This window comes from Phragmites australis, chromosome 8, assembly GCF_958298935.1.
Source record: "Phragmites australis chromosome 8, lpPhrAust1.1, whole genome shotgun sequence".
NCBI classification, from domain to species: Eukaryota; Viridiplantae; Streptophyta; class Magnoliopsida; order Poales; family Poaceae; genus Phragmites; species Phragmites australis.
This window is the reverse complement of record NC_084928.1, coordinates 9958801-10099568: the sequence shown is the minus strand read 5'-3', so window position 1 is coordinate 10099568 and position 140768 is coordinate 9958801. Positions and strand designations below refer to the sequence as shown.

The following is a 140768-nucleotide window of genomic DNA, read 5'->3' as shown; positions in this document are numbered from 1 at the left end:
TAATGCAACATGTTTAGTGCTGGCTGCCTCTTGTGTTGTGAGATATCGATTGGGCTTCTCAAGTGGTCCTGCTCAAGATAGTGTATCTTATTCTTCTCACAACCAAGCTATTTATTTTGAACTTTGCTCCTTGATAGCTCGATTTTTGTCAGACAAAAGACCTTAAAGTAGCTAATCTTGTGTTTTGGATATGGCTTTACATCTGTGAATCCTTTTGATTTGTAGGGCAGAACCTTTGCAATTTGACAGCTTTAATTCTGTGGCTGTGTGCTTCAGATAAGTGTTGCTGAGCAAGACTGAGGCTATGAGCTGTGGCAATACATTTCTATCAATGTTCTTCAAGAAAACCACCAATACTATGTTGTTCGTAACAAGTTTACGTTCGAATGTTTTGTTGAATCGCTCCTCAATTATGAATAGGCATTGCTACACGGCCTCCACATCTTTGCATTGCATAGCCCTTTTTCACTGGAATTTGTGTTTAGTGTGAGATAATTGCCAAATTGATGTGCCTCGTGAAGTAGTTGTTGCCGGGTGCATTACGTATCTGTCTGGTTTTATGCAGGACAGCAGCATTGGTACTGGGGTGTCCCTGGAATTCAAGAGAGTAAAATATCTGGATTTGGTAGCAAAGCGTAAGTCCTCTCTTATTTTAGTATATTTACAAGAATATATTACTACAACGAAATTAGTAGCTGAAGAATCACTCCAAAATCTGCATATGGAGATCAGATTACAGCCAAGTTATCATTGCAAGCTCACCTTTGGTGGAAGAATATGCATGCTGGAAAGTGGGGAGAAAAGAGCCAAGAAAGAAAAGGAAGCTGCATGTACTCCCAACATGGCAAGTCAAATCCACATTAGGTATATCCATTGATGTGTATATGCATTGCTCAAAGGGAGACACTTCACCTGGAGCAATGAGCAAGGCTGCCCTACCCTGACCCGTATCAACCGCTGTTTCACCTCTCCGGAATGGGACCTGTTATTCCCTCGAGCAGGCCTCTATGCTCTTTCATCAGCGGCTTCTGATCATTGTGCTTTAGTAGTTCGAGGTGAGGAAGATTTGGTGAGATATTCAGGTTTCCGTTTCGAATCCTTTTGGGTTATGTTGCCAGGCTTCTTGGATACAGTCTAGACCGCCTGGGAGCAACCGGTTAACATTCTGAATCCCTTGTTGCGACTATGGGTCAAGCTCAATAGAACAGCAAAAGCTTTGAAGATTTGGGCACGAAGGTTGATTGGAAACACTCGGTTGCATCTGGCCATTGCAAATGAGGTTATCCTTAGACTGGACATCGCGCAAGAGCAGAGATCACTGACCCTAGAGGAGAAGGAGTTTAGACGATATTTGAAGAAAAAAGTACTCAGGCTAGCAGCAATTGAACACAACCGGCTGAGACAACACTCGAGATTGACTTGGGTTCGGAAGGGAAACACAAACTCAAAATTCTTCCAAATTAGAGCAAATGCGCGACGGAGGAAGCATTTCATTCACTCTTTGGATACGGAAGAAGGGACAGTGTTAAACATGGAACAAAAGAAGGCAGAATTGCTTAGGTATTTCAAAGGCCAGCTGGGCACAAACATTCATAGAGAGCACTGTCTCCATTGAGAGGAGCTGGGCTACCAAGCGACCGATCTTTCAGACCTTGAGCAGCCTTTCACGGAAGAGGAGATAGAGCAATCCTTTAAGAATGTGCCGAATGAAAAATCCCCGGGGCCAGATGGTTTTATAGGGATCTTTTACAAATCCTCCTGGCACATCATAAAAGAGGATATGATTGAAGCAATCAAGTGCTTCCACAGCCTCAACGTTCCTGACCTTGCTCTCATGAATGAGGCGAACATCCTTCTACTGCCGAAAAAGTTTGAAGCTGTTAGGGTGGCAGATTACCGCCCAATTAGCCTGATAAACAGCGTTTCTAAGATCATAACAAAACTCTTAGCAAACAGGTTGGGAAAGAGACTCAAGGACATCGTGTCAATTAGCCAAAGTGCATTTATTAAGAAACGTTGCATCCATGACAATTTCATCTACGCGCAGAACGTAATCCGTGAGCTGCAAAGGTTGAAAAAACCGGCACTCTTCATCAAACTTGACATCTCAAAGGTGTTTGACTCTATTAACTGGCCATACCTGATTGAAGTTATGCAAGCCATTAGTTTTTGTCTGAGATGGAGAAATTGGATTTCGGCTCTCCTTAGAACTTCAACTTCTAGAGTCCTTCTCAACGGACAGCCGGGTCAATCAATTCAGCATGCCAGAGGTCTTCGTCAAAGGGACCCCTTTCGCCGATGATGTTCATTTTAGCTATAGATCCTTTGCAGCGTCTTATTGAGCTTGCGGCCCAAAGGAACATCATCAAATTGGTTTTGCCTCGTCGGGCTAGCATGAGATGCTCCCTTTATGCGGATGATGCGGCTATTTTCGCTCGTCCAAACACTCGAACCTCACGGCTCTTAGTGAGATCCTCTCAACCTTTGAAAAATGCTCCAGGTTGAAAACAAATATGCACAAGATAGAGATATACCCAATACGATGTGATGAAATTCCCACAGATAATCTCCTACAAAACTTTCCAAGGAAGATATGTGAATTTCCTTGCCGTTACTTGGGTCTACCGCTGCACAAGAGAAGACTATCAAAATCGGATATTCAACTGGTGATTGACAAGATAGGTAGTAGGCTGCTGGGTTGGAAAGGCAGGTTTCTTTCTTTTGCGGGAAGAGAAACTTTAGTCAAGACTGTCATGTCCTTGCAGCCAATTTACTTCCTCACTGTGTTCCCTCTAAAAAAATGGCTGCTCAAAAAGATTGACCGATTGAGGAGAGCTTTCCTTTGGAGAGGCGATGAGCCGGAGAAGGTAACTGGAGGTCACTGCCTTGTAAACTGGAACACGGTATGTTTGCCAAAGACCCTAGGCGGTTTGGGAGTTTTAGACTTACAGAAGTTTGCCTGTGCTCTTCGGATCAGATGGTTATGGTTTAGTTGGAAAGACGAGGGTAGGCCTTGGACACAAATGCACTTGCCCTGTGATCAATCAGACCTGGACCCCTTCAGTGCTTCGACGATCGTTTCTCTAGGGGATGGAAAGAAAGCCCTCTTCTGGCAATCCAGCTAGATCAATGGACAAGCGCCAAAGAACATCGCCCCGAGTATTTATGAGAAATCTAAAAGAAAGAAACAACTTGTTTGTAATGCTCTCCCAAACCAAAATTGGATTAATTGGCTTGGTCCAATTGAATCCCAATCTGAACTTGATCAGTTGGTGCTACTCTAGGAGCACCTGCAAGATTTAACAATCTCTAAGGATTCCCAAGACTCCATCTTTTGGAGGTGGACCGAAAATGGCGAATACACAACAAAAAGTGCGTATCAAATTCAATTCCTTGGCAGTTTCAGAAGGTATAACATGGCAAACATATGGAGTGCAAAAGCTGAATCCAAATGCAAAAAAATTCATGGATCCTTCTCCAAAACAAGATTCTAACGGGAGACAACTTGGCTAAACGTGGATGGGGAGATTCTACAACTTGTCGGCTATGTGATCAAGAGGAGGAAACTGCAAATCACCTGTGCAAAGACTGCTCTTTCACCAAGAAAACTTGGCAACAAATCACTTTTTTTTTTTACCTGCATCACATTCCTCAGTTGGACTCATGTCAGACTCTCCGCGCTTGGTGGCGCCAAGCCAATAAGCATGTTGGTCATGACAACAGAAAAGACTTCAATGGCATCGTCATCTATTTTTGGTGGCATATTTGGAAGGAGTGTAATAGAAGAGTTTTTCAAAATCAATCTTTGTTAGCTCAGGGGGTTGCTTCCTTGATCAAGGAGTCGGTTGAGGTTAGGAGAGCTGTTTGGAGGGAGCAAGCTGTGGGAGTGCTCGAAGATTAACTCCTCCTTTGTTTGCAGGTTTCCAGCAGCCTTCTCTGGACTCCTCCTTTAGTTGGCTAGGCCTCGGTTGCCCTCCTATTGAGTCTCTTTCCTAGTTAAGAGGCTAGCCGTGAACGCAGTCTGCAGTGTGTCTGGGTTGTTTTCAGACTCTTGTTTTTTTTTTCTTTCCTCTAATCTATGAAAAAATCAGCAGAGCTCCTGCTATCGCTTCGAAAAAAAATCCACATTAGGTATATCCATTGATGTGTATATGCATTTCTGGACAGATATTTCTAAAACTGATTCTTAGCAAGAAACAATGAGTACACGAGATCACCTTTACCTGTTAGAAAGTCTCCATGAATGATCCAGTGAAAGCTAGTCGATGTAGCACATAATTTTAGTTTTCAATGCAGCCATCTTGACACAGACATTTTTACCAATAATTCTGTCCTCAGAATCTAAAGCATTCTAGACTGTCTTTTTCCCCCACTTAAGTACCTGTCAGTTGGATATTTCTGCACTGCATTCTTATCTTCCTTTGTGAAGCACGTCAGCTATAACGAACCTTTCAGGTCACTTACTATAAAGACGAGCACTTACTGCCTTACTGATGCTTATCATAAACTTCTTTCTGTGCTTCCATGCAGATTGCAAATTGCAATATTGCAGTGAGCTCTTGTCTGATGACTGGTTCCATGAGTTCCTCTAGTAGACAAGAAGAAACCCATGCTCAGGATGTGTGTGAGAAACAAACCACATCATTCTTGTCACAGTCAAGTCACCCTTCCTTACAGTATTCCCAGAACCCAAACTACCCAAACTTGAGCCCATGCCTCTACCGGTGCATTGCCACTGTCAAAGGCGACTCATCCTACGTATCCGGCCTCGCCGTCGTAGGCGATTCACTCTACTTCGCCTCGTCGGACGGGCACATCAAGCTGCGGCCCCTGGACATGGCCATGGACGTGCAACGGGCTGAGCAGGCCAGCTCTACGGTTGCAATCACCAATAGTTCCATAAAGTGTGTTGTCGCCACCAGCAACGGACTCATCAGCGCGCACCAGGACGGTAAGATCAGAGTGTGGCACGCCGGTCGGAGGAACGGGAGCTGCCACCTTGCGCTGCGCGCCGTCCTGCCGACCGCCGCGGACTGCCTGCGCACGTTCCTGTCCCCGAAGAACTACGTGGAGGTCCGGCGGCACCGGAAGCGCACCTGGGTGCACCACGTCGACGCGGTCACCGCGCTCGCGCTGTCCCCAGACGGCGTGCACATGTACTCCGTGTCATGGGACCGAAGCCTCAAGGTGTGGCGGCTGCCCGGCCTCCGCTGTGTGGAGTCTGTCGCGCGGGCACACGACGATAGCATCAACGCCGTGGCCGTGTCGGCCGACGGGCACGTGTACACTGGGTCGGCCGACAGGACGATCAAGGCGTGGAGGCGCCACCGGGGGCAGAGGAAGCTCGCGCTGGTCAGCACCATGGAGCGCCACAGGTCCGCGGTGAACGCGCTGGCGCTGGGCATCGAGGGGCAAGTGCTCTACTCCGGCGCGTGCGACAAGACAGTCATCGTGTGGGAGCGTGCAGGCGAGCAAGTGGCCGCCACAGCCACGCTCAGGGGGCACACGAAGGCCGTACTGTGCCTGGCCGCGACCGGGGCCGAGGTTTGCAGCGGTTCGGCGGATAGGACGGTGAGGGTCTGGAGGCGGGGAGCGGCGGCGGCGGGCTATACGTGTCTGGCCGTGCTGGACGGCCATGCTGGAGCAGTGAAAAGCTTGGCGTTCGTGAGTAAATCGGGAGGTTATTGCGACGAATGCTGCTCGTGCCGTGGCTGCTCCTGCTCTGCAGCTCTTGTTTGCAGCGGATCGTTGGACTCTAATCTAAAGATTTGGAGGGTGAATTTTTCTTGTTTATGAATTATGAGTACTGCAACCGCACGCGGGATGAATAGCTGCTACTACTACTAGAGCTGCCTGCTTCAGAATTTTAGATGCAATCAGCAGAAAAGAGGTCAAAATTCCTTCAATTTTGGGGTTTAATGAGAACATTGTAGTGTAGTTTGATCACTAGATGCAAGGCGCTGTTTCTCAAATAAGCTAAGCACTGGAATGGTTTATATGTAAAGTTGCAAAAATCCATTTACTTTTTTGCATGATACTTTCACCCAGTATGTCATTGTTTGAAACTATCCTTTGCCACCCATTTTCTTGTGATTTATGATGATATGGACAACAAGCTCCGTTGGTAAGGTGGTCTTCTAGCGTGGTGAAGTGTTTGGAACTGGACTTTAATGTGTTGAATTTGCTTTAATTTTCTACCGAAACAATTCGATTGGTTATTCCAGCCTGATTAGTTTTTCTCGAAGAAGCATGGAAATGACGATGAGGGAATGCGAGTAGGTGACCTAAGGTTCAGCGGTGGTGTCCTTGGGATGAGCAGCATGCCATGCTCTAACATAGAGCCCCTGATGTCACCAAGAGGTTGCTCTAGGTTCAATATAGAGTGTAGGACCGAGAACGACGATTAAAAGAGGATGAATAGACATACAATAAAATTTCTTGCAAAATTGATGATTTTCTCTTATTTGGATCACCCAACGTACCTTAAATCTCATGCGGAAATAAAAATAGGGAGAAATTTTAACAAGAAAAAATCGAGACAACGCGACTCCACAGATAGTATACGAAGCATAGGTTCTATTTAAGATAAATCCATGTGTATTAGCACTCAAAAGGTCACAACTTACAACAAAATATAAAAAGATGAACACCGAGCAACGAAACTCTCTAAGTTGATTATCTAGAGGTAAGGAAATTCAAGACCCTATCATATAAGCATGTGTATACAAATTTTATACCTCTAGCAATAAGAAAAATGACCTCACAAGCTGCAGAAATTTCAGCCAAAAAATCAAAACGAAAATCAAATCCAAAAACCCAAAAACTTGCAAACTTGCAAGAGACCTAATAGAGAAAAATTAGAAGGAGGTGAGCACAATAGCATAAAGAAAAATAAACTTCATTGTAGCAGAGGTTAGTCCTATTCTAGGTAGATTACAAAGATTTTTCATCACAAAACTCTCACCAATACATAGGCTAAACACTCATCTTTCTCTCCTCTAAAACCCTAGCTGTAAGCTCTCAAATAGGTGGCACAAGGGAGCTCAAGTGGCTAGTTCATCTTCTCCTATAGCCCTATCCCTCTATTACCCCAAGTTTTCTAGTTTTTTTCTAAAATATCACTCACTTGTAGTACACTTCTACCGACCACCGAGGGTATTTTAGTCTATTTTCCTCTCCATTCATCAGACGGTTGTAACACTTTTACGACTTAGCTTCATCTCGATGCAAGCTTCACGATGGTGCCACATACTCCTCCAGTCCCCCTACGATTTTGAGGCCAAACCGCGAAACCCTAGCACGCTTCTCAAAGCGTGACTAATTGCCACTTGCTTCTACCTGAAGCAAGTACTCCGATGATGACATGTATCCTCCATCTTGCAATCTTGACCGCCGGTAAGTCTCTCCCGCTCCCGATCCCTCGGGTCGTCTTGTCACTTGCACCGATATCTCCTTCGTTTGACTTTGTCAACACGCCATCTTCATCCTTCGTTTCATACTTTGCTTGACCTTCATGTGTACAAATAGAATCAGCCTTGACTCCACCTAGACCTTCTTAATCGTCCGGCACCAAGCACCTGATTAGCCCCGATCACCCACCATCGATCGTCAAGTTGCATCCATCACATGCACATCATGAAACGGAAACACATTTCTCCACATTCTAAAACATCTCCAGGTTAGCACAAAATCAAAAAACTTCAACTCAGAGCACATTCTGCAAAAAACGTGAACACCAGATGTTCCGGTGTGTTCTGCTCCTGAACACCGGACCATTCAGTGAGTATAACATTACCTGTTCCAGGAAAATTTTGCTCTTTATAGGAAAAGGTTCGGTGAAAGCTTCTAGTGATCTCATATCCATTACCGGATAATCCGGTGTGTGCCAATTCACCGAACCACCCTTCTGCAACCTCTCTGCAACAAAATGTCTAGTGCATTCTCCGGTGTTCACAATCTTAGCACTGGACTATCCGGCGTACATAATGAAACTTGGCGCCAAAAAATCTTCTCTCTGTAGAAAATACTCTAACACTCTCAAAGTCCATCGCCGGACCATCCGGTGTTTGCTTTCATTTCTGCTTCAATACTGAAAATACTTTGGTGATACCCTCTGGTGTAGCCATCACATTCATCGGACCTTCCGGTGCATTGATCTCTAATTTCTCCTGAAAAATTACTCTATGCAAGAAATAGCCCGATGAATACACACTGCCCACACCGGAAATTCTGGTGAACACTGGAACTTCCAGTGTGTATAATTTTTCTACGTTCAGAAAAGAATTTGCTAATTCCAAACACCACCAACTCGAGTTAGACATGAACAAAATTTAGCATTCACAAACACAAGCTAATCAAGTTCAACACATATCGACTGTTGTCAGTGCCTCATCAAAGGAAAACCAAGGCACTTCTCCACTTGGTTTCTCAATATCCCCCTTGATGAGTGCATTGATAAACCTCAAAGCACAAAGATTTAAGATAGAAGAAGTGAAGCACATCCAAGTGACAAAAATTCGAGAAAAAGTAAACACAATTCACTTGGCATAAGACAGATTGCAAAAGGCCAAAGATAGGCAAAGATAAGCCAAAACCACAAAAGATCAAGAAAAGTTCAAAAACTCAAAAACTAATGTTCCCTCTTGATGAATGCACATTTTTCATTTTTTGTTGAGGTTTGTTGCAAATTTTCTTATTTCTCCTCCTTTGTAGTATATTTGTGCATATTCTCATCTTTGTCCATATGCTCTCACCCTTTGGCAATACAAATATCAAGGACAAAACATTATGCAATACATGAAAATGTAAACCTAATGAGCTTTCAAAAGTATACAACAAAGCATTTGCAAAGGCTGAAAACGTCAAAGGACTCCAGAAAGAAGAAAGTGGAGCTCACAATCGCATAGAGGCTCAAAAAGAGATAAGGACACAAGAACATGAAGCTTACAAGGTAAACCCAAAGAATTGGTTGGCGCATTGAAGTTCACATAGCCAAATCATGTTAAAAGTGACTACCACATAAGCATCCACTCGTGTTGAGGTAATATAAGCATTAAGAATTAACCAACTTCAATCTCAAACTAGGCAAATAAGCATTCATGACAATAGGCTTTGCAAACGCTCACATATGAACCAAAACTTAAATTGATCAAGTGATTAAAAAGAATTAAATAGTTAGGCACATTTCTTTGAATTGTATTTTATCCTCAAGTTGCCTCTTATCCAAGCAAAGTGTCACACGACTGGGTACGATAAACACCTTGAGGTCTCAAGACAACTGTATTGGATCACAGTTTACCACAAGAGACTTGATTTTTCATGATTATTCGATTCACATAAGTCAAAATGGTCACAAGATCAAGTTAAGTAGTGCCTTTGTGACACAAGGAACACATGTTCCCCCAAGGTTCTGTCATGAGCTAAACATTTAATAAAGACAAAAAAACATAGTGTAATGTTCCCCAATCCATTATCGTGTACCAAGGAGACCTAGAGCAAGATATTCATCAGATTAGCCTTAATACAAGCATTGACTAAGCCTAAGCAATTATGAATATGGTGATCAAGAATGTAGCATTTTATAGCCTACATGATTCATAAAATTACCAAATTTTATCTTAAGGAAAGCAAGCTTACTTGAAATGTATCATGTCAAAGCATCAAGAAGAGCCTAAGATTAAAAGATTGCTTCACACAACTACTCAACTTAGTCCAAATTCAAGTCTAGCAATCGTAAATACTAAAGACATACAGGTCAAAGCTCAACTATTATGATTATATTACATAATGAAATATAATGCAAATACAACAAAAATAAGGTAGAGTATGTACAAAGGATAACTCCCCCTCACATAATGCCATAGGGATGGCACACACCAAACTCTCCTCTTAAATAGACAAATCTTGTATCATCTAGAGGCTTGGCGAATATATTGGCTAGCTGATGTTGGGTATCTATGTAGCTCAACTCAATACCTCGCTTCTCATTATGGTCTCTTAGAAAGTGGAATCTCACATCTATGTGTTTGGTTCTATAGTGTGAACTGAGTTGTTGGCTAAGCTTATGACACTGGTGTTGTCACAAAAGTGGCACACTCCTGAAATTTAACACAGAATCCCTCAAAGTAGCCACCATCTACAAAATCTATGAGCAACAACTAGCAGCAGCTACATATTTAGCTTCAGTAGTAGATTGTGTAACACTAGACTATTTACGAGAAGACCAACACACAAGAGAAGTACACAAGAAGTGACAAGTACCAGAGGTACTTTTCTAGTCAATTCTACAATCAACAAAATCCGCATCCGAAAAACCAAGAAGAGAAAGCGAAGAGGAAGTAGAAAACCAAAGCCTATACTCAAGAGTATATTTGAGGTACCTCAGAATGTGTTTCACTGCTTGGAGGTGAGACGTCCTTGGTGAAGCCTAGAAGCGAGCACACAAGCAGATGATGAAGTGGATGTCGGGTCTTGTCGCTGTCAAGTACAGGAGAGAGCCAATCTTGCTCCTATACTCCCACTGGTCCACCTCCTCACCATCTTCATTTGGATCAAGCACGGTCAAGGTATCCATCAGTGTTGCGAAGGGCTTCACATCACTCATGTCGAACTTCTTTAGCAAATCCTTGATGTACTTCGTCTGATGGACGAATGTACCTTACTTGCATTGCTTTATTTGTACCCTAAGAAAGAAGTTGAGCTCTCCCATCATCGACATCTCGAACTTTCTGCTTATAGTTTCTACAAACTTGGCCACAAGTGTATAAGAATTCATTATCACGTCTGAGAGTGAAAAAAGTTTTATCAGCTGGTCCCATCACATACGCATGCTCTAGCAAGAAAGAACTAAGCCTATCATACCAAGCTCTAGGTGCATGCTTAAGCACATATAAAGCCTTTCTAAGCTTGAACTCTATGTGGGTATTTAGGGTGCTCAAAGCCTGGGGGTTGTCTAACATAGACCTCTTCCTGAATAAAACCATTTAGGAAAGCACTCTCGAAATCCATTTGATACAACTTGAAACCTTTGGATGCCGCGAATGTAAGAATGATCCTAATGGCTTCTAGGCTAGCCACGGGTGCAAACATCTCTCTAAAGTCTATTCCCACAACCTGAGTGAAACCTTGAGCCACTAGTCAAGTCTTGTTTCTCACTACAAACCCATCCTCCCCCTGTTTGTTTTTGAAAACCCATTTTGTGCATGTGGTGTGAACATTAGGGGGTGACTCTACAAGGACCCAAACTTGGTTTCTCTCAAAATTTTCAAGCTTTTCATGCATGTCATTGACCCAACTCAAATCAGATAAAACATATCCAATATCATGGGGATCAAAAGAAGAAATGAGTGCGGAATCAATAAAATGAGCATGAGAAAAAGATTTGGACCTCGTTACCATCTCATTGATGTCACCGATCATCGTCTGTGGATAATGTTGCCGCTAAATGTGTTGAGGGGCCTCACAATGTGAGTATACCTCTCCTTTAAACACTACTAATGCAGGCTCAAAAGTAGCTAAAGTGGAAGTAGAGGCTGCAAGACCCTCTGCTCGAGTAGAAGAAGCAGGAGCCAACTTTGGAGCAAGTGTGGTAGAGGGAAGTAGTGGATCATCCTTGTCATCACCAAGAGTTGGAAGGTCGATATCTACAAAGATGCTCTCGCTCATCTCCTAATCACCAGCACACTCAAAAACAAAAACTAGCATAAAGGGTTGACTCATCAAAAGTCACATCACAGGATTCTATGATAGTGTTAGTGTCAAGATTGTAAACCCGGTAAGCATGACTATAAAGAGAATTCCCTAAGAAAATACCATCAGAAGAGCGCGACTCAAACTTGTTAAGATTGCCGCGCTTTAGGATGAAGCACCAACACCCAAAAACTCTCAAATGCGAAACATTTGGCTTTCTCCCAAAGCACAACTCATAAGAAGTTAAATTCAAAATCGAGCGCAAGAAAATTCAATTTGAGATATAGCATGTTGTGTTAATGGCCTCAACCCAAAACTTTCTAGGAGTCCTATGCTCATCGAGCATCATCCTAGCCATCTCAACCAAAGCCTTATTCTTTCTCTCAACTACGCCATTCTACTAAGGAATGCGTGGGGCAGAAAACTGATGCCCAATGCCACGCTCAAGATAGAAGGCATCAAAGAGATAATTCTTGAACTCAGTGCCATTATCATTGCGAATTGCTTTCAATGCATCAAGGGGTTCCTTGACCAATCTCAAGACTAAGCTCCGAAAGTGTGAGAAAAAGACCCAAGAGTAGCGAGAGAAATCATCAACGATGACAAGAACATACCCCTTTTCACCCACCGAATGAACTCGAGATGAACCAACAGTGTCCATATAGAGAAGTTCTCCCGGTCGTTTAGTCATCACCAAATTGACTAGTGGATGGGAGGTAGCAACCATCTTGCTATACCGACAAGGAGCACAAACAAGATTCTTCTCAAATATGAGCTTGGACAATCCTCGGATCAAGCCTAGGGTACTCAAACGAGTAAGCAAATCAAAGCTCATGTGCCCTAGTCTCCTATATCACATCCAAAGCTCAGAAGAAGGTTGAGCAATCAAGCAACGAGAAGAACCAAGGGACTCAGAAAAAATAGCTCCAAAAACTCTCCCAACTCGAGAAATCTTGCAAATCAAAGCGCCAGAAGAATCGAGAACTCGAGAAGTATCGCGTTTGAAATGCACTTCCAAGTCCTCATCTAACAACTGAGATACAGAGATAAGGTTGTATCCCAGATACTCCGGCAAAGCTACGTCATGGAGAGTGAAACTCCGGCAAAGCTATGTCATGGAGAGTGAAACTCTCATTCACCCTTACCATACATTTGGTTTTCACCCTTCCTTTTTGATCATCCTTAACTGTGATGTACTCGTATCGCTTCACGGAGGTGAGGCTGGAGAATCATGATGAATCTCTGGTCATGTGACGCGAACAACTGGAGTCAATGAGCCACTTGTTCTCCAGGCCTCTGCCTACCACCTACATATGAGAAGAATAAGAGGTGGATGACTCAGTACTGAGGTTAGTCAAAAACCTCTTGGGTCATCTGCCCTGAAGTGGTAAAAGCATGTGCAGATAAAATAGGTTTAGTACACTGAGGGTGAGTACCACGATGAGGAAAATATGGTCTGCCAAAGCGTTGAGACTCAAAACCTCTTATGCGTGGATCAAAACCATATGAGTCCTGGCAAAATCCATGTCAAGCAACACCTCTAGGAAGAGACTGAAAAGCGCTAGGGTCTCATGAGTGGTAGAGAGAAAAAGGCTCATGTACACCAATAGAGGAGCGGTATATGTCCCAGGTGCTCCACTTTCACTCATACCACTCAACTCTCCTACGGCGAAAACAAAACCTAACCAAGTGACCCTCTCTCTGGCAGTAGGTGTAGTGGTAGCGTCTCTCGGGAACTCGACTGTGGTCGCTAGGGGCTCTCTCATCTTAGGCTATGGAGCTCTCTTAGGTTGTGGTGTGGGTTTCTTCTTCGTGGGTTGAGAAATGAGTTTTTTGATGGGTTGTGTTGTGGTATTGATTTTGGATTTCTCAGCTTCTCGGGTAGTAGGTGTGGTGAACACAGTCTTACTCTTCCCACTATAAGCCACCCTCTCAAAACCCAACCCAAGAGCCAAACCCACCTTGTCAGCACACATTTTGATCTTGACTAAGATCAAATTCATTTTCCCTTCGCCCTCTGAGCACTAGTCCACCAGAGAAAGAAGGTACTCATTCCTATTCAAAAGTTTTTAAACTTGCCCTCTAACCTAGCTGAGTTTGTCCTAAAAGATGATGCATGTGGAACAATTTGGTGCATATCCTTAGAACTCTCAGCACTCTTCAATCTAGACTCTAGCTCCTTCAAGTGCTTGTCTTTCAATTCAACATCCTTTGCAAACAAAGGGCAATTCTTACAAGCACCTAAGAGAGTAGACCTAGACTCCTTCTCAAGGAGCTTCTTCTTGGCACTCTCAAGCCGACTGGCGACTTGAGCATATACATTACGAAGCTCGATAAGTTTATCCATGACAATCAGGCAACTCTCACACTCCTCAACATCGGTCTTAAACCTAAGCAATGCAAGTTTAGTAGAGACAGACTCATACTTAGGCCTAAGATCCTTCAACTCATATACAGTTTTCTTAGGTAACCTATGCTGGCTACCAAGAGTATCATTCAAAGTATCGACTTGAATGGAAAGTTGGTTGTAGGAAGGCAATACCTCAGAAGGATCCAGGTTGGGGTTGTTGTCGTCATTGTTGTCGTCCGCCATGAAGTAGAGGCTATAAAGTCCTTGGCCTTCTTCTTACTCTTCACTTGCGGTTCATCATCCTCTGAGCTCTCCTCCTCGCTTGAAGAGGTATCGATGTCGCTGAGAGCTATCACAAATGCCCTAGAAGCCACCTTGGCAGCCTTCTTGGTCATCTTATCACAGTTCTTCTTGAAGAAGGGCTTCTTGTTCTTCTTCTTGTACTTGTCGTAGTCGTAGTCGTGGTCTTTCTTCTTCTTGAGCTTGGGACAGTCCGCCTTGAAGTGGATGGTGTCACCACACTCAAAGCAGGCACAGGAACTGCCCCTCCTCCGGTCTCGGCAGTTGTTGTAGAAGTAGGTGAATTTCTTCACGATTAGTGCAAGATCCTCATCATCAAGCACATTCACCTACTCCTCTATAATAGAGACCAAGAAAAACAAAGCAAAACCATCAAATGAAGTGTTAGTATAAGAAACACCAAATCTAGACTGGTTGCCACCGCTAGATCTGGAAACCAACGTCATGTTCTAAGACAGGGGATTTCTGAGACCAATCCGAGCCGCCTTAGCTATCTCGGTGGACTTGAGCTTGCTGAAGAGTTCATCACAAGTTAATGTATCGTAACTTGATGACTTTTCAATGCTCGAGATCTTCACTTTCCATATGCTATGATCCAGAGTATAGAGAAGCTTAATTGCTCTCTCGTAGTCAGAATAAGGCAAAACACAAGTTGATCAAAGATTGCTAACAATTCCATCAAAGTGAGCAAATATGGAATCTAAAGACTCTTCAGAGCCTTGCACAAACATTTGATATTCTTTGTTGTATGTCCTTTGGCGTCTGACCTTAATCTTATTAGTGCCTTCATGAAAGACACTCAGAGTAGTGCAGATCTCTCGGGCAGTATGAAGGTGTTGAACCCTGTCAAACTCATTCTGACTCAGACTTGTTAACAAAATATTTCTGGCCTTGTTTTTGGCCTCATACTGTTCGATTTGAACCTGAGTCGTGCGAGCAATAAGGATCTTATAGTTGGAATCAACTACCTCCTAAATTTTACTTCCTTGGTTTAAGAGATAAGTCTCTATGCGCACCTTTCAGTACAAAAAATCACAGCCATCAAACAGTGAAAGCTTTTCACTTCTCTCCATATCGTCTACGGATCCCAAAGACGGTTAAGATCAATAAGTGATCAAAACCGGCTCTGATACGAATTGTAGGACCGAGAATAGCAATTAGAGGGGGGGGGTGAATAGGAGCCTTAACAAATTTCTTACGGATTGATGCCCTTCTCCTATTTAGATCACCCAACGTATCTCAAAACTCAAGCGAAAGCAAAAATACAGATAAGTTTTAACAAGATAAAATCAAGACAACACTACTCTACAGATGGCATATGAATCATATGTCTCATTTAAGATCAATTCATGTATCCCAGTACTCGAAAGATCATAACTTGCAAAGAAACAAGAAAAGATGAACACCGAGCAACGAAACTCTCTAAGTAGATTGTCTAGAGGCAAGAGAATTTAAGACCCTATCACATAAGCATGTGCATGCGAATTTTATGCATCTAGCAAGGTGCAAAAATTTCAGCCCAAAAACCAAAACGAAAATCAAATCCGGAAACAGAAAAACTTGTAAACTTATACGGGAACCAATAGAGGGAAACTAGAAGGAGATGAGCATAATAGCATGAAGAAAAATAAACTTCATTGTAGCAGAGGTCAACCCTAGTTTAGGTAGATTACAAAGATTTTTCCTCACCTATAGCCCTACCCCTCTATTTATAGGCTAAAAAACTTGACTCATAAGTTTCCTAGCTTTTTTCATCACGGATCATCTAGTATTTGCTTTCATTTCTGCGTCAACACTAAAAATGTTCTGATGATACCCTCCGGTGTAGCCACCACATTCACCGGACCTTCTAGTGCATTGATCTCTAATTTCACCTGAGAAATTACTCTTTACAAGAAATAGTCCGACAAGTACAGATTGCCCACACCAGAACTTTCGGTGAACACCGGAACTTCTAGTGTGTGTAATTTTTCTACGTTCAAAGAAGAATTCGCCAATTCTAAATACCACCAACTCGAGTTAGACATAAACAAAAATAAACATCCACAAACACATGCTAACCAAATTCAAGACGCGTCAACTATTATCAATACCTCATCGTATACAAACTAAGACATTTTTCTCCTTAGTTTCTCATACAGAAGGAAAGAAAAGCCTCAGTGTGTGTTGTGCCTGACATGAACCTCATGATGCCATGTTGAAAGATCATTTTGCCTAACAAAATGAGTCTCCATCTCATAAAGTTCCGCTTGCACCGCTTTAGATTACTAGTGAATTGATGTTGCAGGCCCGTAGTTACTTTCTCTCCTTCTTCAAAGGTGGAAGTACTTTTATCCTTATCCTGATCCTGATCCCAAGAGTGAAGCGTCTTTTGATTTCTTTGGTACCAATCATTGTGCAATTCTAAATAACAATTGTTGTTAGTCATTGGCCCATAATCATTGTGCAATTATATATTAACTATGCACGCTCCAAGCAGTGGCGAACGCAAAAGCCGACATTGAGATGAGCTCTCTTTTTGTCCCTCCTCCCTCTTCGAATAGGAAGCAAATTTTATAGAAATTTCTTATAAAAGATCTATGTGAGATCTTGATTCAGCCATACATCTTCTGATCTAACAGTTGGGCTGAAGAGTAGAGAGAGGAAGAGGATACGTGTCATCACAGGAAATGAGATCTTTCGTAGGACCCAGTCTTATAAAATTTGCTTCCTTCCGGATAGGGGTTTGAGCCCCCTAAAGGTCCGTCCGGACTCCATATAAGACCTTACTCCATTACTATTGTGGATAAACAACAATGCCATTCAAATTATGTAATTTATTAGTTGCAAATTCTAAGCGACGGCAAAATGTGACACGATATGTGTAGCGAATATGGTACTCTTAAAACATGTAATGTGATTTTGGTGATTAATGATAACATAGTTAATGGAACTAACATGTTTGTTAAGTATATTTTGTAGTATGTCTTATGGATGCAATACATGAAGAAGTCAATATAGCCAGGACAAAGATTGATTGAATTGGATAAGTTTTAGGAAAAATGACCAAGCTGGATGGTCCGGTACAGAGGAGTTTGCACACATCAGAGTGTTTCAACCTATGATAACTGTACACACCGAAAGGTCCGACGTATAAAACTGTCAACGCTGGAGTGTTTGGACAGAAGAAAGAGACAAAGATGATACACGTCGGATGGTCCGGCACTCTGAAAATATACTCGTCGGAGTATTTTGTGCAAAGAAGATGTCAGTGGCTTGGTTAGCTCAAGTGTACACGCCGGATGGTCTGGCGATTGAGCTGGTGAACATGTCAAAACATCCGTTGTTCACAGAAGGTTTAATGGGGTTCCAATGGCTAATTTTTTGATGATGTATATGGTGGATGGTTCGGTGAGTATAATATTGTTTACACCGGATCATTCGGTATATATAGTAAAGTTAAGCAATTGAAGCAACAGCTAGTTGTCAGATTTGAGGCTATAAATACCCCTCCACTCGACCATTTGAAAGTTTTGGAGTCTAGAGAAACTCATAGGCACTTGAGAAGACATTCAAGCCATTAAAATACTTAAAGTGATCATCCAAGGAAATTAGCACATAGGTTAGGGGGTGATTGGTGTTTTTGACATAGACAGAAGTGTTGCTGGGTGATTGCTGCCTATAGAGTGGATCAAAGAGTGATCCTACCTTGTACCAAGTGATACGTCGATGCCTTAGAGTTTTGGTGACTTGCCAACACCTTGAGCCGGAGTTGCTCAAGCTCGTTGACCTTTCGATTTGGTGTTGAGTGGTAGCAAGAAATTTGTACGGAGACACAAAGACCCTTGCATTGGTGGCTCAAGCTCCAAAGTGAAGACGGCGACAAGTGACCGGAAGAGAGACTAGTGGTGAGACCTTGTCTTGGTGGTTTGGTAGCTCATCTGGCCTGAAGCCTTGTCTTGGTCGCTTGGTGGCTCAAGAGCCGTGACTAGAAGAGTCTTGGTGACCGAAAACATATCTTTGGTGGAGCTTCAATGTGAACTAGGGGTGACATTTATGTTATCAGTACCACATGATAAAAATCTCTTATACCGAGTTTACTCTCTACCTTATTTATATTTCCACATTTACATACTTACAATTTACCTTCCTAGAGTAGGTTGCAAACCTTTTGAATGGTAAAATAGATACACTAAATAAACCTAGAACATATTTAGATAGAAATTGATATAGATTTATCTTGTAAAGTTTTTAAAATCGAATAATTTTAAGTATCCTAATTCACCTCCTCTTAAAACGTCACCCATCCTTACAATATGAACTATAGATTGTCTAGTTCTCCTATTTTGTTCTTTGAGCATGGGCACCAATGGAATCATGTGATACCAACTAGCATAGTATTTGTTAAACAATTTAGGTAGTGATGGGAGTGGGGTTCATAAATATGAGTAATATCAGTTGAAATGCACGAAATGCAACCAATTCAAGCCGCATTGAATTCCTAAACCGAGTAAATTTCAAATTTTGAATTCAAAATTTTCAAATCTGATTAGAAAAAATTAAAAAAAAATCCTAAAAATATTAATGGCAATTCTGACACCTTCTGTGTTTTTTTTAAAAAAAATACCATTTACATCAAATTTTGTGGGCAAGAGATTAGAAAATTAAAAAATAACAAAAAAAAAAGAAATGCCAAAATGGGCCGAATGCATAGTGCATTCGGACTATTTTAGCCCAGCTAGAGTGGATAAGGTAGTGTTGCATCCGAGGCTCTAAGCATACTCTCAGCACAGTATAGACCTCTTTCCCCTCCTCCTCGAGCAGGATGAAATGTTGGCTAGTAGATACCGGGTAAATAAGCCAATGATCAAATCGCGTCGAATATCAAGCACGTGGAGTGGGCACCATCGGGTTTAGCGTAGCAACCAAAAATCGAGGCAAACGCTCGATTTATGGATGAACTTTGTCGATTAGCCACGAATGCAGTTGATATTCATTCTGTTGCAGTCGATATTCCTCATGATAAAAGTCTATCTCACCTGATGCAATTGCTCTGTTTGAGCGAATGGTCATGTTTTCTCATGTAACATATGATGTGTTCTGTATACACTGGCAGTGCATCTGAATACATAGATGCCTGTAATTGTACAGAAACTCAATTCCTGAACATATAGATCTAGCAGTAGTGAAGAAAATGGCATTTCAATTAATAAATGGTCCAATAATGTAGTTTATTAAAAGATAAGACTTCAAGGCAATGTTTAACATGATGGTGGCAAAACATGTATGCTATCTGATTTTACACTGGCAAGTAGAATTGGACGTAATGACTGGGCATCGCCATAACAAATAATAGTGCACAATAGGTTATGTCCTAACGTCATGACCAACAGCATGCCCTTAATCATGCATATTCCTATTAATATCTATTTCCCTGCTTATCAATATCTAAAATATAGCAAATATCATGAAAAAGAATTTCTGATTTTTTCACATTTCTCCCATATTTTTTCAATATTCCTCACATTTTGGTTTTACTGAGCTGTTTTCCACCAAATTCTGGATAGCTACTGACATAATTGTGCATATTATGCTATCTTATTAACATGCTGCATTAGCCGTTAGCGTGTGGTGCCATCGCACGATGGGTGCACACACCCCTGTGCGCACTGAAATATTTCCCTTTAAGCCTTTAAGAAAATATATTTTAACGACATTTAGGAGGGAGGTTCTAGAATTAGCAAATAAAAAGTCGATGAATATTTTAATTCAACATTCCATAGTGAAAATAGGAATATGATGCTTCCACGTGGCAAAGTCCAAGGGTGGTTAGGGCTATGTATAAAATCATTTAGGAAGTAGTAAGATGATACCATTTAAATAGTCCCCACTAACTACTATTAAATCTTTCTGCTCTTCATGACCCGATAGTTAGATCACAAGGTCACATGTTTGGTTGCATAATAAAAATTAAGGTAAAGAGTAGTTTTCCACATACGTTTGTCTTTCAGCATGCACACATCATGGACCGTCTGATCTAAATCCGAGAGACATGTGAGTTCCATTGCAAAATTCACTCTACGCTGCCTATGATGGCTCTAGATGTTTGGTGGGGCCCACTACCCAAGACATATCTTCAATGCATGACGATTTTCCCATTAAAACCTCCTTCATCTTGGCTCTCTCTCCCCCTCTCATCTCTCGCTCATCTCTATTGAAATCTCATGGCGAGGCTACCGTGGGGTGGTGACCCTATGGCCATGCGTCGAGGCCTCGGTGAGTGGGCTGCAACTGACGAGGCCACTGTGGGGTGGTGACCCTGTGGTGGTGTGGCAAGGCCTCGACGAGGTGACAAGCCCGTGGCAACGAGCTACGAGCACGCGGTGGTGCAGCAGCCAGCTTGCGGATACACGTCGAGGCCACGGCGGGGAGGTAACACCAGCAGCAGTGCAGCGAGGGCACGATGGGGCAGCAAGCCCTACGGTGATGCGTCGAGGTCTCGACCAACGGGAGGCAAGCGGCGAGTCAACTGTGGAGTGGTGAGCCACCAATTTTTTCCATGCCATAAGCAAAATCAGTGGAATTTTGACGATAGCATGCAAAATTGTTTGTAATTTGAAACAAATTTTCTTTCTCAGTTTAGTTGATTTTGCTTTTCATTTAAAACAATATGCCTTTTCTAAGTTCATATTGATTTTGCTTATATACATAGTCAAATTTTCCTATCTACAGAGTCAATTTTGCCTATACACATAGTCAAATGTGCTGAGCAAAAAAATCAAATTGCTTTTTGATTTCGTTTGTAGTAATCCTAATTTGGTTTTTGAAATCAACTATTTGCGTTCAAATGTTATGTACATTTGATTTGTTCAATCAATTTGCTCATCATGTGATCGTGATTTGCTCAAATATTTTGATGTGATTTGCTCCCAAATTTTAAACCAATTTGCTCCGTCTAAGATCTTAATTTGTCTTTTTAAACTACCCATATTTTATTTGTCTTTTCTAAATATCCTGATTTTGCTCCCCAAAATTCTACATATTTGCTTTTTGTTTGTTTCGTTTGGTTTTTTTTTTCACACACGAACAGAACGGACACGAGAGTGGTTCGCCCCCCACATCACCGTGTTCTTCGCTACGCCGACGCCGCATGACTCTTAGAATTAATAAGAATACTTTTTCAAGTGATGATGAGAATTGCTTAACAATTGACCTTTTTCGTCTTATCGTATCTCCCTGTGAGAGCCAATGGCACACACGATCTAATTTGCTTTTATAGTTGTTCTAATTTGCTCACTGAATTAATTTAAATGTTTTTCAAGTGATAATGATTTGCTTTTGTCAATTCAATTTTCCTATCTCCCTGTAATAAACACTTGTTATGTCTCAAGTATGCTTATTGTGGGAGACTATGGAATGCACTGGTCCATGCATTTCAACTGTGATTAACAGATGAGCTCGCTTCGTGAGGTGATGTGTTTGCGCTAGAGCTGGCACATTTGCTCTCTCATGTGGGGTGCTTTTCAGGTAGTTTACCAGATTAGGAATGTGCCTAATTAAGTTATTTTCCTGATTAGATGTGTGTGAACGGAATGACCTTACGATGCACGTGCGAGCATTAGCCGTGTCCAAAAACAAAAGACCATTGAAATGGAAAAGGGCTCTATGTTTATCAAATTATGTTTTGAAAACATATGGGATCAACTATGCTATTAACCCAAATAAAACCGCAAAAATAATGGACACAAACAAAAGCAAGATACCTTGTCATTAGCGACTAATTGATCGAATTCAGACCCTTTTGCCTTTTTTCGTGCATACATGCATTCAGCAGCATCCTAAAGTAATAGCAATACACACTAGTAGGGTACAAAATGTTGTTTCTTACCAATATCAAATTGATTGAAGAAATATTATTACATATGAAAAGTCGTTACAGAAAAGGTTGGAGTTATCTTGGTGTCTACACAATCAAAAGAACCTAATTTCATCAACTTTGAAACATAATGCATAAATTTAGATAATTTAGTGTTTTGCTATGCATAGATCAAGATGATACACTATGCACTTTCAATATCTAGTGGATACTATAATCTCCCTAGCTATATATGCACTTAGCAATTACCGCATCTTAGCCGTGAAATGACATCCCTAGAAACATTGCAAAAAGGGTAATCTCAAAATGGAAAGACTATTTCATCATCCACCTCCAGAATTTGAACTCACATACCAACGCCCCAAGTGACACATGGAGCTGTTGCCTTTGTCTTCCTCGTTTTCCATCTTGGTTTGTCTCCAACCCTACCCACAACATCGCCCTGACTACCTAGACTATCGGCACCACCTCCAGCTGCTTGATTTCGAACACCTCTGCCTCTGGCTCCTTGCGCCGACACCACCACACACCCGAGTCATTGCACCGTTGCCTCCATCCTGACTTCAGTGCTAGCAACCATCAAGCTTTCTTTTCTTCAAAAGAGCGTCAAATTTAAGATGAAAGTTGATGATATTTTAGTTGAAAGCTGGTGATTTTAGAGTTGAAATCTAGCATGATTCGAGTTGAAAACGGTGAAATTGCATTGAAAGCCGGTTAATTCCATATTGGAAGATGCTAAAACTCGAGTTGAGAGTTGCCAAAATTTGAGTTTTGAAATCGGTAGAGGCGACAATATCCTATGTCAGGTGTCGAGAAGGAGGATGGCAAGTGTAACATCCTGAGTTTTAGCATTTTAGATAATAGCAAAATTCACTCTAAATTAAAAAATTCTGATTATTAAACCAATATAAAATCAAGGAAATATATATTTCAATATGTATACACTTGTATGTGTGTATTAAATATATTATTTTGGCTAAGTATTCTAGAGATCACTAAATTATCTAAATTAATCGTTGTAACAAATTGATCATATGCATTTTGGTTTAATTGTTTTTATGGTTTTTTGACTGGAGTTTTTGAATTGAACCTCTCTCAATTCCAAATCTAATTCTTAGATTCTTTTCAACTCAAATCCAAATTGAATTCAAACTCTCTCAAATCTTGTGGCTTCCAATTCAAATTGTTTTCCTAATTCAAATACTTCTATTTGGATTAATGCCAAATCCAATTTCAAATCCAAATTCAAATACTCCTATTTGAATTTAATCCCAAATATCTCAAATCCAGACTCTTTCAAATCATCATCAATTTCGTATCTGAATACAATTCGAATCATTCGAGATTTATTCAAATGCTTTCCAATTTGATCCTTTCGCAATTTGTTTCAATACAATCCAATTCAAATCAAAGTTCAAGTTCGAATCTTGTATTCGAATCCTCGTTCCAAAGTGATGACAATTTTCATATTCAAATACAATTTGAACTACCCAATCCAATTCAAGTCATTTATTTGAATCATCCAAATCCAATCAAATTCAAATTACTCAATTTGAATTATTATAAATCCATTTCAAATTCAAATACATCATTTGAATTTAATGTTCAAATGCTCTCTCTAGATCTTTTATCCTCTCTCCTCAGATATTTTTTCATCGCTCACACTCTCTCTCTCTCATCTATCTCTCTCTCCTCTGTTCTTTCACCGGGAAGCAAAAGCAAACCATCTCTTCTCCTCTCTTCCTCCCTGCAAAGATCACACCCATAAGCATACATACATGCATACTACACACAGCAGCAACGGAAACACCTCTCTCTACTCTCCTCCTTCCGTTCAACTCCTCTCCCTTCACCGCACACAAACAAGCACATCACACAGTCGTAGCTCCACCATGTAGCTCCACTGCAGCCACATCACCGTGCCGCCCAACCGCTGAGCCGAGCCTGCCATGGCGCCAGACCACTGTTCGCAGTCGCGCTACCCTGACTTCCGTGCTACTACCGTGCTCAACGCCACCATGTGCACAAACCAACTCGGTGAGCGCCCCCTTCTCCCTGCTCCTCTCCATCCCGGCCCTTGCCACCGCAGCAACCTGCGCAGCACTGCATCATCTTTCAGTCGCGCGCTGCCACACACCACCAATGTGCATGCTGTCCCTCACGCGCAACCGCTCAGCCCAAGCCGCCGCACCGCACCGGCCCGCGCCGCCCAGCTAGCCCAGCCCGAACTGGTCTCCCTCTGCTCACGCCATGTTATCGTCACACGCGCGCCGACCTATGCGCCGCATCACACCTCCCCGCCAACTTACGCCAATGTGTGTGTGTCGTGCTAACGTCGCATGCGTCATCGTGCCTACGTGTAGCCACAAGAGCCACCTGCGCGCTGTCCCACCTGACCCGTGCTGACCACCACGCTCAGCCAGCGAGCTTCACCGCCTCCAACTCCCTCCATCCCGATGCCGCCGTCTTCTTCGACCGGCCTCCATCTCTCGTCGCCCAGGCCTACAGTCCCGCATGTGCGCCGCCAACGAGCTCAGTCGCGATCCCCTCCGAGCTCCCATCCGCTCTCTCCCTCTCCGGTGAGCCGCCTCCCACCACCTCCCTCTCTCTCCGGTCACCCCTCCCCGAGCTCTCTTCGGCCATCTCCCGTCGCAGGTGAGCTCTCTCACTCCCTCCGATCTCCCTCCTCTTTGAGAACCACAAGAACGGACAATGGCCGGCCTTATCCCCTTCTGGCATGTGGGCCCCATCGATCCATTTCCATGGGCCCATGGTGGACCACCCACCCAGGCCAGCTTCGGTCCACCGAGTCCACAAAAGCCATAGACTTAGTCCACCAAGTTTGGTGCACCATGGACCCCTCTCACAAACTCCCTCTGGTTCACAACTCTCGCGGACCAAGTTCGTGAAATAGTATCCCTTTTCTTTTTCCAAAATTACTTTTTTGGCAAATCTTCCCACAGTTATATCTCCTCCGTTTCAACTCCGATGTTGGTGATTCTTCCGCTGATATTCCTCTAAAATCATAATCTATCTTCCTGGCAAATATTGTAATTTTTGAAGTCCATTTAATTTTCTCGCTCGGTATTTAATTTGTGTTGCAGTGCTTTAACCTAGATTTAACTTTCGCCTTTCAATAAATAAGGCTAAGTTAGATAATTCGATGATCATGTTTAGGATATAATCGTAGTTAGTCACATGTGTTAACCTAGCGTAAGCCTAAAATAATCCTTTTTGCTAATTAGAGTAGTTTTTAGAATAACTAAATAATTAATCTATTAAGTAAATGTCTAGAAGTGGATTTTCATTTCATGCTCTAGGTTATAGATTAATTTTGATTTAATTAAGGTACTAAGATTAATTAGTGTAGTGGCTAGATAAATAAATACATGTCATTAGAATATAATAGAATAATTAATGTTAGTAGTTAATTAATTGAATACCCCTTTTGCTAATTAATTAATTAGATTAATGTCGTGATTTAACCTAGTTAATTAATCATATGCATATTTTTACAATAGTAATAAAATATAGCTTAATTAGAGTGGCAGTTAAGCAACACTAGGTAATTAAGAATATATAGTGCATAACCATGGAATAGTGTTATAGATTAGAATATTTAATCTGACACTTAAGCACATATAATCATCTAGAGTTATACTTATGTATATATGTATACCTGCTCACATACATATAGACGTAAGTATCACACATATGTTTTTGTTTGTACACATGCACTCACCTACACGTAGAAACCCTAACTGTCATCTTCGGTAGTTAAGCTAATAAACGCTCACCTAGTTGTTAATGACCTAATTAGGTTTTCCCTTAAGTTAATAAAACAAATAGGTGAATAACTTGACCTAGTTTCGCTAGATAATCTCTCCAGTCTTTGTTTGTCAGTTTCGCTTAGCTTAGAGTTGTCGATTGTCTTTTTCTTAGGTTAGCTTTCATCGTTTTCCTCATTCGTTCTCCTTCGCTTTGGTGTTCCTTTAGTTTTGTTCTGGTGTTCTATTGCTTAGTCGTTGTATGCTTTTGTCATTAATCCGTGTAGGCTCGAAGTCAAGGTTCTAAGCAAGAACGCGAGGAAGGAACTGAAGGCGAGGCTCGATGATGAAGAACTCGAAAGACTCAAATGACAAGACCAGCCGTGAATTAACCTTCGTGAAGGCAAGTCCTATCTCCTTGATCATATTGGACCTATGTTTTCAAGTAGTTTACATGTTCAACTGAAACATGACTTATTATCGCATGTGCTATGTATCTTGTTTTCCTTAAAACTGTATGTAGTAGTTAATCCTATTAACACTTGCCATGCTATAAATGTTATCATCCAAAATACATATCACCACAGGATTACCTGATATTATCTATATTAATAACAGACAATATCTTGACATCTAGTATGCTTAGGTTTGAATTCATCTCCTCGAAGACGTCGCTTTTAAATCACCTCTCCTAGGAGATAAGATTTACTGTTATCAATAATAACTCATAAACCATTAATCCTTTATGGTTGTGAATTCCATGATGGTTATGAAATTCTTTATGTTGTGTGGGATATGGTGGGAGATATGTAAAAATAGGAGAAAACTGTTTTAGCAGGGGCAGGCAGGATAGTCCTCTAAAAGTTGGAGGTTATCTCATACATTGGGGGCTTGAGGTGATACTCAATGCCAATGGAACATGTCTGCCTCAGCCGTTTAAGCACCGAATTTTGCGTCGTCATTCTTAGCAACCCCCATGAAACCATGCGTCTTGAACAAGTACGACTTGACTTTTCTTTCTCCTGACTGAGCTGGGCATCATACTAGGAGGCTGAGAGCAACGGTGAGTCAAGCGTCTGCCAGTTGGTACCCTGACAGCCCTACAAGGGTGTTATTGAACCATCCTCTACAAGGGTGTTATTGAACCAGACTCATGGTATCCTGACATCCCTTCGCAGACCTGGAGCACTTGCTGGATCACGTAGAAAAGCTCGACAAGAAAGGTGATTGAAGTGTCTCGGTATGATTCGCTCCTCCTCCTGCAACAGATGAAGGCTGAGCATATCGTATGGGTACAGTGTACAACCTCTATAGAGTGTAAACCTATTCGAATAGCCATGTCCACAGTCATGGACATACGAAGGCATGGTCAGCCTTGATTAGACTCTGGGTAAGTGTGTCTTAGTGTGAGTGTGTGGGTTAGATGCCCGTGTGATGAGGTTACTGGCTCAATCCACCAGGAGCTTTGTGGTACTAGAGGTACACGAAATATGATGATAGGGACTGCGGAGTGTGGTGTAGCCCCTCCCAGGATCAAAAAACCTCCAGATATAACTTGTTACTGTTTTCTAGATTTAAAACTATTTTAAAAGCTTTGTTACCAAGTTACCTTATTTTAAACTGTTTCAAAAACTTCGTTACCAAGTTACCTTATTTAAATTGTTTCAAAAGCTTTGTTACCAGGCTATTTTATTTTAAACTATTTCAAAATCTTTGTTACTAGGTTACCTTTGTTTCAAAAGATTAACAGTAGAGAATATAATTGGATACCTGTATAAAACCTGCTTTACGCTTAAAACTATATCGTAAAGTCTTATCCTTAAATACCCGTTATGCATCTATCAACCTCTTGAAGTAGTATAGGACTTGTTAAGTACATTCTGTACTCAATCTTGCTGCTATCAGATTATTGAGATAGAGATCAAACTCAACCTAGATGAAGTTAAGGAGAAGAAGTCTAAGGTCGCGTTCACACCGAAGTTGCCTGTGGCATTGGGTTGCATCGTTCGTTTCACTCCAGTGTGTTGTAGGCTCTTCTGCTTGGCTAGCCTGATGTGGATCCTTATCCACCAGACCATCTTTTACGTCGTTCAGGTAATTATTTTACCTTATTTTTATTCGAAGTATGTATTTGATTTATTCTATTGAATTATGTATGTATCAGCTACTTGATCCAAGGACTGATACATGAGCCATAGGGGAACCCGATGTCAGGGTCCTGACAGCAAGGAGGTGGGGTAGCAAGGAATAATTGGGCTGAGAGGTGAAGGAAGAAGAGGTAAGATAAGAAAGGGAGGATGACACGCATAGTCACAAAAGAGAGGTGATGCCAACCACTGTGGAGAGGCGATGAGGAGCTGGAGGAAGAACTAGAGCCTGACACATGGTGGAATGTGAAGTGGCCTGTGGGATTGGTCTATAAAACTGGGTTGCAAAGTAGAGCCCCATCACAAAATATAATTTTAGAATTGAGCTACCATACCGATCAATTCTTGCCCACCCCTCCTACTAGGATTAAATTGGTAGGGTATGAGCTAAGAAATCCCTATCCCAAACCCATTTTGTTTCATGTTCCCTTCAATCAGGCATTTGATTGATCTTATCACGCGCTACATTTCTCATTCTCACTTTTCTCATTATTCAAATAGCACCTTAGGACATGTTTGGTTCATAGCCATACATTGTCACAGTTAGGCACGCCTAAAGTTAGACAAGTTCGACCAACTTTGACTTTTGTTTGGTTCATAGCCACAATTATGCTAAGATTCCTCTTGTGCCACCTAGGTCTCACACGCCAAAGAAAAAATGGTGTGATATATATGCTCTACTAGTCGAAGTATAGCACCAATTTTGTTCGCCTAACAACTCCCCTACCTCTTTGCCGCCAATGGCTGAACCCCCCCCCCCCCACCCCACCCCACCCAAAACAATTTTTTCCATTGATGAGAGAGTGGAAGAAGAAAAGAGAAAGAGAGAAGAAGAGGAATAGGAGGAAGAAGAAGAGGAAGAAAAGTGAATGAACTGAATCCTCTACATCGTCCACTGAGAGGAATCTCTACTATATACAACACGAGTTGATTCCCACGTCACATCTTCTCCATACTCTCCCCCTATTTAATAAAAACTCCTAAAATTCAAATAATCCGTCCACCTTTCCCATCCACTCTCGCCCTCCATCCTACCCGATTTGTTACCGACTACGAATATAAGACTCATTTTACTAAAAAAAAAAAAGAAAGAAATTAGGAGGAAAATTAGCATATAATCTCCTCATCCTTTTTGGATCACATCTGAAATCAAACTACGACATCGCTCCCGACGTATTTATTCGGCAGTGCTCCTATGACGCATTGACATGTGCTTGATATTATCGTGTCCAATGTTTATATTTTTGTTACAACACAAGAACTTAGAGCATCTCTGGCAGTCCATCCATCCCACCTGATAGCCAAAACCAGCAAGGATCCATCTCCAATAGATCCCCCATCATCCATGCTATTTTGTCGGGCACGCTATCCCCTCGCTCCTGCACACTAGATCTAGCGTGTCTCTCATCCCATGTCATCCTCCAATCGTTGCTCGCTTGTGTGCTCCCATCACCATCCGGATACCCGTCTGCCTCCCTGTTGTTGCTGTTGCTGCTCTTCTTCCTCCTCTCATCGTCCCCTCTCCAGGCGCCTCTCCTTCTCAAGGCTCGGTAGAGTGTCAAGTTGCGGCAAAGTGATCCATGGCCGCAACCCAGTAGCGCTCCTCCACCTCCTCTCGCCGCTGGAGTAGCGGCGGAGGCGGGAGAGACACCACCAAGGCCGTGGCCATCAACGAGGAGGCGCTGGCCGTGGTGGCGACGCTCATGCTGGGGTAGCGGGGCGCCAACGGTGTGGGGGCGTTTGAGTGATTGGTGCGGTACATCGCAAAGCGGCACAACCAGGGCCCACCACTTCCCAGGAGCTGCAGCATGCTCCCGCGGTTGGTCGTCGACCCTGAGCTCCAGCCGCAGCAACTCCTCACCAAGGTAAAAACCTGAGGCCTCCCTCCCTCGCTGGCCCATGTCGGAAATTGCAGAGCAATTCTGTAGAACGGTTCGACCTTTGGTGATTTAGAATCCTTTCATGGTTTGCTCAATTTGTTTGGGCTTAGTTGTAGAACTTAAGCTTGTAACTTGTCCATTCTCAATTTCTCATGTCCATGTGGAGGGGAGTTGGATTATTCCAACATTTTCACCCTCCCTTCCCCACCACTCACTTTATCTCCTGCGAAATGCATGATATTGCTGCCAATTGGTGGGATATGCTCCAATATGTTAGTCTAAGAAGTAGACAATTCCATTCGCAGTGTCATCTGAATCCCCATTCTAGTTTGAGCAATGCTGAAAGATCAGGCAATTGGCCTGTTACACTAATTATTGACAGATATTTGTGCAGTTAGCCAGTGCAGCAGGAACAATGCCTGAAATGGAGTTTGCACCGATCTCCAGAGTGCGTAATTGGTGAAGAATAGGTAGTTTTGTGGATAGAGGTTCATCCCAATTGGATAGGTAGTTTTGTGGATCCTTCAGATGAGTTGCAGAATTATTTGCCTACATTGTTTGAGTGAAAGAGTGTGATAGTATCTGCAGAATTCTGAGGTTACCTTTCTTTTTTATCAATTATTGGAAAGACTGAATGCTTTCTCACTATCAATAATTTTGCATTTACAGATATTTTTGTATACGAATCTTGTATTATTTCTTGATTTTTCCTTTACAATGAAACATTTGTTGTGCTGTGCTGAAATATGCCTCCTCATTTTCACGTACCGTTGCCCATGCTTTTAGCCTATGATGAGTTGCAGAATTATTTGCCTACATTGTTTGAGTGCAAGTGTGATAGTATCTACAAAATTCTGAGGCAGCAAGCACAGTTCACTTCCATCGAACCTTCTGGCCTTTTCAAACTTAGCGAACTGAAATATGTGAGTAGCTAGAAGTGGTCCTACTCTCTTCTATCTCCAAATCTCTTTGCTCTTGTTCCCTCTGTCCTTCCATATTCCTAAACTCCAGTGATATTTTCACAAATACCTGCTATTAATTTCTAGAGCGGCTGAGTGCCTGTTTCACAAATACCTGTGCTGAAATTGCTTGTTTATGCATGAACCCATACAGCAAATATTTGACACTTGTTGATATTTGAATGCAAGGTGCTTTAATGGATAGTTATGTAAACTTCTGAATACGGGAATTGATGGCGCAACTTGGGAGGACACTCAAAATTTTAGTCAATTGGGGAGCAACCACCGCGAATTGAAGAATCTATCACCTTTGTGAGCTCAAAGAATGAGAGATCAAAAAAATTCTCCGAGAATGAGGACAATCTATTTGTGTCGGTATGGCTAAATACTGGTTTGGATGTAGCAATAGAGAACGAACAAACTCGTGATACTTATTGTACCAACAATGAATTTGTCATCGTCGGATGAGGATGACGATGAATCCAATAGCATTTGCAGGACGTGGTTGCGACGACTTATTGCGATGCGGTAGAGGAGATACAGATATGTGGATGAAGAGATACAACCAGGAATAGAGGATGGACTTACATATATAGACTCTCGAAATATAGCCGTTGAAAATATAATCGTTACAAATGTAACTGTTACAAATATATGATTGGTTACACGATATTACTAAAATATAGGGGGTAGAATATGAATAATTTGTTGAAATAAAAAAATGAAAGATGAATCTTTTTAGACAACCCTCTGTATGAAAATATGATGGATATGATTTAACTAGTGACACTCTTAGCTAGTATGAATTAAACGGCAAAAATCCAAAATTAGACAACATACATGAGCGTATTTGCCGAAATAGATAACATGGTGTCGTATTTACAAATTTAGCATTTGTATTCAGCGCATCATTTACCGAAAATGGATTTTTGGTACACCATACGTCGAAAAACCCATATTCGGTACACCGTATATCGAATACGGCACTGTAGCCCATATTAGGCACACCTTGTGCCGAATATCAACCGTATTCGGCACACGGTGTGGCGAATATAGGTTTTGCCTGCCGTGCGGTCACATCAACTCACGTCGCGGTCGCTTTCAGTGCTTTCGGCGCGTCATTTTTTGGATTCGGAGCTTTGCTTTGGGCGCGGATGGCCGGCATGCTGTTTTGCTTTTGGCCGTGTCACGCGCATGCAAGCTGCTGCAATTTAGTTTTCCTTGCGTGCAGGCTATAAAAGGACAGCAGCGTTCGGCGATTAGCAGCAGCGCAGCGAGGAGTAGCAATGCAAGGAGAGGAGGAATAGCAGCGTTCGGCGATTAGCAGGAGTGGAGCAGCAGTGCAGCGAGGAGTAGCAGTGCAAGGAGAGGAGGAGTAGCAGCGTTCGATGATTAGTAACTATGAGGAACCGTTCAAACAATATTCTAATTAATCAATATGTCGATCATTTTCTTAATCATGACTTCAACGATTAATCAGAATAACGCTCCGCTAGTCTCGGCACGTGTTTTGTGCTCAAGATCGGAACACATGTCTTTCCATTATAATACATCACAATATAGCTTAATAAAGAGCGAGTAATTAACATTTATATTACAAGTCTTTAGTTATACAACCATTTGCATCAATTTACAACAAAGACAACAATATCTACGCAGCGGAAACATAAACCTATATAACAAAAGAGAGTGGAGCCATATGCCTTAGGCTCCACCCCAAAAGCACGACCTCTGAGAGTAGGATGAACTACTCTTGCCTGCCACCCTGAACGGCAGGCACGAAGTAGCCAAACACCACCTCTTCCTCACCAGCAGCACCTAAAAACACAAACATGAGTACTAAGGTACTCGCAAGACTTAAACCATATAGAGCCCATATACATAGCTCGACTACAAGGATTATGAATTGAGCCATTAGCAAGGGAAAAAACACATTGTTAAGTTAAATATAAGCCATAAGCAACCTAGGCACATATGTGTGAGTAACTAACTTAACCGACGATAACATAATTCTACCTAGCCATAACCAACGGAACATAAAAAAATTGAAACCATTATGAACATATAAGAAACAAAGACCAACTCATCCATCTCCCACGTACTCAACCACAATCCATAATCGAAAACTCTACGACCAATGCGGATGAAACAATAGCATGATCATGACCGAGAGCGCGGTATTTTAAAGTATTTTTACACCCTGCAGCGGATACTCCTAGTATAATTTATCAATTTTAAACTTCATTCAATTGAACAAAGGTGCAATATACTTAGTTGCTTGCCTTACTGCTCAGATGGCTGCCTATAATTTCCCAAGCAACACTCGTAGAAATTTGGAAGATTAGAGTCGTCTTCAAGCACGATCGTATCACGCTCCGGCTCCTTGTTCACTAAAGAAAAGCACATGCAATGATGAGCATGAGTGAAATGCAATAATTCATGCTATAATATGCATATGATAAATTTCCATAAAATATGCCATATAAAGCATGAAAAAAAATTTCCTAGTTAGAACAAGTCATAAGGAGACTAGAAAATTGGTTTCACTAATTTTGGACTGTAAAGAATTAATGGTGAATTAAAAAAGCATCAAACTAATTAATTAATCTTAGAAATTTAATTAACTATTTAATATCTGGGGACATTTTTAACAGGTACAGGAGGTTATTATGAAACCAACAAAATTGGTTTCATAATTTTTGGAGCTACAGAGAATTTATTATGAATTTTACAAGTTTCAGCAAATAGTGAACTACGCTGAAACGGTTATATTTGAGTTGACCGCGGTCAGACCGCCAATAGGGACGGTCAGACTACTGGGAGTCGCGTTAGACCGCCGGCGTGCAGAGAGGTTTGGTTTCTAGCGGTCAGACTGGCTCGAGGGGCGGTTGGACCCCTAGAACGACGGTCAGACAGCCAAGAAACGCGGTGAGACCGCTGTATGTGGCCGGGGGAACTTGGTGAGCTCGCCGGTGACCATTCCGGCACCCTTTGGGGTGGGGATTTGGACCTAGAGCCTCATCTTGACCTCCTCTACCACATAGGACCACACGCATAAGCCGAAATCGACCAGAACTTAGCTATTGCTACAAAACATCAAGAACTCATGAACTTCAACCCTAGCTCCAAATTCTTAGATTCGACCAACCAATTCGCATCCATGCCATGGGAGCCTAAGAGACTCACTCAAGACGCTTTGCCGAGGTTGGGGACCACCAGGAGAAGGAGGAAATGGCAGGAAATGGAAGAACCCCGGTGTTTCTTGTGCTTCAACCAAGAACACCAAAAGACATCAAATTCGGCTCGAATCTTTCGAAAAAACGAAAATGAATTGGATGGATAGCTTATGAGCTCGTGATCGTGTGGATACCACATACATACCTCGGCTTCACTTCTAGAGTGCGGATTCGAGGGAGGAGTGAGAGAGAGCTTGAGAGAGAGGGGGGGCTGCTCCCTTGCTTGGCCAGTTGATCACGGGAGAGGCACGGGTGAGGGAGAAGGTGGGTGGGGCTGCTACCCAAGAGGGAGAGAGAGAGGTGGTTGGCCCACAGTGGGGCCCACGTGTTAGACAAAAGGGATCCACTTTAACTACGAATTCCATTCTTTTCTGCCCCAAATTTCTTTCTCTTTTCCAATTGACTCAGAACGAAGTAATCTAATGTGTCAAAATATTTTACCTCAAATTTAATTATGACGCTACTGGCGCATGATTAAGCTTAATCATGCGATTATGGAACTTGGGACGTGACAACAGCAGCGGAGTAGCGAGGAGGAGCAGCAGCAGTCAGGATGAGTAGCAGCGCGAGGAGAGGGCTGCCTTCCGTTATAATAAGTACTTAAATTATGTATGTAATTAATATTTAGATTAGTAAACGTAATTAGAGTAAGTAGATTGTTTATTCCGTTCAAATACATTTGTTAACTGATATTAAGTTGATAAATTAGAGTACGTAAACTATTTGCATAATTTTATTAATGAAATTGATTAGTCGGTGTAATGAATTCGATAAATTAGAGCACATAATTAGAGTATTTATGTAATTAGATGCTGTTGACAGCCTACGTAAGTGAAAAATTTGCAAACAATCTGGCCATAACAGGAGGACTTGTCCGATCCGGTAGTAAACTATGAGGCTATGATCGAACTGTATTGTATTAGAGTTGTTGCAATTTAGTTTGTTTTATGAAGTTAATCGCAGACATGGTTTGTATTGTAAATTGTTATTCATCTATTAGTTGTTCTACCTATTTTGTAATATATCGTAAGCGTACTGGCATTACATATATGTTCATGTAATATACGGTACAAGTAATAGCTGTTGTCTTACGTTGTTTTTTTATTGAAACATGAAGCTTAAAATCATTGTCATAGCTCACGGTCGTCTTCCCGAGCTTCTTCAGCTGCGGTACGACGAGAACCACAGGGGAAAGATGATTTTCACATAGCAACAGGTACAACGATAATACGCGCTTTTTAATTGCCACGATAACTTGTTACTTACTCAATACATATATTGGATACCTTTGCAGTTGGTTCCGTTACGTGCCAGGAGTGTGTGCAAGATTAAGGAGTTAGACCCTCGATTCCACGAGACACTCGCACGGGCAGGAACACTACCATTCGCTCTCGTCAATAGCTAGCATCTTAAGACGCACACATTTCACTTTCCTTTTGGTGAGATGGCCGTAACTTTGAGGGACGTGGGCATGCTAGCCGAGCTGCCGAGCAGGGGCACCCTTTTAGTACTTTCGTGACCAGTAAAGGAGCAGTGGAAGAGTTACATTCAGACCAGGTAATTATTTGTTATGTAATGTACTTCATATGTTCTAGTGTTATTCATGCTTCATTGAGTCTCTGCATCTTGTAGGTTTGGTGTGTAATATGACATGAACGATGTTGGTCTCTTCATGTCCTGGATTCATGGGCTATCACAGTTTGGATGCGGACGAGGCTACAATTATGCAGCATTATAAGGTATACTTGTGCATCATAGTGGGAGACATCATATTCTGCAACACAGCAAGCGACTATGTCCTCCCTCATATTGTATGGTTAGCAGGTCAGCTCGCGTTACATCCTTATGAACTGATATCTTATAATTAGGGATCTACTGTGCTGGCTACTACATACAAAGAATTGTGTGCCGTAACCCAGCAGTCAAAGAAGACGAGATCTATTTCATGCTGCCTACATCTTTTACAGCTATAGAGTTGGGAGTACCTCCCGATTTGTTGACCGTGGATGAGCAAAAGTTACTATCCAGTCCCCATCTCCGATGACGTTGCAAATGACATGATGCCTACAATGAGGACACAACCTGGGTTCACAGCCCCCTCAGTGGACACAACCTCCTCAGACTATGATGACACATACACATGTAGTATCAAATCATCACGAGAACGTCATTGACTGCATGCAGTAGACGCCTACCTAGAGCGGCACACAAGATTTTGATTATACTGCTGCATTGCAAGCAGGCAGCTTCACCGAGCTTGTAAGCGGCCGGTATCCCCAATATCCCGATGCACCTGAGGGTTCACAGTGGTACCAACATGGTGAGATTTCGGCACACCGGACTCCATCAGAGCACTACAGGCGTTCACACTTCCGCATGAGGATCCTTCATCATGATACATGCAAGGCCGAGTTAGCGAGTCTGGATACACGTTCGGTGGGGGTCCAATAGGACACGACGATGATGATGACGAGCAAGGGCACACGTGGTAGAGACCAGCGTAGGTCGTTGGGATGAGAGCCACACACCCACCAGACACTTACACTCCTGGGGATTGCGTACGGCGTCATTGTCATTGAGAAACCAGTGCAGTTGTTCAGTGCACTTGTACTTGGTAATGACATGTGTATTATTCCCTATATTATCGTAGTCATCTGTATTATGTCTTATGCACTGTATTGTTAACTTAATTACATTTAATTTATTTAATGTTTATCAAATAATTATGACACATAACTTTATTTATGAGTTAATTATTAAGCAAATAATTTTAAATTTTATTAAAAGTTGCCAATTACATAAAATAACAATACACCAGCATCAAATGACAATTAAATTAGCAAATAATTTCAAATTTTGTTGAAAGTTGGCAATTACATGAAATGACAACACACCGGCATCAAATGACTATTAAATTAGCAAATAATTTTAAATTTTGTTGAAAGTTGGCAATTACATGAAATGACAACACAACGGCATCAAATGACAATTAAATTAACAAATAATTTTGGGGACCGACAAAAGCACTACGTGATTGCACGGCAGGCAAATGTCATATTCGGCACACCGTGTACCGAATACAGCACCGTAACCATATTCGGTATGCCGAATATAAGCACCGAATATGACCGGGCATGTGGTTTTCGGTGTATGATATACCGAAATTTCATTTTTCAGTAAATGATGTGTCGAATATGAATGCTAAAATTGTAAATATGATAAAATATTATCTATTTTAATAAATACGCTTATATATATATATATTTATATATAGTCCAATTTTGAATATTTTCCGAATTAAACGCGTCCCGTCCATCCCTCCCAGCTCGCAGCGACTGCGGAGGAAAGATTCGATTACACGTCGAGACACACTCCCACTTGAGTAAACGACCTAGAAGCCATCATGCTTTCCCCAGCTCACCTCGCCTTCGCTGCCGCCCTCCTCCTCGTCCTCCGGCTGCCAGCGCAGGCCGTCTCCGCCCGCCCCATCGTCGCCGGCAAGCCAGCCCCCTCCGATGCCGCCGGCACCGCGAGGTGGCTCGCCGCCCAGAACACGTGGGGCGTACTCAGGTCGCACCCAATCCCTTCGCTTCTCTTCTTGTTCTTGTGCCTGCGATTTGGTGCCCTAGCTAGTTCTTTGGCAACATGTGTTCTAGCAACAGGTGTTAGTTTGATCGAATTGGGGAACTGCCGGTGCTTAGCTAGAAAAATTGTTGCTTGGGAGTTTGGAGTCGAAATTCGTAGCTGGGGGGGGGGGGGGGGGGGCAAGCGCTGAGAGTGGCTACAAATTGCTCATGGCTTCGTAACCCTGAGAAATTGTTAAGATTACACACCGTGTTGTTGGTACTTTAGAGCTTGGAGTGGTGTGTCGATACTGAAAATTTAGGGCTGATTTGGCAGTCAGATGCCCTAATTTGGACTTGAGGATACATGATTTTGAGTAAATCACTGCCTTGACATGTGAGTTGGATAAAGAGAACTCACAATTATGGTAGCCATAGGGCATCACATCACTAAATTCAGTATATTAATCAAAATTTTACCATGCAATGTGCATTGCAGAACTGCAACTTAGTAGACTTGATCAAGTCTGGTTCTTGCTCAGAGATTATTTATCCAATTCATTAATACTTGAACGTTCTGTTTGCAGCACAATTTCGAGTGAACTAAGTGGAGCTCCATTCGGGTATTTCATCTTGTCTCTTTATTACAAACCGGCAACATTTATACTCTTTTTGCGTTAACTTATTCTCGGGTTGTTGGACAAACAGCAATGTAGTTTCATATAGCGATGGAGTTCCAGGTGAGGGCTATGGAATCCCCTACTTCTATCTGACAACTCTGGATCCCACTGCAAGAGATGCACTGGAGGATGAAAGGACCTCCTTTACCCTTAGCGAGTTCCCTCTTGGGACATGTGGGAAGATTGATCCTGAAAACCCCACGTGTGCAAAACTTACTCTTACTGGAAAGGTACTAACAAATTACAGCCATGATGATATGATCGTTCACTTGCTGCTTATCTCCCTGTAATCTATTTGCTTAGTGGTGATTGAACTTAAAATGCTCTATTTCTGATTTTCTAACTTCACATTTCACAGCTGAAGTTTCTGTAGAATGAATACTTACTGATGCGCTTGACTCATCATTATTGCTGCTTTTTGACACCTTTAGATTTTTGGGTTATAAGTCGTATACTTGTAGAGGCTTATGTGTTCCCACTTCCCGGTTATATGTTAACGCTCTTGGAATTTCTCATGATTAAACTTTTGGATTGGATCATGGTTTTACCAAGAAAAAGAAGGGAAATCCTATCTCAAAAAGAGAAGGGGAAATTAACCACATCAGAAATAGCATACTCTTATAATGGTATTGGCAACTTGATGGTGCCAATTTCTATAATCATGACAAACAAAAAGGCTCTGTTGTAATATCTGGTAATTTTTGGTCGAGTATTCCAAGCTGCGTGCTTTCATATTATCTCTGATGATGAGCATTAAAAAGAGTAAATAATCATAGCATGTGAGATTCAACGAAGCAGCAATTAGCTGAGAAGACAAGACCTTTTAATCTCCTCCCATATAATGAATATAGGTCGGATTCACTTGAATCGTTTACTAACTATTGTGTGTTGTGGAGACCACCATGTTGTACTCTTTCTTTTTCTTTTTTTAAAAGAATGGATTGTGATATGAAGTGACGTTTATTGTTTTTGCAGTTGAAGATAGTTGACCTTCGGTCATCTGAAGCGGATTTGGCAAAGTCAGCACTTTTCACCAAACATCCTGAAATGAAGGGTAAATCCAGACTTCTAATCATACAGTATGTAGAGTGGTTAATGATGTGATCTCTTATCTCAAAAAACATCTATTTTTGTTTGATAGATTGGCCAAGGAACCATCACTTCCAGATCTTCAAATTGGAAATCGAAAACATATTCCTGATTGATTGGTTTGGGGGTCCTAAACCTATATCCCCCTCCGAATACCTTGAATACGGAAGGTGAGCATGCACCAACTTTATAATTCTGAGCTTGCACTGTGTATCTGCTCTACTAGAAAGAGACCCTTCTGTCAATTTGTAGCTCTGCATTGCTGCAGAACCATTTCCTTTAACATGCTTTCGATTTATGCAGGAACCAGGGCTCACTGAAGTTATCTTGAGGGAAGAATGCTTCACAGGTCATTATATCGTTTGTGTATGATCTTTAAATATAAAATCCATACTGTAAAGTGTAAAGACATCTCTACACGCCGAATAAACTAAGTGTCGTGTTTGTTGATATTATTATTTGTCACACCTCCATGCTATGCATATTCTTGATGTACAACTTACTTTTTCCTTGGAATAGATTTCTCCAAGGTTTTGCCAATCAGACCTACCTTGGACGCCTGGCCAGGATGAGGGTTTTTTGGGGCAATATGAAACTCGATGTACCTTCTTGGATTTTCGTATTTCGCCGCAATACACTTGAAACTTGTTTAAACTCGGAGTGCTGAGACATGCTGAAACCAATTTGGAACCTTTGTGTGAAACCTGAAACATTCGTGAAACTTGTTGCGCTGCTGAAAGTTAAATGTAACATCTGACAAGCTACCCACGATTGAAATGTTATTCTGTCAGCTGGCAGCTTACTTTAAATTTCTATGTAAGTATAGAAACAATCATGTGATTAGATTATCTGTGCCAGAGTTGACTTCTACCTAGTTGGCCCAGCAGCCCCGTCATCGATTGCTATTGTATGGTTAGAAAATGAGCCAATAGACCAACATTTTCAAGTCCAGAAATGAATTTCAATTCACCATTGCGCCTTTCTGAGTCATAAGAAGACAGTTTTATTCATGCAAAATGTGCTACCAAGACAATATTTGTTCCTGAAAAGCAACTGAAATCTCAATGTATGTTAGCTCTTTCACGGCATGCGTGAAGACAAGCTCAAGAACATTAAGGTCTGCATAAGGTCAATCTGATACTGGTGTCACAAACACACAACACTATTCTTTTTTCTAATCTCAATTACAGTTGTAGTAATTCGGTGACAAGGGATTAACATCTGCACAAATCCAATAAAATTACACTTCAATTCGAACAAAAGAATTTACCTTGCAGTTATACAGCACAAGAACTCCAGATGTAATTACCGAACAATATTGCTAGCTATGGCAAATACAGTTCCAGAGACTTGAGGAACAGAACAAAACAGCATGAAGAAACGAAGACTTTGACTTTTTCAGAACTGGGTGGTGTTTGACCCGGACGGCCCGGCGTAGTTGCTCCGGTGCGGCGGCCGCCGGATGGACACGAGCCCCTCCGACACGACGCTCCTGTCGTCCCACTGCCGCCCGAGCAGCCCGGCGGCCGTAACCGGCGCCTCGTCGTCCTCCCCGCACATGGCCCGGAGCGTCCGCCGCGCCATGTCCCGCCCCACCCTGCCGTCACCCTCGGCCACCGGCTGCAGCGCAGCCTCGACGCCGGCAGCGCGAGCGAGCCCGCGGAACCTCAGGCTGCCCCGGCTCATCCCGTATAGTGTTGATATGCAGTACTCCTCCTCCGCGCTCCCCGGCGCGGCGGAGCCATTGCGCATCAGCCTGACGATTGCGGCCACCGCGCCGCCGTCCATAAGGGCCGCGCGCCCGTCCGGGCAGCCGGCCAGGTTCGCCAGGATCATCACGGCCAGCTTCCGCAGCTTGGCGGCATCGGCCTCGTTCGCGCGGTCCCGCACCTCCGCCGCGGCGAGCAGCGTCCGCACGGCCCCCGGCGCGCGCGCGATCTTGGACCGGTTCATCCCGGAGAGGGAGACGTGGTACAGCGCCATCCCGGCCTCGCGCCGCGCGCGGTACCCGACCATGGCGCTCGCGAACAGTTCTAGCAGCGGCGGGATCGCGCCGAGCACGCCGATGGCCGCGCGGTTCTCGTCCTCCACGGCGAGGCTGTACATCGCCCCGGCGGCGTGGTCGCGCGCCTCCGGGTGGCCGCCGCGGAGCACGTCCACCAGCGGCGACACCGCCCCGGACCGCACGATCCGGACCTTGTTCTCGGGCTCCAGGGACAGGTTGACCATCACCGCCGCCGCGTTGACCTGGACGTCGGCATCCGCGGACAGCAGCATCGGGCGGAGCGCGGCGAGGAGGCGCGGGGTGCAGAGCTGCCCCCTCACCTCCCTGTTCTCCCGAGTCGCCTGCCGCAGCGACGCCATAGCCGCCGCCAGCTCCGCCGGACTAGCGCCCTCCGCCGCGAGAACCGCCATGATCTCCTCCTCCAGAGAACCGCCCGTCCGCATGGGCTCCTGCACGAAGTCTTCGGCACCGGTGCTTCGTCTCCTTACGCGAACGGAGGTTGCGGCCTGCTGCGGCGGGCGGTTCAACTGCAAACTCGGCTGCTCCTCCTGCTGCGGCATGAGGCGGCGGACGATGTCGTGGGCGGTGTCGAGGGAGAGCGGGGCGGGGTGGGGCAGCGCGAGGCGGTCGCACCAGTTGAGGATGGCGGTGCGGAGCGCGACGTTGGGGACGAGGACGAGCGGGGAGGAGGAGGAGGCTGACGAGGATAGGTCGGCGGTGACGGCGGGCGGGGAGAAGGCGAGCGCGGAGCAGGCCTGGATGCAGGCGCGCTCGAAGATCTGGCCGGGCGGGACGACGACGGGGTCCGCCATCAGCGTGCCGGAGATGGGGCAGAGGAACTCCGCCGGCGGGTCGGTGGTGAACGACGACGAAAACGCAGGTTGGGGAGGGGCGGAAGTGGCCGTCACCGTGGACGGCGGTCCCCACCGCGGCTGGCCGGTGCGCATGGCCATGGGCTCGGGTCAAGAGCGTCTCAGCTGTCGCTGCTGCGTGATTAGGCAGTTGCGCGAGTCGTGGGTTTTTAGCGCGAGTCGTCACTCGCCATCGCTTCTTCGGACGCGTTATTGGCTACACGGTTAAAAAGAAAAAATAAGGCGGATGCTATTTGTGAGACCCATTTTTTTTTTTTGGCGCAATGAATCTGAGCCATCCGATTTTAATCTAACAGTTCACATCTTTTCTTGTGCCTCTTGTCTCTATCATACTGTTTTTCTTCTTGTTTTGCCCGTGAATCTCTACCCCCATGCTGTCCACCTCCTCCCGTCTCCACCGATGTTCCCACCGTCGGATTAGCGCCCACTGTCCGTCATCACGCTAACCAATACATTTTTGCGCTCTTCTGCCGTCAACCCACCTATCGCTCGTGGCGTCGACGCCATCGCCGGTGCCTCGCCGCCGCCACAACCTCCCTCTAAACCCAGCACCTGGTGAACCCATCCACTCCAAACCCTAACCTCGTTGTCAACTAAACTCACATGCTCACACCGGTGTCTGAGAGATGATCTTATTTTTAGGCGCCAAAAATTTAGGAAGAGTGTGAAAAAATAAAACCCCTCGAACTAATTTCAAAAGTTTAGTTTCATGACTTAAAGATCATCAATCCATTCGCAATCCAAGATTTGCGACCAGAGGTGGATCCACTGGCGAAGGGAGCGGAAGGGGCTCAAGCCCGCCTACCCTATTTAATGTCCTAGATCTGTCACTGTTTATGGCTATATTTTCTCTAATATATAAGCCTAATTCAGAATCGCAACTGAATTGAGCGTCATATCCCAAAGTTTGGGGTTTTAACGGGTCTCGGAAGACTAATTCGAGTCTTTCGGCCCTTCGAATTTGCTTTAATTTCAAGCTGGACAACTTGCCGAAGAGCCACGGAATTTGCTGACGCTGACGGTTGCAGGCAGCTCGTGGCATCCAAGACTGCAAGGCACGTCCACAGACAGAGAGAGAAGCATCCATCGATCCAAACAGGTCAAACAAATCTCCTTAGGCCTCATTTGGAACGTGAGATTTTTTTTTCGAACCTTGCGTTTTTCTTACGAAATTGTATTGATTCCTATAAAATTCCTGAGTTTCAAAGCAGCTCTAGATTTTAACTTGCTTTAAGATTTTCTCCATGTCTTTTCGGCCACACTGTATGGATCACTGCGACGGATCAGAAGTACTCCTAAACTTTTTCGAAAAAAATGTTCCCTTGAGATTTAATCAAACTTTTGAGTTTTGAGACATGATCAGATGGTCCAGTGCAAGGCCAAGATTTCAGGAAAGCGAAGCACACACTGGAATCTGGTTTCAGGGTGACTCCCTAACCACCTTTTTGGAAGGAAGAAAAGAGGAATCAGTAGCCAGAACCAAGTGTGCAATCAAGGTTCTGCAGGATCTGCGCTAGCTACAAGTTCTTCAGGCAGTCTGTTCCTGAGTTTAAGCAATCTTCTGCCAAGTTTCTTGCATTGTACAAACAACTTCTTGTGTTTTATTATTAGGGTCTGTCTCCTTCTAAGTGTATGAAATCATGCATTTGTCTCAGTTAATTTTTTGGACCATTAGATTTGGATCCAACGGTCCACATCTAAAGTCTCATCCCTTGCCAACGAGTTCTTCTTGGACTCTGGCGCATACTTCTTCCACCCCATTCGCCCCTACCACCCCTATCAGCTATGACGGCACCACCATCCTAGAGCCATCGCCCTCAACCGCCGCCACCACTAACCACTTGACTTGTGATGCCCCCGCCGATCTTTACTGGGCAACCGCCCGCCACCACTGCCAATTCAGCCGGCCTCCCTGGCCATCCCTCTAAAACCGTTGGAGCAAGTTAATCCCTACTCAAACCCTAAATCCTCAAATCCCTGACACATATCCCAATCCTAACCTCGAGTTCCGCTAATATCGTGCTTACTCATGAGCAAGATGAGTTCCGCTGGAATCTAACTTCGAGTGGGATGTTCTCGGTGAAATCTCATTATCTTGCCTTAGTGCATTGTGATATTCCAAATATTAACAACCAACTGTGGAAACTAAAGGTGCCTCTCAAAGTTCGAATCTTCCTTTGGTACTTATGTCAAGGTGTTGTTCTCACTAAAGACAATTTGGCTAAGCGGAATTGGCAAGGTAGTAAGAGATGTTGTTTTTGTCACCATGAAGAGACAATTAAACATCTTTTTTTCGAATGCCGTCTCGCCCGTACCGTTTGGTCTATTATTCAATCGGCTTCAGGACTTTTCCGACCACGCTGTGTATCTCATATGTTTGATACCTGGTTAAATGGTATTAGGAAGGACTTGAAACCGAAGGTCCTGCTAGGGGCGGCGGCTGTATGCTGGTCGCTTTGGTTATGCAGGAATGATATGGTTTTTGACAAAAGATATATTTCATATCCTTTGCAGGTTGTCTACCTATGTACACACTGGCTCCGTACCTGGGCAATTTTGCAGAAGCCAGATTCTCGGGCCATGGTTATGGAGGCTTGTCAGTATTTGGAGAGGGTGGTCAAGGATTGTTTTATCCAGGTGTATGGGTGGCGGCCTAGATGGCCAATCGGGTCGTCATAGCATCTCTAGTCTATGTTGGTTTTAGTGTCTTTGTCTTTTGTTTTGGCTGTGTGCACTTTTTGCAGAGGCCGGAAGGTTTCTCAGACTTATTGTATCACCTGGATGTAATTCTCTGAGAGTAATAAAATCTTCCTTTATCGAAAAATATCCCAATCCTAACCTCTAATTCCTGCAAAATGTAGTTAAAATTTATTTGAAGGCATTTGCAACATCTCAAACAATTGATATGTAGCAAAACTGTTATTATTAATGAAAATTATAAGGTATGAGCCTCCCCTACAGACTTTCTAAAAAAAAGACTGTGTCACAATCGTTCATGCATCTTGGTGCCTCAGAAAGAAATGCCATGCCATCTTTTCTTGATAACTTCCCTTGTAATGGAGGCATGGTAGTGACTGGTGACTTGCTACCTGCAACAGCCAGAGGAATTTGAGATTAAAAATGTGGCAATAGCAAGGGGCCAGTTCGTGGCATAATTCGAGCTGGGAAAAAGAGTAATCTGAAGGGATCCGAACAGCTGGTCTAGCTTAGCTGCATGCATGACTTGTTCAGCAGTGACCTCACCGGCGAGCGGCTGCTGTCGTCAGGGCGGATTCCGGTCACATGGTGCCTACGATATCGACAGAGAGAGGCAGCGAACTATGGAATGTGTATTGTCTGGTCGTACCACACACATGAATACACAATTGCTCGATCGGGTCCTTGTCCTCACAGGCATTGCGTACATGTAGTGCAGGAAGAAACCTTTGTCTGGATCCATGGAGTGCATCTTTCCCTCATCTCTTTCTAACGACGGATACGGCTACTTGCAATTGACAAAAAGTGTTGTTAATTCTCTAAATATTGGGCCTAATTATGTACTGATACTCGTACTACGACTGCATTGTCCTTTCTCTAGTCCTTATACTAGTTTTTTTTTTATATAAATAAAGATTTATTAACTCTCATCATCATATCAAGATGATACAAACTCAAAGAGTTTTCTCCTGATTTTTACATAGCTCAGATGCACACATCCGAATAAAAGAAAAAAGAAAAGGCAGCAAAAACATAAAACCGGAGTGCCGGGAAGAGTAATGATCCAACTCGTGGCATAAGGAGGAGCATCTATTTTCTGTTGACCAACAACAAACAGATTATGCATTCTGTCTCTTTCTGGCTGATAAAAATACTCTTCTTCTGATCCAACATCTCGTCGTGCTGAGACGGATCTACGCATCAACGAACGGTCTCTGAATTCTGATGCTACCGCCTGGGGCTGTGCACTGAAGTCTCTGGACAGAGAATTCTAGCGTCTGTCTCCGAGCTGTCCTTTGCAAGAGCACTGAGCTAGCAGTTGAGGTTACTTTGCTGCAGAAATATACGTATATGCGAGGATATGTATGCCAGAAGGTAGGAGTCGAAGGTGATTAAAATTTAATCAGGCTCCAAATGCTAGGGAGTGCGAGGTGAGAATGATTCTAGAGATCAATGTTTCTTCGGTTCTTGATAACCTATGTTCAGTCGAGACTTTCGGTACAACTCCTTACGGTTCGTCAGTTGTAACCAACTGCGTATGTTATACAGATACTGCGGCCAAAGTCAAGAATGAGGGAGCTAATGTTCCTTCATCGTATGCTCTGGGGTTAAAAATGTTCCTTTTGAATTGCTACAAAAGGGCATCATTTGGAGAATTGGAAATGGAAGGAAAGTTGGTGTATGGCGTGACCCATAGATACTCCAAGGTGCTTCACAACGCCCAAATTTCAGATCAAGGACGTTGTAGGTATACTCGGGTAGCCAGCTTTTTGGATGAAAGAGGTGCATGGAAGGAGTTATTAAGATAACATTTCTTGTCAGAAGACATGGAGTTGATAATGAAAATTAAAATGTCACTGAGCGAACTCCCCCACGTCGCCCGCTCTGGCGACTCGGGGGGCGACTAGACCACAGCCGAACTCCCCCCCAAAACCGTGCTAGTTCCGGCCGTCGCTGGCCCCGGCGGCCAGTGGCGGCTTCGAAGCCGGGCCGCCGCGGTCTCCCCCCTTCCCCTCCAGCCCTTCCCCACCTCCCCCTCCCCTCTCCCCCTCCCCTGCCCCTTACGCGCGCCCTCCTGCTCCGGTCAGATCCACCAACGTTGTTGTTACCTCCGGCCGGATCTGCGTGGTGGAGCTCTTGCCGCGCGGTGCTCTCCAAGCCGAGGCTCGCTCTGCGTGTTGTCATGCGGCCGATCTACTCTCCTGGGCGGTTCTGCACGTCTCCTGGCCGGAGCCGCGCGGTGGAGCTCTTGCCCGATCCCCTCCACGTCTCCAAGCCGGATCTGCACGTCTCCTGGCTGGAGCCGCGCGGTGGATCTGCTCTCTAGGCCAGAGCTCGCCCTGCGTGTTGTCGTGCGGCCGATCCGCACGATAGTACCACTCCTTGCTGATTTGGGGGCGGGCTGCTGCCCTGCTGCTCCATCCAGCCTGCTCAGCATGCCCTGCTGCTCCATGCTGGCCTTGTTGCTGTGGCTCCTATGGCTGGTCTGCTCCTTAAGCCAATATGATACTTTGGCCGGTTGCGGCCTCCAATGCTCTTTGGCCGGACTTGCAGCGCTGTCGTCCTTCTCTGGTTGCCCCTTCTGGACGGGGATTTTCTTATGGTTCGCCTGCGGGCTTTCACAGCCTGGCGACCATGGTGGCCGGTGGTGGTTGTGGTGGTTGCCTTCTACCGGCGGGCATGGGCTGTTTGCTGCTGACCGGGGCTTCGTCCCCGGTCGTCCTTCTCTGGTTGTCCCCTTCTGGATGGGGATTACCGTGGTGGCCGGCATTGATTATTGTTCTACCCAGCGGTCGTGGGCCATTTGCTGCTGATCGGGGCTGCTGACCGGGGCTTCGTCCCCGGTCGTCCTTATCTGGTTGTCCCCTTCTAGACGGGGATTCCCTTCACCTTTCGACGCTTCGAGACAGTGGCGGTGCTCCGATGTCCCAGGACTCGTTCTAGTGGAGGTGCTAGCTAGGCGCTGCGCTGGCAGGGCAGCGTCGTTTGGTGAGGATGACGCTTGGCGGTCTGGTGCCGAGTGTATGCTGTTGGTGTGTCACCGGCTTGAGTTTGCCTAGCCGTGCCTAGTCTTTTGGTTGTCTAGGGGGTTGGGGTTCTTCTTCTTCTTCTTTTTCTTTTCTGTTTCTATGTTGCGCGGGAGCTGGGCTCCGCATGTTGTTTTGCTATGCTGTTAAGGTTTTTCGGGTCCAGTTTCCTTTATAAACTGGGCTACTTTTCCTTCTTAATACAATGACGTGCAGCTCTCTTGCGTGTTCGAGAAAAAAAAAACATCACCGAGACTTGAGGATGATTTTTGGTTTGGTATCTAGAGAAGACAGGAATATAAGAGTGCATATCACCTTGTTGTTGCTGATCATATTTGTGACCGGGCGATGGGTGCATCTAGTTCAAGACCGTCAGGTGAGAGGCTGGTGTAGAAACTTATCTGACAAACACTTGTGCCTCAGAAGATGAAGATACGTGTTTGGAAATTAATTTCAGGATTGCCAACTATGCTAAATAAGAAGAGACATTATATTGAAATGGTTGCAACCTGCCCAAGATGTGGTTTGACTGATGAAGACACCTTCCATGTTGTGGTCATATGTCCTAATGACCGTGCTGTTTGGGAAGCAATGAGAGAAGTTTGGAATTTTATCTGGAAGCATTTGTTTTAGAAATACAGGGCCGGAATGGTTGTTTGATTTACTAATCAGCATCTCTATTGAGAAACGTTGACATATGATCTTGATAATCTGGAGATATTGGCAATTGAGGAATGACACGACTCATGATAAAGCCAGCCCTCCTACTGAGGTTACAAGGAGATAATTATGCAGCTATCATGATTCACTGTTGCAGATCTAGCAAAATGATGGAATGGATCTATTGAAATGAAAGCATGTAATTGCCCAGGTTAACAGATTGTATTCAGAAACTGCTGGAGCAAGGCGGGACATGAGGATAGAACCATGGCCTCACCCAGACCAAAGATGGATTGTTGTCTCCACATATGGCTCCTTTCAACGGCTCTGGTGGTGCAAGGGTGGCCATAAGAGACTATACTAGGTAGATCTTGGTCTATGCTTGGAGAAACCTATTTAGGGTTTTGATGCATTAGAAGTTGAATTGTATGCTGGCATCGATGAATTATCACTTGCCATGAAACACACAAACTTGATAATTGTCCTTCAATCTAATTGCGAGGTAATGCTACGAACGTTGAGAAGCAATGAGATGGACAGATCAGAAGCTGCCTATCTCATTAGAGAAGTAAAGATGCTGATTTCAAGACATCGAGAGTATGAAGAATAGTCTTCACCAAAACAGGACTATAGATTTGTTAGCTATATTATTATTATTTTTGCTAGAGAAGGCAAGTGAATGGATGCTCTCCTATATAGTTATCTAGATTGTATTGCAGACATAGTTGATATGGATTGTAACGTAATAAAGCTATCGTATTTCTCACAAAAAAAAATTGTTCCTTTCGACACTCGAGTCGAGTGCGCTGGAAAAGCAGCAAAAGTAGCTTAGCTCGTCTCTTCCCAAAACAAAAAAGTTGAAGCTCAGTTAGGTCCAGGCTCCATTCAAACGGTAGTTTTTGGGGGCGAATGGTGCAATAGGCCCGGAAACAAGAGAATGGGAGTTTTTTATTTTTATATTTTTCTAATATTAATATTTAAATAAATATACTTTTTATAAAAAGATTTATAAGAATAGACGGCTATCGTTTTCTCATGGAGCTATTAGACTCAAAGAGAGAGCGGTAAGCACCCTAGTACCTTGATAGCGTCTTACCGCTCTTTGATAAGGCGGTTAGATCCTTGCCACCTCATTACAGGGTGGTAAGCCCTGTGTGAATAGTATTACTCTATTTATATATATTTTTATCATTTCATATGATATTTTTCTGTTTATTCAATTTGAAGGTGCAGTCAAGGGGTGTATATGTTTGAATTCAAATTGAATAAAAAGAAGAATATCACATAAAATGATACAAATACATAAAAATAGAGTATTACAAAGAGCTCACTTTTTCACCATATAGCCTAAGGCTGAAAATAATTTTAAAAATTAGTCCATCATATAAGAAGATATATTAGAAATTATTCCATCACATAAAAGTTATAAAAGCAATCATTTTTTGAGAATTTTAGTTTAAATTTAACACAGACTTTTTTAGTGAATCTAATTAAAATGGCTTACACATCGATTATAAAACACATAAAAAAGTTTTAAGATTTTTAGAGCAACAGAAAACCACTGTTTTGTACGGAGAAGATGGAAGGGCGAAACAGTTATATAAACAGTACTTCTAGCGCAGTACTGTTCATACAGGGTTTATCAGGGTAAGAACCTAACCGCCTTATGAGAAAACGATTACATTTATTTTTTAAATCTTTTCATCAAACATCTATTTATGTAAATATTAATGTTAGAAAATAAAAAATAAAAAAACTCAGAGAATGGTCCCTGTTATTCTGTCTCGGCCCAAAACGTTTCTGACGGCATTGCCTGCCCACGATCCATCACAAGGTTCAGGTCTCACTTTTTTCCCCAGCTCATCGGCTGAAGCCCAAATCCGGCCCAGTTTGCTCCTGCGTCAACTTCCCGCGCCTCGCCGGAGGCCGCCGCGACAGCAAGATGCCGCGCAAGCCCAAGCCAAAGACTCCCCCCTCTCCGGCGAGGCGGGACCCTTCGCCGGAACCCTACCCTTCTCATGGCTCCCCATCCCCGGCGCAATGCCTCGCCGTCCGCGACTCCCTCCTCGCCTTCCACGGCTTCCCCGAGGAGTTCGCGCCCTTCCGCCTCCTCCGCCTTGGCCGCTCGCCGGAGGAGGATAGCGGTGGCCCTCGGCCTCCCACTGTACTTGACGGGCTCGTTACCACCCTACTCTCCCATAACACCACCGACGCCATCTCCCGCCGCGCCTTCGCCTCCCTCAAGGCCGCGTTCCCCTCCTGGGACCAGGTGAGTTACCAGCGGCGAGTCGATGGCTGCCTGCCAGCGCCTCCAAGAAGCTCCCCCGCCTAAACGATCCCTTCCTTTTATGACTTGTTTCGTTCTGGAGGTGGTGGATGAGGAGGGGAAGAGCCTGGAGGACTCCATCCGCTGCGGCGGCCTGGCGGCGACGAAGGCGGCGAGGATACGGGCGATACTGAGGGGAGTAAGGAAGCGGAGTAGCAAGATTTGCCTCGAGTACCTGCGGGAGCTGTCTGTGGATGAGGTGAAGAGGGAGCTCTCGCAGTTCAAATGTATTGGGCCAAAGACCGTGAGTTTGATTTCTTATCTTCTTCTTTTCAGTTTTCAGTAAATCGAGTTTTCTGTTCAGGTTATTTGAGTTTTGCAACGTTTGATGCATGCCATGTTGAACTAACGACATTGCTTTTGATTTGTTGAAAAGAATGGCTAGTGCGAGGTTGTTGAATCTTGAACTTTGCACGGCAGTTAGCTGACGAGTGACGAGAGGCACGAGATGGTGCTTAAAGGGCAATGCAGGATTTTTTGTAGGGCTGTTCTCTACGCATTTAGCTTGAAATTCAATGTTTTCTGTGTGAAGGTTGCAAATGCGCATAAAAGGAGTATTTTTCATGCTATGGTTTAAAATAAAATAAAAACTTGATAAATTCCCATCATGCGTGTGATTGAAATGTCTAACAATGCGCATAAAAGGAGTAGTAAGTCTCCTATTTCAAGAAAAAAATGTAAGCCTTGCTCCTTGATGGAAGCAATTTATGTTTAAATTAGTGTGACTCAAATATTGATGTGGCTAGTGGTTGCCACCAACAATCAATTTGGTCTTGCAATGAATGGCCAACAGAAACAGGTGGCTGAAAGCTTGTCATGAAGGCTGCAAATGTGCATAAAAGGAATAATTTTTATGCTATGGTGCTAAAATGGGAAGGGGAAAAAACTCAAGAGACTCCACTTCTTGTGATTGAATTTTTTGCTGTTAAAAATAGTAAGTATTTTGTTTTAAGAAAAAGGTTGAGTAGTCCTGAGCCTTGATAGAAGCAAATTATGTTTAGATTGGCTGAACTACAATCTGCTTGTTTTGTTTAATGCCTTGTTTTTAGTTGGATGACTTCTTGTCATGGTAGGCTGCTGGACAAAGCAAGCACATATTTGATGCCTTTTCTGATATATGCATTTTATGACAGGTGGCATGCGTGCTGATGTTCCATCTTCAGAAGGATGATTTTCCAGTAGATACTCATGTACACGAATATTCATTTGTCCATTGTCATTGTCATATCTATTCTACACACTGGTTCAGTGTGCACCGTGTATATGTAACAAGGAATATATTTCTGCAAATAGGTACTCTGCATTACAAAAGCTTTGGGTTGGGTTCCTGCAACAGTTAGCAGGGAGAAGGCATACATTCATCTAAATAATAAAATTCCTGATGACCTGAAGTTTGATTTGAATTGTCTTCTTGTAACTCATGGGAAGCTTTGCCAATCATGTACCAAAAAGATGGGAGGCGAGAAAAGCAAGGGTCCCAAAGCTGCCTGTCCTCTAGCAAGTTACTGTTGTGTTCTTGGAGAAAAGCTTCAGCAATAGTTATGGTTTGTGACTTGTGATTAACAAGCTTCATCCAAAAATTGAGAAATTGTATACATCAAATACAATATGCTCTGTATTGCTGTTAACTCTCATTGTTTCATCATCCATTCTCTGATATAAGTTACTTTGCTTAACAAGTTACTTTCCTTCCAAAACTGCACAAATGCTGGTTGTTTAACATTGACATTTTTTAAGTGTAACACTTCTGCTGCATGCCTGCACTTTGGAGGTGGCTAATATAGGCATAAAACTTGTTATGGAAGAGGTTGACTCAATACTTGCTTATTGTGATGTAAAGGAAGTGCCAAAACGATGGTAACAGTTCTTGCATCACCAAATTTTGTGCTCCAAAGTATGTATTCTAAAAGGAGTTGATGAAATGTAACTGGGCTTTTTTTTACAATATTGCTTTCATCTGCTGCCTCAGACTTTATTTCATGAATGTTTCTTAATTATGTGTTCAAAGTTCAAACTTCGAGTTATTGGTGCTTGGGAAGTATGGTTCCTTTTTTTGTCGTGGACATTATAGAAGGAAAATCATGTCTTGTACTATAGCTGTTTGCTTATGCTGAACTTTTTAAATTGTTGCAAAATCACTCATGGCAATGTGAAATATGCATATCTAATTGTTGTAATGATCTATCGGACCATTACTGACATGTTATTTTCCTGTGTAGGCGTCATTAATGGCTATTGCTGTGTTGAGGAGAGGTTCTAGAACCTCCCAACAATGCTAGTGGTAAAAGGATATATGTTTATCTGCAACTTGCAGGTTCTATGAGAGGCAGAATGCATAGTTTCATCCTAATGTTTCAGGTTTTGTGATTGTGGAGCTTCCAGTTCTTTGGTGTCAGGCTACATCCCTACATGTAAAAACTCGTTACTACTTACTACCAACTAGAGAAGTTTCAATGAGAAGCAGAAGGATGAGACTGAAGACTTATCGAAAGATCTTGTTGATTATGGAATGAAGAAAAATGATGAACAGCATTTGCTATTCAGCAACTGACCTATTGTATGCACATTGTACCCTCAACTTTTGAATGCATGCAATGCGGTCTCTCATGGCTTGTGATTTTCAGAGCAAGGAGTAGCTGACAGTGTTAAAAAGGTTCTGCTGTGTTCGATTCACCTAGTGCTCTCAGTCTCCATGGGTGCAAGCTCAGCTGAGTTCTGCCGTTCTACCTGCTTGAAAAGGACGTTTTTGAGTTTTTGATGGGCAAGAGGTGGACCCTTGATGCGCACTTGGTACTTCATGCTTTGGAGCAGGGCAATGTGTATGTGCCATACCATACTCCCATGCGATGTGAGCGGCTTGCTTCGTGCTTACATGAAGGTAACTGCCGGCATGATCGCCTGCAACTCCAAGCTTCTCTGGGTTGTAGACTGTAGTGCACTCTCACAGGTTAATCTGGGAGCCTTGTGTTGCTGGGAACATCTGGTGTGAAAGCTGAGCGCTTTTTGGCCTTTTTTTGAGATGTAACCAGCACTTCGGAGTGCATCTTTAGCTTCTAATGAATCATAATCGACTATCATCTTTGCTTCAATTGATGAACATGGCATCAACTGAAGTGCAGTCAGATTACATTTATAGTAGTTTCAGTTCTGCTGCTTCAGAATGTCTGGGCAAAAAAATTGGGACAAGGTGCTTTACTGATGTCTTTTCTTTTCGTTTTCTTTTGAAGGTGTCTTTTCTTTTTGTTAGCTCCTGTCTGTTTCTCAAGAATCCTCAAGTGCAGGTCAGGTGCAGTGCAATGCAACCGTGGAAGTGCAGACAACGGGAAGTAAACAAAGAAGAAAGAACTGCAAGCTCCTGATTGATTACAAAATTACACTCCACGTAAACAAAAAGATCATGTCGTAGTGTGCAATCGCAGCTTAGTGGAGTGTAGTGACCTAAATAAGACACTAGCCAGTGGGCCCAGCATCTTAAATCCAACCAATCCGGACCCACCTGTCACTCATCCACCTGCCACCTGGACCCCGCAGACCAGAACGCAGGAAACAACAGCAGAGCCGCAGGAACTATCTCCCTTCTCTGACATGCGGGCCTGGCCAGACCAAGGCCCAACTGCCGTTCACGTCCAGCGGCAGCGGCGGGCCCACCGCCAGATCCTACCGCTACAGGCTTAACCGCCACACCCGCACATCGCATCCGGACCTGCACCCGGTGACTTCGTCTCTGACACGCGGGTCCCACGGGAAGTTGGCCCATGTGTCAGCGGCTACGTCACAGTACATTGCCTCCCAACGACTAGTTGATCTCGCCGCCGCGACTCCGGCGACAGGGGGGGGGGGGGGTTGTATCTGTAGCACCGTTGCAGCCGCCCCGTGTAGGTTCTCGTGAGTGCCGTGGGCGGCGGGTGTGATTTTAGCCGTACCCACCGCGGCGAGATCCGGGAGCGCGCGGCTGCAGTGCGGGGGGTTTCGGGTTTCGTGGTGGGTTGCTGCTGCCGGTTGAGGAGGAGGAGGAGGAGGGGCGGACATGGCGGGGTCGAGGTTCGGGTCGTTCAAGTCGGGGAAGGGGGACTCGGCCGCCTCCGCGGCGGGTGGGGCGGCGCAGAGGAGGGACCCGTACGAGGTGCTCGGGGTAGGGCGCAGCGCCACTGACCAGGAGATCAAGAGCGCATTCCGCCGCATGGCGCTCAAGTAAGGCCGCCACCTCTCGCTCAGATTTGGGCACTTGTGCTGCTTTTGTTATTGCTGTTTTTTTCGGGTCCCATTCGGCGTTTTGTGGAAATATTTCGTTCGAATTTCGTTCAGATTTCGTTCTACTTTCGTGCAGAACAGGACACATTTCAGGCGAATTCTGCGTGCTTGTTTACTGAACTTGTCGGCTATGTTTAGCCATTTCTATTTGCTTTCCTGTCTCGGTTTGGAACCATTTTTGTCTTAACATTGGTTTGTCTGCATAGCAGTAGCGTGGTGTAAGATTGAAGCACTCATTTCGGTGGTTCCTGTAAATTGCAGGTACCATCCGGATAAGAATGGCGATGGCCCTGTTGCATCAGACATGTTCCAGGAAGTCACATTCTCCTACAGCATCCTATCAGATCCTGATAAGAGGCGGCAGTATGATACATCAGGATTCGAGGTAATTCATGCATAAATTGGTGTGTTTTATTCCTTTGTTTGAACATTTTATGGAAACTTTTGCATTATGTTCAGGCCATTGAATCCGATAGCCAGGAATTAGAGCTGGACCTATCGAGTCTCAATACTGTAAACACCATGTTTGCAGCTCTTTTTAGGTAAAACTTGTAAACGATGTAATAATTCTTTTAATTATTTACTAGCATGTATTACGCTGTAGTTTTGATTGTGTTTGTGCAATGTATGTAGTAAGCTTGGTGTGCCAATTAAAACAACTGTTTCAGCGACAGTTTTGGAGGAGGCATTGAATGGTTCGGTTATGGTTTCTCAGCTCCAGCTAGGAAAGTCAGTGCAGAGGAAGGTTGGCAGCCAGTTGTCCACAATGTTCTTTTTTCCTTTTTAATAAGTAAATGCTTAATTGTCGCATGTGGCCAGGTGGAAAAGCAATCAGCTCATTTCTATTCTGTGGACATAACAGAAAAACAAGCTAAAATGGGGCTAGTTTGTCGCGCGCACTCAACTGATAAAAGTAAATTCAAGGTTTGTTCATGTCTGCAATTTTTTTTCTTATCTGCACTATTTAAGTAAATTTCATGTGGTCCTAGTGTTCCATATATTCTTTGTTTGCTTTTACTAATATTTACCTTTTCTAGCTTTATACCTGTATTCTTGTGGAATAAAGCTATTCATTTTCAGCAATAAGCAAATTGTCCTTCGTTTGGTGAAAATTGTGTATGTTTCTGCATTGTGAGTTTGTGACACTAACAGACTAGCATCTAATCCACACAGTTGCATGGCCAGATACTATATGTGGATACTTTATCTAACATGGAGTTATATTAATCATGGAATACTAAGTCAACGACTTATTGTATGTGTAAAATTTAAAGCATATTAATTTCTTGTACCAACAATGGTTGAAATGGGTTGGAACCTCAATTGGCGTGCCTTTTTTCTAAGCTGACCTCAAATGGTGTGCTGGCATAGGGAGATTGAGTTAGATGTTCTGTCTACCCTGTAGAGCATGTTTAGAATGAAGTGCAGGGTTATGTTGTGAATCTCTATCTATATAAACAAATTTAAAACAATTTGTGGGATTCAGCGGATCTCGATAATATTAAAATCAGAGGGGAAAAAAGAGGAAATTCTTTCATTAATTGAGAGGAAATCTGCACCGTTTTTTTTTGTAGGGCCAAACTATAATGATGTGGATTTATTAGAGCTGTTTTAGTTGTATAACAAATAGAACAATATTTTCAATCAAAGCACAGGCATTAGATATTTATAGCAACTACAATTTTATTTTCAAATCTAGCTGCATGATTGCGCAGGCTATTTGGCTACTTTGCAACTAATGCCGTGCTATGTCTCAAGCTTTAACTCTGTAACAGGCTTTGTGGTAGTTGTTAAGTAACTTATACTGGTTTTTGTCTATGAAGTCAGGAGTTTACTAGGTCTTCGGATGTATGTCCACAAAAGTGTGAGCGAAGCTTTAGTAAACTTGAGAAAGTTCCCATGTTATTTTTCTATACCATATTCTGGTGAATCTAGTTTTATTGTTGCACAAACAGATATCGTCTTTAAGCTGAGTTTCTTTCATTTTAATATGATGTGGCTGTTCATAAAATTTATGGCGTGACTTGCTACCTCTGTTCCAAAGTAGATATCATGTTAGATATCAACACTGTCTCCAGTGCATAGCTCTGACCATTATATGATAGTAAAAATAATAAAAGCTACTGTAATGATTTGGAAATGTTTTTTTAATGGCAAATACGCTAATATCATTTCTATGAGACAAATCTAATACTTTACAATTTGTTAAAGCATTTAAGTTTTGACTGCACTCATTCTAGAAGAACTATTGGAATGGATGCACTACTTAACATACAAGGCATTTTCTCAATTGAACTACATATCAATTGTTCCATACTTATCTTTTTTTTCCTTATATGTATATTCATAAATTTTCTTTCCTTCATTTTAAGTTGCTTTATTTTGAGCTCGAAGAAAATGGTGGGCTGAGTCTTGCACTGCAGGTATGTGTACCAGCTTCTCTCCTTTTCTTTTGTTCCTAACTTGTTCCCAATAAAAATAAAAGGAATGTGTAAGAATCCTATTTTTGTATAAATAAATATAAATTTAGTTTTTGTACAACACACCGAGAAAAAGAGTGCTGTTACACATTACTGTCAGTAAAGTAACTCAGGTAGTTTATTCATGTTACTAAGATTTATTTTGTGTACCCTCGCAAGAAAAAAAGAATTATTATTTTGTAGTTCCAGTTATATGACTCTAGACATGGCGCATCATAGCACCATTATTGCACCTTCTTTGATAAGTTTTAGGATCATACTAGAGTTACTGTAAGAATGTAATACCATGTTGAGTCAATACGTTTCATTTTGATGACTTTCATTTCATCCAAGATGCGAGCAAATAAATTGTTAAGATTATGTGTCATGGCTTGTATGTATTTCACCTAATGTGCAGCCTGTTGCAGGAAGACTGTGTAAAGACTGGGAAAGTTACTTCTGCAGGGATGTATTTTCTTGGCTTTCCTGTGTACCGTTTTGAACAAAATAACTCAGTGAGTTTACAAAATTGGTTGGGTTTTTTGATCTCCAAGTGATTCTTTTGTGGATCTTTCCCCTTTATAAGCTCCAATAACTTTCAGGCAGCTGCTGCAAAGGATTCGGATGGTGCATTCTTTAAAAGATTGGATAGCTTTCAACCATGTGACATACATGAACTGAAACCTGGAACCCACTTTTTCGCTGTCTATGGTATATCACTTTATTCATTGTTGCAGTGCTAATTAATTGAGGCAATGTGAAACTTCTTAAAACTCTATTACTTCTCTCAGGTGACAATTTCTTTAAGAGCGCAAGTTATACTATAGAGGTGGTGTGTGGTGAATCTTTCCCTGCCGAAAAGGAGATGCTACAAAGTGTGGAGGCAAAGATACTTACAAAACGAGCCGAGCTGTCCAAATTTGAGTCAGAGTATAGAGACGTATGTGCTTGAGTCTTCTTCTATTTTCCCCATCATGTTCTTTCTTTGTATATCTGGTGTTGAAGGGCATTGTTTTTCAAATACTGAGATTTTTAGGTTTTGGCAAAGTTCACTGAGATGACCAGCAAATACACACAAGAAGTGCAAATGGTATATCTGATTTTTAAGCATAGTCATTTTGCACTTCCTACAATGTTCTTAACTCAGGGCCTTTTGTAGATCGACGAGCTTCTGAAGGAAAGGAATGAGATCCATGCTTCCTATACCAACAATCCACCTCTAAAACGGAGTTCCAGTAGGAATAAAGCGAAATCACCTTCAAAAGTGCCCAAAGGCGATTCAGAAAAGCATCATCAGAAGGAAAAGAAAGTGAAGGATCACTGCATGGAGGGATACGGGAGTGAGGATGATAATTCAAGCGAAAAGAAAACCAAAGAGCGGTTCCCAAGGAAGAAATGGTTAAACATTCCTTTCAAAATTGACAGGAGAAGGCCATGCTGAGCAATGTATTTTATGCCCTGTAGCTATTCTATCGTGTTTACGCATTATCTGCAGTTGAACTCACCTTTCTTCATTTTTGATGTTTTGTAGGTGATCCCCTTCATAGTAACACTCAACTGAAGTACAGAGCATTTTCACTCCCCATGCTGCTACCATCCTTCTTGTGGTACCCAATTATTTCCTGTAAAGATCACGTGCGAGCCTGAGAATTGAGAAATTATGTAACATAATTTTTTTTAGCTTATATTCTGAAGCCCATACTGGCCAGTGGCCACTCTTAGCTTTGGATTCAAAAGGGTCCCATTCCCTGATGTGACGACGAGAGGAGCATTTGTAGCTTGTAAGGTTATATATGATGTGAACCGTAGTCTGAGTATATACTCGTTGTCCAAAAATGCTTATGATTGTGTCAATTGCATTGATTGCCTGCTGTAAATAAAACTTCCCTGGTGTAAATACAACATTTCCCCCCCCCCCCCCCCTCTCATTAGGCACATTGCTGATGCATGCATGCTAGTTGATGCTAGGGTATTTAGAAACAGTACATATAGCTACGGTGCGGTTTGTGTAAACCTCTGCAAGTAAAGGAATGCTGCCTTCATTGATGATCAGTGTGGATCCAGAATAAAAACGACATGGGTTCCAGGCTAGTTTGTTAACAATCCGGTGTTCTACTTGTAGAAACGGATCATATGTACTCGTTATTGCGACTGTACTGGTTAGGGTTTTAGCAGAAGTATCATCAGGATTATCAAGCTAAGTACAAGATCAACATACAAGATGACATGATGTTTTTTAACAAGGTTCGGTCAAGTTGTCTACATTCTCGGGGTATAATTACGGATGCCTTCTATTTAAAGGCTCGTAATTAGGAGTTCGAATACAACTCTAATCCTAGTTTCCATCCAATTATAACTAAAGTCTATCTCTAACCTACTATGTACATATATTCGACACATATTTCAACAGTACTCATTATCATCGGTTTATTTTTTAGATTGATGGCTCAAATAGTCTGTTACAGTGAATTTTAATACAGTAGTTTCTTCAAAAGATCTGCTACAATACATGTGCTACTGTTTATGCTAATCTAGACCGTTGAAAGCACATATGACAGTTAAGTTGCAGTCACACTAACAATTGCACAGAACTGGATCCCCTACTTACTAGGTTATAGAGCTATTATATATGATAGAGTATTAGAAAATAAAAATTTAACGGGTATCCTATGGACACTTTCCTTTAATTTCATGAGATTTCAAGAGATGCAGGTTGGAACAAAAAAATTTAGAGATCTGCCTTCACGGCTTGAGATGCCATTGACTCGGCTGGGCCGAACTCTGAAGTGAGCGCCGAACGAAACCTCTCCCGGTCTCTTGTGTTAATTTCTCGTGCTTAATCTTGATCAATCTCATTATTTCAGCTCCAGTGGAGTCACACTTCACGTCAGATCGTTCCATTTGCGTGCTTCGTGCAGTTACAAAACCACACAGATCAGAGAGTCATCAAACCTATTTTCTGGTCACGGCGAAGACCACGGCGACAACGGCCACGAAGAAGATCGCCATTGGTTCTGGTCATGAACCGCTGCGAGGCAGCCATGAGACCTCTCTCATGGATGGGGCGTTCGCCGCCGGCCACCGTGCTTCCTTCGGCTTCCTCGAAGAGGGAAATCGAGGCCTGTCGTTTTGCTCTTCCGCAGGCCGCTCGGACCTTCGTGCCGTTCACAAGGCTCCGGTCTCGTGCTTCTGGTGCCTGGGCCACGGCATGGAGAAACTCGCGAATGTTCCACGGTTGTTTGGGTCATGCGCCGACGGATTGGGTTGGGCCGCCATTGGAGCGCCATCGGTTTCTGAGAGCGGGGCCGGGAGTTTCTGAAGGGGCAAATCCGGCTTTTCCCATGTCGGCGGAGATTCCTGCGTCTTCAACATCGGAGTCTTCTAGACCTTCTCCGGTTGCGCCTCTTTCATTTCATCCCTCTCTAGGTAGACTGCTTCACCATTTCTGGTCATCTTCTTCTTCGCCCGATCCCTCGGTTTGGCGCGGTTCTATCACTGGAGATACGAGATCGTTCTCCCAAGTGGTAGCTTCCCCCTCGCCCTACTATAATCGTGTTGCTCCGGTGGTCATGGCTGGGAAGCAGGGATGGGGATCTCGGCGAGATGGCTTTGGATCCGGCAGATTTGGTCGCGGAGACGGCCGGACGTCGGCTCGAGGTGGCTTTGGGCGCTCTGAGGGAGGTCGTGCGTGGATTCCTGTGGGATCTAGCTCTCGCAACTCAGATCCGAGCCAGGGCTCTCAGAACCCTAATTCTTCTTCAATCCCCACTCATCAGTCTTCTGATCCTTGGGCGGCTGCCGCTAGTAAAATCACTCGAGGCCGAGCTGATCAACATCAAGAACTGAGATCTGAAAGATTCCAAGAAAATCGTGATGATGGGGAAGGATTCCAAGCTGTTTCTACTACTTCTGATCATCACCCACCCTTGAACACTGTAAGTGATCCTGGTTCGTCTCAGGTTGTTCAGAAATCTATCATTGCTCAGGGAAAAAGTGAATGGGGGGGGGGGGTAATTTGGATGTTGGGGCCTGCTATAGCTGTGGTTCTTTTGAACATCTTGCTAGAGATTGTGTTATGTCTATTAGATGTGTTCGCTGTGGCCGTGAAGGACATGGATCTAGATTTTGTCCTGAGCATCAACCATGGGAATTCATTGCGCCAATGTGCGGTACACAAAGTGCTGAGCAAGCCTTCTTTTTCATAGAGAATATTCCTAATACGTCTGCTATCAAGGAACGTGCTAGCCTTGCCATGATAACTGTAGTTAAGGGTTCTGCTACAACTCTGCAAATTGAACAAGAATTCCAAGATATTTTTGGTAGCTCATGGAGATGTCATGCTAAAAAATGGTCAGAAACACAATATAGTATGAGATTCCCTAATGCGAAAAAAATTGAGGAATGGTCTCATTTCACTTCTATGGGAATGAGAAGGGCTAAAGCTGAAATCACTGTCTCCAGTTGGAATCTGGCTGTGGGGGCTAAAGGTGTTTTGCAAGTTGCTTGGTTTCGGGTTAGAAGGATCCCTCATGAATGCAGATCTGAACCAGTCCTGGCATATGTGGGCTCTTTGGTTGGTATTACTCTAGAAATTGACAAAGGTAGTATGTACAAACAAGAATTTGTTAGGCTGAAAATTGGATGCCGAGATGTTAAAAATGTACCTGAAAAGGCTAAAGGTTGTTTGGCTATGTCAGATGGCTATTTTTTTCTATGATTTCTTGTTTGAAAGAGAGATCCCAGTGGAAGAAACTCCACAACCTGATTCAGTTCTTGTTCCAGCTAAGTTTGACAAAGGAAAACATGTTGTCGAGCCTAATCTTAGTGAGAGGACTCCTAAGAAGGCTAAGACGGATACGGGCAAAGGTGCTATCCCTACCTCTATTATCACCAATGGTGGTAAAACATATATTAAGAGTGTCTCTTCTTTAAGGTTGGTACATGACCAATCTCAATCGGCCCCTCCAAAGATGCAGGGTGCTGGACATTCTCATGTTGCAATGGTTCAAACTGTTGAAGGGAGGACTGATTTTTTATCATCTGGTGTTGGTGGAGGCTCTGGTTTAGATCCTTTAAAGAAAAATGCTGGGGAGAAGAAAGAGAGTGTTCTTACGAACACTGAAAAAATAGATGCCTTAAATGATCTTGATGATAGTGATGAGGAGGATGATCTTTTGTCTGATGAGTTGCAAGATGATGAAGAGTTAGAAGGAGATCCTAAAATACAAGGTGCTCATCCCATTGGTTTGGTTAGATGTGGAGCGTTAGCTAATGTTGATATAAATCTTTCATCAATGGCAAAACAGTTAAACCATGAATCTGGGATTCTACCAGAGGCTATACAGAATGAAGTGGATGTGGATATCACTGATGTGGTCCAAGAGACTAAAAGGGGGGAGACAACAAAGTTTAAAGTTCCTGAATTGCTTGGTCCTGTTCTATATAGCAATCTCTCAGCAGGACAAAGAAATGCCTACAGATGCGTTGCAGAAGGATGCTGTTGAGGTGCTGGCAGATGAGAATCAGGAGATCTTAAAGGGAGATACAAATCAAGTCAAGGCTCACGAGTTGGTGGTCCCAAAGAAGGGTACAGTGATGCCAACTAGAGCCAGCTCTCGTTGTGCTCACTTGGTGGGCCACAATATTGCAGATCTAGCTGCTAAGAGGGCCAAAAAGAGAAATCTTGAAGGTACCCCTCGACAATCTTCTCATGTTATTCATGATAAAAACTCTTTTGCTATGCTTTCTTGTGTTGATATTGTTGAAAAGGCTTCTGATATGGGGGTTTTGCTTAGTTCGGATGATTTTGAAGTAGTTAATCTGATTAAGAACCTAGAAGATGCTAGATGTGCTTTAGCAGATAAAAATAAATCTAGTTTATGTCAAGATGATCTAAACATAGTGGCTGATGATAACACATCTCCTAAACTTATTGGCTGGATTAAGGAGGAACCTACTTCTGACTTTGATGACTTCATTCTTGTTAGTTCCACAAAGAAAAAAACTAAAAAAGGTAGTTCAAAGATCACTTCTGATTCTAGTTCACATGGGTATCTGAGGTCAGTGCCCGGTAAGAAAACCTTACAGAGGCCTGTAAGGGAAGTCTCCAAAAAACCAAAAAAGTATAAATGATAGGTTATTTTTGGAATTGTAGAGGCCTGAATAAAAAGGGCATGAGTACCTGTATTAAAGATCTTATTGTGTCTAGGCATTCTGACTTTCTTTGTTTTCAAGAAACCATGAAAACTAAGATTTCTTCGGCTGCTCTTAGGAAAATTGATCCTGTTTCTAATTACTCTTGGGAATGGATTCCCTCCCAGGGTAAATCTGGAGGATTGTTATCAGGTATACGTAATGACGGTTTTGATATTCTTTCTGTACAAAAGGGTCAGTTTCTTCTACTTTATGTCCTTTGGGATAAGAAGAATAAATGTAAATGGAAGCTCGTTAATGTGTATGGAGCTGCTCAAGATGAACATAAGCATGAGTTCCTATCTGAACTTGCACAATGTTGTACCCAGTCTGATCTTCCTATGATGATCGGTGGTGATTTCAACATTATTAGATATTCATCTGAGAAAAATAAACCTAACACTCTTTCTACCTTCTCTCATATTTTCAACTCTATCATCCTTGTGAGTGAGCTCAAAGAGCTGCATATGCATGGAGGGATGTTTACATGGTCTAATAATAGAGAGAATTCAACTCTTGAGAAGCTTGATAGAGTTCTGGTTAACAATGACTTGGAACAGCTGTATCCATTGCTGTCTGTTCAAAAAATCCCTAGAGATATGTCTTATCATAATATTCTTTTGGTGTCTTCTCCTGTTTCAAACAATAACAAAAGCAAACAATTCAAGTTTGAACTTTGCTGGCTTGAGGTTGAATCTTTTCAGAAGGAAGTTGGTAAAATTTGGAGTGAAAAGGTTGATGGTAATAGCCTTGATATTTGGATTTCCAAATTGAAAAAATTAAGAGCACACCTTAAGGGTTGGGGTGGCCATCTGGCAGGCCAAATAAGAAAAAGGAAGGCTCTTCTTAAAAGTGAATTAGAGGATATTGAAAAAATGGAGGAATTGTCCTGTTTAAATGGGGTCATTGCTAAGCGAAAAATTGAAATTCTCACTGATCTCCACAAGATATATACGGATGAAGAGCTTTATTGGCTTAAGAGATCTCATGCTAATTGGCTTTTGAAGGGGGATAATAATACCAAATTCTTTCATAGCATTGCTTCTAGTAGAGTGAGAAAGAACAATATTCTATACTTGATGCATGATGATACCAAAATTTATGGTGACATTGAATTGCTGCAGCATGTTACCAGTTATTATAAAGAGTTGTTTGGTCTTGCTGCTGGAAATTTTTGTCCCATTGACCCTGCTTTATGGAATGAACAGGAGAAATTAAGTGTTGAAGATAATAGATTTCTTGATGCGTCTTTTTCTGAAGATGAAATAAAAAAGGCTCTATTTCAGATGAAAGAAAACAAAGCTGCAGGGCCTGATGGCTTTCCTATTGAATTTTTTCAAAACTGCTGGGATATGATTAAAGGGAACTTGATGAATATTTTCAAGGATTTTTATCTCGGTAATCTTGACATAAGTAGACTCAACTATGGAGTCATCACTCTTCTGCCTAAAGTGCCTGGTGCTGATAGAGTTCATCAGTTTAGGCCAATTTGTTTGTTAAATTGTTCTTACAAATTGATTACCAAAGTGCTGACCCTAAGAATTGAACCTTTTATGGATAAGCTCATAAGTAAATGTCAAAATGCCTTTATTAAAAACAGAAACATTATGGATGGAGTTATGGCATTGCATGAGATCATGCACGAAACTAAGAGAAGGAATGAAATTGGAATTTTTCTCAAGCTGGATTTTGAAAAAGCTTATGATAAAGTCAACTGGGACTTTTTATTCCATTGCTTGCATATTAGAGGTTTTAGCAACAAATGGCAATCTTGGATCAGGAATGTTGTGCACAATGGCACACTGAGCATAAAGATGAATAACCAAATCGGTCCTTACTTTAGAAGTTACAAAGGAGTCAGGCAAGGTGATCCTTTGTCCCCTTTCCTATTTAATCTTGTTGCTGATTGTCTAGCCAAAATGATCTATGCTGCCCAGAAAGCCGGAAGTGTTGGGGGCCTGATCTCTCATTTGGTTGATGGAGGGGTTGTTATGCTCCAATATGCTGATGACACCATTTTGTGCTTACAACATGATGTTGCTAAAGCCAACAATCTCAAGCTTTGTTATACCTTTATGAACTTATGTCTGGTTTGAAAATCAACTTTCGGAAGAGTGAAGTGTTGGTCATTGGAGGGGGCTCTGATATCATGAACTGCTATGCTGATTTGTTCCACTGTCAGATTGGTTATCTGCCAATTAGTTATCTTGGTGTTCCTGTAAGTCCTAGTAGACTTCACATAGTTGATTGGATCCGAGTGGAGGAGAAAATTTTCAAAAAGCTTGATGCTTGGAAAGGTGGAATGTTATCCATTGGTGGGAGAATCACTTTGATAAATGCTAGTCTCTCTAGTGTTCCTACTTACCACATGTTAATGTACTTACTTCCTAAAACTGTTATAGCTAATATTGATAAAGCTAGAAGGAAGTTCTTTTGGCAGGGTGGTGGAACTAAAAAGAAATATTACCTTGTTAAATGGAATGTCATTTGTAAACCTAAGAAAAAAGGGGGTTTGGGTATTAAAAATATTTCTATAATGAATATTGCCCTTCTTTGCAAATGGTGGTGGAAAGTAGAGAAGAAAGAAGGCTTATGGCAGGAGATTATTAGAAAGAAGTATCTTCAGTCCTGTATTTTTGCTGGGGCTAAACATAAGCAGGGTGACTCCCCGTGCTGGTATGACCTTCTTAAGGTCAGAAGGTTTTACCTTCAAGGGAGGAAGATCAAAGTAAATAATGGTAGAAACACAAGATTTTGGGAAGATGCTTGGATCATGCCAAAACCTCTCTGTGATTTATTTCCTGTTCTATATAAGATCTGTGACGATTGTTATATTTTGGTTAACAATGCTTTTCACAAGAATTGGGTTCTGACTTTTAAGAGATGGCTTTCCACTGAACTTCAATCTCAGTGGAGTTTTATTCGAAGTCTTTTAACCCCAATTATTCTAAATGACTATGATGATGAAACTGTGTGGGCTTTGGAGAGGAATGGCAATTTTTCGGTTAAATCTATGTATAATTGGTTAGTGAGAGGTTCTCCTGATATATCTTTCAAACATATTTGGGGTGCTAAACTTCCTCTGAAGATCAGAGTTTTTATGTGGCTATTAGAACAGAATGCCCTCCTTACTAAAGATAACATGTTAAGTAGGAATTGGTGTGGTGATGGAACTTGTTATTTTTTCACCCAACAGGAGTCCTGTGTGCATTTGTTCTTCTTATGTCCAGTAGCTAAGGCTTGCTGGGGTTTTATTGCCCTATTTCTGGGTGCTGATTCCATCCCTAACTCTGTCAATCAGTTCTATAACTGGATTAACACCTTTTTACCTCAAAACAAAGAGTTTCATGTGGTTGGCTTGGCCGCAGTTTGCTGGGCCATCTGGAAAGCGAGAAATCGTGCTTGTTTTGAGAAACGTGTGATAAAGGACCCTAGTGAAATTATTTTTCATGTGTGTGCCTTTCTGAACATCTGGGCAGATCTCCTGAAGGGGCTTGGCAAAGATGATCTTATGCAGGGTGCTCAAGGGCTACTTCTTACGGTTTTGAATGCACTTGCTGGGCATCAGCTTCCTGCACCTAGAACCCTTCCTAGCAACCAACTGATTATCTCGGAAGAGCAGTCTGATGAAGATGAACCAGCTACTGGAGATGATGCTGAGGAGACCCAGTGATTTCTGTAAGTTTTTCTCCTGTGTGCGGATCTATTTTGGTCAACGAGTCTGTAACCCATTTTGCTTTTGGATATATCTTTAGTCCTATCAGTGGTGCTTTGTGAAAACTGATAGCTTCTTTGTTCGTACTGATCGTCTCTGTTAGCATTCTAGCTTGCTCGTTTTATCCGTCTGTCTGGCTGTAAGATACTCTATTGTTGGTTCCGTTACATAGTAATAGAGAGGGATTTATTCCCGTTCTCAAAAAAAAAAAAAAAACGAAACCACACAGATTGAAGCACCCAGCCTACGACCATTCCCTGCCACTCTCACCCCTCCACCTCGGGATTTCTAATTTACGCGCGCGAGCTATATAAGTAGTAACTCTCACCTTTTCGTTTTTAGAAAAAAAAATTCTTCTGTAACTTTTTTTGAAATTTTTTTTGGACAAGTTAACGAGAAATTTTTTTTTAAAAAGTTTTAAGTAAAAGTTAACGAGAAAATTTGAAAAAAAAATCCAAAAATGAAAAGGGACATCTCAGGAACTCGCGCGCGTGTGAATAAGAATTTTCAGCTCCCCTCACCCCTCATCCAAGAACCTTTCTCCCTCCTCGGCACATGCGGAGAAGAGAAAGCTGAAACACCCACTGATCACACTTAGTACGTAGTACCTCTACATCACACAAAGAATCCGCTAAAAATCTCACAACAGAAGGATACACGCACAGGGGTGGACCCATGTTGAAAGTAGAGGTGCACATGACACCAATTAATTTTATATTTTTAGTAACACATCATATATATTATGCTCATAGGACATTTGTCGGAGGATTAACTCCTGTTGCAAGGATCCTGAGGGACCTCTTTTTAGAGATTCGGCCGGGGGGATGATTCTGAATATGTTTGCTGGAGAAATAAATGGATGTAAATGCGATGGCATGTGGGGTGGAATGATCTAATACAGAAAAAGAGTAAATGCGCTGGGGGATTTTTAGATAGGATCGGGCCGCACTGCGCATAACATCCTACTCCTGTGTGAATGCTATAAATTGTTGGGGAACGGGTAGGCTACGCTAGCACAAAATAAATTTTCTCTACCGTATTCAACCAGGAAGCCATGCGAGTAGGGGATCATGAATCGTTACCACTTGACGAGCAGTGCAGCGGAAGAAGAGTTGGAGCAGACCAATCCAACGTCGTGCGCGTCAAGTAGTCGATCGTCAACCTCGTCCCGAGCACGTCCCGAGCACCTTCCGAGTACTCGCGAGTTCGTCCTGAGAACCCCGAGCACGACCCGAGCACCCCCGAGCACGTCCCGAGTACCCCGAGCACGTCCCGAGCACCCCCGAGCACGTCCCGAGCACCCCCGAGCACGTCCCGAGCACCCCGAGCACGTCCCGAGCACCCCCGAGCACGTCCCGAGTACCCCGAGCACGTCCCGAGCACCCCCGAGCACGTCCCGAGTACCCCGAGCACGTCCCGAGCACCCCGAGCACGTCCCGAGCACCCCCGAGCACGTCCCGAGTACCCCGAGCACGTCCCGAGCACCCCCGAGCACGTCCCGAGCACCCCCGAGCACGTCCCGAGTACCCCGAGCAAATCAGCACCGCAATAGCAGCAGCGCCTCTACGGTATCCACACGTACAAGGATGGAATCGCCGTACGCTGGTGTGCTAGCACCGCGCGCGCGGCTAGGGTTTCGAAGGGAGTTCGGGAATAGGAGGCGGCCAGGGTTTTGGTGGCAAGGTATGTTTTCCTCGGAACGACCCGATGTGCCTTGGCCCCTGCCTCTTCTTATATAGAGCACACTAATGGGCCTTTAATCAACATTAAAGCCCATCATGACTCTAAACCCTAATGGACCTTTAATCAACATTAAAGCCCATTAGCAGATCCAATCCGCAAACTCGATCGCCTCTAGGGCATATCACCAACATAAATGCCCCGAGAATGTCTCTCAGGAATGTGCTGGTTACAAGAATGTCTGTTTATCCTAGAGTCTCGAGCTCCTGGTTCTTGGGCTTCTATGCCTGTACGAAGGTGTTCTTCGACCTCTGAGCAAGAACCTGAGAGTTCGAGCGTTCTCTGTTCGCTTGGATTCGTGTTGGATTGCCTCTACCTTGGGTCTGTTTAGCCTCTGTTGGTTCTGTGTGCGCTTGTCTGAGCTTGTCTTTGTCCGCGCCCGCTTTAAATACCCGCCGGCGGTAGCGTGCCCCGAAAGAGAGGACACGAGTTTCAAGGTGCCATAAATGGAAAGGGCGTCATCATGGCCTCTGCGCGAAGTGACGGGGGTTGAAAACGTGCCCCGCGCCCTGTCTTCAGTTGTCATGATGGCGCTGGCAACGGGCGCAGCGGAGAGGGCCCACCGGGCAGCCGCAGAGCGGCCCGGCGTGCCCGCCTGGTCTTGTTCGCCTGTCACAGCAGCGCGGTAGACGGAACACCTCGGGCCTCGCGATGCTATCCCGAGGCGCGCCGGATGGCACGGGATGGGAACCGTGCATTAAATGTCCCCACACCCTTCTACCAGAGGATGGCAGGGACTGACACCGAGCGTGGCGGGAGCAGTTGGATGTGACAGGCCACGCGCGCCTTTAAATGCGGCATCGGGCCTTTCACTGGCAGACACCTCATCACTGGACCCCTGTGAGGGCCACTGACAGGGGGCTTCCTGGGTCGTCAGGGAACCGAGTGCTCGGGGGTCACTGTTTACCTCCCCGAGCACTCTCTCCCGAGAACGCCCTCTCTTGGTCCTCGGGGAACTGAGTGCTTGGGGGCCACTGCTCGCAGCCCCGGGCACTCCCCTCCTGGTACACGGTTCTCCTGGTCATCGGGGGACTTGGGTGCTCGGGGGTCACTGTTCACCTCCCCGAGCACTTTCTTCCCGGTCACTTAGTCTTTGCAGATCATCGGGGAACCCGGGTACTCGGGGACCACTGACTGTGGCCCCCGAGCGCCCTCTCCCGGGACTTAGTCTTTTTTACCTCGCGGAGATGACCCCCGCGGGAGGGCGCCACGTGGCGGATTGCTGGCCTGGCCTCGAGATTCGGGGACCCCTGGTTCCTGATTCACCGACAACATCCCTAACCTAACAAATAGGATATCCAGATCTAACTTAATAAGTAGGATACCCGAATATTTTGGATTGCGCTCGCCACGTCGCCAACCTTGCCCGACATCGAGCTCCCTCTCGCTAACTCTACCGTGTCTTGCCTCGTCGCCATGTTCGCCGCCAAGGGCTTCACCGTCCAGGAGCTCGTCGCGCTCTCCAGTGCGTACACGCTTGGCTTCGCGCACTGCAAGGAGTTCGCCGACCGCATCTTCCGCGGTGGGAAGAAGGGCGGTGTGGCGCCGCCGCATGACCCGACCATGAAGGACGCATGCCAAGGGACTGTAGGACGCATGCAAGAACTACCTGCGGGACCCGACCATCGCAGCGTTCAACGATGTCATGACGCCTGGCAAGTTCGACAACATGTACTTTGTCAACATGAACTGATGTGAATATAGTAGGGTTCTTATCACAATTTTGTTAGAATTTGCTTTGATTTGTATAACTGAGGGGTAATGTTTTTTTCGTCATAGATCTGTAATGGCTTAGTTATCGGTAATTAGGTGGTGGTAGCATGTTCCTTTACAGAAACCATATGTGAAGACTAATTTGCCACTAGAATATGTACATTTTACTCAACACATCAAAATACGTTTTCAGCTTGAACAAATTAAAAACTTTTAACTCACCAATTCAATCACTCACCTACAACTCAAAGGAAATCTACCTTTTAAAATTAAACAAATTTAAACTTTCATCTCAACAAATTGAACACTCAACCCACAAATTTGACTTTCAATAAAAAAAATCTTGAGCTTTCAATATTAAAATGTATCTTTCAGCTCCATCTCCTCCAACTACAACCATGATAGTTTCAGTATTATGGTTCTTGGTTTATTAAACAATTTACCACTTTTAGTTATCTACCTTAGTTGATTTATTGAACAATTTACCATTTTTAGTCATCTACCTCAGTTGTTAGATCAAGATCTAACTATCTTTATCTCCATCCTCACTTCACATATAGGTCCCCACCTATCTCTTCCTCCAGCCATTGCACCCAATCCTTCAAATGTGTTTCCTTGTCAACCATGCTTTTGTCACCAGTGAAGCCTGATGGTGAACCCCTCTAGCCGTTTGACAATGTTGTGGCCTCATAGTGTTAGTGTTGTTAGCCTCCTCCTTCGCCTCACCTTCAATTTCTCTTGATGGTCATACTTTTTCATCATCTTTACACCACCATCATCAGACCTACTACCGCTTTCCGTCACCCCTCTTTTGCATCTCCTATGCTATGTTTACATCTCCTATGCTACATTATCCGTCGATACCTGTATGCTACATTATCCGTCGATACCTGTCCCCTTCCAGTTGCTAGTATCTTCATTGTTGCCCCTACATCCTTTTGAGGTTGAAGCTCCTAAAACATGAATTTTAACCTCACCACTGTAATGAAGAAGACACACTTAATCAATACACAAGTAAATAAGCACGTGCGAAGCAAATGAATACATGAGTGAGGATTTGCTTGTTTTAGCTTACAAATAGCAGATTGTGATCATAATTTGTAAACTGAAACAAATATACTGAATTGTAAAAACTGAATTGTATAATCTAATCTCTAGATGGTAACAATCTAAGTAATTCATCTTCTACCAACTTTTACCGATTATATAATTCAACTTTTATAATATAACTTCACAATTTATAATCCGCAGACTATTTTTTACCGTCCATAGTTAAAAAAAACCCGGACGGACATGATCACCTTGGCCCCTCAAAAGCCCTCCCCTTCCAAACCCCGCCTCCCTCCCTCATCCCATCTCCTCCTCCAGCTCCCACAGCCGCCGCGTCCAATGGAGTCTTCCCTCCTCCTCTCCTCCACCCGCCCCATCAGGCCGTTCCTCCCGCTCCCCTTACCCTTCCCCTCCGCCCATCGCCGCCACGCCTCCCCCCGCGCGAGGCCTCCTGCGCCGCAGCCGCCGCCTCGCCTCGTTCACCGGCGGGGCGCGTCGTCGTTCGTCGCGCCGCGCGCCGCGCACGAGGCGCTCGACGGGGTTCACAGCCAGGACAGGCCCCACGGAGTCGGCCGCGGGGGCGCGCGCCGGAGGGCATACCGCGAGGCCCAGGGCGAGGCTACCGCGCCCCCCGTCGCGGCGGTCGTGAGGGCCGTCGCGCCCTACGTCGTCCCGGCTGGCGCAGTGCTCGCGCTGAGCTTTGGTACGACATTACCGTTTCCTCCTTATGTACACCGTTGCTTACTGTTGCAACCTTTCATAATTCCCTATGCGTAGAAGCCCTGTTCTAATATGAATTGCGTGGCATCAAACGGACAAGTGAGAATTATTGGCTAGTCAAACGAATAATATAGATCAATTCTATACTTAATTGATTCCTGTACCTCAAAAACAAATTTAAAACTGTGAGCGTGTGTCATGTTGTTACTACGTATATTTGTGCATAAATCAGCGTACATGCCATATTTTTAGGTTATTTCCATTATACGATCATGTGATGTGGCACACATGAAGCTTTGAGGCTTGAGCGGTGTGTGGAATGGCTACTAATTCTCTGTTTCAGAGGACAGTCTTATGGAAGCTGGTTCAGAGTTTGCTTCCACAGAAGACAAAGGACCGAAATTCTGGAGAATCTGCGCCTTCTGGGATCATGTGGTCCTTTGCTGCTGGTTCCAATTTGGCAACATCTACCTTCAACTCTGAAAAAGAGTCGAGGAAAAATCTTAACAAGTTCTACAAAGAACTTCGGACTTTGAAAACTGTTAACATGGCAGGTAACTCAAGGAACTATAGTTAGAATACTTTGCCAGGAAATGCTGGCCAAAAGCTCCAACATTGTATGGAGTAATAAGTACATCTCACTTGCTTGACAGGTCGTCAGTTTGGGGATGAGGGTCTGTTTTTTCTAGCAGAAAGCTTAGCCTACAACAAGGTCAGAGATCTCAAACAATGTTTGAGTCCAATCTATATGCATATTTGCATACCTATTATTTTCACACTATAACAGCCTAATCTCATTTGAATACTTTGAAAAATGAGTTGTGTGTGTATTCTCAGAGTGCACAAGAGGTGGACTTTTCTGGCAATGGGATAACATCTGTGGGAATAGAAGCCTTTGATGGAATTCTTCAGATAAATACAGCTTTAAAAACTCTCAATTTATCTGGAAATGCTATTGGAGATGAAGGAGCTAAGGTCTTCTCAATCTTATCATCCCTACATTCCATCGTTTTGTGGTTTGCATGATTTACTTTGCAAATCATATGATCTTATCTGATTTCCAACTCCGAGCATATACTGATGTATGGTTAGATAACTTTGTTATTAATTTACTTTAACATGTTTTCCAAGGTTGACCACTATTTCGTTATAGCACCAGTGGACCACTATCTGAGTTGCATTATGATTACTTTCCTTAATTCTAACTGGAGTCTTTTACCTCATTAGTCATTCAGTTCTTTCAGTATTAATCCGACATTATGGTTTCATTGGGTGAAAGTAGCCAAGTATAATAAACCAACGATGGTCCATGAAAATTGAAGTTGCAAATGTCCCTTAAGGCTGAGTTGAATAAATTTTCTTATGCACCCGACTGAATGTAACACTGATGGATGCTTACAGTGTCTTTCAGATATATTGGGAGAAAATGTTGGTATTCAGAAGCTCCTACTGAACAGTACCAATATTGGAGATGAGGTGCCGTGTTCCCTGCTCGCTTGCTCTCGTTCCCTCCGTCCCTGTGTTGCAATGTAATATTTATTTCTCTTTTCAGGGCGCCAAAGCAATTTCAAGTATGCTGAAAAAGAATAAAACTATACGTATTCTACAGCTCAGCAACAATACAATTGAATATAGCGTATGTATAAGCATCCACAGAGGCAAAGACATGCATTTGAATCACAAAAGGGAAAAAAGGAATTACCATATGATTACATTGTTGAAAGATTATGAGAGCCTTTTTCTTTTGCTGCCTTGAAACAGGGATTTGCAAGTATTGCAGAAGCCCTTCTAGAGAATAATGCCATACGGTGCTTGTATCTCAAGTAAGTCACTCACAACCCAGAGGCCTTAAATGTGATCTATACTGATTACTGAATGTGCATATGAAGTTGTGAACGCAGTCTGTGATGAGTAGTTAATTTTGTGTGGCTACTGACTAACAAATGGTGCACTCTGTTCAATGTATTGTAGTGGCAACTATGGCGGTCCTCTTGGTGCATGCAACCTAGCACGTGGAATTGTAGGGAACAAGTCTTTGAGGGTACTACTGTAGACATTTGATTATATACTTTCAGTCTTCCACACAGTTCAATTGTTGGGATGTTTTGTAAATACTTGCAAGCGTACCAGATTCCATTCCATCTTTGCTTATATTTAAGCTATAAAGAAGTATTTCTTTTAGCTTACTAAAAGGGTAATTGTATTTTTGGATATTTCATATGGGACCAATTTGCTCTCCTACTACTTTATGTTATTGTTTGCTATATCCATTATCTTATTTTTCACTTATCAGCTTTGAATGTTTGGATAGATGTCTGTGTAAAGTTAAAGGATGAATGGCATGATATGGTTAGATTTCAAAATATATATGCGTAAAGCAAGCAGTAACCCATATAATAGCGAAAATTGACTAAATAATCAGCGAATTTGCATACTAGGAGCTGCTTTGTAAAGATCAAATTAGTAAGAGTTTTGCGCAGATTAAGGAAAACCTATTGTAGTTTTGAAGTCATGCTGTGACATATTGGTAAGCTGATATCTGTAGAACTCGTTTCATACCAATATACCATGTGTGACCAAAGCGAACAGCTTATTAATAACGTTTAGGACCTTAAGTTTGATTGTGATCTGTTGATAGGAAATTGTTCCATAAGTTCTTATTCCTATCCTTCTTTTTTCTCATTTATCTTGTTGACTGTCTGGTGATTTTTGTCCCTCTATGTTATTCCTTAATTCATCTATGCATTGTTATGGTATTATAGGCATCAAATGGTTGATTGACCTTAAACCTTTGCTAGGAAATTCACTTGCATGGTAATGAGATTGGGAATGAGGGGATACGTGAGTTGATGTCAGCATTATCTGCTCATAAAGGTAATTTTTTTGTGGCTAAAACTATCAACAAGCTTATACTCAGTGGAATGTTTATTCATAATTTTGTGCATGCTTGGCTCAATTGCAGGCAAGATCACAGTTGTGGATATTGGCAACAACAACATTAGCCCGGAAGGTTTACGTCCTGTTGCTGAGTTCATCAAAAGGACAAAGTCTTTACTGTGGTTCAGTCTCTACATGAATGACATTAGCGATGAGGTAATACTGTTGCTTTTATTATCTCCCCTTAGCGTGATATGCCAATGACTGAAAATATTATGATGTCTACATATGGACGTACAATCAAGCTAGAGGTGGCTAATCACATAAGTACTGACCATAGCTTTTTGAACATTTAACGACGTATAGGTTATACCTAAATATATTTGTTATTATAGAACTTCGGATTAAAAGTTTTATTGTTTATGTTGTATAGAACTTCGGCACATATATAAGTTCTATTATAGAGCTTTGGCTGTTATTTTAGTCTTTCCATAATTTCTCCAGCTATTCCTGTTTCTCAGAAACTTAACATATATAATTCGATACCTCTCACTCTGTAGTTAATAGTGATGTCATAACTTCACTAGGTAACTTCATAGTATATCCAGAAACATGGGACTAGGACAACTTGTTTTCTTGATGCAATTAGGATCCTTTTCAGAAAGTTAAATGTATGTGTTGTTGGGTGGTAAGCATGGAATTGTGCCTTGAAGCTATTCTCAGTTTTCGGTTACTCCAGGATGTTTGTAAAAAGTTGTGCATTCACATGGCCAATGCTTACAACAGCTTGTCTGTATATAATAAGTATATTCATGACTCCTCACATGTATTCAATGTATAATCATGTTCATTCAATTTTATGCATTTGATTTCTATTTCATTCTGACATAGATTAACATGATTTTCACCAGGGAGCTGAAAAGGTTGCTGATGCTCTGAAACATAATCAAACAATTTCTACTATAGACTTGGTGAGCATTGTTTTACATATACATCTCTATTTACCTTGTATTACCACATATGGGAACTATTGAGGAGTTGCTTTTTATTCGATGCGTAAACTATGTTTTTCTCTACTTGATCTGTAAACCATTGATTCCCCATAGTTTTTGGTCATTAGCACAACTTGTTTTTTATGTCTTATATCACTTAAACTGTCCCCTGTTTCAAAGCAGGAATTCTTTGGGGGAATTAAATCTCCTAGGAAATTCCCCTGATATCCCTGTGTTTCAATGGGGACCTAAGCCACGTTTGAGAGGATCTGTATGCATGCTGAATCCCTGAAACTCCGCCTATGTTGTCTCGACATAGCCGGTCCCAAGCCCGGGTAAAGGAGGAGGGTTGTGATAGGCTTGACGAGCCAACACAAAACTCAGCCACTCTTATGGAGATGAAACCCGAAAGAAAATCGTTGGGGCGTAACCCTCTTAGCGACGCGCCACATTGGAACCCGGATGTGGTGTTAAATGAGCAAGGGCCGGGCCGTCACCCCTTTGGTGGCGCGCCGTATCTTGATCTGGATACGGTGATAAGTGGGCAAGGATCGGGTCGTCGCATCCTTAGTGGCGCGCTACATCGGCGCCCGGGTGTAGTAAAAAATGAGCAAGGGTCTTCGCATTTGACTCGACGAGTGCGAAGGGTTCGCATTTGACTCGACGAGTGCGAAGGGTAAGGAAGCTAACCGAGCCAAGTAGGATCCGCTTAGGTAGCTGGAACGTAGGGTCCCTGACGGGTAAGCTACGGGAGTTAGTTGATACAGCGGTGAGGAGACGGGTTAATATCCTATGCGTCCAAGAAACCAAATGGAAAGGACAGAAGGCGAAGGAGGTGGAGGATACCGGCTTCAAGCTGTGGTACACGGGGACAACTACAAATAAAAATGGAGTAGGCATCTTGGTCGACAAGAGCCTCAAGTATGGAGTGGTAGACGTCAAGAGGCAAGGGGATTGGATTATCCTGGTCAAGCTGGTCGTTGGGGACTTAGTTCTCAATGTTATCAGCGCGTATGCCCCTCAAGTAGGCCACAATGAGAGCACCAAGAGGGAGTTCTGGGAAGGCCTGGAGGACATGGTTAGGAGTGTACCTATTGGCGAGAAGCTCTTCATAGGAGGAGACCTCAATGGCCACGTGGGTACATCTAACACAGGTTTCGAGGGGGTGCATGGGGGCTTTGGTTATGGAAGCAGGAATCAAGAAGGAGAGGATGTCTTAAGCTTTGCTCTAGCCTACGACATGATCGTAGCTAATACCCTCTTTAAAAAGAGGGAATCCCATCTAGTGACCTTTAGTAGTGGCCAACACTCTAGCCAGATCGATTTTGTCCTCTCGAGAAGAGAAGACAGGCGTGCTTGCCTAGATTGTAAGGTGATATCTGGAGAGAGTGTTGTCCCTCAACATAAGCTTTTGGTGGCTGACTTCCGCTTCCGGATACGTGTCCAGCGGGATAAGCGCGCTAAGGTCGCTAGAACGAAGTGGTGGAAGCTCAGGGGGGAAGCGGCTCAAGCTTTCAAGGAGAGGGTAATTAAGGAGGGCTTTTGGGAGGAAGGAGGTGATGCAAACAATGTGTGGATAAAGATGGCGACTTGCATTCGGAAGGTGGCTTCCGAGGAGTTTGGGGTGACGAGGGGAAGTAGAAGCGAAGCGAAAGATACCTGGTGGTGGAACGAGGATGTCCAGAAGGCTATCAAGGAGAAGAAAGAATGTTTCAAACGCCTACACTTGGACAGGAGTGTTGACAACGTAGAGAAGTACAAGGTGGCGAAGAAGACCGCAAAGCGAGCAATGAGTGAAGCAAGAGGTCGGGCGTATGAGGACCTCTACCAGCGGTTAAACACGAAGGAAGGGGAAAGGGACATCTATAAGATGGCCAAGATCCGTGAGAGGAAGACGAGGGATGTCAACCAAGTCAAATGCATCAAGGATGGGACAGATCGACTTCTGGTGAAGGAAGATGAGATTAAGAATAGATGGCGAGAGTACTTCGACCAGCTGTTCAATGGAGGAGGTGAGAGCTCTTCCATTGAGCTGGACGACTCCTTTGATGATGCCAACAGGCGTTTTGTACGAAGGATTCAGGAGTTTGAGGTCAAGGAGGCTTTAAAAAGGATGAAAGGAGGCAAGGCAATGGGCCCTGATGGTATCCCTATTGAGGTGTGGAGATGCCTTGGAGACATAGCAATTGTATGGCTAACTAAGCTTTTCAACCTCATTTTTTGGGCAAACAAGATGCCCGAAGAATGGAGGCGGAGTATATTAGTACCAATCTTCAAGAATAAGGGGGATATTCAAAGTTGTACTAATTACCGTGGGATTAAGCTGATGAGCCATACGATGAAGCTATGGGAGAGAGTCATTGAACACCGCTTACGAAGAATGACAAGCGTGACTAAAAATCAGTTTGGTTTCATGCCTGGGAGGTCGACCATGGAAGCTATCTTCTTGGTACGACAACTTATGGAGAGATACAGGGAGCAAAAGAAGGACTTGCATATGGTGTTCATTGACTTAGAGAAGGCCTACGATAAGATACCGCGGAATGTTATGTGGTGGGCCTTGGAGAAGCACAAAGTCCCAACAAAGTATATTACCCTTATCAAGGATATGTACGATAATGTTGTGACAAGTGTTCGGACAAGCGATGGTGACACCAATGATTTTCCAATTAGAATAGGACTGCACCAAGGGTCAGCTTTGAGCCCTTATCTTTTTGCTTTGGTGATGGATGAGGTCACAAGGGATATACAAGGTGATATCCCATGGTGTATGCTCTTTGCAGATGATGTGGTGCTAGTCGACGATAGTCGGACGGAGGTAAATGGAAAGTTGGAGCTGTGGAGACAGACCTTGGAGTCGAAGGGTTTTAGGCTTAGTAGAACTAAAACTGAGTACATGAGGTGCAATTTTAGTACTACTAGGCACGAGGAGGATGATGTTTGCCTTGACGGGCAGGTGATACCTCAGAAGGATACCTTTCGATATTTGGGGTCGATGTTGCAGAAGGATGGTGAAATCGATGAAGATGTGAGCCATCGAATCAAAGCCGGATGGATGAAGTGGCGCCAAGCTTCCGGCGTCCTCTGTGACAAGAGAGTACCACAGAAGCTAAAAGGCAGGTTCTATAGGACGGCAATTAGACCTGCGATGTTGTATGGCGCAAAATGTTGGCCAACTAAAAGGCGACATGTCCAACGGTTGAGTGTAGCGGAGATGCGCATGCTGAGATGGATGTGTGGCCACACAAGAAAGGATCGGGTTCGGAATGATGACATACGTGATAGAGTTGGTGTAGCACCAATTGAAGAGAAGCTTGTCCAACATCGTTTGAGATGGTTTGGGCATATACAACGCAGGCCCTCAGAAGCGTCTGTACATAGCGGAAGAATAAAGCGTGCGGATAATGTCAAGAGAGGTCGAGGTAGACCAAACTTGACATGGGAGGAGTCTGTAAAGAGGGATCTGAAAGACTGGAATATCACCAAAGAACTAGCCATGGACAGGGGTGCGTGGAAGTTAGCTATCCACGTGCCAGAGCCATGACTAGACTTGCAAGATCTTATGGGTTTCATCTCTAGCCTACCCCAACTTGTTTGGGACTGAAAGGCTTTGTTGTTGTTGTTGTTGTTGTTGTAGGGTGGTAATAACATTCACAGCAAAGGGGTTAGTGCAATAGCTGAAACTTTGAAGGATAATGCAGTGCTGAAAACAGTAAGTCATCTTACCATTCAGACTATTTATAATCTACCAAATAGTTTCTAAAACTGATTCAAAATGTGCTCCGTAGTTGGATTTGAGCTATAATCCAATTGGTTCAGATGGGGTAAAGGCTTTATGCGATGTCCTCAAGTTCCATGGGAAGATCCAAACCCTTAAGCTTGGCTGGTGCCAGGTGATCCTCAGAACTTAGTACAATTGTACGAGCAGTTTTACCTTTTAGATGTTCCTGCCTCTTCAGCCAAGTTGCATATCATGCAGATAGGTGTGCCAGGTGCAGAATTTATTGCTGACTGTCTGAAGTACAACACAACATTGTCAACATTAGATTTGCGGGCAAATGGACTTGGAGATGATGTATGCGCAATCTTAGTTTCTTGTTCATTATAGTTTGCACTTTGGTACATGATCCATGCTCTGATACTCTCCTATTCCTCAAGGGTGCTATATGCTTGGCACGAAGTTTCAAGATAATCAATGAATCTTTGACGTCACTTGACCTGGGTTTTAATGAGATTAGAGTAAGTGAACATAGTGTTTTTTCATTCGATTAGTTAGTGGCATTTTGGATGTCACTATGCTCAACATCCTTTATACTTTGCACAGGATGACGGAGCATTTGCATTGGCACAAGCACTTAAGGCTAATGAAGATCTTGCAGTCACGTCGTTAAATCTCGCAAATAACTTCTTCACTAAATTTGGACAGGTTAGTTTCATCTATCAATCATTATGTATGATGGCATATTTAATTAATGTTCATGGCTTATTTGAGTTGATACAGGTTGCTCTGACTGAGGCGCGGGATCATGTATACGAGATGAGCGAAAAGGAGATAGACATTTATTTTTAGATCTCACTGGTTTCTCTGAGCACAATACCAGCCACGTGGTTCTGCATTGAAGGCATGCTTTCTGCACATGTTCAAGGAATGTGGGCATTGTTCGTCAAGTAGGTTAAAACAATAAAATGAGGGAAGAGCATGCTTTATGTTTGTATAGAAAGTTTTGGTAAAGTAGTTAGCTATGTAGGTTAGCCATTCAACTGCTTATATGCAATTTTGCTGGAGACATTAATCTTGACTTGACCATTCATATTGGTTGGAATGGATAATGATGAACATCACATATTACATTGTTTTGTCTTTTCCTTGTCTTCTTGTGAAGTGTTTTCGTGTCATTTTTCGCATACATGATTGTGATGGCATGTTCATTTCGGAATTATGCTGAGGATTTCGTTATGTGGTTGGCCGTGCTCTTTAAATTTTAAACCTGTTGCTCATGCCATCCATGTGTATGGGATGATGTTGATACCTCAGACCTGTAGGCTTAGGCACAGACCGTCCACAACAACAGCTAGGGTAACTTGAATGTCACGCAAAGATTCACGCGTTACATTCCAAGTTTGCAAGATCACCCGTGTAGAATGCTGTTGACCGAGTTCATGTTCAGCTGGCACATTGTGATGGGAATCGAATAACCGCTTGACGGGCATTCTTGGATGACAGGATGAGCGAAAATGATGCCATGTCATTTTTGCCTCGGGCGGTCGTATGGGTCGGTTCTTGAACTGGAAACTGACCCTATGCGCGGCAATCACCTTGTGGCCATTTCGATTATTCTCCTGCCCTCTCGATCGTCAACACGATGATAGCCTGCCTGTCGTTGGAACCAAAATCAACGCAGTGAGATCACTTTGCGTTTCCCATATGGAATTGGTTCGATTCCTCAGCTAACATACGTGGGTGTATGTAACATACTCTCTCTAATTATAAATGTAAGTCGTTTTAGACTTGTGCACAAGGATTAAGAAAATAGATTAAATGACCTTGTTGCTCTTCATTTATTCTGTATTGGAAAAGATAACTCATTCATTTGTGAGAATGATAACATTTATTAAACAAATGTAAGACGGGGAAAAATAAATAAATGTATAGAAGTTTGAGAATAAATTATATTTAGAGAATAGTTGAGGAAACTAAAACGCCCTACATTTGTAACCAGAGGAAATATGTCTAAATGAGATTAAGCGACCAGTAAACACATCTATATGTGCGTATACTATTTCTCTCAAAATTAAATCCTAAGAAAATATGAGGATCTATACCGAGTCTAACACAAACACGAGTAGTCAGGTTACACCATAAGAACCATAGTTCGCTTACGAGCGAGCCTTACTTTTACAAACATAGAACCATGTCTGGTTGGAAAAATTCCTTATCCAATAGTGGCCTCGACCGCTCCTTGCTAGCTTGTGGAAACTGATGATCGATGCGACGACTCTCTCAATCTGCGGCCATTTCTGAAAGTACGTTCATGTTGCTGTCACCGCCCTGAATCAAGCCCAATTATTTTGTTTCATTTTGGAAACGTATCGAGAGACTAGAGGACACAAGCAATAAACATTGCCGGAGTACACATAAATCTGAGAACAGCTAGCTAATATATCCGCGCGAAAAAGGAAGAGCCCATAACATTTTGTCGACAATCGTTTGGCCAAGACGTGTACTAGTAGTATACTCCGATCCTAATTAAGCCAAAGATATGCTTAAAGACGACAAGTGTTAATACATGCATGTGTTGCATGTATTAGTACGTACGAGTACTAATTAAGAGCCATGCAGAGTTTGTGATGCTCAAGCAAGACCCAAATCGAAGACGACATCACGTACATACCACTGCGACACCTAGATATACATGCAGTTGCACGCAGGGATTAAAATTTCATCAAAATTTTAGGGATTTTGGATGGGATAAAATATATCTCATTTTAGATTTTTCTTTCACTAATACATAGGATCTAGGACGAAAAATAACCGAAGTTTCAATGAAATTTTATAAATTTGATCTTTTCACGGTAAAAAAAATATAAAAGAAAATTGAAATGCCTGTTGCACAGCTTGTGCAAGTCCACATGCATGGCCGAATCAAGTTGGCTTTGCTGAGAAGCGGCCGAGGCGTGCAGCAGCAGGCCAGGGCCAGCAGATCAAGCGTGTGCACAACGCACACTTTCACACGCCCCTCGTTGCCATAATGCATGCTCTCGGAGCTATAAAAGGGCGAGATGGGTGAGGTGAATAGAACCGTGCTGTGCGCGAGAGAAAGGAAGTTAGAAGCATAGACCTGTCTTGGCTATCTTGCAATGGCGTTGTCCAAAGCGTGCCCATGGCTTCTCCTCCTCCCCGTCTTCCTAGCGGCAGTCGCTGGCTTCATGCCCGCGGCTGTGGTGGTGGCGGCGGCGGCGACGGCGTTCGACGACAACTACGTGGTGCAGTGGGGTAACCTGGTCAATCAGGGGACGGAGGTTGATCTCACCATGGATCAAAGCTCTGGTACGTGTGTATACATGTTTGCCGCGAAGTTATTGCCTATGCATGTACTGCATGCATATGCAGTGAATGGCGAAGGAGCTAGTGCAACGCGTTTAGTTTTCGTTCTTGTAATAACTTTGTCGTACGTGATTGTGAAGGTGGTGCTGGGTTCCGGTCCAAGTCCATGTACGGCTCAGGGTTCTTCCACATGAGAATGAAGCTGCCATCCGGGTTCACTGCCGGCGTTGTGACAACCTTCTACGTGAGTGCGATCAGCACACATATGTTGCGCGATCACCATCTTGGGCACTACTTGAGTTACTTACATAATCACGTTCTTCATTAATTTCCTGATCAAAGCATCTTGCTGATTTGATCAACATTAGCTAAGATCATGTGCTTCTTCTGGATATATAGCTTACTTCGCAGCCGGAAAATGATGGTGAGCACGACGAGCTGGACTTCGAGTTCCTGGGCGACAAGGACGGCAAGCCCATCACGCTCCAGACCAACGTCTTCGTCAACGGCCACGGTGACAGGGAGCAGAGGCTGCACCTGTGGTTCGACCCCGCCGCCGACTTCCACGACTACAAGATCCTCTGGAACCCCTACCAGCTCGTGTAAGCCCAAAATATATATTATATTAAACCTACCTACCAGTGCATCTAGCTTCGCATGGATTTCACACAAAAAAGTTTAATTAATTTCCGCGCCACGCCTCGAAGAAAATTGCAAGGCTCTCCTAGCTAAATCGCATTATTGTATGTACAATTCATCCGATCCGCAGGATGTTCGTCGACGACACGCCCATCAGAGTGCTGAGGAATCTGACGGGAAGCGTCCCGGGGTACGAGTTCCCGGCGAAGCAGACGATGCTGATCCGCGCGAGCATCTGGGACGGCTCTGACTGGGCGACGGATGGGGGCCAGACCAAGGTCGACTGGTCCAAGGCGCCCTTCACGGCGGGGTACAAAGGGTTCGACGTCGACGCCTGCGCCAACAGCGGTGCGACGCCGTGCGACTCCCCGGCCCTGTGGTGGAACGCCGGCGAGTACCGGAGCATCACCGATGCGCAGCGGGCGGCGTACGAGGGCGTCAAGGAGAAGTACATGAACTACAACTTCTGCACCGATAAGACAAGGTTCAACAACCATATGCCGCCAGAGTGCGACTACGATTAGTAAGCTGGTTGTGTTGGACCAGATGCTCAGTTTATACGGGGATAATCTCTTATTCTATTATCTAAAAAAGATCGACGGTTTATGACCTTGTGGGAATGATATGTTAATTGTTGGAATAAAGGTTGATGATGTAATTAAAAGTACTCGGTGTTTATCTTTGGAAAGGCTATGCTAGTGGCAGTAGTGATGTTGAATTTCTCTGTGTTCTTCATTAGTTTTTCAGCCGAACAGCCTGGGTCATCAAGATCATGCCATATTCATGCTTGGAGTTGCTGGTTTTTACCCATTATTTATAGACAACAAACCAACTGCTTGTTTTGGGATCTACTACATACATACGTACAATCACTATAGGAGAGCATGGCAAGGCCACAAGGCTCACAACGAACTCAAGCAAAGAAAATGCTTGCCGGCCCGGCCCCGCCGCAAAATCCCCAAGCGGCCGGCGGTGCATTCATCTGGCACTCCGGATATATATATATTAATTTAAAAAACTGTAAAATTATGCGACCATTTTGGAAATTTACAAAAATAGTTGCATCTCGCCTTGGACCCTAAAAGAGAAGAACTTCCCATCATTCCAGTGGAGAGAGGTTTAAAAATCATAAAAATGCCATGTTCCAATGCTCATAATTAAGCTTAAAAATTAAACACTAAAAAAAGTTATGAATTTTTTTTAAAATAATTTGTGGTGTAGATGATGATATAATCTAGCGCTCCATAAATTTTCGAACGAAAATATGACCTGAAAAATCAGAAACAAAAAATACAAATTTCAGCTGTACAAGGAATCGTCAGGCGATTGCAGTTTACGCTTACCTGGCTGTAGTCGTAGCTCAAATCGGTTACATGAACGATGCACGTGCGACGTACGTCGTTGCACGAAATGTCGATGATGTAATGAACCGGAGTTTATCTTTGGGAAAGGTATGCGAGTAAAGCTGATTCGCTCTTGACGTTCTTCTTTTAGTTTTACCTTTTAGGCCTTGTTTGGAACCGTCTCACACCGTCTGGTCTCGCAGTTGCTGGTTTGCTCATGATAACAACAAGATCGAACCAGCGGCCTGTTTCGAGATGTACGAAGAACCATGATGAGAGAGAGCATGGGAACTGTTGGCGGAGATAAGTCACGTAACTATTGATTGATTTAATAAGTCATAAGAGATTATATATATATAGCTAACTATGGTTAATCAGAATTATGACTAATATAAACACTAGACTAATATGAATACTAGTGGGAATGCATAACTAATATAAACACTAAACCGATGTGAACACAAAGTGTGAACACGAGGTGTGAATATGACATCTGTCTAATACGTCCTCGCAGTCTGAGCGTCTACGTACTCATAGACGTTTAGACTGGATCGAGACAGACAAGGCAATCCCTTAGTAAAGACGTAGGCAATCTCGAACATCCCCCACAGTCGTAGCGTAAGCCCTCTCATACTGGAGTGTAAGCTGACAATTGGCTTAAGATGATAATAGCCCTTTTATTGCCGAGGTAGCCAAGAGCGAGGTGATCATAGTCGAACCGTGGAGGAGGATGCAAGCCTAAAGCACCAACACAAGCACACGCGTGCACAAAATCAGGTTGATCCATCTGTGGACTTCGACTGGCGGAGGCGGCGGCCTCGATAGGGTGACGGCGGCGGCCTGGAGGTGTTGGAGGAAGGCGCTAACTCGGAGCGGTAGCTAGCGTGGTGACGAGAACGAGTAGCATGGGGTAGAATCTCTGTTTAGAGAGGCGGGGACCCCGATGATGATGGCGTGACCACGAGCACTAGCGCTGCAGCCATGATGGGTGATGCAGCAACATACTCATTTTCGGTGGTGTGATGGGCTCGTGCTTGCGGACGACGAGCTGACGACGATGATCCAGCGTGATGACAACGACGGACAGTGCGCTCGAAAGGCCACATATGAGGGCCATGCTGACGGGCGTGTCGCGTCTAGCCACGAAGCCATCGGAGGAGAGGAGGTGCCGGAGAGGTTGAAGCCAAGGCGGTGAAGTCCGAAGCCAAGGAATGTCGACGGGTCCGCAGGGCAACACAAACCGATCTATGATCGAAAAAATTGAAAAAAAAAAAATCCAATCTGAAGATGATCGGGAAAAACTCTAATCGGTGGTAGCCGATATTTGGATTGGCGACACGAACACTAAATTACGGGTTGCGCATCCCTCGTGGAGATCATGAGGATTGATCTCCCGGGGGCGGCCCGACGGAAGCGATTTAGTAACTCAGTTGAGGAACGAAACCCTTTGATAGCATGTTAACAGAGATAATTTACGTAACTGGTTGATTGATTTAATAAGTCATAATAGATTATATATATATAGCCAGCTATAACTAATAAAAATCATAACTAATATGAATACTAGACTAATACGAACACTAGTAAGAATACATAACTAATATAAGGAGTAAGTCGGTATGAACACGATATGTGAACACGACATGTGTCTAACAGGAACACCTCAACTCACGCGAAGGAAATGGTTGGAAGCCCGCAATGCCTGCTGGCTTCCTGACGCTGATCCCGCGCCGTTGTGCATCCCTGCTGGCCGCGCGGGCTGCCTCCTCGCCCTCGCGGCTGCCCGTGCCTGCTATTTCCTTCGCCTGCAGGCAGCGAGAGATTGCACGGTCGGAACACAGAAACAACACCGCGCGCGTCTGATCCGGCGCGCCCGTGGAGCGAAAGCTGAAGCAAAAAGCCACCTCGGCGACCACTCTTCTTTCTGCGGCGGCGGGGCCGTCGGCGCATCACCGGATGATGGATCGGTACGCGCTCGTGCGAGCATGATCCAGACATAACCGTGCAAGTGCAAGTGCAAGCGCGCACCATGATTCCTCGCACCTGCACTGCAATCGAAAACAAAATTGAAAGACGTCCATCCATCTCAGCGACCCCCCAAGAAACGGCAGCCTTTACGCTTTACAGATTAGATTAGGCGCGAGCCAACTCAGAACAGCAGGACGATTTAGCTAGCGTTCAGCCGAGCCGTTAACCACTCGCGCTTGTCGTCCCCAAGTTTCCGCCGAAACCATAAGCGGTAGATCCGAGCCACCAAGCAGTGGCTTTTCTTTTCTTCTTTTTTCTCTTCTTTTTTTTCTTTATGACTAAAATTTTTGTGAAGGAGAGCGTATTGATAGAGTTAAGGATGTTCCGGATATATCACAAGTAAATAGTTTAATATTATATATAAATTTATATAGTATTAATCTAATTATAAGTTGTCAATTATGTTATTATGTTAGTGCATATCAGAAAAAAAATTCTATAAAATCGGGTCAAAAAAACCTCATCTCCTAATATGACACGTGTTTTTATCATTCTCTTTATTACACGTGCCAGTCATTAGATCAGACGAAAGACAATATAGATTAGAATCCTACAAAGATCTGTCGATAAAGGATTATATAGAATTTTCTTACTATATACTGCTGTTTATTTTGAAACTCCGCTACCGCATGGCTTTGGGACTCCCACGTAAGTCCGGAGCAAGGGCTTGAGCCTAAGGCCCCACGGTGATCCACCTGGAAACCACTCGTCCGGTCACCTGGCGGCTGCCGCGAACGGACGGAGGGACGAGATCAGATCGACGGCCAGGCGCACCGGACGTGCGCGCGCTCAAATCCAATGCACCGCGGCCAACTCGCGCCGCCTAAACGACGGTGACCGGTGGGCCCCTTGGACAATGCACCGAGCGCGTCGGTGAGAAGGTTGGTTAGAGAGAAAAAAATTGACGAGTGCACTGGAAGCAGTGGCCGGCGGCGGGCTGGATTGGGTTGGGGGAAATCGCGGGCCCACCACCGCAGCGGGAAAGGCCGGAAGAAAGCGTACGGCCACTCTCTTTTTTTAAGCCACAGGACCACTCTCCTATTTGTTATTTTGTCATGTGGGTGCTGGGCACTACAGTAATACAGTTGGTCAGAATTTAATTTCGATATGAGCGTTCGATTCGGTAAAAAAAATATAGACACGTGAAATAAAATTAAAATTTTATATGGGTGTTAGAATTCAATTTAGATTTGAGATGTTTGATTCGGTGTTAAAATTCGACTTAGATTTGAGATGTTTGATTCGATAAAAAAATTTAAACACAGATGTTCAGTAACATTTAGGTACTCTACTATGGGGTTCTGTCATAATCAGTATTAATCTCAACGGAAGATTGGCGGGTCTGCAATGGGATCTAAATCCTCTAACTACACCAAAAGTAAACAATAAATTGTGAGCGGATAAACAGCATCTTAGCACTGTAGTGAAGCGACGACAGAGTAAATGCTATAGCAATATTACTATTTACTGCTACTGTAGCAACATTGTATCCTCGAATCATGATTGTTCACCTATAATCCATCGCCTTATGGTGGAGTGAAGTCAGCTGATCGTTTCCCTGCAATGGAGCAGGTGCTAATCATTCTGCTTGTGAGATAGGGCTGCTAAGCGAACCCAATAAACACACCTTGAAACTCAAACCAACTCTTTGTTTCTTGTCCATACCAAAAGATTAGAATTAGGGAAGCATGCCAGTGTTAAGAGCGCATTTGGCACACATGAATTTTGTAGGAGCTTCGCATTAGTTTTGCAAGGAATGACTCAAAATTCAAAGGGACCAAGAAAAACTTGTATTATAAATTAGGCCAAAAGTCTCACTTGAAACACATGAAATTTATAGGAAGGTGTCAACCGGTAAAGGCTTACTTAATGCATGGATGCCAGTGTTTCACCAAACTGTTCAACACAAATATTTCTCTAATCTGCATTCCAAATAGGATCATGGTACTAACCATCCTTTTGTAGTATTTGGGATAACATATGAGTTCACCTGTTACTTGTTGCATGCTATATTTAAATAGTAGATATGTTGAGAAAAATATTCGGTGCTAACCTTTTATCATACCATTTCATGGATCACCGTTCTTGTGGCTACTTGTCAATTTCATATCTTCCAACCGAGTCGAGTTTGATCTGAAATTTTTGCATGTTTGTGTGAGTACTCTACATGTGTGACTCTTCTGAGATTTCTTCCGAACTTCTAGATATGTTTTTAGGAGGTTTTTCATGATTCCACCGAAGAGTGTTTCACCAAATATTTTCTAAGATACGTTTTCCTTTACATTAGCTGTATTAATTATTGGCCAGTGAAATTTCAAACATTTGAATTTGTGCATGAAAATTATAAAGTAATCCAAAGAAATATTGTATTTTTTTTATCACCGAGTGCGAGCAAGAACTTGAGAAAATCTGGTAAACAAAGAACTATATTAAGGTGATATCCCGTTGTGGAACACGGTGAACTGTTAATCCTAGCTAAACTTGTGAAGATGGTGCGGGTGGCCGTAGCAGTTCCCCCCTCTATTGACAAAAGCCTCTCTCCACGACTCTGAGCTGAGCTTAGCTGAGCTGAGCTGTGCTGCCGCTCCTTCCACCGTCGCCAATCATCCACCCCACCCCACCCCACCCATCGCCGTCGCTTTCCTCCTCTCTTCTGATCCTTGTCCTTTACGCGCCCACACCTGTCTGTCGCGGGCGCGGAAAAGAGAGCAGGGCGGAACGGAACCGCACGGCGACGGCGTCGAGGGGATGTCGGGGGCGGCGTGGGGCGGCACCACGCAGAAGTGCGCGTCGTGCGGGCGGACGGTGTACCCCGTCGAGGAGCTCGCCGCCGACGGCCGCGTCTACCACCGCCCCTGCTTCCGGTGCCACCACTGCAAGAGCACGCTCCAGGTCCCTCCCCCCCCTCTTCCTTCCTTCGTTTCCTTCCTCCCCTGCTAGCTGGGTTGATCCTTGGGTCGGATCCTCTTGACCAATGACCAGAATCTTGCGAAGCAGGAGCTCAGGTGGCACGCTGTACCTGTTACTGCATACTAGCTTTTGCGATTCGTAGCTTTACCAGGACCGGCTGAGCATCGTGTCTCGCTTACTTAGTTACTGTGTGCTTGCTTCGAATTGTTTGCTCGATTGATAATTTGCTTTCTGTACTTCCTGGTCTGGGCTTGTCAACCGGACCGGCTGAGAAGTTCGGTTTGATGATTGTGTCGACTGCGACTGTGCAGGGTTACCGCACGGAATTAGTTGTTCGTCGTTGAATCTACACGTGCGCTACTTCTTGTGACTTGTGTGATACTGATCTGGGTACAAATCACGAAACACAAGGCTTGAGACATCGCTGAAACATTTTCTCATCTGGAATAACGATTTTCATTCTTGAAGCATTTTTTTTCCTTCTTGATGTGGCCATGTGGGGAGTACAGTGTTCTAAATTTTGTTGGTTCATCATGGATTCATGGGTGCGCCACCAATATTCCTTTTCTCTTGCAATTGCATGGGAAAGTGCAAGTGCTAACTGATTGGCGGAGTGGACATTTACCTGTCGCATGTTGATGAATGTCTTATGATAATTGATAACTATAACTTTTGATTGTAACGTAGTACGACAGAATGATTTCATGGATATCCTTATGGATGTAATATCCATTTAACTTTTTTAGGAATCCATGTCATAGACTATTGATGTGTCATATTGGTTTGAGTGTTTAACTATATCATGATTTATTTGTACTTGCTTTCTCTAGCACATGGTGTGTGTGGGGCCCACCCACAAACCCATCTCCCAAACAAAAAAAGAAAGAAAGAGAATAATGTTATGTGGTATTCTTTTAGAGAGCATAGATCATTTCCCTTGCTATCATAGTTCTTGTAGGTAGTTAACATAATCATGTAATAATGCAGTGCAAGACAAAATGACTTTCTGATGTATGCAGTTTCGGTACCCGATTTGATATGCTTGCATTATTCCTTCAGAACACATTGTTTGGTACAGCCTGTAGCTTTATTCCGAAACTACTTTTTTGGGAGCAATAATGATCATTTATGCTACATCATACTAGTGGGCTTTGGTACTTTCTTTATCCGTTTGCAGCTAAAGCTACATCTGTGAAACCTAATCAAACTAACTTTGTTCTTCTGATTCTTGTTTCTGCAGTTTAGCAATTATTGTTCCGTCAAAGGTGTCTTGTACTGCAAGCCTCACTATGACCAGATATTAAAATCAACCGGCAGTTTGGACAAAAGTTTTGAAGGTACTGAAAACAATCAATTTGACTCAGATGTTTTAACTGTTGATGTTAACTAGCCTAACTGCCCTCACAGTTTGGACGCCTAGATGCTACAATACATATGTTTTTGTTTGAAAATATAGTTGTGTTTGTATTACAATTCTTATGCACGCGGTTGAATATGAAATTATATTACATATACAACTGTAATAGCTCTAGTATCCTTACCTGGTTAATCCACACGACCACAACATTGTATCCAAAATAAGCGGTGTAGACTCTCTTTGAGCGAACCAGGTGTCACTTTTTAGCATTGTTCTAATATTACATATCTACTGTATTATGTCAGGTGTGGCCAGATCAGCTAAGTCAGAAAAATCAAATGGACCTAAGGTATTCTGAGCTTCTCTAGGTCCCACCTTTTGTGTTGTTGAAGCATTTGCCTGGTACCTAAACTGTTTGGCTGATGCTACAATATACACCAAATTTATGTCCATTCCCTCTATATTTTTCAAACATGCAGGGCCAGCAAAATAGTAGATTCTCTAGTATGTTTGTTGGCACACAAGAGAAGTGCGTAGTTTGTAACAAGACTGTGTACGCTCTTGAAAAGGTCAGTATTATTTAGTCTTCCTCTGTGCTACTTCGAGATGTTATAAAGCTTAGTTGCTGTGGCAATTAAGCTATTTATACTGGCTGACAATTACAGGATAACCACATCTAAATCTAATGCAGTTTTTCACCTTGCGAGTAACATGTAGTAAAAAAACTTAAGTACGAAGAATTTGATCTCTCTTCTCTACAAGCCAAAGAGATGGCATGTTAAGCCAAAAATATGTGGTTGAGACTTCAGTGACCTTGTCTATCATAGTGTGTAACTATCAAAGTATCATAGAATAAATTTCATCAGCCTCTTTTGCACGGCACCATTTAACAGCACATTTACAACATGCCAATTTTTCTTGCAGGTTAGTCTTAATGGAAACTCTTATCATAAATCATGCTTCCGTTGCACCCATGGGGGTTGTACACTCAGCCCATCCAATCATGTCACACATGAAGGCAAACTTTATTGCAAGACCCACCATTCTCAGTTGTTTATGGTTAAGGGAAATTTCAGTCAGTTTGAGAACTCTGCGAATGCAGAAGTGGCTACTGAGAAAGAACCAGGAACAGAAGAAGCCACCAAGAACCTAGTTCAAGGTGATGAACTTATGGAGAAACCATCGGAAAGCAATCCTACAGCTGAAAAATCATTACAAAATGATGTTGCAGCTGAAAAGCAATTGCAAAATATCATTGCTGTCACAAAACCATCTGAAAGCACTACAACAGTGCAGAGTGCAGCAGAAAGTGAAAGAGTTATTGAGAGTGAGTCAAAGAGTAATGTTGTCAGCAAGAAGCCATCGGAAAGTAGTGTAGAAAAGCCACTGCAGAACAGTTTGGTTGATGTAAAACCATCAGGAAGCAGTGCAGCCATAAGAAAAATATGGCAGCGCAGTCTTCATACAGATAAACCGTTACTGAGTAGTACAACCACTGAAAAGCCATCACTGAGCACTGTTACCATTGAGAAGCCATCATCAAGTAATAAGGTTGATGTGAAACAGTCTGAAAGCAGCACAGTAGTAAAAAAGTCATGGCAACGGAGTGTAGCTACTGAGAATCCACCACAGAGCATTTTACCATTGGAAAAGCCATCAGCGACCAGTGCAGATGATGGGAAGCCATCAGAAAGTAACAATGTGAAGCCATCAGAAAGCAACAATGTGAAGCCATCAGAGAGCAGCAAAGTGGCCAAAAAACCATGGCAACGCATTGTGGCTGCTGAGAAGCAAATACAGAATAGTGGCCCAGTTGAGAAGTCACAGAACAGTGTACCTACTGAGAAGTCATCACCGACCACTGATATGAGGCCATTAGAAAGCACTACAGAAATTAAAAGGCCTTGGGAACGCAGGGTGTTCAATCATAAGCCACTGAAGAGCAATGTTGATACTGAGAAACCGTCTGCAAGCAGTCTGGTTGATGTGAAGCCATCGGAAACGAGTACAGTAGCCCCTGTGCCACAGCAACACACCGAAACCACCGAGAAACCTTCAGAAACCAGTGTGGATGATGCGAAGCCATCAGAGAACACTGCGGTAGTAGTTAAAAAGTCATGGCTACACAACATAGGCACTGAGAAGCAACCCCAGAGCAGTGCAGTTGTTGCAAAGACAACTGAAAGTAGTGGAACTGTCAAAAGGCTGTGGCAGCGCAATGTTGCAACTGAGAAGCCATCACAAAGTGGTTCGGGGGTTGTGACAGCCTCACAAAGCAGTGTGGCTGTCGCAAAGCCATTCCAGAGCTACATGTCTCGGAAGAAGTCATGGCAAGGAAGTGTGGCTCCAGAAAAACAGCCTGAGAGTGATATGGCTAGCAAAAATAAGCCATTGCAAAGCAATACAGTTGTCGAGAGTCTGCTGGAAAGCAACACAGCTGTTGAGAAAATGTTGCAAAGCAGTGTACCTGCTAAGGAACGACAGCAAGTCACTTTGGCCACTGGAAACAAATTGCAGCTCAGCAAAGATACAAAGAAGAGCAGTGATACTTCCGATAAGCCATCAGCAACAAGTGAGACAGCTGAAGCGTCGTCATTTGCTGCAAATATATTGCAAGGTGATGTTTCCACAGAAAAACCATCGCAAACTGACATGCCTACCAAGGCACCAAGTCAGATCCCTGGGCCTGCTGAGAAGCCATCAGAAAATGTTGTTAAAATTGGGAAGTCGTCACAGAATGACACTGGTGCTGAGAAGCTACCTCAAAGCAGTATCACTGAGAAGGTAGAAAGTGTATCAGCCACGTTGAAACCATCTCAAAGCGATACAGCCCATCATAAGATCTTGGAGAGGAAGACAGCGACTGAGAAAATATTGGAAAGTGCCATGGCTGCCGAGAAGCTACCTCCAAGTACTTCGATCACTGAGAAGCCATCAATAGAATATGCTGCAGTGGAGCCAGTACAAACCAATAAACCATCTGTGCAACCACTTCAAACTGTAGAGGATGATGAGGAACCACTTCAAAGTGAAGAGATTGCCAAGGAAACGCCACGTGTTGAAATATCTCTTGAGAGGCCACCTCTAAATGATGCCACCATCATGAAGACACTAGAGCCTGAAAGTGATGCGACTTCCGGCAAACCAACCAAGGAATTATCAGGACATGAAGGACTTTCAACTGGTGAGAATTCTTCGGACTCTGAAAGCAATCCAAAAGCTGAGAAGCCACCAGAACCTAAAGACATGGCTGAGAAGGCAGCTGACCAGATAGTGGAAGCAGAAAATGATGCAGCTGCTGAGCACTCATCAGAATCTCAAAGCGTTGCACCTGCTGAGGTTCCAAAAGAGCAAACATCAGAATATCGGAAGGATGAGGCTATGGGGCAGTCTCTGGAACATCAACATGAAGAAGATCCTGGGAATCCACCAGAGCCTGTTAGTGATTCAACTGCCAAGGAGTCATCAGAGCCTGGAAGTGACATAGCTGCTGAAAAGCCAGCAGAATCGCAAAGCAATGCAGATCAGTCAATCAGTCAGTCATCAGAAACGCAAAGCGATGAAGCAGTTGAGAAGACAGCAGTAAGTCAAAGTGGCACGGGTAGTGATAAGCCTTCTGGGCTTCAAAGCAATGCAGCTGCTGATAAACTATCAGCACAGCCATCAGAGCATGAGAGCAATGTATCTGTCGATATGCCATCAGAGTCTCAAACTGATGCAACTAACATGGAGCCTCAGATTGATGCTGCTCCTGATAATTCAACTGAGAAGTCATGGGGAACTGAAAGCGATGCTGTTTTTGAGAAACCGTCAGAAAGCAGTTCAGCTACTGAGACACTGCCTGTAGGCCCTCCTCTGAACAGCAGCATAACTACTGATGAACCTGTACAAGGCAGCATTTCTGATGAGGCACCACATCAGAGCAGTGCACCCACAGAAACACCATCAGGAAGCGACACGGTTGTTGAGGATTCAATACGCGATGAAGAAATCAGCAGTAAACCATCAGAAGAAAGCACAGCTCTGGAGAAGCCATCCGAGGAAGAAGAGGTGAGTGCCAAGCCGTCGGAGGACAGTGTAACTTCGGAGAAGCCATTGGAGGAAGACGAGGCCGATGCACAGTCATCAGAAGACAATGCTGCTCTCAGGAAACCATTGATGGAAGACAAGGTGAGTGCCAAGCCATCGGAAGACATTGTAACTCCTGAGAAGCGATTGGAGGAAGACGAAGCAATTGCGAAGCCATCAGAAGATAATGTTGCTCCTGGGAAACCACTGGAGGAAGACGAGGTGATTGCGAAGCCCTCAGAGGACATTGTAACTTCTGATAAGCCATTGGAGGAAGGCGAGGCAGATGCACAGTCATCAGAAGACAATGCTGCTCTTGGGAAACCATTGATGGAAGATGAGGTGAGTGCCAAGCGATCGGAAGACATTGTAACTCCTGAGAAGCGATTGGAGGAATACGAAGCAATTGCGGAACCATCAGAAGACAATGTTGCTCCTGGGAAACCATTGGAGGAAGATGAGGTGAATGCGAAGCCCTCAGAGGACATCGTAACTTCTGAGAAGCCATTGGAGGAAGGCGAGGCAAGTGCGGAGCCATCAGAAGGCAATGCTGCTCTCAAGGAACCAAAAGAGGAAGACGAGGTGAGTGAGAAGCCCTCGGAGGACATCGTAACTCCCGAGAAGCTATTGGAGGAAGCCAAGGCAAGTGCGGAGCCATCAGAAGGCAATGATGCTCTTGGGGAACCAAAAGAAGAAGACGCGGTGAGTGCCAAGCCATCGGAGGACATTGTAACCCCTGAGAAGCCATTGGAGGAAAGCAAGGGAAGTACAGAGCCATCAGAAGACAGTGCTGCCCTTGGGAAACCATTGGAGGAAGACGAGGCTAATGCAAAGTCATCAGAGGACATTGTTCCTCTTGAGAAGCCACTGGAGGAAGAGGAAGCCAGTGTCAAGCCATCAGAGGGGGGCGTGGCTCTTGAGAAGTCAGCCACTGACAAGCCATCAGAGGAAGAAGGCGTGGCCAGCGAGAAGCCGTCTCAGGATGATGCTGTCATCGAGGCGCCATCACAAGACGACATGGACTCGGCCACAGAAAGGCCATCAGCTACAAATGACACTGCAAAAACTGCCTGAGACAGCAGTTAGCCGGTTACAGTTAGTTAGCAAGAGTTTTTAACAGACATGGATCGGGTACTACTGTTGATAGTTTGGTGTGCCTTTTGTTTGTTTCTTGCTGTATACAATGCTTGAGTTGTAAAATTTGAGGGAAAAACTATAGGTATTGATTTGATTTTGTTCACAAGCAATAATCCCCTCCTCCCCATGTTAGGAGGATACCATTGAGGTTATATATAGGATTTGTGTGCGGGTTTGATTCTTTGCTGCTGCTGTTGTACATCAGATGATGTAATTTGTAAATTATTTGATCCAAATAATTACGCTTATGTTTGCTCATTATTTGGTTGCATGCAATCTGACAATGTGGCTTGTGATTTTGCTGTCTGATGAAGATTCAGAGATGTTCTTTTGTTAAGTTGTTACTGTGTATTCCTCTCAAACCCCAGCGAAGCCGCGAGGGGACAAGGCGGGAGGGGTTTCCGATGGCGCCAAAGCGGAAGCCCGCGCGGGCGGCGGCGGAGCGGGACCCCGACGGCATGTTCCGCGGCGTCTCCGCCTTCGTCGTCCCCCATTCCGTGCAGACTCGCCGCCTCGAGGTCGCGCTCTCCCCCAAGCATCTCCGGTCCGCTCTCGTCGGCGCCTTGAGTTATTGCTGTGTGCTTAAGCCTTTTGAGGTTGGCGCAGGTGTGGAAGCAGAGGCTGGTGCAGATGGGGGGCCGCGTCCAGGAGAAGCTCTCCAAGGGCGCGCCGGCGGTCACCCACGTGCTGGCCATGGACGCCAAGGCGCTGCTCCGGGAGCTCGACGCCGCTTGGCTCCACCGCTTCCGCGGGGTAATCGCTGCTCTCTCTCTCACCCACTATGTACAAACCCTAGCCTCCTTTGTGCAGGCTGGTGCGCACGTACTGCCGTCTGCATTTTGGTAATCTCTTGCCGGATTGAGTTGTGGAGGCTTCGTACATTTATGGATTGAGTTGCCGGATTGCAGAGTTTTTTTGTATTGAGTCAGAAATTGCCATTTATGGATTGAACATTTGATTGCAGAGTGTGGTGTCCTTCGAGTGGCTGGAGGAGTGCCTCAAGTCCGGGGAGAGGCTGCCCGAGTACAAGTTTGTGATCAACTATGAAGAGGAATTTAAGCCGAAGAAGGCGGCTAGCACCGGAGATTCAGGTGCATCGCAGCCTGCGAAAAGGAGCAAGATGTCATCTGAGGATCCCGGGGATTACCAGAGTACTAGTGGAGAGGATAGGGAGAAGAAGCTAGCTGCTGGAGGGCGCCTAGATGCAAGTGCACAAGTGAATACCGTAGGCTCACATGGTACATTGGACATCGAGGTATAAGTATGATCTGAAAAACTAGTGTGCCATCTTTATTCTGAATTATGTTGTTTTCTCGCCATCCTTCTTCATTTTTCTCAACTCCGTACCAGGTCTACTGTGAACAACATACAGATATATGTTCTTTATTAATGAGATTTGGAGCTTAGTTTCACAAACTTCAGTATGATATATGAATGATTACTGCTACATTTTCCATTTATCCTTTTGGCAAGCAATAGTAAATTAATGCAAGAGGGCTTAACTGTTAAAAGAAAGCTATGCATCATTGCCTCATCAGTATTCAATATGTATGGTGGATGTTTATATTCAAGTGCTAATTAATGAATTGTATGACCAGGAAGCCTCTTCTGGAGGACCCAGCATATATGCTCCAGCAGACTTGAACAGGAACATCACCAAGATTTTCGGAAGGCTTATCGATATATACAGGGGTAACTGCACTCTACATGCAAATCCTCTCATTCATTAGTCAATTGCTTTAACAGATCATTTGCCCTCCCCCTGAAGCCCTGGGAGATGACAGAAGATCATTTAGCTATTACAAGGCCATACCGATGATTGAGAAATTGCCATTCAAAATAGAGAGTGCTGACCAAGTCAAAAACCTCCCTGCTATTGGGAAATCTTTGAAAGACCATGTATGTATGTTTAATTCTACCGTTTCTTACTGTTAATATTGCTTCCTAAAAGTGATTTTCGCCGCGTACCACTATTACTACAGGTTAACAAGCCAACAAATACATTTTGGGCTCAATAATGTGAAAGAAACTGATATCTCATGTTTTTCAGTATTTCATGGGTCACTTAGCAATCCATTTGTGCGTCTCTGGTTTTTCCTTTAATAAAAGTCACGTCCAATCTTCGTGTTCCTGACAAAGAGCTTTGTTCAATCTATATTGGCCAAAATAGTATTAAAATACCTCTGGATGCCAAACATATGACTACATTTTTTATTACTATGTCAACTAGTACATTTCCTAGAAAAACTGGGAGTCTTATGTTTATAATTAGACTTGCAGTATCCATGATCTCAACTGACTCCAACAATCCCTATATGCAGATAAATGAAATAGTCACTACTGGAAAACTCTCCAAGCTGGAACACTTTGAGAATGATGAAAAGGTAATGGACCAAGTAGTTCATGATTTGGACATATTCAACTACCTCTGTCAATATCAACACAATTTAGTTTGAAGGTACGGACCATCAGTCTATTCGGTGAAGTTTGGGGCATTGGTCCTGCAACTGCGCTTAAGTTATATGAAAAGGGACACCGTACTCTTGATGATCTGCAAAAGGATGAGTCACTTACAAATGCTCAGAGGATTGGATTGAAATTCTTTGATGATATCAAACAAAGAATCCCCCGGCATGAGGTATGTAATTTGTAAATTACTGTGTGTCTATTTGTTACTAGCTTCTTATATGGACCTTGCATATGATACATATTCCCCTCTTATCTAGGTTAGAGAGATGGAGAAGCTTTTGGAAGATGTTGGGAAGGATATCTTGCCTGGGGTGAGTTACACAGACCATTTTGAGGAACTAATCCATTCTCCAGCACATAAAAGCTGTTCAAACGGCAATGTTGAAGCCACAGTTTGACGCTATATCTGTTACAAACCTCTTTTGGTCACTCGATCTTTCGTTTTTTGTAGAAATTGAAACATTTTCACATCTTCTATTACAGTTTTGTATTCTTATGATTTTTACATAGTATTGAAGTACAATTTCTAGTTATTACTGAAATTCGTCGTGCATGTTTTTTTATTTGTAGGTAATAATTGTTTGCGGAGGATCATATAGACGTGGAAAAGCTTCTTGTGGTGACATAGATATTGTTATAACTCATCCTGATGGAGAAAGGTAAACCTAAAAGAGTTTGGGAACTTTGTCAGCTTCATCTATCTTATATTTTTAAATATAAGTACTGAAATGTCTAAATGAACCTTTACATTTTTCTTCAGTCATGTAGGTTTTTTACCCAAGTTTGTTCAACGGCTGAAGGAAATTAACTTTTTGAGGGAGGATCTTATCTTTAGCATACATAGTGTTGATGTAAGTTGTTAAACACCACCACCTTGTGAGTGGTGACTCTTGCGGTTCTTTGGAAGTTCCTGTGACAGCAAGAACTGCATAGCTGATATGTTAAATTGATAAGCTAATTTAAAATCCTAAATCCTACTAATCAGTATTATCTTTCTTTTCATTTCCTGCTAAAGTTTTGACGATACTTGAATTGACTGAAATCCAATACAGGGAACTGATAGTGGGGTTGACACATATTTTGGTCTTTGCACATATCCTGGGCGTGACCTGCGGCACCGTATTGACTTGAAGGTATATGGAGGTTTCCGCCGCACACCCTCAGTGGTGCTGATGCTTTTGAAAAATAATTGACAATACTGTGACCCTTCTATATGTAGTAATTACATGAACTGAAATGTCATGATCCTTTCTAATTATTGACTTAAACATATCTATTTTCCTGTTGCTGCTGGCACTGACAATGATGAATGCACGATGCCTGACATTGTACCAGTTTTTGGATAACTGTCATTGTGTGTTTACAGGTATACCCAATGAACAGATATGCATTTGGGCTGCTTGCATGGACTGGAAATGATGTACTAAATCGGAGGTATAAACTCAAGATCTGCCCTTCTCTTGTTCTCATGGCCTTGGAAGGAAAACTACATTTTCCTTTTGAAACTAAGCTCAATAATTATAACATGCAGATTAAGACTATTAGCAGAATCCAAAGGATACATACTTGACGACACTGGATTGTATCTTGCTACACAGGGAAGTGGTGGAAAGCGTGTATGTATATATTCACATCATCACCAATTGAAAATCCCCTTTTACCGGCTTCGTTTCATTTGTTGTAAATTTTACAGGCGGGCAGATCGGATGCGATAGTTAACTGTAACACCGAGAAGGATGTGTTCGACACGCTTGGATTCCCTTGGCTGGAACCCCATGAGCGTAATCTTTAGCTATTTTCGAGCTTTCCTGTAGAGAATGTATGTTGTAAAGCTGTACATTCATATCTCCTTTCCTTCTGCTGTGCTGTGAGCCTGTGACTAGTAGGATCTGTTTGGCTTGGCTTTCTATGCTTCTCCCAAGCCCTTTCTTTTAGGACTCCCAAGTTTGTTGAAAGTACCCAAAGAAGCAGTCTCTGTTATTAAAATCCCTTTGTCTTCTCAATCGACACAATGTTTTGTTTTGCTGCGTATGTGAATAATTTTAAATCATTAGCTGAGCACTCTTGCGTTACGAAGGATCTCAAATAAACAATTATACCAAGTTCTAACCTTTATCCGCTGACCTATTCACCATTCACATATAATTATCCTTAAATCTAGAAAGTACATGTAAAACATCTAGGCAAGCCTGGGGATTCATATCGTAAGATAAATGGTCTCATCATCTACATAAGATCCTACATAAAACATGTAACATGTAAATGCAAATCAGTGCATAGAAGCATAGAAGATCATACGAGGTAAAGTGACAGCTCAATCCTTTTAAACAGCACAGAATATTTGCAACGAAGTGCCATATATATATGGGACAGAAGGTGATCGAAAATAGATAATCTCATACATCAAGGCACTTTTAACTTTCATGCCTTACAAACAAAATTCTAATTCCTTTTGATATCAACTAGCTGAAGATTTGCAGGCGAAATGGAATACACCTGATAAACCTTTGCAAGGGTGTATGGTGCATCACCGTTAATGACTAAAGGAAGTGGAGCTGAAGTTCCAGGGTTCAAGAAAACTAAACACCGGTACCTAGATGGATGTGAAGATCATTTACATCTCTTGCCTACAGTTAAGTGTGAGAAACGGCACAGCCGAAGATCTGATCAAAAGAAGCTATTGCTGGGACCACCACCAAGCATTTCCTCCCGGTCGATGAAGCGCTCGAGAATCTGTGTGTCCCTGGTGGCGATGCATTCATCATCTTTGCCAAACCAGTCATAGCGGTTCTTTGCAATGTAGTCGTAGACTGCATCCTGCAGTGGGTCGGGGATGATCAACAAGGAGCTCAAGACTGAGTAGGGAAGAGGTAGGTATGATGCAACTTTCAGTGCAGCTGCGACCAAAATATGAAATTATTAGAACCATCACTGTAGAGAATGCCTATTTAGAGAAACAGTTACCATGAAACACGACACAGTTCAAAATACATACACCAGGACAAATTGCAGTCTTTTTGTGGCTAAATGAGCATCCTTCAAAAAATCCTACATAGTTTAGCGTCACAGACTCACAGTATCACCATATCTATAATTGACATATCGTGCATATGGAATCTCGCCATGCTTCTAGATCAATCGATGCCTCAGCAGGGTGATGAAGATTGTAAAGAATTGCGACTTGTAAAACTTTTCACAATTTTATCACAGGAGCGCAAGAATGGCTGTCACTGATCCAAAGAATAGAATCAACTCCATGCCGCAAAAATAGCTGAAATTATATGAGTTCACTGATAAATGATAAGGCTTGCTAAGCTGCTATCCTTCCCCAGGCTAGTTCATGATGAACCCTTCAACTGACCCAAATCATAAGCATCAACAAGAAGCACAAAGGTGATCTACCCACAAGTCATAAATCATGATCAATGTCACACCGACACAACAGGTTACTGAAACATCACAAAGCAATTGAAGTACTTCATGATGGTATCATGAAACTCTAGCAGAACAGACAAAAAAAATCACTTGGATTAAATGTGATTCCATCTCGTTGATGCTAAATCGCTATGCTATGCACCAAACGTAGGCGCGTAACATAAATCCAAGTCACTAGTCTCAAACATCACAGAATAGCCTATCACAGTTGATAGTTACAACAAGCATTCTTAATATCATGCAATGAACACCACCCTAGCATCCCATTGCAAGTCTGTTCATACCATACAAGCTACAAGCTGTTCTGAATCTGATCGGGAGCATAGAAACTAACCCGTAGAGCCCTCATAATAGGCTTCATGCCCCTCGACGAAGAGCACACGCCGCAGGACGTCCTCCCGGTCCATGCCGACCAGCCTCAGGTATGGCTCCGCAGCCTTGGACTGCACGCAGCAGAACCTGATCTTGGCATGCTTGTCCGCCCTGATCACCCACTTGACCCCTGCATTGCAAAGCCGCGATCAATTTCTCCCCACGAGAAATCCACAGACGCAACAAATGAGTCCCATCAAACGTGAATCGTCCGCCCAGTTAGCGTAAAACGAAACGGTCCCAGAGAAAACCCCAGAGCTAGGTCTCGTCCTCGCGCCCACCGCGGTGGCAGAGGTGGCAGACGCCGTCGTAGATGAGCACGCGCGGCTGCAGGATAGTGGGCGCGGTGGCCGCCACGGCGGCGGAGGAAGGCGAGGCGGCGCGCGGCGGGTCCTCGTCGATGACGAGATCGTCGGTGGCCGCGGCGGCGGAGGCGGAGGCGCGGGGCGCGTAGCCACGGCGGAGGTGGCCCACGAGGGACCGCGCGAGGCGGGGCCGGACGCGGGCGACGAGGTTTCTGGCCACCATTTTTTTTCTCCTCTTCTCCCGGGCGGCGCGGCAAGGCGGTGGTTCTACATAACACCGGTCTTGCCGTCTTGGCTTTTTTTTCCAATTAACTAGCTAAATATTCGTGCGCTGCAACAGAAATTTATATTTTGCATAAAATAATTAGATTTTGCACATCAATTATGTGTCAATCAAAACATATAAATTTACACAATGGAACATGTGAAATATTTTGTGAAACTCTAGAGTGAGATTGCTTTCTATATAAACAAGAGCATCATCATCATCTAGATTAGTATGAAATATATCTAAATATCTGGTATGCAACATAGAAGCAAATATCAAAAGCATACAAATAAAGAAATCTCCATCAACAAATTTCTATTAATCAATTTGGTTTTCATCATTAAAGCCAACAAGAACAAAATTTAACAACCACTAACTTCTCAATAAAAACTCATTGAACAAAATATCTCTAATTACGACTCGGATTCACTACCGGAAGCACTGTAATTGTCTTTATCAGCATAGTACTCTACATTATATAATGGTGGTAAACTGCTAGCAGGGTTATTAGAATCATGGACAGTAGTTAGTGAGATGAATACAAATCGATTGACATGAAACCCCACAAAAGAAAACCTAACCTAATGAAATTATGTGTATAGGTGGCTAAAAGTGGCTTTACTCATATTATATGACTCGTGGTTCCAACTGTGTAGGTCCATTCACTTAGAAACAAATGAAAGGTGCAGAATCATCAAGACCATAAATTCACAGGTAGACAATATATCTCTCACCAATAAGCATATTTTAACAGTATGACCTTATTACCTGTAAGTTGTGTCATTCAGGTTATCCTCCTTGTTGATCTCGATTAACACTCCCATGAAGCCCCTCTTGGCAAGCAGTAAGCACCAAGTTCAGCAAGAACTTATTTATTTCGATGAACACACAATCAGGGACCAATGGTGAGTTGCAGAGAATTACCACACAAAAATATACTCGTATGTGCAACTCTAAAAGCCTGAAAAGAAGCCTAAAACAAGCAAGATGATCTTGCTTATCACAAATGAATCCCAAAACTCCTCATCCAAAGTTTCTAAAGGTGAATCTCTTAACCATTACAATACTCTTCAACAGAATTAAAATGCATTATTGCTAATTCAACGAACAAATTGGGAAAGATCGTCACCTTTATTTTTTAGCACTTTAATTACATACTCCAGTATAGAAGTTTCAGTAGTGCATCTGAAAAGACCCGATCAACCCAACTTGATAAGAACATATCAGACAATAGTGGAGGATAGGAAGACTGTGTCCTTGTCGTGGTGGAGTAGCACTATAGCTATGCGGCAGCAACCGTTGCCCATGCTATCACCACCGTGGGGTTCTTCTTGGATGATGCTGAAGCGGTGATGGCAGAGATGGTTGGCGATGGTGGAGGGGACATCGCGTGGTGGGAGCCAGAGGAGGAGGAGAGGTGGAGGACCTGGTCCCTACCCCAGTGTTCGGGTCGAATAACAACACGTTGAGCGCCTAGAGCACCGCAACGAGTACTCGCCGAAGTAGGCTGATGACACCTTGTTCTGGTCTACGACCGTAGCAGCAACCATGGAGGTTTATGAGCGACGCTGCATGCGGAACTCGCCAGAGCAGCTCACACATCTCTGCCTCATCGTCGCATGTGGCGTCGTACACGCCGCTTGACCAACCGACCAGAAGTGCTGCCCTGTGACTCGCATCTGCCTTGATGTGGAGGGGGGCATCGGGATGTGGCTGCTCACGACATCGAGACAATGTGCTTGAGGTTGTGATTTTCCATGACACGACCGTCGTGGAGCTTGGGATGCCGCTAGGATGCACGACCACTGGCTGCCGTATCCATGGGCTCTTTCGGCTGCGACGGCATGCCGGGCATGCTCGAGTGCGGGCCTCCTCCTATTGTGCCAGGGCACAAGAGACAGAACAGTCGCGTGGCTGAGCTTCACTAGCTGACAAGAAGCACCATCGTGGAGCATGGGACGTCGTCAGGGTGCATGACCACCGCACATCCGTCTCCACCTCATGCTGCAGTGGCACACAGGGGCACACACGAGCGCATCCCTCGTCCTTTCTAGCCCAACATAGGAAACGGACAAAAGAACCACGTGCCGAAGGCCTTGACGTGGAGGCGACGGATACCTCGAGATGCGGTCACTCATGCCATCGGGACGACAAGGTAGAGATCTTGATTTTCCATGGTAGGGCCGACCATTGCGCGATTTCTCGGGGAGGAATGCTGCTGGGACGTGCCATCACCACTCAGCCGCCAGCTGCGATGGCGTGCCCTCCACTCCTCCTTTCCAGACCCGCACCACGCACATAAGAGACAGAACAACCGCATTGGAGAGCTCCACCGGTGCCTTGTCATGCCACGGTGGGGAGGGAAGGAAGAGGACAGGTGGCGATTCTCCGGTGGTGGGCCGTTGCAGCCCGCCGCTTGGCCCTGAAGCAGATCGCGTCGAGCACCGCCCGAAGCCACGTGCCACTAGCACCCTACCGTAGATCACGCGAGTTTGGTCGAATCACGCTAGACCACCACTTGGACCTCACCGTAGATCACAAGAGTTGGGCATAATCCCGCTTGAAATAGCACGCCGATGCAGATCGCGCGAGTTGGGCAGAAAAAGGACCAAACTCGCTTGGTTTTCTCTGGGTTTTTTTCGGCTGTTCTCGACGGGGATCCTCCCTTGCCTGGTCTCGACGGGCGTTCAACCAAGGAGGAGGAGGGGGACATATGAGGGTTGCGAGCTTGGGGCGGCTGATCAAGGGATTTGAGCGGAGAAGGGGGAGAGGGGGAGGCGCGGATGAGGGTTGCAACATCATGTAGATTGTGCGGAGGAGCGGGATTGGGGAGGACGGGATGCTTAGAGACGAGGGACTACATTTCAGCGTAGAATTAAGGGGGGGGGGGGGCAGGACATCCGGCTTGATCTTGGAACAACAACCACTACATCTTTCTTAAGTAGCAGAGATTTTTTTTTCCACAGTTAACAAGTGGTTTCACTTATTTACTACTCTGATCCACGATCATTAACTCAGATAATCTCATATTTCATTGACATGAGTGATATTATAACCAAAAGATCAATCTTTTCAGTGGCAAATCATCAACTTATACCTTTTATCCCCTTGCTCTGTCTGCTACTACCTGCTACTACTGTTCTATATCACACATTGGGAAATGTCAAAATAATAGTTTTAATGATTTTGAAAAAACAAAAAGGTCTATGACATTTGCATAAACTAATAAATCCATGACATTAAAAAAGTTAATATAAACTTGACCTAAGAGAAATACACGCTCTCATGAAAAGGAAATTTGAAAATAAAGGGAAAAAGATAGAAATTATCCCTTTTCCCCCTCCTAATATACATTGCGCTTTTGATTGAATTTTTTGCAGCATGCTTGTATCATGCTAGGTCTACCTTTTTCTAGTTTTTTTAATAAATGAAAGTACCCTCTATTTCTTTTTATAAGGCACACATGTATTTTAAGATTCAAAACTTCGTGACCTATCTATGTAACACTATGTAGATTTCGTGATTAAAAAATGGTATCATTTGATTTGAATATGAAATTACTTTCTTATGTTCATAATTTTGTTCCTATGAACTATATACTATAAGAGAAATTAGTAGTCAAAGTGTAATTTTAATGATCGTGCCAAGTCAAACCGGGTCTTATATTTTAAAATAGATGGAGTATATATAATGCCTCCAAAATCCGAGCCGTCATCGCCACCAGGGGCGATCTAGAGTTGACACCTCGAACACTATCTAAAATTCAAAGTGCCAAGACACCTCCACCACACCAACGAGTCACTCACCATAATTCTACCACACCCCTCGAGCCCAGTGATGTTGTCCAACCTCTCCCAATGTCAGTGTCATCCAACCTACAATGCTGCAAAAGACGATAGGAGATCAATGTGGCATCTTACTACTGTCAAGCTTCCCCACCACCGCATGTTCAATTTCTTGCAAAAAGTTAGTAGTTGTCCAACCTTCTCAACAAATGAGTTGTCGTTGTTGGGAGTGCAACGAGTGGCAATGATGATACATGGTGTGCAATGTCAGTTCCGCCAGTCAGTGGTTGCAGTGTAGATTGTTTTGTTCTTGATCCGTCTATGTTGACAGTGTTGCTTTGTTAAGATGATATTAACGTCTTTTGCCCAGAAAGTTTGTTCTACTAATTCCCGATCCCATGAACCAGTAGCCAGATTGATAAGTTCAGATACTCATTGGAGTAGGTTAGCACCTCGGGGTGTTCTAGGTTTTCTAGTTATTCCCTTTGGTATCCATGGATCATTCCATACATTGATGCTCTTGCCTCCTCCAACTCGCCAAACCACACCTTTCTTCATATCAATCCCTCTCAAGTCTCAATATGCTTCTCCGTGTATACGACATACCATTGCATGGTTTAGCTCCAAGGACATTGCCATCAGGAAATACTTCGCTCTTAGGAAACATCATCAAGTTGAAAGCATAAATATCACAAAAGCCAAGACCATCTTGTTTCTTCGGTAGTCTTAGCTCGTCCCAATTTATCCAATGCATCTTTATGTTCATTATCTTGCTGGCTCCATCAAAACTAGCATGCAAAGGTATGTATCTGATCGCATATGGATTTTGTTAGATTAAAAAAGACATGACAAAAGCCGGGATGGCTTGTACTATTGCCTTAATCAAGATCTCCTTTCTTGCCCTTGATAATAGTTTCTCCTTCCACCCTTGTATTCTTTGCCACACCCTACCTTTCAGATATGCAAAAGTTTTTGTCTTTGATTTGACAACATACATGGGGAAACAACGATACCTTTCATTCATTGTTTCCTTTATGGGAATGTATCTTGCTGAATAATACCGCTGACTTTTCTATATTTATCATTTGTGCAGAGCATAACTCATACATATTTAATATCCTTGAAGTTGCATAGCATCCTCCCCATTTGCACGAATCAAGATTAAAAAATCATCAACAAACAACATGTGAGAGACACTAGGAAGTGGGAGGAGATCAGAATGGACTTTATTACCAGATTGTCGAAGATATCTCATGGATATGACTCAATCTGGGTCATTATGGACCATTTGACAAAGTCTGCTCATTTCTTTCCTATCAAGACCACGTATTCGGTCAAGCATTATGCGGAGTTGTACCTCACTTGATTTTTTTTTCCTTCATAGGATTTAGAAGAAGATCATCTCCAATCACGGCAGTCAATTTACTTCACATTTCTGGATCACCATTCATGAATCTATGAGAACCGAGCTCTTCTATAGTACCGCCTACCACCCTCAAACCGATGGTCAAACCAAGATGGTGAATCAAGTTCTAGAAGATATGTTGTGAGCTTGTGCTCTCACATATGAGAAGAAGTAGGAAATTTACTTGCCATTCACCGAGTTCTTCTACAACAATAGTTATCAGTCAAGCATTGAAATGTCACCGTTTGAAGTTCTCTATAGCCAAAGCTACTGAACACCGTTGAAATGGGTCTGAATCCGGTGAAAGAGCTTTTCTAGACCCGAATTTGGTCAAAGAGACAGAAGAGCATGTTCGAACTATTCGTATGTGTCTCCTCACAGCATAGTCCCGACAGAAGAGCTATGCGGACTGCCGTCATTGAGAACTTGTGTTTGATATTAGAGACTTTGTATATCTCAAGGTATCACACCTCAAAGGGGTTCGACGCTTTCAAGTCCGAGGGAAGTTAGCGCCTCGCTATGTAGAGCCTTTCCAAATCATTGCTCGGTGTGGAGAGGTGTCCTACAAATTGGACTTACCTTCATCCCTCTCCGCTGTTCACAACGTGTTCCATGTCTCACAACTAAAGAAATACTTTCGTGTTCCAACTGAAGTCATTGAAGTTGCAAATCAAGAATTGCAACTGGATCTCTCGTATTGCGAGCGACCAATTCGAATCTTGGATGAAGCCATGTAGGCTTATATCTAAGAATTTCCTCCTTTAATCGGATCTCCTCGAAGGCTTCATCGAGCTCATCCCCTTCACCCTCGTTGTCGGTGAAGTTTTCACACGAGTTCATCCACCTCAAGCCTGAAACTACTCCGAAGCCCAATCTCAAAATCAGAGCTTCAGATTCGATGCTAGATATATCCCATGTACGCGGAGTAGATTGCATCTACCTTTGGAAAACCCTAGGTGTGGGGAAGCTGAATTCGGTGCTAGGATGAGCGGAGCAGATTGCATATTTGCATCCATGCAAGGAGTAAACAAAAAAAATATCATGTGGTATATATTGGACACATTGTGTTAGAAACTGATGCTTTATTGGTTAAGAAGGCACTGGAACTGTCGGTTTTTGAGCTGTCGTTGATTGGTGGTTTGGTTTGGGAGTTGAACACCTTTTAAGTCTAATTTTTACTCTATAGTTTAGAAATAATATATATATATATATATTATTTTAAAAAATTAAATTTTGTATACTTTAATTAATATTGAATAAAATTATAAAAATATCCAATGTATAAAAATTATATAACTAGATTCACAATTCAAAATAATTTTATACCCTATAGGTTTTGTAAATATAAATAATATATTTTATAAGAAAACCTTAGTTAAAATCTAACTTCGAAAACCAAGTTAAAAAAATATATCTATTATATCTGAACCAAGTGAGTATTAGCTTCTCGATGGTTATGTTTGTAGGTAATGTAATAAAGCAACACACGTTATGGCTACACGAGGAAGTAGGCTTATGTCGCATACTGCATCATTCCATATTCATGATTTGGTGGCCAGTGATATCGCTGAATCATGAATTTAATGGAATTTGATTCTTCAAAAGAAAAAGACAATGTTTCTTATGTGTATCTCACTTTTAAAGCTTTATAAAATAAATTAGATGTACACATGTACTTACACACCTATATAGGTGTGTCTTACATACATACTCTTTAACCACTGAACATTTCACATATACATATGCAAATACTCCTATTGAGTTTAGAACTCGAACCCTATTCATGTTCTACTTTTTTTTTTAAGGTGATGTCTTCGATTAAGAGGTACTCGCTATTGTAATCTGCTTTTTAAATGAAAGATAAAAATATTTGCCTTGTCTTCTTTTTAAAAAAAACAAAAAAAATTCCCCTTCGTTTTGGGCTGGGGTTTGATTCGATCATCCGAACCGTAGAGTCCTAATCCAAAGGCTGCAGTTCCTCGCGTATAATCCGAGCCCGGAGCCGGCGGTGAGCGAAGCCTGCGAAGACGAGCACGAACAGGCACCGGACAAGAGCCGAGCGATGTTCCCATGCGCAGCCACGGCGTCCTCGGCCACCACTCCCGTCGTCGCCGCCGCCTCCTTAGCTCCTCTCCTCCGCGTCGTCACTCCCCACCCTCGGCCGCCTCTCTACCTCCCGCCTCCACTTCCGCCGCGGCTGTCTGCTGGCCTCCGGGCCCTACCGCGCGCCGTCTCTTCTGACGTCTTCTGGGAGGAGCCGGACGATGGCTCCGGGAGCGACTACGAGGACGACGGCGAGGAAGCAGCCGAGCGAAGGAGAAGCTCGCGTTTCCCCTCCCCCTCGTCGTTTTCCAGGCTCGAGGCGGCGCGGCAGCAAGAACAGGAACTCTGGAGAGGTATGTATAGGTGGATTTGCCAAGGCAAATTTGCTCCTCTTCCGTTTCTTGATACACTCTTAGCTCTCTGTTCTTCCATTTCGCGCACTGTTGGTTTCTCCTGTCGTAGTGGGGAATGTATGCAGCCTACAATGTGCAATTGATTTCTGTGAGAAATTATCGCGCAGTTTATGCTTCGCAGTTCGCATTTCAGTATCTCGTTTTACTGCTTCCGGTTCTAGACTTCTGTCACTATTTATATTTGTCTAGAAATTGAGCTCCTCTTAATGCCAGAAGAAAAGGCTATCTTGGACCAAAGCGAGACCCCTGATGTCACAAAAACTTCATCAGTTAAGTTTCTCTCACTGCCTTAGAATTGAGAAACCATTTTTTGTGTATGATCATTTCCTGCATTATTACTGCAATCGAATAATCCAAACATGCCAGACTTGAAATGGCTGTGAACTGTTGATCAGGCCGGCCCTGAGATTTTAGTGGGCCAGAGCAAAACTAAAAACGGGGCCTCATTGAACATAAACATCAAAATATTTATATATCAACCGCAAAGTCAATATTGTAGGTAAAGTCCGCGAGTATTTACGATAAACTGGAACAACCTGGAATGCGTCCGTTACGGATCGGATGTATTCCAGATTATTCCAGCTTATTGTAAATGCTTGCGGGAATAAAATTATTGTAAATGAACAAAATTGTGAGGGATCAGAATACACGTACGTATGCTTGCATTAATGCATGCTAGCTAGGTAGAGATATTCACTCGATCAGCTGCATCTGCATGCCTATGTACAACTTGTTACGTGCAGCTCTAGTTATTTACCGGTACATGCAGTAGGTAGCTTGCAGCCATAGTATGGCTTTAGAGCTATCTGCTCGCAGGTGCCGCGGAATGCAGGAAATTGGACTGTCTAGATAGAAGAAAACATGAAACAGGCGAACAACCAAATAGGCTAGGCAAGCAGGCAGATCACTTGATTTTTTATGGACAAGAGGAACCAGGCCACCTACACCCTACCGTGCAGACTGCTAGGCTTAGCTGCTACTTTAGATCTAGTTCTATCTGTTGTCGTGCGGACTGCTAGGCATGTACACTATATATAGGTACATAGGGAGAGGCCCCTTGATTTTAGGGCCCAGGGCGGCCGCCCACTCGACCCCCCTCAGAGCCGGCTCTGCTATTGATTTAACTACTTCTCTGGTATAATGGATGATGGCTCTAACTCCTGAAGTGGCATTTTTTGGTGCAGCCCAAATGGCATCCACTTCATAGCTACGAATTCGTCATTAATCATCTCCTGAGAAAAGGTGCAATTCCCCATGTCCAAGATAGGGTAAGTCGGTAACTGGCATGATCTCTTCTTGTGAATTGTTTGTTCCATAATTTCACAAGAGTGAAGGTCAGTTTGAATTTGGAAAACTTTTTGAAGCAACATTAACTGCTGTCACATTGGTTTGGTCCCTCAGGAGCAAGAATGCAATTGTCATTCTAATTCTGAGATTTTCCTTTATGTTGGCCCTTGAATTAAGTCTGCCGATTGGCAGGATGGAGCCACACCCTTACATTATGCTGCTCAAGCTGGTGCCCTGCAGACCGTGAAGTTACTGATTAAGTACAAGGTTGATGTCAATGTTGCTGATAGTGTAAGATAATTGGGTACACTTTTCTTATCATCTTAACCTTTTCAGGGACGTGTGATTTTTCTTTTACAATATTTTCCTTTCATGCAGGATGGATGGACACCGTTACATTTAGCCATACAAAGTAGGAATAGAGACATAGCAAAGGTCTTGCTTGTCAATGGTGCTGATAGGACAAGAAGAACCAAGGTGTATGCCTCTGCGGTTTAATGTGTTTGTTGATCCACAGTATAATTCCAAATTTTCTTTTACCTATTATCACTGCTGAGCTTCTATTTTGACTACATTTTCATGTCTTTATATTTTGCTTCACGAAACATGTTACACAACTACTTGATCTTTTGGGTGTTTATACGACTATTCCTCTCGATGCATACTTGCTCTTCTAGCTACATGGATAAATGCCTTTTTCCTTTTATGTTACTTAAGAACCAAAATTGATGTCTGAACTCCCTGAAATTGTCTGGGGTTTTCTATGCACACTTTACAGGATGTAAGGACTCCATTGGATCTAAGCTTATGTTTTGGACGGGACTTCAAATCATATGATCTGGCATAGCTTGTCAAACTTATCCCAGCAAATAGAGATTTTTTATTTTACTCTGCCACATATTTGAGACAAGGAGCAAATGTTAGCAGCCGTGGCCATGGATGAGTCTTCCAATTGTTCCGGGATTGGTTGTTCCTTTCATTTTCAGAACACAATTTCATAGTTCTAACCGGCTAACCCTGATTCATGAACAACTTATGTAGAAGACACCATATATAGCTAAAAGCACAAGAAATAAATTATCAGTTTCAGATGATCTTGCCCGCAAACTCCAGGTGACCTGACAGGTTGATCTGCAGATGTTCTATTGAAACTGCACATGCTTTGTAGTCTGGTCCTCATGAATTGAGATAAGCAATGGGCATACACGAAATCAATTTGCCTGTGATATTCGAGTTGTTTTAGCTGTTTGTTTCGATATGACTTGTGCCAAAGGCGATATCTGAAGTTGTACCTGTTAGTGTTCAGCTGTGTGCATCCAAAGTTGTTATGCCAAATAGTTTAGCTCAGTTAAGTGATCTCACTGTAACCCAGTCTGGCCGCAGATTGTAGTCGAATTAACTACATTCCAAGACAAGTTGAGTTACCACACACTGTCAATGTGTAATAAAGCTGTCTAGTGTCTTCCATTTTATGTCAAAAAAGGAGCTGGAGCTCACAACAAAGCCAATTTCATTTGTATGAGATATCATACTATAATTAGTCATCTTGTACTAAAACAAATGACCTTTTACGGGCGAATGCGACAACATAAACAATTTTCTCTGGTAATTAGACAATTGCATACACATCAGAGAAATGCATCTGGTACCAAGGCAATTTGAGAAAAATATTTGACTCAAGGGAGTTCAGATACTCTGTGGTCTTGCAATGTAGAGCCAAAGAGTTGACTCTGCAGAGCAATGGAAACTAGTACTCCATACATTTTTTCACCAGCAAAAATTCTGCTACGCAAATGTATAGAAATGACACAAATACATGTAACGCGATCTAGCGAAGTGCACTAGGAGCTAACGACCTCCGAAGTAATCTATTCTTCTTGCAAGGAGATGCGCCTGAATATAGCCTGGAAAGTTTGCCCTCCATTTCTGGCGACCTTCTGGCCTTCTTCAGTGGCGGTAGACAGTAACTTGACCACTGGATCCGCTTTTATCTCTTCATCCGGAATAGCTTCAAATAGTGGGTGTTTCTCCAGACATAACTGCATCCATTCTCCAAGTTCCTCTACATCAGTGATAGTATATATGATTCCCCCCACTTCCATCACATAAGCATACTCATCGAGCAACTGCATACTAATAACCCTCCGTCGGCGGTTCTTCTCCTTGAAGTGGGGATCAGGGAACAAGAAGAACATCTTTGTGAGCTGAGCCTTCCTAAAGTAGTTTGGAATGTATTTCATCGAATTGGTGCGCACAACAGATACGTTGTCATACTGTCCTGGGTTTGATGCTCTTAAAGCTAAGATCCTTTCTTTGACATACTCAGTTACCTGTACCAGAATAAATGACAAGCAAAACAATGAATTCAGATATTGCCACCTGAATTCTTGACAAGGCTATTTGAGTGAAAGATTTTTCTTGAAAAAAAAATTGCATCCCTAAGTAGAAATCCAAGTTCAACATTTTTTTTTTCAAAGAAAAAACTCTACTAGGGAGACAGACGTCCCTTTAGGTTTGCTTTTACAGCTGGGTGAGAATCAAACCCTGGTTCGCTAGCTAGCTTATGTCCTCACTAGCCAGTAGATCTCAGGGAGATTCTCAATCCAAGTTCGACATAATAGCACAAATTCAATTACACATGGTCTATGAAGCTGAAGCAATATCTTTGCTTTTTGTAAAAAAGGAGTATGTGAAGCAGAATCCTAATTTAGTATAAAAGAACTCACTGGAATCTATTGCAATAATAGGTCTACTAAACATTCACAATGTTGCACGGTATGCATTATACAAGGGACGAGAGAAGTGATTTCTACAAATTATGTACATGATCTTTAAGTTAGCATGTGGTAGAAGTTCTTTCTGCTTTAAGCTTGTGTTGTTAACTGTAAATCATGCCAATTGCATTTCTTTATCTAATACTACCTATCAAGATTGGAACAACAACTATGCAGTAAAAAAAATCAAGGGAAAAAACAAATTCAGAATCACCTTGTCCCTCAGCTCCATGCCGATCATGAGCGTATCCGGGAAGAGGGGCGAGAGCCCGACGAGCAACCCACCGAACCCGCACCCCACGTCCGCAAAGTGGATCCGTCTTGGCGCCGCCGCCGCCTCCTCCTCGCCGCCATCTATGTCCGCTGGGAAGTACCGTGGGTAGTGCTGTGAGAGGTCGACCTCGTCGGGCGATACCGGGACCGGGAAGTGCGAGTCGCTGAGCGGGTTGCTGTGCGCGCGCGCCCGGTAGAAGCGCTTCCGGGGGAGCTTCCCCGGCGCCGACGCCTGCTGCTGCTGCCCGCCGCCGCCGCCGCTCGCGCCGTTGCTCCTCGTCATCGGGCGAACTGGATGGGGACGAACCGGACGGCTGCAGCGGCGTGAGAGCTGCGGGGTGGGGAAGTCCGCGCGTCCGGCCGTCCTGCGTGCGGCGGAGTGCTTGGTGTGGAGTGGGGAGGAGAGGAGAGGAGAGGGCGGGGCGGCCTGGGAGTTGAGCCGCGCGTTAGGGCTTCGGCGGCGTTGGAGCGGAGGCGAGGCGAGCGTTGGGCCGTGAGCGGCGGCTTCAGCCGAGATGGAGGATATGGGCCGAAGCGGGAGCAATGTGACCTGCGGAGGAAGCTGGGCCTCTTTGCCAACAGGTTTCGTGACTCGGAGAGCTGCGCAGCTGGGCCCTGGCATCCGTGGTGCGCGGGCGGGCGGACAGCTATTCAATTCCTCTGGATGTGATGGCAGGCAGCTGGCGCCGGCCATCGTTTTATGAACAGATACTATAGCTATATTAGAGACGTAAAAGAAATCGGGTTTGATGGCTAGGCACGGGCACGGGCACGGGCACGGGCGGCACGCGCATGGTCACGAAATTTTATATTTTATATTTTTAAATCCAAAAATTACAAATATACGTTCATTTAGAAATTGTAAATCAACGATAAGTGGATGTGGTCCGCCATTGTAGACATGCTTCGGTACTCGTCGCCCGTTCAATGGCCAACAGGTATATGTCCCAGTTGAACTGGCAATAGGTAGCTGCACTTATTTAATTTTTAAATGAAATTAAAAATGATTATGAAATAGAAAATTTTATTTTTTTAGATTTTTTTGAATCCATTTGAGTCGAATATCGAGTAATCAAATATTCAATCCATTCCAATCAAATATTGAATAATCAAAATGCTGACAGAGGACAGAAGCTAGAAAAATAAACTAGATGTAGGATACTAATATAATAGAATAAGATATGCACAATATCTGATAGAAACAATATAGTCACTAAAGTACTCTATATACCCTAAATGTGTCCCCGCTTTGAGACGATCTCCTATGCTCATATGGTCTCCATGCCCTACGATATAGTGCTCTAACGTGGTTCGTTGAATACATGAGCGGGTCTGATGGGGCAGCTGTCCACAAAGGCTGGCCACTAGGAGCTGGTGTCACGTACTTTTCCTAGGTTAGTTGCATGCCCATGGGAGGTACACCACCTAACTGGGAGGGCCGATCTCGTCATGCATATGACTTGGGCCAAGGAAGGTGTCAAAGTAAGCCATGTGGTGTGTGGTGCCCTCCCTAATGACCTGCTCTGGTACTCTGTCATCGCATGTATGTCATCAAAATCATCAAGCGTTGCATGTGGTTTACGGAACAAAACATGTTAGCACCAATTGGGAATGCGAAATTTATGAAGTATATAATGTATTCTTGATAGAGGTACCTGGCAGTCTAGGAGGACGCGAGATGAGGACGCATCGACATCTGTGTAAGATGGCTTAGAGGAGCTACCACCGTAGTGCGCACGGACACTAGTGTAAGAGGGCCTGAAGAAGCTGCTGATGTGGTGCTTAGTGCACGTTGAACGTAGAGGCAGGTGAGACCAAGCCGTGAGCGTCGTTGAGGGGTGAGGATGCCAAACATGCGGTGTCTGAGCCGGCCGAGCAGTGGGGTGAGGGGGGGGGGGTTGATGAGCAATGTCCGAAGTGGACCTACAAGTGAACATGTTCGTGATCTTCTACGTCTTCTCGTAGATCCTATGGAACACCCCACGCATGTCGGAGGTAGTGACATCTATCCCATAGTCTAGCTGCTGGATATTAGTGCCAACCTCCACCTCTATCTGCTGCACAAGGTCCCTACGCGAACAAATGTTACCTAGGTTGACATAAGTGCTTTGTAAGTTAAATTTAGTGTACAACAATTGTTGGTATCGAAGAAATGTACCGCCAACATCGTGCCTGGTCCTTGTGCACCAGGTACGTGTCCAGCATGTGCGCTGTGTGAGTCGGCACCTTGGATGGTGTGTATGTGACTTGGGTCCACATCTGAGATAGAAACCAGGCTAGGTACTTCATGAATGTCTCGTTAGAGTGTGGTTGGTCCTCGTCAACGACGTCCTCCAGCACTTCATCACAACGCTCTATCCACGGCTGAATATGTGGTGCACACAGGGTAGTTGCCGACATACTCTTCCACGACATCCTGCAAAACGAGTTATTACACGAGATATGGTGCGTTAATGAAGATTGAAAACAATGAATAAAAATTTTTACTTGTGTATGTTAGCAAACACGATCTAGAGGGGGAGGGGGGGGGGTAAGGTGAACTGTTGGTACCAACCAAACTAACGCATCACCTGATGCGGCATGTAATCCTCAATGAAGATGTCGAATACGATGGCCTTCCTTGTTATCCAATAGTCCATGTCCTGCGTGCACAATGAAAACATTCCAAAGGAGCATGTATGAGTACGTCCTAGTAGGAGTATGATGTCCACCTCACGTCGCCAACCAAGAGGTCATCAAACTGGGCTGTGAAGTCTGGGTACGCCCTGTGCATCTGGGCACGGGCCCATGTCGGCTACTTAGAGAAGAATCGTTAGACAACCAAATTAATGGAATCAACGTAAGGAAAACGCGAGATCTTAAGAGATCTTAAATATTGTTGGCACCATAATGAACCCATGGAGGGTCCACACTCACCGCCCGGTACAATGTCACAGGGGTGTGGTATACTACCGGTCGGCTAATGGTGAATCACTCATACAACCACAATTAGAGAAGTAGCGGGTAGTTGGAGCAGATGGCTCCTGAATCTAACTTCGTGCAGGCATCACATGGACACTTGTAGGTCACAGCCAGCAAGCAGAAGCCAATCTGTACTGGGGGACCTCCTCCAGTCTGGCGTCGGCTATCTTCATGGTGTATGGGATCAAACTCTTGGAGATCAAGTTGTCGTAGATGGCGGTGAATAGGATCCACCCGAACAGCCACAGCAAGTAGACCTCCAAGTGGCTAGAAACATTGTCATCGCCCGCCACGAGGTTGATGCAATCTGGTTGTCAGTTAGTAAATGAAAAACATTAAGCACGTGAAGGAACATCTGATAAGTAACATAACATAAACTAGAGTAGACACCTCTTCTTAGATCTCGGTCTGATAAGTATGTCTCGGTCTCGGGTAATGTCATATATGCAGGGATGCCATCTCTCAGGATGATGGCACTGAACCATGCCTTGATGTCGTCGCACCAAGTGGGACCTACGTCCCTCGCACCCATCACTTGGCCTGCACAGAGTGAGCCAAGCAGGAGCGAGACATTCTTAAGTGTAGACGTCATTTCCCCACATATGAGATGTAACATGTGTGTCTCCGGGCCCCACCTATCCTCAAGCGCTGCAAGTAGAGCCCGGTCAAAACTGAATTGCTTCATGGACTCTATTTGCTCCAGCCTCACATCTGCCTCCACATCCTGTTGAGTGGGAGAAGCCCAACTGTGCGCAACCTGCAAACAAAATATAATGTAAGTATAAGACTTCCTCAAGTAACAAATAGAAGCATATGAAAGGAATGTATTGCAAACCTGGAGATCCAATACTCATCTAACTTCATGAGATCATCCAGAACCAATGGTTGGAATATCGAAAGCTTATCCACCTTAATAGTGGTCAGGTAAGAGTGGTGCTTGTCATCCATGTGTGGGCCAAGCAGCTCTAGGTGGTTGGCAACCATACTTGCAAATTCATATGATAATTATGCTCACGGTCCACTACAACCCTAAAAATCTTAGTTCTAACAATTACTCTACGTTGATCTGAAAACCTAGGTCTAAAAATAGTACAACTATCCCTAAATTAGATATACTAATATTACTCTAATATCACTAAATTCTTTATCTGCTGTCTAATCTATGTTCAAAACTAGATCTGATACCTAAACTATATCACAAACAAGATATAATGGCTATCCAAACAAGTTTATAAAAAAAATTGAAATATCACTTATCCGACATATTTCCCCATGATCAACAAAAAACTGTACTATTATTTTGGTTTGCAACAACTATATATTCTAGATCTATAACAGCATAACATAATAAAACAATCAGCTAATGTTACTCTATGTTACTCTAAAAATCTAGATCTAATAGTTGCTCTAAAAACCTAGATTTAATAACAATATAAGTATCCTAGTAAAACCTAGTCTAACAGTTACTCTAAAAACCTATATCTAAATACAGCTATTCCTAAATTACATCAGCTAACATTGCTCTAATATAACTAAATCCTACATCTGATGTTAAAACTAGATCTGATAACTAACCTATATCACAAACTAGATCTGATAACTATCCTAACAAGTTTGTAGAAAAAAAAAACCAAAATTTGAATTATTACCTCAATCGCAAAAGAAATATGGTAGAGTTTCATCGCTCTTTCCTTCCCCTCCTCTCCTCTCTTTCTCTTCTCTACTCTCCTCTCCTTTCTTTCTCTTTCTAGGGCGCCAATAGGTGGGTGGCTGCGCACCCTTATACAGGAAAAGCTATTGCCCTTTGAAAGTGTGACAACTTTTCTAGTGGGGCCCTTGCAAGACACTCGTCACCCTTCGGAAGGGCGATAGATGTGTGGTATCCGACACAGATCTCACCATGGGTGATTCTCCCAATCCGAGGGCTCAAGCGACATTCCAACGAGCGATAGAAGGATAGAATTACAATTTTTTAAAATGAACTTATATATTTGAATTTTTTTATTTGAAAATATATATAAAAAAATTACAGGGTGGCACATCCAAGTCGTGAGGTGCTGGCGATGGTTGTTGACTCATGGTCGCGTAAGCACTGTATAATTTTTTGATTTGAAAAATATAAAAAATAAAAAAATTACAGGGTCGTACATCCAAGTTGTGAGGCGCCGGCGATGGTTGCTGACTCATGGTCGCGTACGCGTTGTGTACTCTGATGCGTGTGCTCTAGTTGACAGAGGTCGAGCACCATCCTTGGCGGAGCTCGAATACGGGTGCCCGCCTCCTAAAGCAAAGGTCAGAGTTCTCGAAATTATTCAAAAACGAGTATTTCAATTTTTTATCTATAATATTTACTTTTTATTAATCTCAACACGAATAAAAGTGTGAAGCAATTTATAAAACTGGAAAATACACTACTTTTGAATAAGGGTGGGGTGATGATACTTCCGATGCCTAAAAACACCCTGTTTTTCAGTCAACCAACCAAAACCATAGAATATGTATTCGACTCGTGCATACTGTGCTTCTTCAACCTCCGTCCTCCCCTAACTCCTAGCTCGCTCCTCCGCCTCTCACCCACCTACGGTCAAGGCCGGCCCTGAAGGGGGGTCGAGAGGGGCGGTCGCCCTGGGCCCCCAAAACCGAAGGGCCCCTCTTCATGTATCTATGTATAATATACATACCTGACAGTCCGTACGATAACAGATAGAACTATGTCTAAAGTAGCAGCTAGGTTTAGTAGTTTCTACGGTAGGACGTAAGTAGTCTGGTTCCTTCGGTCTATAAAAATTCAAGTGACCTGTGTGCCTAGCCTATTTGGCTGTTTGTCTGTTTCATGTTTTCTTCTGTACAGATAGTCTAGTTTCTTGCGTTCCGTGGGACCACGACTCCAAGGCGTCCCGCATGCCTGCAGCTTCGATCGAGGACATGCATCAGCCATTGCTATATGAGTTTTTGTCACTGGTTTTTCTGCTCTATAGTTTCTACTTCACCTCAAATGGATCTGACCCTTGTTGAGATCGCATGTTTGAAATATGGAAAGGTCCCCGCTTGCTTTGGCGATCAATGGGTCCAGCGTTTGTACTGCGGTGTTAGCACCTACAAGTAGATAGCTCCAAAGCTACTATAGTTGCAAGTTAACTGTTGCATGTACCGATGAGTAACTAGAGTTGCACACAACAAGTTGTACATAGGCATATGAGTATCTCTACCTAGCTAGCATGCATTAACACAAGCATACGTGCATGTACTCTGATCCCTCATAATTTTGTTCAGCATTTATGATAATTTTGTTTCAGCTTACCGTAACGGATGCATTCCAAGGTGTTTAAGCTTATCGTAAATGCTCGTGGACTCCGCCCAAAATATTATCTTTGTAATTAATATATAAATATTTTAATATTTATGTTCAATGGGCATCGCTTTTAGTTTCGCCCCGGGCCACTGAAATCTCAGGACCGGCCCTGCCTACGGTTGTCTCCAGCAGTGTCCCCGTCGCCGAATCCATACATGTCATACATATCGCGCTAACCTCTCTGTTTTAGAGCTTTCTTGTCCCGACATCGGCCTATCTAGTGATCCTTCACTGCCTATGACGGTGATAGCCCCACCACCTTGCCACTCCACCTTGCGCCCGTGTCCTCTGCTAGGTCCTCCCCTAAAAGTTCTTCTAAATCCAGAGACAAAGGAAACCCCCGCCCCGTCCCCTAACGCCCACCGGCGGCCGTCATTTTTCGTTGTCTGAGATATTGATCTCGTTTTCACACCCTGATCATTAGCAGGCGTGCTTAAATAACTTGATCTGACAATTTTATGTTCGAGAACTGCATACTTTGGACAATTTTGCATTGCCATGATGCGTACTTTAGCCTTCACGTTCGCTCGCAGGCTACAATTCTGATAAACATGATCCCACCTGTATGCACGCTATAATTCTGATACAGTGAGCTGACATATCACTCGTAGTACTCAGGTGGCCATCTGATCTTGACTGGTAAACAAAAACTAGATCAATTTAAAGGAACTAGACGGCTTTTTATTAAGAAAAAATAGACGTCCAAATTAGAACTCCAATCAGGACAAGGTCCGGCGAGTAAACACACGCTTCAGTACTTCACATGGCGACCAGAGCGACGCTGCGTCCCGGCGTTGTTTTTTCCCATCAGCTCCGCCGGCCTCGGCTGCGCCACTTTCCCCGACCGTTCTCCTCTCAGCCTCTCACGTCACAGGTCAGTCACAGCGTCGGGCAGAGCGGACTTCAATTTGGACAGGACAAGTGGGCGGGCACGCCTGCACCCTGCATGGAGCCAGAGGCCAGGGACTGGGCGCGCAGATCCGCCCTGACCTGGACCACACATGCATGCACGCATTGATGTGTCTTTAGTTGGCGGAAGCGACGGTCCGGTCCCGACTCCAGACGGATGCCGCGGCCGCGGTTGTGTTGTGACCAGCGGCAGCGCCGATGCCGGCGCGTTCCGTGCCCTGGTCGCTGGCGCGCTCGGTCCGTGCATGCCGTCAGTGACTCCATCGAGAGGCGCCTGCGTGTTGCTGCTGATGCTGGTGCCCAGACCCAGCTGACGAGTGGTGCAGTGCATCTGGAGTCGAGATTTCTGCAGCTCATCACGTACGCGAAACCATGTGTTAGTCCGTAACTGATTGGTTAGATTCTTGCATAATGTGGCAGGGCATGTGTAAGTTACACAGTGTAACTAGATATGGTAAATCTTGTAGCATCGATGACCGGTCACACTGGCATGCATTCATGATCAAGGCATCATGCTCGTCTCCTTGAACCTGCGACGGAGGCAAGCATGCTAACCCGCTTCAGAGGGTTCACCACGAGAGTTATAGGATCTGTATGTTGATGATGTGGTCCTCTTCATCTCCCCAAAGAGGTGTGAAGTTTCGGCTCTGGCTGCAATTCTCAACTGGTTTCCAAACAAGCTTCTAGAAATCGGTGGTGGTCCTGATCAGATGTACGGGCCTAGACCTAAATGAAATCCTAACAGAGCTTCCCACTAAACGATCGAGTTTCCGATCAAGTATCTCGGCCTGCCACTCAACACCTGGCGCTTGAAGAGGGCAGATTTCCAACTGTTAATAGACAAAGTGCTCGCCTCCTTAGTTTGGTGAAAAGGGAAGAATATTGTTACCAGCGGACGGACTGACACTAGTTGATAAACTTCTGGTTACTTTAGATATAATTAATATTATTAATATTTTTTAAATCATATAAGGTCTAATTATAAGAACACGTGCACGATAATTAGATCACTAATGAACTGGTTTCTCGCTGTTCATACTTTCTTAGATGAATTACTACTAAATTCTTATAATATTTTATTGCTTAGTAATATGGAAGAAGTACTACAATCTTACCCGGACATCACCCCTTGAAAGAAATCTACTCTAACTTGAGGCTGAGCTCTAGTCGTGGTCGTGGTCGTGGTCAAAGTCGTGATCGTGATCGTGGTCGAAGTCGTGGTCGTGGTCAAAGTCGTGATCGTGATCGTGGTCGAAGTCGTGGTCGTGGTCAAAGTCGTGATCGTGATCGTGGTCGAGTCCCAGGATAGCACGTCAATAAAACGGGCATAACTTTCGCATACGGAGTCCAATTAAGACGTTCTTGTACTTACTGGAAAGCTTATGATGAACCCTTTTCAATGGATCTATGCTCGACCAAATATTCCATATAGTGTAGTCAGAGTCAAAGAAATAAGATGCTGCATCACCGTTTTGGACCCTGTCGGGTCTTGTAATCGTGTCGGAGTCGGAGTCCAGGTTGTGCACGTCTCTTTCCACGATTGCACAACCCTAGATTGACCTTCTCATGCCTCCTTATATATACACAGTAGCCGTCATAGTTTAGACGATTTAGCTAAGATTATTCTGTTTTAGAAGTTTCATCGTTTATCGGTTTGTTGAACCCCAACTCAAATGCTTCATTAGTAATTAGCAATATTCAGATTGCATCTACTTGTTCTTGCTTGTGTTCTCAATTTGCTTGCAGGAAAAGCCTTCTTGGCGAGATCAACCGCGTTTTAGCATGGTTGATAACCACGGAGTAGTGGTGTAGTGGTTGCAAGGGTTCTCGATCTTCTCTGGTCGAAGCCTTTGGATCATCAATGTCGAAACTCCATAAATCAACTTATCATATTACATTCGGAAGATCGGACAAACACGCATCAAGTGGTATCAGAGCCTCGGTTGCGCGTTAGGTAATCTTAGTTATCCCTTTTGTTTCATTTAGTTCCATTACCTAGAATCCAGAAAATTGCCCCATAGATCTTAGTTTTCCGTTGTCCAAACTACTTTGTGCCCTTTGCAGTTTTGTTTTCAATTTTTGTGTTGTCGAGTTTGAGTCTATCGTCGGTGTCTTTATTGCTAGTCAAGTCACTATGTTCTAGTTTCTAGCGTCGAGTCTTTGCTAATTTAATCGTCGAGTTACTCGGCTTGCCCTAGTCTGCTATAGCCGAGTTTGTGTCCGTGCTTGGGGTCCCGACCAGTCGATCCAGCCACTCACTCGGGGTCCCGATCAGTCACTCCGACCACCCACTCAAGGTCCCGACCAGTCACTCCGACCACTCGCTTAGGGTCCCGACCAGTCACTCCGACCACCCACTTGAAGTCCGATCAGTCACTCCAACCACCCACTCGGGTCCGACCACCTAGTCACCGCGACCATCTAGTCGGATTCGTCCACCTTCTCGGATCCGACCACTTAGTCGGATTCATCCATCTTCTCGGATCCGACCACCTAGCCGGATTCGCCCATCTTCTGGGGTCCGACCACCATAGCCGAAATAGAGGTAGCCAAAGTTTAGAGAGAGAGAGAGAGTATCTTTTTATTACCTTTATACCCCTACTCTCCGAAAAAGTTTCTGACCCACGTACCTCACTGGTATTAGAAAAGACAGTAGAAGAGTTTTGAGTTTGTGTCACATTCGCAAAAAAAAAAGAAAAAGAAAAAAAGCAAGAAGCAAATAGTGCCAAAAAAGAAGAAGCAAAGAGTATAGAAAAAAGAGAGCGAGAATTAAAAAGAAAAAAATATCATTCCATTGTGCTTGTGTCTGTTATAGTTTTTGGCTTGCTTGAGCTAGTTCTAGGAACGTATTCGGGCCAACAACTGTGACGAGTACTGTGGACTTTTATTCAGCTTTGCTAATCTGATTTCGATCATTTCTATTCCTTGCTACTAAATATTGCCTGTCTAAGCTATATCTTCTCTTGATCAGAACAATTTCTCCCCTTGCAATTACCTCACTTGCACTCGATAAGGTATCACGACCAGCCACCGGTTGTGCCAACTACTGTATTTGGTAAGAACACTTGGAAGGGCGTGGTAAGACGCTTGAGAGTGTGTGAGTCCACTTAACTTTCCACCATCTAGTAGTTGATAGGGATAATATCTTTTGTTATCTTCTGTTTGCTACTAAATATAGTAGGGAAACATCGGATGCGAAAGAGTGTGTTTTGAGGGAAGAATTCACAATGGTGTTGAATGATCATCGACAATCTATTAATGATGGCATTGATAAGAAGCTTGCGGAGACAAACACTACATTGCAACGACTTAATGATAGTATTGCCATGCTCAATACATATTTTGATCGAGTGGTTAATCAGCCACCAAACTATGGGCATGTGGATCCTCATGGCGCAACCCATGAGCAAGAGGAGTCCATCGCAGATGATGAAATTTTGAGGCAAGAACAATACGCTTTTGATGCACAACAATGGAATCGATTGAACTTCAACCGTCAAGGTATGAGAGGTAATAATTTTCAGCAACATAACCCACGTGTTAATGATGATCCATTTGCTAAGGTTAAGTTTACTATACCATCTTTTGCGGGTGCTTATGATGTTGAAAAATATTTAGATTGGAAGATAATGGTCGAACAGAAGTTTAATGCTCATTTGGTTCCTGAAGTGTATAGAGTTAGGCAAGCCACTAGTGAATTTAAAGATTTTGCAATCATCTGGTGGAATAGAGTTTGTATCGATGGGTTAGCGCCTATTACATGGAATACTTTAAAGGTTGCTATGCGTAACAAATTTATTCCACTCTCTTTTAAATGTGAATTGTGTAAGAAATATCAGTGCTTAAACCAAGGTGATAGATCCGTAGAAGAATATTATCAGGAGCTACGAATTAGTATGTTGCGTTGTGATATTATTGAGGATGAAGAGGCTGCAATGGCACTCTTTTATGGAGGGTTACACCGTGAAATTCAGGACATAGTTGATTACAAGGAATATGATAGTGTTCCTAGATTATTTCAACTTGCGTGTTTGACAGAAAAAGAATTGCAGGGACGACAATAGAGGCCAAGGAGCAATTTTGAAAATACGACTACTTCAAAATCAACACCGAGACAAGTCAAAATAGCCCGACGTTCAGCTACATGGTCTACTGCCTCCTTCTCGAGTAGGGCACGTTCAATAGTACCTTCGGCACCATCACACGCTCCCGAGGTAAGCAAATCTGTAAGTGCGGATGGTCCAGCCAAGAGCTCTTCTTTAGTTACTTCTACAAGCCGATCGACTGGGATTGTATGCCACTGATGCAAGAGAATAGGCTATGTCATGAAGGATCGTCCAAGTCAGTGAACGTATATTGTAATAGAAGATGGTGGATATGTAAGTGCTAGTGATGTTGAGGATGAATATGCTCTTGCAGCTATCCATGCAGACGAAGAGGATGGACGTGAGAAGGATATCGACCATGAGGAAGTGATCGATGCCACTGTCACGGAGGATTATCGGACTCTCATTGTGCAGCGAGTGTTAAGCACTCAAATAGAGCAAGCAGAACAGCTACAACACCACAATTGTTTCAGATGTTTCTCATAGTCAAGTATTATCATGTTCGAGTTATTATTGATGGAGGAAGCTGCAACAACTTGGTAAGTTTAGATATGATCAAGAAGCTTGCCTTGCTGACAAGAAACCATCCCCACCCTTATCATATTCAATGGTTCAACAACAATGGTAAGGTGAAGGTAATGCAAATAGGTAGGGTGCATTTTTCTATTGGTTCATACCATGATTGTGCTGATTTTGATGTAGTCCCCATGCAAGCATGCTCTCTTTTGCTAGGACAACAATGAGAGTTTGATATTGATGCAACGCAACATGGTAGAAGTAATAAGTACACCCTTATGCATAAAGGAAAGAAAATAACTTTTCTACCTTTAACCTCTGTTAAAATTGTGAAATGTGAACAAGAGATAGCTGAAAATAAGAGAAAAGAGTTTGAGAATGAACCTGAAAATCAGTAAGTAGCGGAAAAAGTTTTTTCACCCAAAAAGGAGAAAGCAACAATAACTTTTAAGTCCAATGAAATTAGACTGAAAGGGTGTGTTATGCTTGCTACTAAATCTGACCTTACTGAAATTTATGCTAATGAGCTGTCATGCTATGCTTTGATATGCAAAGAGGTCTTAGTTTCACTAGAGAATATATCTAGCTCTTTCCCTCCTGCTGTTGCTAGCCTTTTGCAGGAGTTTATGGATGTATTTCTAGTTGAGTTACCCCTGGATTACCACCTATTCGAGGGATTGAGCACCAAACTGATTTGATTCTGGAAGCAACTTTGCCAAACCGTGCTGCATATAGGACCTACCCGGAAGAGACTAAGGAAATTCAGCAACAAGTCCAAGATCTATTGGATCGCGAGTACGTACGAGAAAGCCTTAGTACTTGTGTTGTTCCTGTTCTTTTGGTTCCTAAGAAAGATGGTAGTTGGCGTATGTGTGTTGATTTTAGAGCCATCAATAATATTACTATAAGATATCATTATCATATCCCTAGGTTAGATGATATGCTTGGTGAATTGAGTGGTTCTATAATTTTTACTAAAATTAATTTGTGAGGTGGATACCATAAAATTAGGATGAAACTTTGAGATGAATGGAAAACAACTTTTAAAACTAAGTTTGGCTTGTATGAGTGATTAGTAATGCCTTTTGGGTTAGCTAATACACCTAGTACTTTCATGCGATTGATGAACAAAGTTTTACGTGTTTTCATTGGAAGATTTATGGTGGTATACTTTGATGATATATTGATTTATAGCAATTCACATGAGTCACACTTTGATCATCTACATGTTGTTTTTAATGCTTTGAGAGATATACGTTTGTTCGGTAACCTTAGAAAATGCATCTTTTGCATGGATTAAGTCTCTTTTCTTGGCTATGTTGTTACTCCACAGGGAATAGAAGTGGATGAAGAAAAATTGAAGCCATAAAGAGCTTGCCAACCTCTGAAGATTGTTACTCAAGTGAGAAGCTTTCATGGTCTTGCAAGTTTCTATCAATACTTTTGTGCGGGATTTCAGCACCATTACTGCCCCATTGAATGAATTGACGAAGGAAGGAGTGGTTTTCAAATGGGGACCTGCACAAGAAAAATCATTCAAGTTGTTAAAAGAGAAACTTACCTATGCTCCTTTACTCCAATTCCCTGATTTTGGTAAGACCTTTGAGCTAGAGTATGATGCTAGTAGGATTGGAATTGGAGGTGTGTTAACTCAAGAAGGTAAACCAATTGCTTATTTTAGCGATAAATTAAGTGGACTAAGTCTGAATTATTCTACCTATAATAAAGAATTGTATGCATTAGTTCGTGTGCTTGAAACTTGGTAACATTATCTATGACCCAAAGAATTTGTTATATATTCTGATCATGAATTGCTGAAACATATTAGGAGTCAGGCTAAATTGAATAACGACATGCTAAATAGGTCGAATTTATTGAGTCTTTTTCATATGTCATAAAGCATAAGAAAGGAAAGGACAATGTGACTGCTGATGCACTTTCTAGGCATTATACCATGTTATATCAACTTGATTATTAGATTTTTTAGTTTAGAGACTATTAAGGACTTATATGCTGCTGATTTAGACTTTAAAGAAGTGTTTGAACATTGTAAAGAAGAAAAAATATGGAATAAATATGTGCTGAATGAAGGATAGCTCTATCGTGCTAACAAGCTATGCATTCCAGCTAGCTCCGTTCATCTTTTGTTGTTATAGAAGGCGCATGGAGGAGGATTAATAGCATATTTTGGAGCAAAGAAGACTGAAGATGTGCTGGTCGCCCACTTCTTTTGGCCAAAGATGAGACGTGACGTCGAGCGCTATGTTTTATGTTGTTCCACTTGCAACAAAGCTGAGTCTCGCTTAAATCCACATGGTCTTTATATGTCTGTCCCTGTTCCTAGTGCACCATGAGAGAATATTTATATGAATTTTGTTTTAGGACTACCTAGGAGAATGAAGGGGAGGGATAGCATATTTGTAGCTGTGGATAGATTTTCTAAAATGGCACATTTTATAGCTTATCATAAGAGTGACGATGTTACAAATATAGCTAATTTGCTTTTCAGGGAAATCGTTTGAATACATGGAGTTTCTAATACTATTGTCTTGGATCGTGACACAAAGTTTTTGAGTCACTTTTGGAGATCACTTTGGAATAAATTGGGGACGAAGCTACTATTTTTACTATGTGTCATCCCCAAACCGATGGTTAAACAGAGGTCGTCTACCGCACATTATAGATCATGTTGCAGGCTGTTCTAAAGAAGAATTTGAGAATGTGGGAAGAGTGTTTACCGTATATTGAATTTGCTTACAATAGGTCGGTACTCTCCGTCACCAAGGTAAGTCCGTTCCAGGTAGTGTATAGATTTAATCCCCGTGCTCCTATTGATTTTCTACATTTGCCTACTTTTGAAAGACTTAATTTAAATGCTAAGAAATATGCTGAATTTATTCTTAAGTTGCATGAAACAACTAAACAAAATATAGAGTGCATGACTGAAAAGTATAGGATTGCCGAAAGTAAAGGTAGGAAGGAAATAAAATTTGAACCAGGTGATTTAGTTTGGTTGCATTTGAGAAAGGATAGGTTTCTAGAATTTAGAAAATTAAAGTTGATGTCTAGAGCTGATGGACCATTTAAGATAATTGAGAAAATAAATGATAATGCATACAAATTAGACCTACCCGCAGATTTTGGGGTTAGTCCCACGTTTAACATTTCTTATTTGAAGTCATACTTGGGAGAAAAAGATGAGCTTGAGTCGAGGACGACTTCGATTCAAGAGGGGGAGGATGATGAGCCCATGGCTCCTTCATATACGATCAATACTATTAATATTCCTCAATCATACAAGGTCCAATTACAAGAGTACGTGCACGACAATTAGACCACCAGGTGAACTCATTTCTCACCGTTCATGCTTCCTCGGATGGATTACTACTAAATTCTTGTGATATTTTATTGCTTAGAAATGTGGAAGAAGCACCATAACCTTACTCGGATGTCACCCCTCGAAGGCCAAGTCTACTCGGACTCGAGGCTGAGCTCTAGTCATAGTCGTGGTCGTGGTCGAGTCCCAGGATAGCACGTCAATAAAACGGGCGTAACTCTCGCATACGGAGTCCAATTGAGGCGTTCTTGGACTAGCTGGATAGCTTATGATGAACCCTTTTCAATGGATCTATGCTCGACCAAATATTCCTCATAGTGTAGTTAGAGTCGAAGGAATAATCTACTGCGTCACTGTTTTGGACCCTATCGGGTCTTGTAATCGTGTTGGAGTCAGAGTCCAGGTTTTGCATGCCTCTTTCCACGGTTGCACAACCCTAGGTCGACCTCTCACGCCCCCCTATATATACACAGTAGCCGTCATAGTTTAGGCTTGAGTTTTCTTAGATTATTCAATTTTAGACAGTTTCACCGTTTATCGGTTTGTTGAACCCCAACTCGAGTGCTTCATTGATAATTAGCAATATTCAAATTGCATCTACTTCTTCTTGCTTGTGTTCTCTATTCGCTTGCAGGAAAAGCCTTCTTGGAGAGGTCAACCGTGTTTTGGCACGGTTGATAACCACAGAGTAGTGGTGTAGTGGTTACAAGGGTTCTCAATCTGTTCTGGTCAGAGCCTTTGGATTATCAACGTCAAAACTCCTCCACTCGACTTATCATATTACCTTTAGAAGATCGGGCAAACGCGCATCACTAGTAAAATCAGTGATTACAATACAACCCATCTACTTCCTCACCGCCTCAAAATCCCCTAAACACATCTTCAAAGTTATTGACCATAAGCGAATGCCACTATGTGAAAAAATGCTATAAGTGAAAGGGGTAATTGTCATGACTCATGAGTGATGGGTACAGGACTCGTCACCCTGAACATGTAACTAATGACTAGTAATAAGTGACAGACAAGGATCTGTCACCAAGTAGATCATTGGTGATGGGTTAAAACTTCACTTGTCACTAATAAAGCTCATAAGTGACGGGTCGTAACTCTGACCCATCACTTATTACAAGTCATAAGTGACTCTGACCTGTCACTTATGATTGATAAACAGTTTTCACGCTTTTTTGATACGAAAAAAGTTTAAAAGATCAACCGAGCCAACCCAACTCAGAGCCATCACCATTCTCCATGTGTCCCTTGCAATTTTTCATACTGTTTTCATACTTTGCATTTCATGGAAACGAACTCGCGACCTACCCTCGCACGTGTAGTAGCCTTACCACCTTACCCTCACATGCGTTCTGAATGGAGCTAGATAAATATATTTTAACCTTTTTATCGAAGGTCATAGTTATGACCCATCACGTAGTCATAAGTGATGAGTCATAGTTATAACTCATCACTAATGTTCATTGTAAAATAGACACACAAACCAGTTGACCCGGAGCACCTTTGGTAAAACGGGTATAACATTTACATACGGACTCCGAATTTGAAGTTTTATTTACTCTACAGACATATACAGAAAAAGTTACATCCGTTTCTTCCTGACATTGTTAGGTTCGACGAATTTTTCAAAGCCAAAAACAGCCTAGAAGATTGAGTTGTTTCCCATAGAAGTTTCTGCACCATTTTTAAAACACACGTTTGTGTCCATAGCCATCACCCCTTACATCAAACTTGAACAAAATGTACAATAGTTCTTATTCTAGTGCTTCTTAAGTAATAAAAAATAAGAGAAAAATAAAAAATATTTCACTTTGAATTCAAGATATTTCACTTCAAGCTAGATATGAAAAGCAAATTCAACAGAGAATTAACACTTTTAACTCAAGATTTATTTCTTCTAGAGAAATCCGAAGCACTTTCAAAGCTACCCATTAAACATTTTTTTTTAATTTGAAACTGAACACACGTCAAATTGAAGATCAAACACTTTTGACTTGCTTTTTTTAATACACTTTCAATTTGAAATATGGATCTTCTGACTCAATAATACTTAAAGTTTGTGACCCTTATGTTATTCTGGCATCTGTACGGTAGTAGGCTAGTGTTGTGTCAAGTTATGTCGTATAGAACTGTAGAGTATATACGTGACGGGTCACAACTATTCTACTACCAAAACTGAGCCAAATATTAGTGAATACTGTCATTAGTGACTGGTTATAAGTTGACCCGTCACTAATAACTAGCTTAGAAGACTTGTCACTGATGAGTTTGTTATTGGTGATAGGTCAAAACTTGACCCGTCACTAATGATCGGCCTAGGATGACCCATCAATGATGAGTCGCAATTGGTGATGGGTCAAGTTTTCACCCGTCACCAATTATTCACCTAGGATGACCCATCATCGATGAGTCATTATTAGTGACAAGTTACAACTATGATCCATCATTTTTATCATAAGTGATGAGTCATATTACAATCTGTCACTTAAATAGTGTATCATTTGTCTATTTTTCACGTAGTGTGCAATTCCTGTGGTTAGAGACATAGTCATTGATAGGAGAAAAGTCACTACAACAGAATTTGTCATCCTCGCCAGGTCATTAGTGCTGGTTAGGTCAGAACTGTCACTGATGCGTTTATCACTACCGATTCGTAAGGAAATCAATATCGATGTTGGTTTTAAAAAACAATCGGCATTGATAAGTTATTATTAGTGTTGGTTTTTAATTTGAACTGGCACTGCTGAGAGAGGTGGATCAGAAATTTTCATTGAATCACTTTTTGGCTCACCTCACATCCGCGGCTCGGCTCTCTCCACCTTGTCTCCCCGCACGTTCGATCCTGACGCTCTCTCCCTCACCTCCTTTCTCTACCTTATCTCTTCCCCCGCCGCTGTCCTCCTCCCTCACTAGCTCACTGGGCTCAACACCGGACCATCCGGTCAGTAGACCACCACTGGATCATAATTTTGCACTTCTCTGTTAAATAGTCTGATGTTCCTCCGGTGTTCACACCGGACCATCCGATGTGTAGGGCAGCTCTGACATTGAAAACCAACATCTCTGTTAAATGCTCTGGTGTTGAAAGCCTCTTAACAATGAACCTTTCGGTGAGTAGACCGCCCTGGATGCCCATTTTCAGCACCTCTATTAAATACTTCGGTGTTGTCTCCAAATTACCATAAATTGGACCATCCAATAAGTGCAATTTTTCCTGGACTTTGATAACCGTATTAAATTATATTTTAGCACAAGAAACTTGATTTCTCAAAATTGGTCTACTTTGTATAAATTATCAAGTTTTCACATGATCAACTTAAGTAGTGCCTTTGCGAAACAAGGAACACTTGTTGCCCCAATGTTCTATCATGAGCTAAACCTTTGAGAAAGATAGAAAATATAGTGCAATATTTCCCAATCCACTATCTTGAACCAAGAAGTCTAGAACATGATATTCGTCAAAGTAGCCTTAAGACAAGTATTGACCAAGCCAAAGCAATTACAAATATGGTAATCAAGAATGTAGCATTTCATAGTCTACATTCATAAAATTGCTAAATTTCATCTTTTAGAAAAGCTAGCTTGCTTGAAATGTTTCATGTCAAAACATGAAGATGAGCCTAAGATTAAAATTTTGCTCCTCATAGCTACTCAATTTAGTCCAAGTTCAAGTAGCACCAAAAAATGCTAAAGACATAAAAGTCAAAGCTCAACTACTATGTTTATCTTACATGATAAGATGCAATGTAAATGCAACAAAAGTAAGATAGAGTATATACAAGAATAACTCTCCCTCACACAATGCCATATGGATGGCACACTCCAAGCTCACCCTTCAAATAGGCAAATATTGTTGCATCGAGAGGGTTGGTAAAAATATCGGCTAGCTGGTGTTGGGTATCTATATAGCTTAACTCAATGTCTCCCTTCTCATTGTGGTCTCACAAGAAGTGGAATCTCATATCTATATGTTTGGTTTTGGAGTGTTGAATTGGGTTATTTGCAAGGCTTATGACACTGGTGTTGTCACACAAAAGTAGCACACTCTTGAAGTTTAATCTATAGTCCCTCAATGTAGCAATTATTCATAAAATCTGTGAGCAATAGCTATATATTTAGTTTCAGCAGGAGATTGCACAATGCTAGACTACTTGCGAGAAGACCAACACACAAGAGAAGTACACAATAAATAACAAGTACCGGAGGTACTCTTCCTGTCAATTCTACAGCCAGCAAAATCAACATCCGAAAAACCTCAAAGAGAAAGAGAAGAAGATGAAGAAAACCAAAGACCATACTCGAGAGTGTGCTTGAGGTAGCTTAGAATACGCTTAACCACTTGGCGGTAAGATGTCATCGGTGATGCCTTTAAGCGAGCACACACACAGACGATAAAGTGAATATCTGGTCTTGTCGGTGTTAGGTACAGGAGGGAGCCAATCATGCTCATGTACTCTCGCTGGTCCACCTTCTCTCCATCTTCTTTCAGATCGAGCATGGTCAAGGTAACCATTGGCATTGCTAAGGGCTTAACATTGCTCATGTAGAACTTCTTTAGCAAATCCTTGGTGTACTTCGTCTGGTGGACGAAGGTACCTTTCTTGCATTGCTTGGTTTGCAGTCCAAGGAAGAAGTTGAGATCTCCCATCATCGGTATCTCGAACTCCCTGCTCATAGTTTCTACAAACTTGGCTACAAGTGTATGAGAAGAGCCAAAAAAATGATATCATCCACTTAAATCTGAATGAGTAGAAAATCATTGCCATTATTGAGAGAGAACAAGGTTTTATCTACTGACCCCATCTGATACCCATGTTCTAGTAGGAAAGACTTAAGTCTATCATACCAAGCCCTAGGTGCTTGCTTAAGTCCATACAAAGCTTTCAAAAGCTTGTACACTCTTTTTGAGTATTTGAGGTGCTCAAAGCTGGGGGGTTGCTTGACATAGACCTCTTCTTATATGAAACCATTTAGGAAAGTACTTTTGACATCCATTTGATAGAACTTTGTGAGAAACCGTCCAAACAGTATTTTAATTAATCATTAAGTCGATCAATTTCTTAATTATGACTTCAACGATTAATTAGAATGCCACTCCGGTAATCCCGGCACATGTTTTATGGCCAAGATCAGATCATATATCTTTTCAACATGGAACATAATAACAAAGCTTAAGAAAGAGCGAGTAATTAATGTTATATTACAAGTTCTTAAGCATGCGGCTAGTTAATACAATTTACAGTAAGAGAGAGCTAGGAGGAGACTAAAACCTACTCAACTCCTAACCAAGAAACTACGCAGTGAAAACAAAAGCTAAAGACAACAAAAGATGGGTGAAGCCATATGCCCTTAGGCTTCACCCCGAACGCGTGACCTCCAAGAGTACGATGCACTACTCATTCCCACCACTCGTATCAGTGGGCGCGAAGTAGCCAAAAACCAACTCCTCCTCACCTGCAAAAGCTGTAGAGCAGCTGAGTACGACGATACTCACAAGACTTAATCCATAATAGGCACTTATAAATAGCCTGACTCCATGGATGATGCATTGGGACGTTAGCAAGAATACGACCACATGGTTAAGTAAATTTATATGCAAAAGCAAATTTGACATAAACATGTGCGAGCATCTATACTTGACCAAAGTAACAAATTAGCCCATAAATATCAATTGAACATAATGTAAAAGGAACCATAGTAGTAACATCTATAACGAACCATCTCAACATCTCAACCATACCAAACCACATTCGTAACTCTATGACTACTGTAAATGGACAAAAGCATGCTCATGACCAAGAGTGCGGCATTTTGAAATATTTTTACACCATACAGGGGGTACTCCTTTACTACACGACTTGAGGACCATACCGCTTGCATGACCACATAGGTTCATATAAGGGGGTACTCATGTCCACCTCTTCCAATAAGCCTCGACCATTTGATCATGCGTCGATAGGTGCGAGGGTCATCTAGAATTACTCCCGGAGCAAACTTGATACCCCAACCAGCCTCATACCCGACACCATCGACCCGCACGCCAAAAAGCTACAGCTACAAGGGTAATCAGCTTATAGTTCCCATATACGACATGTAGTAAGCGTGAAAAGTTCTAAAGCCAACTGCAACAAAGATTAGTGCTTAAACGATGCAAGTGGTCTACGGTGTTCGGGTCCCTCTCCCGACCTACCCAGGGGAACTCCACATCTGGGCAGGAAAAACACCCCTAACACTGCCCACATCTCGCCTCATCCACCTCACTCATCCAACCGACACCATCAACCCATCATTATGATCATTGTATAAGTAATTAAAGCCTATGCTCGTGAACCATGAAGTATTTCACCGCTTAACTTCTACTAAGGACCTAAGCACTTGTTAAGCATCGTTAATAAAATTTTAAGTTAGACGACATCATATTAAACCTAGGCTACAAGGATACATATCAACAATTATTCAAGATAGGAGAATTAGTGCATCAACATAGGTTTTACCCTTCATAAATTCAACATCAACAAGCTAAAGGTGTAAGACATATGGAGAAATAACGAAACTTGCAATCTAAACAATGACGGAAAAGTAACAAGAGGCCGGAGACTCTGGGTTGAACTCGGAGTATCCGGGTTCCAGAATCTCCAGTGAACCTTCGGGTGAGGGCCCTCGGTTAGCCATTTTTGAAATAACCCGGAACCTCCTGGTGAGTCCGGATACTCCGAATTAGGCTGGACACTCTGAATGAGGCTCCAAGTGGGGCTCTCGGCTATTTACCCAGACCCTCTGGGTCGAGTTCGGATACATCGGATTGGGCCAGACACTCTGGGTTGTTCCAAACTATCTGGGTTCTGGCCGAGTTGAGTTCTAAAGCATTTTCCCTAGCTGATTCAACTTGCATGCTAAATCTATTCCACCAAAATATGGATATACACTATACAAAGGTTTCTAGACTCGAATTTCATCCTAAATTGCTATGGTTCATGAAGACTATTCAATGGCCTTTCTCCAGGTTTACCCGGAGTATCCGGATCAATCCAGATTATTCGGGTTGTCTAGAGAGTCTGCTTCAAGGGGGAAATCTCGGCCGATTTAATTTGCGAGCCTCTCCAAACCAAAGGAAAACATGTTTGCGAGAGTTTATAGTGTTTAGAACTCACTCACCAACCTAAAAACATGATTGCTAACTCAAAACTCACCCAAATTCTCATTTTAGCTCCAAATCTCAAGAACTCAAGAACTTTGCAACTGAAGCTTCAAACTCGGGATTCATCCAACCAAAACATGCATCTTTTCCATGGGAGCCTAGGAGACTCACCCAAGATGCTTTGCCAATCTTGGGGACCATCGGTTAAAGGAAGAAAAGCTTAGAAAGAGGAAGAATATCGGTGCTCCTTGTGCTTCAACCAAGAACACCAAAAGACATCAAAACCGGCTCGTATCCTTTGGGAAAATGAAAATGAATTGGATGGATGGATAGCTCATGAGATCATGATCGCGTGAGTACCATATGCATACCTTGATTCCTTCTCTTGAGGTGGGATTTTGGGGGAGAAGGGGAGACAGAGCTTGAGAGGGAGGGAGAGAGAGCTCCTTGCTCTTGTGGCCGGTGGGGAGCATGGGAGTGAGAGAGAGCACGAGGAGAGTGAGGGAGCAGGTGAGGGAGTGAGGTGGTGGGGCCCGCAAGGTGGCCCACGTGTTAGAGAAAAAGGTCCATTTTAATTGCAAATTCCTTTTTTTTTCTTTCCCGAAATTCTTTCTCTCGCCCGATTGACTTTAAACGAATTGCACTAGCATTCCAAAATAAATTGCCTCAAAATTAATCATGATGCTAATGATGCATAATTAGACTTAATCATGCGATTATGAATTTGGGACTTAAGAAACATCCCCCCTTAAAAGAATCTCACCCCAAGATTTGGTACGAGTCAGGGAGGGTACGGTGAATCTAGGAACCATGCTGTGAGAGAAATCACGCTGTGAGCATGCTGATAGAAATAGGAACGACTGCAACACTAACAGGTAGGTGAAGAACTCAGGATAATCCGCACGAAGCTGATCTTCACGTTCCCACATCGCATCATCTTCGGAGTGATTACTCCATTGAACCTTAAGAAACTTAATAAACTTGCACTGCGTCTTCCATTCGGCTTTATCAAGAATGTGAATTGCATGCTCATAATAAGAAAGATATGACTGCAATTTTTGGATTGCGACCTCAATGACATTGGTTGAGACTCGAAAGCATTTCTTTAATTGTGAGACGTGGATGACATTGTGTATGGCGGAGAGGGATGGAGGAAACTCCAACTGATAAGCCTCCTCACCACGCCGACCAATAATCCAGAAAGGGCCAACATAACGGAGAGCTAACTTTCCCTTCATCTAAAAACACTGTGTTGCTTTGAGAGGAGAGACTTTAAGATAGACCAAATCTCCAGTTTTGAACTCCAGCTCATGCCAACGACGATTGGCATAGCTTTTCTGACGAGCCTGAGCTGTGAGGAGATGCCGACGAATGGTTAGCACATGCTCTTCTACCTCTTTGACCAAATCTGGGCCTAGAAAAGCTCTTCCACCAGACTCGGAACAATTCAACGGCATTCGACATCTTCTGATGTATAGAGCTTCAAATGGTGATATCTTAGTGCTTGACTGATAACTGTTGTTGTAGGAGAATTCTGCAAATGACAAGTAGATCCCCCACTTCTTTCCATACGTGAGAACGTAAGCCCGTAGCATGTCTTTGAGGATTCGATTTACTCTCTCAGTTTGACCATCAGTTTGGGGGTCCCACCTCAGAATAGTCTACGTGGCCCCTACTTTTATTTTACTACTTTTTTTTTCCACAAGAAGGCACTGGTTGTAGTGACCTCTTCCTACGCTGGGTGGGAGAGGCCTACTGGACGGACCTAGATCCTGAAGTATCTTAAAAAAAACCAATTGCGTTCTGGGAAAAGATCGCAATATCATATTCGTCTAGAAGAAAAACGGAAATTGCGGGATCGGAGAAAAGGAAGGGGCGTGGTTGATGTGTCACTGGGGAACCTGTAGGAAGGGGAGACGACCGGCCTCATTCACATCTGAAATCGCCATAGAATTGAGTACTCCTTCCCCTCGAACTGAGCTATTTCTTGCCTATTCCTATCCTATGTAGTTAGGGTTAGGAGGGCTGTCCTCTCCTCTGCTCTACCTCCCGGACATGTATGAAAGTCGCAAAACAATGGAGTGAACAGAGGGAAATAACTATTCCCACCCAGAATGGTTGTTTCCCGAAGCGAACGGAATGGAGGTTTTTTCTATTGACGACTTGAGGAAATGCATCCAGGAACCGACAGAGAAAGCCCAGGAGTTCATTGCTCGATTCAGACTCTTGGCGATGCAATGTTCGGAGCCTATTCCCATTAAAAAAAACAAGTCTC

At 43.3% G+C, this 140768-nt stretch overlaps 12 protein-coding genes and 2 non-coding genes across 16 annotated transcripts; 11 read left to right on the top strand and 3 right to left on the bottom strand.

Annotated features, from left to right (window-relative positions):
• Window positions 1–4370: 4370 nt before the first annotated feature.
• LOC133925839 (protein JINGUBANG-like) lies at window positions 4371–6004 on the top strand. Its single transcript, XM_062371588.1, has one exon. It carries the CDS (start codon window positions 4525–4527, stop codon window positions 5794–5796), a length of 1272 nt encoding a protein of 423 aa, XP_062227572.1. The 5' UTR covers window positions 4371–4524; the 3' UTR covers window positions 5797–6004.
• Window positions 6005–30504: 24500 nt separating this feature from the next.
• On the top strand, window positions 30505–30590 carry LOC133927865 (small nucleolar RNA SNORD34). The gene has a single exon (XR_009911362.1). It is a non-coding gene; the product is annotated as a small nucleolar RNA SNORD34 (small nucleolar RNA).
• Window positions 30591–30768: 178 nt separating this feature from the next.
• LOC133927864 (small nucleolar RNA SNORD34) lies at window positions 30769–30852 on the top strand. Its single transcript, XR_009911361.1, has one exon. It is a non-coding gene; the product is annotated as a small nucleolar RNA SNORD34 (small nucleolar RNA).
• Window positions 30853–37497: 6645 nt separating this feature from the next.
• On the top strand, window positions 37498–39964 carry LOC133926587 (uncharacterized). Its single transcript, XM_062372594.1, has 6 exons — window positions 37498–37752; window positions 38333–38368; window positions 38454–38655; window positions 39401–39479; window positions 39567–39684; window positions 39818–39964. The coding sequence occupies exons 1-6, from the start codon at window positions 37586–37588 to the stop codon at window positions 39843–39845; spliced, it is 630 nt and encodes a 209-aa protein (XP_062228578.1). The 5' UTR covers window positions 37498–37585; the 3' UTR covers window positions 39846–39964.
• Window positions 39965–40665: 701 nt separating this feature from the next.
• LOC133926586 (U-box domain-containing protein 40-like) lies at window positions 40666–42567 on the bottom strand. The gene has a single exon (XM_062372593.1). The coding sequence runs from the start codon at window positions 42470–42472 to the stop codon at window positions 40913–40915; it is 1560 nt and encodes a 519-aa protein (XP_062228577.1). The 5' UTR covers window positions 42473–42567; the 3' UTR covers window positions 40666–40912.
• Window positions 42568–50591: 8024 nt separating this feature from the next.
• Window positions 50592–51994, top strand: LOC133925838 (putative DNA glycosylase At3g47830). Its single transcript, XM_062371587.1, has 2 exons — window positions 50592–51043; window positions 51144–51994. Exons 1-2 carry the CDS (start codon window positions 50717–50719, stop codon window positions 51384–51386), a joined length of 570 nt encoding a protein of 189 aa, XP_062227571.1. The 5' UTR covers window positions 50592–50716; the 3' UTR covers window positions 51387–51994.
• A 2936-nt stretch (window positions 51995–54930) lies between these two features.
• Window positions 54931–59664, top strand: LOC133926584 (chaperone protein dnaJ 16-like). The gene is made up of 12 exons (XM_062372592.1): window positions 54931–55291; window positions 55613–55736; window positions 55811–55893; window positions 55985–56096; window positions 56171–56275; window positions 57724–57774; window positions 58239–58325; window positions 58413–58521; window positions 58602–58750; window positions 58847–58900; window positions 58970–59256; window positions 59342–59664. The coding sequence occupies exons 1-11, from the start codon at window positions 55128–55130 to the stop codon at window positions 59249–59251; spliced, it is 1320 nt and encodes a 439-aa protein (XP_062228576.1). The 5' UTR covers window positions 54931–55127; the 3' UTR covers window positions 59252–59256; window positions 59342–59664.
• Window positions 59665–72481: 12817 nt separating this feature from the next.
• LOC133926583 (uncharacterized) lies at window positions 72482–81658 on the top strand. 2 transcript variants are annotated; one of them, XM_062372590.1, is made up of 17 exons: window positions 72482–72923; window positions 73291–73494; window positions 73594–73652; window positions 73778–73915; window positions 74342–74416; window positions 74493–74576; window positions 74702–74763; window positions 74912–74981; window positions 75739–75814; window positions 75903–76033; window positions 76729–76788; window positions 80447–80521; window positions 80598–80702; window positions 80789–80884; window positions 80968–81048; window positions 81134–81235; window positions 81311–81658. In XM_062372590.1, the coding sequence occupies exons 1-17, from the start codon at window positions 72560–72562 to the stop codon at window positions 81377–81379; spliced, it is 1851 nt and encodes a 616-aa protein (XP_062228574.1). In that variant the 5' UTR covers window positions 72482–72559; the 3' UTR covers window positions 81380–81658. The 2 variants fall into 2 exon arrangements, with proteins under 2 accessions (XP_062228574.1, XP_062228575.1); XM_062372591.1 differs by having other exon boundaries at window positions 72784–72923; window positions 73284–73494.
• A 2009-nt stretch (window positions 81659–83667) lies between these two features.
• Window positions 83668–85017, top strand: LOC133927584 (putative xyloglucan endotransglucosylase/hydrolase protein 1). The gene is made up of 4 exons (XM_062374045.1): window positions 83668–83857; window positions 83995–84098; window positions 84254–84456; window positions 84624–85017. Exons 1-4 carry the CDS (start codon window positions 83668–83670, stop codon window positions 85015–85017), a joined length of 891 nt encoding a protein of 296 aa, XP_062230029.1.
• A 5416-nt stretch (window positions 85018–90433) lies between these two features.
• On the top strand, window positions 90434–97597 carry LOC133926580 (uncharacterized). Its single transcript, XM_062372587.1, has 5 exons — window positions 90434–90756; window positions 92015–92111; window positions 92437–92480; window positions 92611–92700; window positions 93056–97597. Exons 1-5 carry the CDS (start codon window positions 90613–90615, stop codon window positions 97271–97273), a joined length of 4593 nt encoding a protein of 1530 aa, XP_062228571.1. The 5' UTR covers window positions 90434–90612; the 3' UTR covers window positions 97274–97597.
• Window positions 97598–97659: 62 nt separating this feature from the next.
• LOC133926581 (DNA polymerase lambda) lies at window positions 97660–101866 on the top strand. The gene is made up of 14 exons (XM_062372588.1): window positions 97660–97854; window positions 97943–98089; window positions 98301–98591; window positions 98935–99028; window positions 99105–99235; window positions 99658–99720; window positions 99795–99974; window positions 100063–100116; window positions 100376–100464; window positions 100566–100656; window positions 100858–100938; window positions 101172–101239; window positions 101337–101421; window positions 101499–101866. The coding sequence occupies exons 1-14, from the start codon at window positions 97741–97743 to the stop codon at window positions 101595–101597; spliced, it is 1587 nt and encodes a 528-aa protein (XP_062228572.1). The 5' UTR covers window positions 97660–97740; the 3' UTR covers window positions 101598–101866.
• Window positions 101867–102233: 367 nt separating this feature from the next.
• On the bottom strand, window positions 102234–104200 carry LOC133926582 (uncharacterized). Its single transcript, XM_062372589.1, has 3 exons — window positions 103894–104200; window positions 103575–103742; window positions 102234–102702 (listed from the first exon to the last, which is right to left on the bottom strand). The coding sequence occupies exons 1-3, from the start codon at window positions 104138–104140 to the stop codon at window positions 102473–102475; spliced, it is 645 nt and encodes a 214-aa protein (XP_062228573.1). The 5' UTR covers window positions 104141–104200; the 3' UTR covers window positions 102234–102472.
• Window positions 104201–111392: 7192 nt separating this feature from the next.
• LOC133925836 (ankyrin repeat domain-containing protein EMB506, chloroplastic-like) lies at window positions 111393–114296 on the top strand. Of its 2 annotated transcripts, none has more exons than XM_062371586.1 (6): window positions 111393–111771; window positions 112045–112100; window positions 113016–113099; window positions 113311–113385; window positions 113497–113595; window positions 113897–114296. In XM_062371586.1, exons 1-6 carry the CDS (start codon window positions 111438–111440, stop codon window positions 113963–113965), a joined length of 717 nt encoding a protein of 238 aa, XP_062227570.1. In that variant the 5' UTR covers window positions 111393–111437; the 3' UTR covers window positions 113966–114296. The 2 variants fall into 2 exon arrangements, with proteins under 2 accessions (XP_062227570.1, XP_062227569.1); XM_062371585.1 differs by having other exon boundaries at window positions 113311–113409.
• A 465-nt stretch (window positions 114297–114761) lies between these two features.
• On the bottom strand, window positions 114762–116627 carry LOC133926579 (tRNA (guanine-N(7)-)-methyltransferase). The gene is made up of 2 exons (XM_062372586.1): window positions 116107–116627; window positions 114762–115448 (listed from the first exon to the last, which is right to left on the bottom strand). The coding sequence occupies exons 1-2, from the start codon at window positions 116446–116448 to the stop codon at window positions 114987–114989; spliced, it is 804 nt and encodes a 267-aa protein (XP_062228570.1). The 5' UTR covers window positions 116449–116627; the 3' UTR covers window positions 114762–114986.
• Between the last annotated feature and the right edge of the window lie 24141 nt (window positions 116628–140768).

Bases quoted from the DNA above. Each gene is read 5' to 3' on its own strand.
- LOC133925839 (XM_062371588.1), top strand. From the start codon at position 4,525: ATGCAGATTGCAAATTGCAATATTGCAGTGAGCTCTTGTCTGATGACT.
- LOC133926587 (XM_062372594.1), top strand. From the start codon at position 37,586: ATGCTTTCCCCAGCTCACCTCGCCTTCGCTGCCGCCCTCCTCCTCGTC. The intron at 37,753-38,332 runs GTCGCACCCAAT...TTCTGTTTGCAG, and splicing joins AACACGTGGGGCGTACTCAG to CACAATTTCGAGTGAACTAA. The intron at 39,685-39,817 runs GTGAGCATGCAC...CGATTTATGCAG, and splicing joins GAATACCTTGAATACGGAAG to GAACCAGGGCTCACTGAAGT.
- LOC133926586 (XM_062372593.1), bottom strand. From the start codon at position 42,472: ATGGCCATGCGCACCGGCCAGCCGCGGTGGGGACCGCCGTCCACGGTG.
- LOC133925838 (XM_062371587.1), top strand. From the start codon at position 50,717: ATGCCGCGCAAGCCCAAGCCAAAGACTCCCCCCTCTCCGGCGAGGCGG. The intron at 51,044-51,143 runs GTGAGTTACCAG...TTCGTTCTGGAG, and splicing joins CGTTCCCCTCCTGGGACCAG to GTGGTGGATGAGGAGGGGAA.
- LOC133926584 (XM_062372592.1), top strand. From the start codon at position 55,128: ATGGCGGGGTCGAGGTTCGGGTCGTTCAAGTCGGGGAAGGGGGACTCG. The intron at 58,326-58,412 runs GTGAGTTTACAA...AATAACTTTCAG, and splicing joins GTTTTGAACAAAATAACTCA to GCAGCTGCTGCAAAGGATTC. The intron at 58,522-58,601 runs GTATATCACTTT...TACTTCTCTCAG, and splicing joins CCACTTTTTCGCTGTCTATG to GTGACAATTTCTTTAAGAGC.
- LOC133926583 (XM_062372590.1), top strand. From the start codon at position 72,560: ATGGAGTCTTCCCTCCTCCTCTCCTCCACCCGCCCCATCAGGCCGTTC. The intron at 73,653-73,777 runs GTCAGAGATCTC...GTGTATTCTCAG, and splicing joins AAAGCTTAGCCTACAACAAG to AGTGCACAAGAGGTGGACTT. The intron at 73,916-74,341 runs GTCTTCTCAATC...GGATGCTTACAG, and splicing joins TTGGAGATGAAGGAGCTAAG to TGTCTTTCAGATATATTGGG.
- LOC133927584 (XM_062374045.1), top strand. From the start codon at position 83,668: ATGGCGTTGTCCAAAGCGTGCCCATGGCTTCTCCTCCTCCCCGTCTTC. The intron at 83,858-83,994 runs GTACGTGTGTAT...GTGATTGTGAAG, and splicing joins CACCATGGATCAAAGCTCTG to GTGGTGCTGGGTTCCGGTCC. The intron at 84,457-84,623 runs GTAAGCCCAAAA...TCCGATCCGCAG, and splicing joins TGGAACCCCTACCAGCTCGT to GATGTTCGTCGACGACACGC.
- LOC133926580 (XM_062372587.1), top strand. From the start codon at position 90,613: ATGTCGGGGGCGGCGTGGGGCGGCACCACGCAGAAGTGCGCGTCGTGC. The intron at 90,757-92,014 runs GTCCCTCCCCCC...TTGTTTCTGCAG, and splicing joins ACTGCAAGAGCACGCTCCAG to TTTAGCAATTATTGTTCCGT. The intron at 92,112-92,436 runs GTACTGAAAACA...GTATTATGTCAG, and splicing joins TTTGGACAAAAGTTTTGAAG to GTGTGGCCAGATCAGCTAAG.
- LOC133926581 (XM_062372588.1), top strand. From the start codon at position 97,741: ATGGCGCCAAAGCGGAAGCCCGCGCGGGCGGCGGCGGAGCGGGACCCC. The intron at 97,855-97,942 runs GTCGCGCTCTCC...AGGTTGGCGCAG, and splicing joins TGCAGACTCGCCGCCTCGAG to GTGTGGAAGCAGAGGCTGGT. The intron at 100,117-100,375 runs GTGAGTTACACA...TTTTATTTGTAG, and splicing joins GGAAGGATATCTTGCCTGGG to GTAATAATTGTTTGCGGAGG.
- LOC133926582 (XM_062372589.1), bottom strand. From the start codon at position 104,140: ATGGTGGCCAGAAACCTCGTCGCCCGCGTCCGGCCCCGCCTCGCGCGG. The intron at 103,743-103,893 runs GTGGGCGCGAGG...TTTGCAATGCAG, and splicing joins CTGCCACCTCTGCCACCGCG to GGGTCAAGTGGGTGATCAGG. The intron at 102,703-103,574 runs GTTAGTTTCTAT...TTTTGGTCGCAG, and splicing joins CTATTATGAGGGCTCTACGG to CTGCACTGAAAGTTGCATCA.
- LOC133925836 (XM_062371585.1), top strand. From the start codon at position 111,438: ATGTTCCCATGCGCAGCCACGGCGTCCTCGGCCACCACTCCCGTCGTC. The intron at 111,772-112,044 runs GTATGTATAGGT...TCTTAATGCCAG, and splicing joins AGAACAGGAACTCTGGAGAG to AAGAAAAGGCTATCTTGGAC. The intron at 113,100-113,310 runs GTAAGTCGGTAA...GCCGATTGGCAG, and splicing joins TTCCCCATGTCCAAGATAGG to GATGGAGCCACACCCTTACA.
- LOC133926579 (XM_062372586.1), bottom strand. From the start codon at position 116,448: ATGACGAGGAGCAACGGCGCGAGCGGCGGCGGCGGCGGGCAGCAGCAG. The intron at 115,449-116,106 runs GTGATTCTGAAT...ATTCTGGTACAG, and splicing joins GCATGGAGCTGAGGGACAAG to GTAACTGAGTATGTCAAAGA.